Source organism: Monodon monoceros, unplaced genomic scaffold (assembly GCF_005190385.1).
Source record: "Monodon monoceros isolate NGI ecotype Baffin Bay Population unplaced genomic scaffold, NGI_Narwhal_1 Super_Scaffold_2, whole genome shotgun sequence".
NCBI lineage: Eukaryota > Metazoa > Chordata > Mammalia > Artiodactyla > Monodontidae > Monodon > Monodon monoceros.
Window position 1 is genome coordinate 37106826 of NW_021703776.1, and position 144179 is coordinate 37251004.

General features: G+C 35.6%; 1 protein-coding gene across 1 annotated transcript; it reads left to right on the forward strand.

The window, feature by feature from the left end:
• Positions 1-50848: 50848 nt before the first annotated feature.
• On the forward strand, positions 50849-115648 carry MEOX2 (mesenchyme homeobox 2). Its single transcript, XM_029232937.1, has 3 exons — positions 50849-51642; positions 100030-100202; positions 114247-115648. The coding sequence occupies exons 1-3, from the start codon at positions 51129-51131 to the stop codon at positions 114469-114471; spliced, it is 912 nt and encodes a 303-aa protein (XP_029088770.1). The 5' UTR covers positions 50849-51128; the 3' UTR covers positions 114472-115648.
• Positions 115649-144179: the final 28531 nt, after the last annotated feature.

Here is a 144179-nt window from a genome sequence, read left to right on the forward strand (position 1 = left end):
GTGAGTTTTCCATAGTTATATGTGCATTCAGGTAAATGAAGGCTTTTTCTCCATGTAGTCCTTGCTTAACGTAAAATCCAAAAAAAAATGAATTGTGGTTAGTTTAATGTATTTTTAATCATTCTAAGTACAATTGTTTAAAATATAAAGTTTAAAATACTATATTCAAACAGAAGAATATATTTAATCTTAATAAACTACACCAAAGTAAAGATGTAAATAGCATATTAATAAAGAGCAGCTCTTACATATAAAGTTTAGTAAAATCTGAGAAACAGAACTTAGTAACTAATTTCTAAAACAATTTAGGAAGATGTAGTAAATAAGAAAATGAATAAAAGTAATGAAGATGCAAATTAATACCTCCGCAAACATAAAAAGATCATCTTCGTTAATTTAACTAAAACAATGTCATACTTTTTACACAGCTACTTAACTAAATCAAAACACTGATAGAATACAATGCTGTCAAGGATGTGGTAAAAGGGCACTCAAATATTTGGTGTGAGCAGATATGAGTTTTGAAGCATAGTCTGGGAATATGTATGTAATTTTAAAATTTGTCTACTTTTTGCCTCAATGATTCAGCCTTTAAGAATCTACTTTTCGAGGGACTTCAAGACGGTGGAGGAGTTAAGACATGGAGATCACCTTCCTCCCCACAAATACATCAAAAATACATCTGCATGTGGAACAACCCCTACAGAACACCTACTGAACACTGGCAGAAGACCTCAGACTTCCCAAAAGGCAAGAAAATCCCCACGAACCTGGGTAGGACAAAAAAAAAAGAAAAAATGAGAAAAAAGAATTGGGACGGGACCTGCACCTCTGGGAGGGAGCTGTGCAGGAGGAAAAGTTTCCACACACTAGGAACAAACTGCACTGGCAGAGACAGTGAGTGGGCTGGGGGGAAGCTTCAGAGCCATGGAGGAGAGCGCAGCAACAGGGGTGCAGAAGGCAAAGCGGGGAGATTCCCGCACAGAGGATCGGTGCTGACCAGCACTCACCAGCCTGAGAGGCTTGTCTGCTCACCCGCCGGGGCAGGCGGGGGCTGGGAGCTGAGGTTCGGGCTTCAGAGGTCGGATCCCAGGGAGAGGACTGATGTTAGCTGCGTGAACACGGCCTGAAGGGGGCTAGTGCACGACAGCTAGCCGGGAGGGAGTCCAGGAAAAAGTCTGGACCTGCCTAAGAGGCAAGGGACCAATGTTTCAGGGTTCATGAGGATAGGGGAATCCTTCCCTGTCTGCCCAAAGAAGGCAGAACGCCACCTAAACGACCTCCAGAGACGGGTGTGAGCCGCGGCTATCAGCTTGGACCCCAGAGACGGGCATGAAACGCTAATGCTGCTGCTGCAGCCACCAGGAATCCTGTGTGCAAGCACAGGTCACTCTCCATACCCCCTGGGAACCTGTGCAGCACGCCACTGCCAGGGTCCCGTGATCCAGTGACAACTTCCCCAGGAGAACACACACTACACCTCAGGCTGTTGCAATGTCACGCCAGCCTCTGCTGCTGCAGAATCGCCCTGCATTCCAATTATAACTACTGCACCCCACCCTCCCCCCAGCCTGAATGAGCCGGAGCCCCCTAATCCGCTGCTGCTTTAACCCCCTCCTGTCTGGGTGAAGAACAGATGCTCTCAGGCGACCCACACAGAGAGGAGGGGCCAAAACAAAACTGAGCCCCAGGAGCTGTGCAAACAAAGAAGAGAAAGGGAAATCTCTCCCAGCAGCCTCAGGAGCAGCAGATTAAATACCCACAATCAACTTGATGTACCCTGCAACGGTGGAATACCTGAATAGACAACGAATCATCCCAAAATTGAGGCGGTGGACTTTGGGAGGAATTGTAGACTTGGGGTTTGCTGTCTGCAACTGACTTGTTTCTGATTTTCTATGTTTATATTAGTTTAGTTTTTAGTGCTTGTTATCATTTGTGGATTTGTTTATTGGTTTGGTTGCTCTCTTCTTTTTTTATTCTTCTTCTTATTTTTTACTTTAATAATTTTAAAAAATTTATTTATTTTTATTTTTTTCCTTCTTCTTTTCTCCCTTTTCTTCTAAGCCATGTGGCTGACAGGGCCTTGGTGCTCCGGCCTGGTGTCAGGTCTGAGCCTCTGAGGTGGGAGAGGTGAGTTCAGGACATTGAACCACCAGAAACCTCCCGGCCCCACATAATATCAATCAGCAACAGCTCTCCCACAGATCTCCGTCTCAATGCTAAGACCCAGCTCCACCCAAAGGCCAGCAAGCTCTCTGCTGTATGCCCCATGCCAAACAACTAGCAAGACAGGAATACAACCCCACTCATTAGCAGACAGGCTGCATAAAATCATACTAAGTTCACAAACACCCCGAAACGCACCTCTGGATGCGGCCCAGCCACCTAGGAAGACAAGATCCAGCCCCACCCACCAGGAAACAGGCACCAGTCCCCTACACCAGGAAGCTACACAAGCCACTGAACCAACCTCACCCACTGGGGGCAGACACCAAAGACAATGGGAACTATGAACCTGCAGCCTGTGAAAAATAGACCCCAAACACAGCAGGTTAAACAAAATGAGAAGACAGAGAAACATGCAGTAGATAAAGGAGCAAGGTAAAAACCCACCAAACCAAACAAATGAGGAGGAAATAGGCAGTATACCTGAAAAAGAATTCAGAGTAATGGTAGTAAAGGTGATCCAAACTCTTAGAAATAGAATGGAGAAAACACAAAAAACGTTTAACTAGACCTAGAAGAATTAAAGAGCAAACAAACAATGATGAACAGCACAATAAATGAAATGAAAAATTCTCTAGAAGGAATCACTAGCATAGTAACTGAGGCAGAAGAATGGATAAGGGACCTAGGAGATAAAATAGTGGCAATAACTACTGCAGAGCAGAATAAAGAAAAAAGAATGAAAAGAATTGAGGACAGTCTCAGAGACCTCAGGACAACATTAAATGCACAAACATTCGAATTATAGGGGTCCCAGAAGAAGAGAAAAAGAAAGGGACTGAGAAAATATTTGAAGAGGTTATAGTTGAAAACTTCCCTAACATGAGAAAGGAAAGAGTCAATCAAGTCCAGGAAGCACAGAGAGTCCCATACAGGATAAACCCGTGGAGAAACACGCCAAGACGCATATTAATCAAACTATCAAAAAGTAAATACAAAGAAAAAATATTAAAAACAGCAAGGAGGGGCTTCCCTGGTGGCACAGTGGTTGAGAGTCTGCCTGCCAATGCAGGGGACATGGGTTCGTGCCCCGACCTGGGAAGATCCCACATGCCACGGAGCGGCTGGGCCCGTGAGCCATGGCCGCTGAGCCTGCGTGTCCGGAGCCTCTGCTCCGCAACGGGAGAGGCCACAACAGTGAGAGGCTCGCGTACCACACACACACACACACAAAACAGCAAGGGAAAAACAACAAATGACATACAAGGGAATTCCAATAAGGTCAACAGCTGAACTTTCAGCAGAAACTCTGCAAGCCAGAAGGGAGTGGCAGGACATATTTAAAGTTATGAAAGGTAAAAATCTACAAGCAAGATTACTCTACCCAGCAAGGATATCATTCAGATTCGACAGAGAAATTAAAACCTTTACAGACAAGCAAAAGCTAAGAGAATTCATCATCACCAAACCAGCTTTACAACAACTGCTAAAGGAACTTCTCTAGGCAGGAAATACAAGAGAAGAAAAAGACCTACAAAAACAAACCCAAAACAATTAAGAAAATGGTAATAGGAACACACACGTTGACAGTTATCTTAAATGTAAATGGATTAAATTCTCCAACCAAAAGACACAGACTGGCTGAAGGGATACAAAAACAAGACCCGTATATATGCTGTCTACAAGAGACCCACTTCAGACCTAGGGACACATACAGACTGAAAGTGAAGGGATGGAAAAAGATATTCCATGCAAATGGAAATCAAAAGAAAGCTAGAGTAGCAATTCTCCTATCAGACAAAATAGACTTTAAAATAAAGACTATTATAAGAGACAAATAAGGATACTACATACTGATCAAGGGATCAATCCAAGAAGATATAACAATTGTACATATTTATGCACCAAACATAGGAGCACCTCAATACACAAGGCAAATGCTAACAGCCATAAAAGGGGAAATCGACAGTAACACAATAGTAGGGGACTTTAACACCCCACTTTCACCAATGGACAGATCATTCCAAAATGAAAATGAAAAAGGAAACACAAGCTTTAAATGACACATTAAACAAGATGGACTTAACTGATATTTATAGGACATTCCATCCAAAAACAACAGAATACACATTCTTCTCAAGTGCTCATGGAACATTCTCCAGGACAGATCATATCTTGGGTCACAAATCACAACTTGGTAAATTTAAGAAACCTGAAATCGTATCAAGTATCTTTTCTGACCACAACACTATGAGACTACACATCAATTACAGGAAAAAAATCTGTAAAAGATACAAACACATGGAGGCTAAACAACACACTATTAAATAACCAAGAGATCACTGAAGAAGTCAAAGAGAAATTCAAAAAATACCTAGAAACAAATGACAATGAAAACATGACCACCCAAAACCTATGGGATTTAGGAAAAGCAGTTCTAAGAGGGGAGTTTATAGCCATACAAACCTACCTCAAGAAACAAGAAACATCTCAACTAAACAACCTAAACTTACACCTAAAGCAATTAGAGAAAGAACAAAAAAACCCCAAAGTTATCAGAAGGAAAAAAATCATAAAGAACACATCAGAAATAAATGAAAAAGAAATGAAGGAAACAATAGCAAAGATAAATAAAACTAAAAGCTGGTTTTCCGAGAAGATAAACAAAATTGGTAAGCCATTAGCCAGACTCCTCAAGAAAAAAAGGGAGATGACTCAAATCAATAGAATTAGAAATGAAAAAGGAGAAGTGCCAACTGACACTGCAGAAATACAAAGGATGATGAGAGATTACTACAAGCAACTATATGCCAAAAATATGGACAACCTGGAAGAAATGGACAAATTCTTAAAAGCACAACCTTCTGAGGCTGAACCAGGAAGAAAAAGAAAATATAAACAGACAAATCAGAATCACTGAAATGGAAACTGTGATTAAAAATCTTCCAACAAACAAAAGTCCAGGACAAGATAGCTTCACAGGCGAATTCTATCAAACATTTGGGGAAAAGCTAACACCTATCCTTCTCAAACTCTTCCAAAATATAGCAGAGGGAGGAACACTCCCAAAGTCATTCTATGAGGCCACCATCACCCTGATACCAAAAAGCAGACAAAGGTGTCACACAGAAAGAATACTACAGGCCAATATCACTGATGAACATGATGCAAAAATCCTCAACAAAATACTAGCAAACAGAATCCAATAGCACATTGAAAGGATCATACACCATGATCAAGTGGGATTTATCCCAGGAATGCAAGGATTCTTCAATATACACAAATCAATCAATGTGATATACCATATTAACAAATTGAAGAATAAAAACCATATGATCATCTCAATAGAAGCAGAAAAAGCTTTTGACAAAATTCAACACCCATTTATGATAAAAACTCTCCAGAGAGTAGGCATAGAGGGAACCTACCTCAACATAATAAAGGCCATATATGAAAACCCCAGCCAACATCGTTGTCAATGGTGAAAAACTCAAACCATTTCCTCTAAGATCAGGAAAAAGACAAGGTTGCCTACTCTCACTGCAATTATTCAACATAGTTTTGGAAGTTTTACCTACAGCAATCAGAGAAGAAAAAGAAATAAAAGGAATCCAAATTGGAAAAGAAGAAGTAGAACTATCACTGCAGATGACATGATACTATACATAGAGAATCCTAAAGATGCTACCAGAAAACTACTAGAGCTAATCAGTGAATGTGGTAAACTTGCAGGATACAAAATTAGTGCACAGAAATCTCTTGCATTCCTATACACTAATGATGAAAACTCTGAAAGAGAAATTAAGCAAACACTCCCATTTACCATTGGAACAAAAAGAATTAAACACCTAGGAATAAACCTACCTAAGGAAACAGAAGACCTGTATGCAGAAAACTATAAGACACTGATGAAAGAAACTAAAGATGATACAAAAAGATGGAGAGACATACCATGTTCTTGAATTGGAAGAATCAACATTGTGAAAATGACTATACCACCCAAAGCAATCCACAGATTCAGAGCAATCCCTGTCAAACTACCAACAGCATTTTTCACAGAACTAGAACAAAAACTTCACAATTTGTACGGAAACACAAAAGAACCCAAATAGCCAAAGCAATCTTGAAAACGAAAAACAGAGCTGGAGGAATCAGGCTCCCTGACTTCAGATTATACTACAATGCTACAGTAATCAAGACAGCATGGTACTGGTACAAAAACAGAAATACAGATCAATGGAACAGGACAGAAAGCCCAGCAATAAACACACACACATATGGTCACCTTATCTTTGATAAAGGAGGCAAGAATATACAATGGAGAAAAGGCAGCCTCTTCAATAAATGGTGCTGGGAAAACTGGGCAGCTACATGTAAAAGAATGAAATTAGAACACTCCCTAGCACTGTATACAAAAATAAACTCAAAATGGATGAAAGACCTAAAAGTAAGGCCAGACACTATAAAACTCTTAGAGGAAAACAGGCAGAACACTCTATGACATAAATCATAGCAAGATCCTTTTTGACCTACCTCCTAGAGAAATGGAAATAAAAAGAAAAATAAACAAATGAGACCTAATGAAACTTAAAAGCTTTTGCACAGCAAGGGAAACCATAAACAAGACGAAAAGACAGCCCTCAGAATGGGAGAAAATATTTGCAAATGAAGCAACTGACAGAGGATTAATCTCCAAAATATACAAGCAGCTCATGCAGCTGAATACCAAAAATACAAACAACCCAATCCAAAAATGGGCAGAAGAGCTAAATAGACATTTCTCCAAATAAGATATACAGATTGCCAACAAACACATGAAAAGGATGCTCAATAACACTAATCATTAGAGAAATGCAAATCAAAACTACAATGAGGTATCACCTCACACCGGTCAGAATGGCCATTATCAAAAGGTCTACACGGGCTTGCCTGGTGGCGCAGTGGTGGAGATTCCGCCTGCCAATGTAGGGGATGCGGGTTCGTGCCCCAGTCCGGGAATATCCGCCTGCCAATGCCGCGGAGCGGCTGGGCCCGTGAGCCAAGGCCGCTGAGCCTGCGCGTCTGGAGACTGTGTTCCGCAACAGGAGAGGCCACAACAGTGAGAGACCCGCGTACCCACCCCCCACCCCCCCAAAAAAAGGTCTACAAACAATACATGCTAGAGAGGTTGTGGAGAAAAGGGAACCCTCTTGCACTTTTGGTGGGAATGTAAATTGATACAGCCACTATGGAGAACAGAATGGAGGTTCCTTAAAAAACTAAAAATAGAACTACCATATGACCCAGCAATCCCACCACTGGGCACAGACCCTGAGAAAACCATAATTCAGAAAGAGTCATGTACCACAATGTTCACTGCAGAACTATTTACAATAGCCAGGTCATGGAAGCAACCTAAGTGTCCATCGACAGATGAATGGATAAAGAAGATATGGCACATGTATATAGTGGAATATTACTCAGCCATAAAAAGAAACGAAATTGTTATTTGTAGTGTGGTGGATGGACCTAGAGTCTGTCATATAGAGTGAAGTTAGAAAGAGAAAAACAAATACCTATGCTAACACATACATATGGAATCTAAAAAACAAAAACGGTTCTGAAGAACCTAGGGACAGGACAGGAATAAAGACACAGACGTAGGGAATGGACTTGAGGACACAGGGAGGGGGAAGGGTAAGCTGGGATGAAGTCAGAGAGTAGCAATGACATATATACACTACCAAATGTAAAACAGATAGCTAGTAGGAAGCAGCTGCATCGCACAGGGAGATCAGCTCTGTGCTTTGTGACCACCTAGAGGGGTGGAATAGGGAGGGTGGGAGGGAGACACCAGAGGGAGGGGAAATGGGTATATATGTATACATATAGCCGATTCACTTTGTTATACAGCAGAAACTAACACAACATTTTAAAGCAATTATACTCCAATAAAGATGTTAAAAAAAAAATAGTGAGATCCTCAGTATAATTTGAGCTCCAGTATGGATTAAGGCCACGAAGACTTGCCAACTGGTGCATTTCAGCAGACATTAAAGTTAATTCAGAACCTATGCAGTAGATGTGCAAAGTCAATGCACACCCCTTTATATATATATATATATATATTTTTTGTGTGTGTGTGTGTGTGTGTGATACGCGGGCCTCTCACTGTTGTGGCCTCTTCCGTTGTGGAGCACAGGCTCCGGACGTGCAGGCTCACCAGCCATGGCTCACGGGCCCAGCCGCTCCGAGGCACGTGGGATCTTCTCAGACCGGGGCACAAACCCGTGTCCCCTGCATCGGCAGGCGGACTCTCAACCACTGCGCCACCAGGGAAGCCCCCCTTTATATCTTTTTGATGTATAAATTCTTAGGCCAGTTATACTGTCCTAACCATGGTAGCACACACACACATGCACACACATATTCACACTCTCACAGAGAGCAATACTAGTTTCAAATATTACATGCAGTTTCAATGTCAGTAAAGTAACATAAGAGAAAAAATACAGTACCTTTATTCAAAGATTACTATGAAACTATTAAATGGAATGAGATATTGACCTGTAAACCTACATATGATAACCTATTAAGTGGATAAAAATGCCAAAACCAATATATGTAGCATGATTCCAGTTTTGTACACAAGAAGCTAATTAATGAATGTAATAAATGTATCAGAGTACATATGCAGATATGTACAAATGTGTGGAAATCAGAAAAAATATATTTAGCAAATTCTGTAGTGGTTACATTTGGGAGATGGAAGTGACCAAGCAAACATAAGAATGACTTTCACTGTGTAAGGTAAAAAAGTAAAGAATTTGAGGTTATTGGTGGTTTCTCTTTTTTGTGACTACAAATTTAAAAAGAGGAAGGAAAGATGATGGCACACTGGCTACTAAACTATAGATTTATTGCAACACATTATATCTGATGTATTAAATGAAATCAAGGAATTCTGCATCAATAGGAGAACCAAAAAATTTGGACTGTGGCCCAGGTAGAATTAGCCCCACTGGAAATAGCTGGTCTCTGGAAACTAGATAGATAATCTACAATATTCAGGTTTATGCAGGAACAGTTACCAAGGTGATATAGTGAACAGTAAGCAAAATACAACACCATGAGAACTGGGCAGATCAGTCAATAAGCAAAGATCCAAGTAGTATATATAAAGTTAGCACCAAAGAGCTACTGCTAGTTAGAAACTCCAACCACTGGGTTAAGTTACAGGTCTCCATAACCTTTGATCCTTGTGGGAAACACAACAGGATATCAGGGCATACAGTTGTGTACTACCTAGCTACTGAAATATGGATAAGGGATGAAAAATCACTGTCCCAAAGTACAAGACAAAGTACAAGACAAAGTACAAGACAAATGTACAAGACAAAGACCACATTTAAGACCAGCTAAAATATTAATTTGAAGTTGAAATACTGAGCTACACACTCAGGAGACCTGTCTAGAACAGAAGAGGAAGACAATTCACCTGAACAAAAAATGATCTATCTCAAAAAAAGATCTATCTCACATCTCTGCTCGCAATTTGGCTGAACCACCAGTAAAACACATATTATTGTGTTTACAGTTTCAAATTTTCCTATTGCTCCCCATGGCACCATAATATTTTAGTCCACTAGACTCAAAATTTAGAATTGTCTGTAACTCTTTTTCTCCTTTACCAACATCCACAAATCTCGACAACCATAACCCAAGTCCACATATCTTTGTTTCGTTCTAATTACTTAAATAGTCTTTTGACTTACGTTTCTTTTTCTGATCAACCCTCCTGAGAAGTGTCAAGATAATCTTTTTCAAATTAAATCTTACAAAGTCTCTACTCATCCCAAGGATGTCAGCTATAATGAAATGCTGTCTCTCAGACAGCCATACTCACAGACTCTCCCTTCTCAGATGGTTTGCATTGCCACGACCCTGGGTAATTTTCCAACTCTAGAAATTGAGAAAAGTTTCCCTCTAAGTATAATAGAGCGGAGTGGTTAAGATAATGGCCTCTAAAACAAGACTCGATTCGTCCTGAATCTGCATAACCACATTCCAGCGATACAACTTTTAGACATATGATTAAATCACTTTAAACTTAAGTTTACTTATCCATAAAATAGGCATAATATTTCATAAAATTTTTACTTAATATAATTGTTGTTAGAATTCAATGTTTTCTTCCATATAAAGTTTGTTGTTATTTTTTTGGCACAGAGGCTGACGCATAATTAACAATTATTATCATCATCATAATCAGCATTCCTTCAAAAGACAGCATTTCTCTTTCTTTATGTATTTAACAGTGTTCCCATGTAGCCTTTTAAAAGTATACAAAATATTTTTGTTCCTGCAAAGAATATTATGCAGTTTTATATAAGAAGAAATAACTTACTGATATGATGCTTTCCTCATCTTTCAAGTTCTCCTGCTTTTTCCTCCATAGCACAAGCCTGTGGTTCTTTCCACTGTAACCTTTAGGTGAAAAGCCTTCCTTGGAAATTTGTCAATCCAAAACTAAATATCTTTTTGCTAAAGAAAATCCAGGTGCAGATTAATCCAGGTATCTATGTTCTTGAACTCGTTATTTTCCTAGTGCAGGGCAGTGTTATTTTAATGAACCAAAAGTAACTGAGGAAATAAATTAATGCCTCGGATGAGTACACGGGAAACTCCTGAACTAATTCAAAGGAAATGTAGAAATGATTCCCCGGAACCAAAAAGTCATCAGGAATCCCAGGGGCGGCTCCATCAGCTTCTGGCCATTGAGGCTGGCTCATCAAACTGAATTTATTTATTAAGTGCCAAGGGTCCAGGCGGATCCCTCTACTATGGCCTGTGCTTGGTGAGGTTCCCGGAGCAAGAATCCCCTGCAGCCAGGGCCCTGTGGGTTGTCCCATCTCTGCAATCCTACAAGCAAGCCGGTCCTGCTGCTGGAGAGAGAAGTGGGGCGTGTAAAGCGGGTACCACTCCATCCTATCGTGCCTAGCTCGCTTCACGTGCTCCGCACTTGCGAGGACCAGTAATAATTTTCATGAGCGATGACGGCGGACCGGCTGCTGAAACTGATGTTGCACAGACGGCAGTACCTGTGGTTGCCGGGGCTCTGGAACGTCCTAGTCCGTCTGAGTGGGAAAGGGACGTGGCGGGAAGCCAGCACAGCTTCCAGCGCCGGTGAAGTGCCGCGGGCTGGCGTGGTGGCGGGGAACCGGGCCAGACTGGGGCGGCTCCTTCAGCTCCGTGGAGGCTGTCCGGGGAGGGGAGGCGAGGGGCCGAGGCTACGAGGAGGTGGTGAGCGAAAGCGGAGAGCCTTAGGCCGGTGACCAGGCGCCCGCCCGGCAGCTGCACGAGGCTCGCCCCCCAGCAGGCCGCGCGCCAGGCGGAAGTGCTCCAGACCGTCTCCCGCGACCACGCAGCCCGGGTGCGTAGGGACGCACGTCGGCAGCCCGGGCGCTGGTGAAGGTGTGCAGACGGAGAGGCACCAGCGCTTCTTGTGTGCCAGGTGGGGCTCGAGGCTGTGCAAGCTTACGTGGCGGGGTGTGCCCTTGTGGTAGTTGGCCAGGGGGTGCGGGGAAAGCGCGTCGCGGGGGGCGGGGGGGCCTAGAGCCCCGGCTTGCTCAGGTCGATGGGAGTCTTTGGGGGACTGCACTGGGCCAGCAAGCCAGTCCCCTTCCCCTTTCGCTCTCGCTCGTGGCGTGGCGACGCAGAGTTACCCTGGTGATTTTCTGCCACTCGTTAAGCCAAATACCCAATACATTGAATTTGCAACTATAGTTTTCTGTTTAATGATCAACTTACACATTGCTGAACTTGGCCATTGGCCCACAGAATGTATAACCTTAAGGTTTCAGTGTCCAAAACGCTCCTAATATCTCTGACACCATTAGTAGGAGTGTTGGGAAGAGAATCAGATTGGTCACTGGCCAACCAAGAAACTGAATAGCTTTAAATCAAATGTCTATTCTTGTCCAGTCAGAAATGGCCAGAGGTGGAGCTTTCTCTAGACCCACTGCTCAGTCGACAGATACTATGAGCCAAAGCAACGTCTCTGAAAGGGAAGCATAGAAAACACAGGTGAATTGGCTGACACATTAGTGGCAGTGTCCTTTGCCTAAACCTCCAGCAACACCAAATTTAATATCTCAAGAGAATCATCACTGATTAGACAGTCATAAGGCACTAGCGTCTTCTATCTCTTCTGTTATCTATGCTAAGTATAGTTCATTGTTCATTTTTCGTTAATCTTCTACAGTGTTAATACTAGCAATATCTTTTTTGACATTGATGGAGGACCTATTCATATCACATATTCGATGCAAGGGGGAGTTGAGTTTAGTGGAATGGGAATTGAGTTAAAACTATGCAGGAATTGAAGAGAAATTAAGGGAAATGGTTCTTTGTTCTGTACTCAGACTCTTCTACCACATGCCTCAACTTCCAGGGGGAATGAGGGGCTTTCCAAAACCAAATCTGTATAGGTTTCCAGTATATTCTTTACAAGACAAGGTCAGACGTTGATGGTAGGGAATCCAGTGGTTCCTTCTCTTCCTATTGGCTGTCATAGGCATTATCGACCAGCAACATTCTCAATCTATAACACAAGGAAAGAACAGTGTTTTCAAATGCATCATTCTTTCCACATTTGAATAGTTATTATATATTGGTATGCAGGGTCTTCTGCCCCGGAATTTGTGTGCAGAAATGTTGTACAAATCGAATAAAAGGTCAGGCCATTCTAGTATTCCACCTGAAAAGGTCAAGAGTGGACTGGGCCAGGTCTAACCACACACTGGAATCAGATGGGAGTTTTGATAACCTACTATTGTCCAAGATCCACCCCTGAACAATTTAATCAGTATGTTTAGTTATAGGCTTACCCGTTGGTATTTCTTTAAAGTTACCCTGGTGATTCTCATGTGTAGTCAGGTTTGAGAAGCATAGGCAAGGTCTTAGGGGAATAAAAATTATTAAGAACGCATGGAAGCAGATTCTAGCCAGCTGGCTGTACTTCTCCAAACTTAAAAAACAACAATAGGGCTTCCCTGGTGGCACAGTGTTTGAGAGTCCGCCTGCCGATGCAGGGGATACGGGTTCGTGCCCCGGTCCGGGAAGATCCCACATGCCGCGGAGCGGCTGGGCCCGTGAGCCATGACCACTGGGCCTGCACGTCCGGAGCCTGTGCTCCGTGACGGGAGAGGCCGCTGCGGTGAGAGGCCCGCGTACCGCAAAAAAGAAAAAAAAAAACAACCAATAACAATAACAGCAACAATAACAAAAAACCACCACTGGAGGAAGTCAGGAAAACCCAAGCATTCAAGAAACTGTGGGCAGCCTAGATGCTTCATAGAAAGGGCTGTCACTCAATCACAGCTCCCAAAACTGTGTACTCCACCTCAGGCATGGGGCAGAGGCCACTAGATTCAAATTGCGGTGTTCCAGATTACGTACTTTAAATACAAAGAAAAAAGCATAGCATGTTATTCTTACTGGACCATTGTAGCAAGATTTATTCATAAACTAATGATATTGATCTTAAGATTTTTCTGGGACTACTATCAAGATATAAGAAGGGGAGGAACACTGAATGATGAATAATAATAATTGTCATCTGGTAAGTTATAGTGACAAGTCTCTTAATCAAGCTGCCTCTCAATTTCCTTGTTTCTAAAGTTACTAAGTTGATCTGTTTGTTTACTCAGTCATCCATTCATTTATGCAGGGAACTTACACTGGTTATCTCTAGTCAGGCCTTGTCCAGTTTTAGGATTACTAAATGGATCAAGCATGCTTTCTGCCTTTAAAATCATGACTTCCAAGTAAGTGGTTACAGTGCAATGTGAGTAGGAAGCCTGGGTAGATTAATAGAGGGATTGAAGAGGTCAGGAAAGATTACTCATAGGAGTGCCCTTTTTGTAGATAGAATTAGTAGGGAACTCCCTGGCCATCCAGTGGTTAGGACTCCATGCTTTCACTGCCAAGGGCCAGGGTTCTATCCCTGGGAACTAAGATCCAGCGAGCTGCATGGTGCGGCCAAAAAAGAAAAAAAAAGTAGTTAGAATTAGTAAACATTTAGTAGAATGCCATCATTAAATGAATGAATATGTCCTAAATATATGATATTGGGGTTAGGAGTGGGTGATTGAGAGAGAAAGCACACGGCCTTTAAAATAACTGTCACCAGTTCGGTGTGGGTGAATTTCAGGTTTCAGTTAGAGAAGTGAGGAGATAAAATCTTAACATGAGGGACTGTTGTTGAGTACCAGTGTGTATTTTTATGTAGTGATGGTGGGATAATCACATTAGGAAAATCAGTGTGAGAACTGTGGAAAGGATAAATTGAAGAATGGTGTCATTGAGGTTAGGAACACAGGGACTGAAGCAGTAGTTCAGAGGAGAAGTTATGATGGCCTGAAGTAAGAGCTTTTCTGGTAATACAATTTTCATTCGTGTTAGAATGAAAAAATGAATTCATAACCTCCAAAAAATAACACATACAAAGTATATTTAATGGCATTTTCACAGTACAAATAATGTATGTGTATATATTTAGAACTTGGAGGCCAAGTTTTCATTATCTTCTTCTAATTACCAGTTAACAAGATTATATTACTGTGAGAATGAATACATCTATAGGGATGTTGACTAGTAGTACTGGGTTTGAAGATAGCCCCAGATTTCTAAACAGCTCTATACATCTTTATTTATCTCATCTCTCATATAGCCCTGGGGATTTTCAGAAAAATAGCATGTAATGTCAACTCTGTAGTTAAACTATACGAAACAAACCCTTGGGAACTATCAAGTTATCAGTCTTTACTACTGAAAACATAACATGGTTTAAGTAGAGCTACTCTAAATGGTTCAGATTACATTTAGGTAATATTTTGAGTGAGATGAAGACAGAGAGATTTTCACCCAAACAACTAGTTTAAATTGCCTACATTTGTGTCCCAGATTGTTTTTGGTGAAGTGAACCAAGTGTATAAAAAAGCTTCCTTTACAAAAAGGAAAAAGCCTTTATATTGCTGAGGTCTGGACAAATGCAAACTGAATACTCTTCTTCCTAAAAGTGAAACAATCAGAACATTATTTGTGGCCCTTTAAAATTCTTCATAAAGTTTTTAATGAAGTCAACCAAATAGAGCTTTATGATCCAGCAAATGTTCTTTTCATTCATTTCATTTATAATGCATAATGGAGATTATGTATGAGAGAAGAAATGCCTTGAGGTAAATACTATGTACAACTTTTTATTGTTTATGCTTATAAGCAAATTATCTTTTTGAATCTTTAGTGTAGATTCAAGTGCCAAAGCCAATTCAGTTACCCATGGAAGCATTTATGTTTCATCGTGGAAACTTGCTTATCCTTTGGCCTCCCAGTTTGGACGAGTTCTCCTCTTCTGCTTTTCTAATTGTGTAGTGAAAAGAGAGACATGTTGGGCCCCAAAAGGACATTTATTTCAAAATACTCAAATAATTTCTCTGCTTCTGTCAGAAGAGGAGGAGAAAGAGGAAGAGGAAGAAAGGGAGGGTAGGAAATGATAATAAGCCAATTGACTGTTAGTTTTGGAAAGAAAAGCCTATACCACATGCCCATGAGAGACTTTAATGTCTTTTAACTAAAGCAGTGTTCCAAGGCAAAATTTAGAATAGTGTGCCTCCCATTCAGCAGGCTCTAAACCAAATGACTATACAAAAATGTCTCGTGATAACACTTTAATGATTTAGTAATACGTTTCATTTCAGTTATTTTCAAGTACCACAAGAGAAAAATAAAGACTAACGGGCCTTTAAGTGTAAAGCTCAAATCTGTATTAGGATAAAAGGTAGGATTTTTCTGTACCCTAAAATACCATGAGAAGGCCAGTGATACAGAAAGTTATGGAAGTATTCTCTGCATAACACACCATCACAGTTAGAAAGACATGGACAAGTATGGACACTATATTGTCCTGGAGAAAATATTGGTCCTGATTAAAATTAATTGAATTTTCCAATAGTAATTAGCTTAGGAAGCTGTGTTTTTGTGTGACCCGTGGATCTATATATAGTGATCCATGGACTATGTGACTACATACTTTTGGCTAGCTGGAAACCACCTACATCATTTATTATGAGGCCATATAAAAAGGGAAAAATGATGAGTTCAAAATAAAATGTTTTATGTTAGGCACAACTGTATATTACATGGCTTAAGAAAGTATTTGAGTTATTTACAGTCAGAGGCCTTGTTTTACAATCTTTTCTTCCATTGCATTTTGAACTGCAACTGGTAGATGGCGCTGACAGGGTGTGATTCACTGTCAGGGATGAAAACATTCTTCCAGTCTTTTCTCAGAATTTCAAAAGCAAGTTCCATATTTGCAGAATCTGTTGAGGGAATGTTCATCAGTGTTACATATACTGAGAATTGATTTTCCAAGTAATTCTCAGAAATGTCATTGTATTTTGTGAAGTGCTTTTGGTTGGCTGTTGTTCCAGATAATTAAGATGTCTAAATCTAGTGTTCCTGACAGACTTCTACTTCTCCAACACTTAAGCATATTTTCCAATTTTTCTTAAGTTGGTTTTTGTTTTTGTGATTTTTTTCCCCACATCTCGGTGCCAGTGATGGATCATATAGGTATAGGAAGTAGAGGCTTTTTAGGACATAAGACCTTTCTTTCTTGTCGGTTGCTATAACTATATCCTGTTCCAATTCAACTCTTTAATTCCATAACATCTAAACCTTTAAAATCATGCAGGGCTGGTGCAACATTTGTCTTTATCATCTTTCAGCCACATAACAGATTAAGACTATCTTGTTCACTTGCTTGCGAGTTTAGTGACTAATTTTAAAATATAAGAAAGGGGATTGTGAAGTTTGTAGGAAAAGCAAATAATTCAGAGGGGAAAAGAAAGAAGAGGAACAAAACAAGGAAATATATCTTTCAGGTTTAATTTCCTTAGAGGTAGAGTGGTGGAGTCAGCCATTTTCGTGGTTCAGTCAACACAAGTTCAAAACATCTGACCACTGGAAAAATAGGGATTTTCCACATCTGCATATTATAGGTCATTTCATAACAACAACAACAATAACACAACACTTTTAGAAGTTTTTTCCTTAGATTTATTCTGTTACTAGAAATTAAAATGTAATTATGTGGAGGAGTTATCTGCTATTGGTTTAGAGTCTACATTTAAAATATAAATTTTAGAATAAATACATATACAATAATTGGCAAATATCTTTGTACAAATGATTACAAAGTTATCAGGGCTCACCTGTCACCTAAGGATGTCCATTTTCTAATAGTTATAGCTAAAGAATTCCATAAAGACCATCTTAAATGTATAGTTTTTAGATTGGCATTCCATATTAAAAGCAAATAAGGGTTTTGTTTTTTTTTTAGTTTTGTCTTGAAAGATTTTATGTTTTGTTTTTTGGGGGTTTTTTGAAATTTATTTTATTTTATTAAAATTGAAGTACAGTTGATTTACAATGTTGTGTTAGTTTCAGGTGTACACCACAGTGATTCAGTTCATATATATATTCTTTTCCCTTATAGGTTATTACAAAATATTGAGTATAGTTCCCTGTGCTCTACGGTAGGTCCTTGTTGGTTAACTATTTTATATAGTTAAGGAATATTCTTAGAGATAATGTCTTCTCTTTTCTCTATGAAGATCATAGTATTTAGTATAGGCCATGTATAAATTGGGCACTCAAGAAGCCTTCTAAATTTGAGGGATTAAAATATATACATTTAATACAACATTTTAACATTCTTAAATTTTAAAAGTATAGAGTTTGACTTTTTAATTTTAAAATTCAATTCTGGGTGATCTCTAAGTATTTATTTCTTGCCAAAAATATGAAAATAGAAAAAGCAGTAATGTAAAAAAAGTACTTTTATCATCTAAATTAAATATGTTATTACAATATTTTCTTTTCCTTTATAGATTACTTTTATTTCCAACTATAACCCAAATGCTCAAAATTCATTATACCATGTATAGGTGTGACTCAGTTAATTATGCCTTCTTGAGCATCTGCTGTATTGAAAGAAATGTTATACAGTGTGAAATAATGGTTCATATTCACTGCTGAGAATCATAGGGAAATGAAAATTCTCCTAGGGTGTCAAGAATTTGGGAACCCAAATATATATCCTCCTGATATGAGGACACAAGTGAGGAAAGAATGAGACAGTAGTCATACAACCTGTGCTTCTTTGTTTGCATAGAACCATGATCTTTTTGACTGGATTTTAAACCAAGTTAATGGCTTTTAGTCACCCATTGGGTTTTTACTTTATTCTTTTTTTCTGTTATAATTGTGTTTATTTGGGAAAAATATTCACATGTGTGTATTAATTGAACATATATATATCTATATACTTATATATGTATTTAGAATACATATTTAGAGTTCTAGAATATTGGAGGTCTAAATTATCCCAAGACCATTTGAAGATTTGTCATCATGGCAATGGCAATCATAAATCATGAACATTGAGAATGTCCTAACTACATCAGTCCCCAAACCACAACCCTTAATGAGCTTTTCTCACCCAATTATAAGCACTTTGCAAACTCCCCAAGATTGTATCTGTTTAACATAATCTGTCTTTTTAAAAACAAACACTTTTTAAAACACTAGGTAACTTATAGAAAAGATAACTGGAAATATGTCACTGAATAAATGAAATTAGATGGGAAAATGCAATCATTTAGAAACTCCAATTAATTATCAATTTCAAGAAAAGAGCCTATTATTACTATATGAACATACTTACAGGTAGATTATAGCCAGATTGTTACTTTGCAGATCACACGCTGATATCGTATTGTTAAATACCTCCAACTTAGATGATAATCTTGTAGATAGAGGTTATTAAAATAAAAGGCTTTTATTTTCACTGAAATTGGTTGAAAATAAAAGAAAATCTTTTTTGTGGTTCAATGTATGAAGCACAGTGTTACAAATATAAAAATTTTAAGATGTTATGAGAAACCCCAAAATGTCTTTAAAACAAACTCTTTCATACTAAGGTATTGCATATTCAGATATTGAAATTTTAAAATCAAAACTATTGATTAGAATTGGACAAGAAGTCAGAAATTCTGCTTAGTGCTTCTAACTGCCTACCTGTATTTCTTCAACTATATCAGTATTATTTTGCCTCAATCCATTAATTTCTTCTTAAAATCAACTCAACCTTTATGAGTGTCTTAATTTAAAATATACATTGATAAAATTAACTATTAAATTAATATTAAATAACATTGAATAACTATTTTAATATTCTATTTCTGTGATAATATAGAGATTTTAAAATATCATGTAGTAGTTATTATAGATATGAAAATTTAATTTCTTTGATTAGCAATAAAATGTCTCTTAACATTTCTCTGTACCTGAGCCTGGATTCAGAAATAGATTTTTTGGTGTAGTGTCTTTTTCAAATACAGGCTTGTTTTCTTCAGATTGGGAAGATATGTTATTAATTTAAAATAAGTCTTATGAAAATTACATAGGAAGAAAATATCTTTTCAGATCATGTCACTTTATTATTTTTATGGCAGAAATACATAGTACTTTCCCAGTTTATATTCCCCTTTAATGTGGTAGGTATGTATGTATACATATATATATCCAAATTATTAACAAAATGAAAGGTTCTCTGTCTCTCTAGGTAGATAGATATGTCTACAAAGAAGATATGACATATATTAGGTATTAGATAAATATTAGGTATAAGATATAAGTATAGATATCTATATTTCTATATACATTTCTCTCTATATATAGAGAAATATATTTATCTAAGTATAGATATCTATAGAGAGATCTCTGTATATACATATCTATCTGTCTATATAGATAGGTAGAAAGAGGAATAGTCAGACAATCTTTCATTTTTTTAAAAAATTAGGACATATGTTTTCTGTGTTTTGAAAGTAAGAAAACCTTACGCTAGCACGTCTAACTGGAGAAATCATTAAATCTCTAGTGGTGATTAAATAATTAAAATTTATTCTTAAACATCTTCTGGAAGAGGACAAAAAGAATAATTTCAACATATACATTTTAATCCCAGATAATCGCCAGTTTAAAAAATGTGTGGTCTTTATATTCTCATTTGCTTGCAAATTTGAATAAATCCTTATAGTGCTTAATGGATATTTGTTGACCAAAGGAATAAAAATCAGTGTTGTTAATGGTGGTTGCATTTCCAACCTGACCCACAATGTTTAGCCTACATATTGTACATAAAGGATAATTCTGTACTAGTATTGCAAAAAATATTAAACATAAGAAAAATTCAGTCAGAATCCTATCCTGAGATGCCACAATCACACCCCAGCTCTGACACTGGAATAGGAAGACCCTAGCAGGTTTTAGTATTTGGCATTTCATAAACTGTAAGCTACCATTTGTGGTGCCATGTCTGGCACAAGTGGTCTGGTAGGACCAGGGAAGAAGTGGAAATGCAGGTTGGAAGGAAAGCTCTGTTAGGGGGCTCTGTAAAAAGGGCTCCATTTTTATCTCCTTGGGATTCTTTTCCCTTTTTTTTTTTTTTTTTGTTTGTTTGTCTTCCGCATTAAGAATGTACAGACATAAAAGCACAGAGGAATAATAATTATAAAAGGTGCAGAAGACTTCAGATGAGGTTCCCATAGAGGGTCCTGTGTACTCAGAGCCACTCTAACAGGCTGTGAATCTGATCACTTTCTTATATCTCTTGGAAGGTCACCTCTGAAAGAAGAATGACGGTATGAGATCTGTATTCTCAGGAGAGGTGGGGTGGGCACAATGGGAAGCAAGGGTGTGCTCTCCTCACCTTTGTCATGCTCTTTTCACTATCAGACCTGACATGATAAATCCGGCCCTTGTTCAATTGAGGTGAAGAAATGTGACCATCCCAGAAATTAGATGAAGTGAGAAATGTGACTAGCCCAGAATTTAGATGAAGTAGGAAACATGACTGGGTCTAAAGGGAAAACAATATAGTTATTGTAGTTAATGTGCATGTGTATGTTTGTGTGTAAGTGTGTAGATACTCTAGGAAACATCAGATTTTGAGGTGATGAGATAGCAAGCAATCAAGTGTAATAGGGAAGAAAGATCTGGAAATCCCTTGGAATATCATTTTGGGATGGGGAAAAGATTTACCAAATCCCTAGGCTGGAAGGAAGACTGTTAATTCTAAGTGACATTTAGATTTAAGGGACATTTAAATTGGACTGGGGCAAATTGAGAATGTATCTCTACTTTTAATTGTGCACTGATTTCCTTTAAAAAAAGTACATTTCTTTGTTTTCAGGCACATTAGATCCTCTCCCAGTATGTTCACAGAAAGTTTCAAAAGTGAGCTTCCAAAAATAACACAAAAATTATAGCACAACATGTCATCATAAAACGATGAATCTGCACATTGGCAGAACCATGATATAACAATAGTCAAACATTCTTACTTGAAAAGTTAATGATTTTCCCCATGTGACACATTTCAGTTTTACTTCTAAAAATTTTTATTTCCATCTTCACTTTTCCACACTTTCAGCCCTAGATTTGATACCAAATTCCAAAGTGACTTTAGTGAAAGAAATTTGTCAAATTAATTCTTACAGTTAATCTCAGAAATACAGAATGTATGCACTGAAAGTATGAAATTTTTTTTGCCCCTTAAATAAGTTCTGGAATTTACTTTAAGGAACACATATCCCATATTACCAACTTTTCCATCTATGTTGATTTATATCTAAGAAGTAATATCAGCCCATTCTTGTTTTGGAATTACTGCAATCCAGATCATTGTCAGTGTTACAACAATAATAAATGAAATTATTTTTAATAAGCTATCACCATGGTACAATGTAAATGAAAGGAGTATTAACATAACGTTACGTGACTTAAAGTGGAAATTTTTGCAGATCAATAGTCATATTCTTACCATAGTTAATACCATACACAGGATGGTGTGTGTGTGTCTGTGTGTATGTAAAATAAAGGCTGGTTCACTGCCCTAAATTTCTCTCATAGTACAATGGCTCCCCTAAGAGGGGTATAATATTCCATTGACTGGTCTGTGGATTCATTTGCTGTGAGTTATTTCTGGTCAGTGGAAAGCACGCAGTTAACTTTTGGGTATTATTTAAGCAGACACTCTATGATTTTACCAGAGATTGTTTCTGTAGAAATAAATCTGTGTACTATTTGTGTTGTCAAACACAGACCATGCTGACATAGAATCAGTGGGGGATTGGAAAATGGATCAGAGGTTGAGAGGAAAGAGAAAGGGGAAATCTGCTTATGTTAATAATATATATAGGATAGAAAAAACAAAATATGTTCTTTTATACCCCCCAAAAGGACAAGTTATTGAAATAGTGTGTGCGTAGAGCTATATCCAGGAAAACCTTAATTGATATAACTTCTCTACACACATATTTAGCTCTCTTCTCTATATTACATAAGTTTTTTGTCAGTATTTCTGCTCCCCTCATTTCTGGGTATATTTCATCATTTTTACACCATCTTGTTATACTTGTTTTAGGGAGAGATGTAAATATGTAATTCTCAAAGTCCTGAAAAAAGAAAGTTCTCTTACCTTCTCATCCTATACATGAAAAAAAGACCATGTATATGCACACAGGCACATATATACACACACATACCATTGCTTTTGACTTTTCATCCTAACAATGCACAGTGAAAAGGATATTACTTGTCTGTTGAGGAAAAGGCATTTAATATATCACAATAACAGACAATGACTTTTACAAATCCTTTAAACTACACATCTTTTTATAGTTACTGTGCATTTTTCACATTTAAAGGATGGATAGTTACCTTCTAAAGCAAGCTCCTAGACTTAGAATGTTTTTTAGCTGTAATACTTGAAGTGGGTATATGGTGATTGCCATATAAATTGTTAAAATTAGAGGCTGAATGAACATGCTAGATATTTATCTTCTTTGCTTTTCCTTTCTCCCATCATTTCTGTAAAGCAATGGCTTGGGTTTTTAAAATAGGAGCTATGCCCGTCCTATTTACAGACAGCATTTCTTTTGGTTTAGGTTTAGGTATGAATTTGTCTAATAAATGATTACTAATACTACCCAAGTAAATAGTGAAATCACTGTTCGCTATTTCTTCAGGAAGATATAATTCAGTAAGATTCAATTTAAGATATAATAGGGAAATATTTTCAATGTTTCTGCTGATTTCTATAGAAGTGTTGTGTTACATATTTGTCCGATGCTTTTATAAAGGGCATTCTTTTCATAAACGTTGTGGTTATAATTCTTGACTGTTTGGCCTTGATAGTTATTCCTAAGGCTAATTTTTACAATGTATTTTTAAAACAAATGTAATGAAATTTAAAAAGATATTTTCACAAAAACACAGGTCACAAAACAAATATTAAAACCTTAATACAACTGAACATCCACATGCAAAAAAATGAATCTAGACACAGACCTTACCTGCTGCACAAAAATTAACTCAAAATGGATTACAGACGTAAATATATAAAATGTGAGTTCATAAAACTCCTAGAAGATAACAGGAGAATATCTAGATGGCCTTAAGTATGGTGATGACTTTTTAGATTCAATTCCAAAGGCATGATTCATGAAAGAAAGACTTGAGAAGTTGGACTTCATTAAGATTAAAAAAAAAAAACCCTTCTGCTCTGTGAATGACAATGTTAAGAGAATGAGCAGACAAGCCACAGACTGAGAGAAAGTATTTGCAAAAGACATATCTGATAAAGTACTATTATCCAAAATATACAAAAAACACTTAAAAGTCAACAATAAGAAAGTAAACAAACCAACTAAAAAATAGGCCAAAAAGCTGAGCAGACACCTCACTATAGAAGATATACAGATGGCAAATAAGCATGTGAAAAGACCCTCCACATCATATATTATTTGGGAACTGAAAATTAGAACAACAATAAATTACCACTACACACCAATTAGAATGGCAAAATCCAAACACTGCCAACACCAAATGCTGACAAGAATGTGAAGCAACAGCAGCTGTCATTCACTGCAAAATGGTACAGCCATTTTGGAAGACGGTTTTGCAGTTTCTTACAAAGCTAAACATAGTACCATATGATCCAGCAATCACAGTCCTTGGTATTTACAGAAATGAGTTGAAATCTTAGGTCCACACAAAAACCTGCACACAGATGTTTATAGCATTTTATTTTTAATTGCCAAAACTTGGAGGCAACCAACATATCATTCATTGGTGAATGGATACATAAACTGTGATATGTCCAGACAATGGAATATTGTTCAGTACTAAAAAGAAATGAGCTATCAAAACATGAAAAAACATGGAGGAAACTTACATGCATATTAAGTGGAAGAAGCCAATCCGAAAAGATTCCATGCCGTGTAATTCCAACTATATGACATTCTAGAAAGGACAAAGCTATGAAGACAGTAAAAAGATCGGTGGTTAATTGCTAGGGGTTATGTGAAGGGAGGGATGAGGAGGCAGAGCACAGAGGATTTTTGGGGCAGTGAAACTATTCTATGTGATACTGTAATCGTGTACAGGTGTCCTTACACATTTGTCAAAACCCATAGAATGTACAGCGCCAAGAGCGAACGCTAAGGTAAATTATGGACTTTGGGTGATAATGATGTGTCAATGTAGGTTCACCAGTTGTAACAAATGTACCACTCTGGTGGGGCGTGTTGATAGTGGGGGAAGCTCTGTGTGTGTGGAGGCGGGGGTTAGATGGGAACTCTAATTTTCTGCTTAATTTTGCTATGAACCTAAAAAGTAAAGTCCATTTAATAACCAAAATAAAAGTTTAGTAGTATGTTTTCTTTAAGTTAATTGAAATTATGTCAAAAAATAAATGTAACTATAAATTAGCTTCCTTTCCAGGTCTCAAAGTACTTTAAAGACATCAACTCATAACTATTTTGTCCTTGAAAATCTCTCAGTACTTCACAGGAATTTTTATTAGTTATCAGCATACAGTTATTGAAGTAGATTTTAATGTTTAATTTCATATTATAGATGAGAATGGGGGTAAATTTCAAAACAAATAATTACCTGGTAGAACTAATTCCTGATTTGGGCCAATGATAAAGAAAATGGATAAAAGAGATCTTGGAAATCCACATATTATCTGAAATTTTTATTTTATCCACTAATTTTAACCTTCTACTAAAACTATCTTCAGAGTTAATAACCAAGATAGGGCAAATTCTCTTTGATTTGTAATGCTTTCTTTCTTTGTCCCTTTTCATTTTGGAAACTACTAATCAAGAAAAACCCAAAAGTAGATAGAAAAATAGGCATAAAAGAAAATCAGTTAGTTTGGATTTCTCAAAGCTAGGCAATTTACATTTAGCTGAAACTAGCACCTATAGGCCTCAAAAATGTCTAGTACTGAGATATATGAGATGAATCTGATTTCTAAATGTGGTTAAGTCTATTTAACTTTTCATAACAGTTTTCCATAACAGATGTTGAATTTTTAAATTTACTATTTGATTTATTTCCTTATTTTACTTGTTTGTTTTTGCAGAAGGGGTAGAGGGTTATTCAACATATAAATCTTTTGAAGCAACCAATTCTGTTTCAGCAACCTATAATCACTAATTAGTCTGTATCTACTCATAGATTTCCCAAATAGAATTCAGAATCTACGACTAATATTCATGGAAGTTGGACAGATGACTAGGCAAACCGTATCTACTGTGAGAAACAGTAACAAGTGTTCAGTATAATTCAATTAAATTAATGTGTGAATATCCTCGTGGAATTATGAATGGAGATTTCCAGAGGGTAACCCATAAATTAACCTGAGAATATTCATTTAATGTGAGCAATCATTTCAATCCGTGGCATGGAAAAATAATATTTTTTCCTTCTTACCAATGATGAATTTTATGATGGTAAAATTTTTATTCATAATACCCAATGTGTAATATTCTAGGAACCATTCCATTTGTAATTCTTTAAGAATCCTGTTGCTGAATGAAATGGGAACTGTTATAACCACAGTTTTCCTGCAGCACAGCAGTATGAATGGTGTTTTTCTAAGTGGCATTTCCATCACATGGATTGAATTTTAAACTATTTTTTTCAGTGACCAATCAGACATTATAAAATAGTTATGCTACTGACTTGGTATGTGTTCAATGTCAAGCCACTTTTTTCCATTTACAGCTTGAGAAGATTGTAAAACCATTAAAAATTTTAAACTTGTGGCTCAAAGGGACTTTCTGCAGTTAGACTGCTTTTAATTTTCACATTCTATTTAGTGAACACCTGCCTTTGCTTGAATAATGAACCAAACAAAGTAAGACTTATTAGGTTTTCTTTTTTCTGGTATTTTTATTTTGGAGCTCAGATAAAAATAGATGCTCTTTTATATATTAAATATCTAAATAAAGAAAAAAGCAAAAGGGAACTGTTATAGTCTTTACATATTCATAAATATATACTTGCAAGACCCTATTTTTTTAAACTTTGCCTTCAGTTACTTGCAGTAATGGGAGTATGATTGAAGGAAAGAATGACTCGTTCTGTTCAATTGAGAATGTTGGTGGTTCTTGACCAGTAATTTAAGATGTAGTGGACTGATGCTACTATCAGTATTCTCCTTTCTGAGCACCCCACTGAATAATGATTTCGCTAAAGGCTGACATTGTATTGTTTACCTTTGGACACCAAATCTCCAATAGAGTCTAGCACACAGTAGGCAATTAATAGCTGCTAAGTTGAATTGAAATGACCATCTTTCAAAACAGCCTTTTTTTCATCAACTGATTTTGAGTACTAACTTTGTACCAGGCACTCTTTCAGGTGCTTGGGTTACAAAGGTGAAAAACTAGTCCCGTCCTAAAAAACTCACAGCCAACTAAAGAAAAACAAATTTGTGGTAATAATCGGATGTGGCAAGTGATGTGCTGGAGCAGGATTCTCAACTCTAACTTCACATTAGAATCACTTCAGAAGTTTAAAAAAAAAATCCCCATGTCCAAGCTCCCTCCCAAACCAATTGAATCAGAATATTTGAGCGTGGTTTCAAGCCACCAGTATTTTGAAATGATCCACAAAGTAAACTCAATGTGGAGGAGGTTGAGAAATACTGTGCTGAGGCAAGCAAGGTCGTAAGAAAGGTGTTCTTAATTCAACTTGGTAGAATCAGGGAAATGTATCCAGAGAAGTTGGAACTTAAGCTAACCTTTAAAGAATGCAAAAGGGAAAAGGTGGCTTGTGGGAAGGAAGAGCATGATTTTTAGGAACCAGAGGTAGTTTGCTGTGATTAGCATTTAGAGTATATATAGGCAAAATTAAGGCTATAACATGTAAAAATTAGATATGTTACATAAAGGGAATACATGATTGACTCTTCAATATTAATTGTACTCCAGATAATTATTCTCCAGATAGTGATATACCTATCATAGTAATTTGGTTCTTTCTCTAATAATTGGCTCAGTAAACAGGAACTCAAAGAGAAAAACTTCCTTGCTCCATGGAAAAGAGAAACAACTTTTTCCCCAAGCAGGGTGAGAATTATGTTCCATAGGTACTGCTGGAATCCCTCTTGCAAACATGAAAGAAGCCAGATTGAGAATAATTAACTGACACAAGGCAGAGCCAAAAAACCTGAGAAGCAGGGCTTGAACTCTGAGGGACCTAGCCCAGAGCCCAATCTCTCTCTAAACTCCATGTTATGTGAAATTCAAAATAGCCTTCTTGTTAAGCCACTTTGAGTCTGGCTTTCTTGCAGCAAACTCATTGAATCAGTCCATCAAGGCAAAAGATTTTTACTTTGACAGCAAGCAGGATGTATTGTGGCAATTTAGGAAGGGGATTTTAAAGAGGAAAATAACACTGTTCTACCTTCAAATGGGACCTTTCTATATATGAGGCATTCTGTGTGTGCTTTATATTTGTATAAAAAATCTTTTAAACAAATCTGGGTTTTATTCTCCAGGCAATAGTATGTAGGTTGGTTTGATGAGGCCTAAAGTAGAAGCAAAAGAACATGGAAGTTATTTTTACAAACTGTGCAATAAAGATGATTATGGAGGAAAAGAGAAAGAGGCAAAACATATGTAGGAGATAGAATTTAGGATTGATAAGGTTTGACAACTGGTAGAGTTTTATGGCGAATAGAAATGGAAGGTTCTAGAATAAACTATTCCTTAGAAATATTTGACTATGTCTAAATGAGAAGGGCTTGAGATGAATATGAAACACTGGCTAGTTGGTCCTGGTTTTTGTCATGAACTTAACTTGGACAGAGAAAGTGGTACAGGAATAAAGTTACTCAAGTTTTCTTGTTACTCTGTGCATAAAATAAGGATCAACAATTATAAATTGTAAGTCAGAAGATTTCGTGCAACAAAGAAAATGCATTGTATAAATCTCATTGGAATTTCAAGAAGACTAGACGCTGAAGTTTTCCTGTTGAGCAGGTATGGTAAGTAAAACTGAAATAACTTTTATGTATTTTTACTTGCTGTAAGTGTGTGAACTCTGACAGAGAATCTAATTATATAGTGTATTTTAGATAAATTTTTATTTCAAAGGGTGTAAAAATATTGTTTATATTTTTCAGTAACCTCAGTCTCCAGCGTTTATTTCTCATGCAATTTTTCCCTAAATAGGAATTCTCCGTCCACAGGAATTTTCATTACCTTTAGTTAATGAAGTACAGATAGTATTACTTCATTGGTATAATATTTCTTCTCATATATTAGTTATAGTTTTATATTCTATACCTTTATATTGCACGGATCACACATGATTAAATATTGACTTTTATTTAGCATTACCAACACAGTGGAATTAGAATGGTGTTTTTGTAATCCAGGCCATGACCTTGTATCTATCATATTACTATACTTTTGAATTTAATACAGTTTGGGTAGCAGACTAAAATAGGTACATCTGAAAGAATGTGCCTAAAAGCCAAATTATTTTTTTTCAAGTTAGAGCAATCTTATAATTTATTGTCTAAATTAAGACACTTCTTTTTTTTAATATATTTTTTTAACATCTTTATTGGAGTATAATTGCTTTACAATGGTGTGTTAGTTTCTGCTTTATAACAAAGTGAATCAGCTATACACATACATATAACCCCATATCTCCTCCCTCTTGTGTCTCCCTCCCTCCCACCCTCCCTATCCCACCCCTCTAGGTGGTCACAAAGCACCGAGCTGATCTCCCTGTGCTACGTGGCTGCTTCCCACTAGCTATTTGGTAGCGTATATACGTCCATGCCACTCTCTCACTTCGTCCCAGCTTACCCTTCCCCTTCCCCGTGTCCTCAAAAATATTTTAAATTATGTGTATTTTCATCTCTTCAAAAGCTGTTAATCAGAGACTTCAAATTTACTAAAATAACACTTGGAATATAATGTTTCAATTAATTTTCAAGTTAAATTATATATGACTCAACACTAAGGCAGCCTTTAAATCAAATCAGATATTTCAAAGAACTGTTAAAAATGAGAAAAGTATGCAAATGGTGCTATTGCATGCTTAATGCTTGAGGGGCAACAGGAGGTACAGAACAATGGCTAACAATTATTGAGCACTTACTGTCTGCCCAGTACTGCTCCATTTACCTGACATAGAATACTTCATTAAATCCTCACTCCAGTAATACTTCTGATATTTTTTCACTTTCAGATGAAGACACTGAAGTGCAAAGAGATTAAATATCATGCCCAAGGTCATGGAACAGAATTTAGTAAAGCCAGGATACAGACCTAGACTCTTAAACCCTGGGGTCCCAAATGTATTAACCTGCTGCTTCCCATAGGAATCTATGGATTTAAGTAAGCTTAACTGAAACAACTAGGGTGAAACACTTTTCAGCCCCGTAATATCAATTATAAAAGCTGTAAGTGCTTAGAGAAAGTAGAAAATCAATAGAGACTTTATGTCATAAATACATAGATTGCAATTTGAAAGTATTGGACATTAGTCCTTGCCTCCAAGAGCTCTGCAAACTTGGGCAAAGTATTAACCTCTGTGGTAAATTGATTGAGAATAAATACAGGCATACTTGGTTTATTGTCCTTTACTTTATTGTACTTTGCAGATATTGTGCTTTTTTACAAATTGAAAATTTGTGGCAACCCTACATCAAGTAAATCTATTGGTGCCATTTTTCCAACAGCATTTGGTCACTTTGTGTCTTTGTGTCACATTTTGGTAATTCTCATAATATTTCAAGCTTTTTCATTATTATTATATTTGTTATGGTGATCTGTCACCAGTGATCTTTGATGTTACTGTTATAATTTTGGGGGGGTGCCATGAACCATGACCATATAAGACTACAAACTTAATCAGTAAATATAGATGTTCTGACTGCTCCACCAACTGGCAGTTCCCCATATCTGTCCCTCTCCTTGTGCCTCCCTATTCCCAGAGACACAACAATATTGAAATTAGGCCAATTAATAACCCTACAATGGCCTCTAAGTGTTCAAGTGAAAGGAAGAATCACATCTCTCACTTTAAGTCAAAAGCTAGAAATGATTAAGCTTAGTGAGGGAGGCATGTCGAAAGTCAAGATAAGTTGAAAGCTAGGCCTCTTGCAATAAACAATTAGCCAGGTTGCAAATGCAAAGGGAAAGTCATTGAAAGAAATTACTCCAGTGAACACATGGATGATAGGAAAGAGAAACAGCCTTACTGCTGATATAGAGAAAGTTTTAGTCGTCTGGATAGAAAATCAAACCAGCCACAGCATTCCCTTAAGCCAAAGCCTGATCCAGAGAAAGACCCTAACTCTCTTCAATTATGTGAAAGCTGAGAGAGGTGAGGAAGCTTCTGAAGAAAAGTGTGAAGCTAGCAGAGGTTTGTTCATGAGGTTTAAGGAAAGAAGCCACCTCCATAACATCAAAGTGCAAGATGAAGCAGCAAGTGCTGATATAGAAGCTGCAGCAAGTTATCCAGAAGATCTATCTAAGATAATTAATGAAGGTGGCTACACTAAACAACAGATTTTCAAAGTAGACTAAACAGCCCTTCATTGGAAGAAGATGCCCTCTGGCATTTTCATAGCTAGAGAGGAGAAGTCAATGCCTGACTTCAAAGTTTCAAAGAGCAAGCTGACTCTCTTGTTAGGGCCTAATGCAGCTGGTGACTTTAAGTTGAAACCAGTGCACATTTACCATTCTGAAAATTCTAGGACTCTTAAGAATTATGCTAACTCTATTCTACCTGTGCTCTATAAATGGACCAACAAAGCTTGGATGACAGCACATCTGTTTACAACATGGTTTACTGAATATTTTTAAGCCCACTGCTGAGACCTACTGCTCAGAAAAATATATTTCTTTCAAAATATTGTCAATATTGTCAATGCACCTGGTCACCCAAGAGCTCTGATGGAGATATAAAATGAGATTAATGTTTTCATGCCTGCTAACACAACATCCGTTCTGCAACCCATGGATCAAGGAGTAATTTTGACTTTGAAGTCTTATTATTTAAGAAATACATTTTGTAAGGAATTTCATACATAATTCCTTTCCTCTGATGGATCTGGGCAGAGTAAAATAAATTGAAAATCTTCTGGAAAGCATTCACCATTCTAGATGTCATTAAGACCATTCATAATTCATGTGAAGAGGTCAAAATATGAACATTAACAGGAGTTTAAAAGAAGTTGATTCCAGCCCTCATGGATGACTTTGAATTCAAGACTTCAGTGGAGGAAGTAACTGCAGATGTTGTGGAAATAACAAGAGAACTTGAATTAGAAGTGGAGCCTGAAGATGTGACTGAATTGCTGCAATCTCATGATAAAACTTAAATAGATAAGGAGTTGCTTCTTATGGATGAGCAAAGAAAGTGGTTTCTTAAGATGGAATCTAATTCTGATGAAGATTCTGTGAAGACTGTTGAAATGACAATAGACAATTTAGAATATTACATAAATGATAAAACTGCAGGGTTTGAGATGATTGATTCTGATTTTGGAAGAAGTTTTACTGTGAATAAAATGCTATCAAACAGTACTGCATGCTACAGAGAAATCATTTGTGAAAGAAAGAGACAGTCAGTGTGGCAGACTTCTGTTGTCTTCTTTTAGGTTTGTGTTGCTGCCCCATCCTTCATCAACCACCGCTCTGATCGGTCAGCAGCCATCAACATCCAGGCAAGACATTCCACCGGCAAATAGGTTACAACTTGCTGAAGGCTCAGATGATGATTAACAGTTTTTAGAGATAAAGCCTTTTTAAATTAAGGTATGTACGTTATTTCTTAAAGACAATGCTATCACACACTTATAGACCATAGTATAAACATAATTCTTATGTACACTTTAAAACAAAAAAAATCATGGGACTTGCTTTATTGTGATATTCACTTTATTGTGGTGTTCTGGAACAAACCTGCAATGTCTCTGAGGTATGCCTGCATACTCCAAGTAAGAGTATTGTTTGTTCTGTTTGCTTTTTGAGAAGCAATAGATGATATATGTAGAAGACTAAGTAAATGAAGTATATAGTTTATTACTGGCAAAAGTGAGGCTTGGACTGGGCCTTTAAGCATTTAGAGAGCAGAAAAAAAAGAGTGAAAAAATAAAGGAAGGCATGTATTGCTATATCTTTGAGTCATATCCATCTAGTGATGGATATACTCCTGTCTTTAAACAGGGAAGACACAAAAACTTTAATGAAACGCCACTAAAAAGATTTAAGTGGGGCTTCCCTGGTGGCGCAGTGGTTGAGAGTCCACCTGCCGGTGCAGGAGATGCGGGTTCGTGCCCCGGTCCGGGAAGATCCCACATGCCGCGGAGCGGCTGGGCCCGTGAGCCATGGCCGCTGAGCCTGTGCGTCTGGAGCCTATGCTCCGCAACGGGAGAGGCCGCAACAGTGAGAGGGCCGCATACCGCAAAAAAAAAAAAAAAAAAAAAAGATTTAAGTCGATCAGATTAGATTTGCATTTTCCATTTCAGGAAGGAATATTTATTTTGTCTTTCCATTGCAAAGCATGCCAGGTATAATTACTTGCTTAACGTTTAAGCTCAACTTTATTTCCATGGTGTTAAAAAGGGTATTTATCAGACTACAGTTTGTGCCTGACTGTAAGGTGATTTTTTTTTTCCCTAGGAAGATGCAAAAGAGAAATCTTGGCCATTGTGGATTTATAAACTTTGAGGAATGTAGGTAAATAGCCATATGTCTATTTATATTATTTAACCTATCAATTTTCAATAACATACTTAAACCCTATGTAAAATAATATATTATTTAGAAATGTTGCTATTTTCCACTCTCCACTTTTATGGAATGCTTTCATTCCCTATATTAGATTGATTAGTGTTCTTCCAAAATTCATGTCTACCTGGTACCTCAGAATATGATCTTATTCGGAAATAGAGTATTTACAGATGGTACTGGTTAAGATGCGGTCATACTATTTAGATTAGACTGAGCTCTAAATCCAATGTGACTGGTGTACTTATAAGAAAAAAAAGAGACACAGTGAACAAGGCCACATAACGATGGAGGCATGAGTGATGTATCTACAGCCAAAGAACATCAGAGATTACTGACTCCCACCAGAAGGTAGGAAGAAGCAACAAAGGATCCTTCTCTAAGTGTTTTCAGAGGGACCATGGCCCTGCTAACACCTTGATTTCAGACTACTAGTCTCCAGAACTATGAATTTCTCCTGTTTTATACTACTCAATTTCTGGTAATTTGTCATAGCAGCCCTAGGAATACATTTACACTAATATATGTACATTTTTAATATACATTTCAACACCAGTGCATTCATACACACAGGAGTCACTTTTTGAATCTTCCAAGGCAGTTTTCAAGAGTATGTAATCCTCACCTTCTTCTATACTTTTGAGACACAGAACTTTTAAAAACTTCATAATTCTTTCACATGAAATTTTATCTCACTTTTTACGTACTGGTTGCACAATATTAAGACATTATTTTTCCTAGAAGTGTATCTGCTTGATCTCACAACTTAATCATTCCCTATTTTTAAGTAATTTTTAAAAGACTTCTTTACAGGACTCCAAACTAATTAGATATCTAACACTTGTAATTCTGAGAACATTTCCTAGGAAAAAAAATTAAATCTGTGTTAAATTTCTTTTCCTTTTTTTTTTTTTTTTTTTTTGCGGTACGCGGGCCTCTCACCGTTGTGGCCTCTCCCATTGCGGAGTACAGGCTCCGGACGGGCAGACTCAGCGGCCATGGCTCACGGGCCCAGCCGCCCCGCGGCATGTGGGATCTTCCCGGACCAGGGCACGAACCCGTGTCCTCTACATCGGCAGGCGGACTCTCAACCACTGCACCACCAGGGAAGCCCTCTTTTCTTTATTTTTTTTAACACTCTATTATGGGTGATTTCTATAAGCAGTAAAATTATTATTATCATCATTTACTTTATTATTGATTGAAGTTACTTCAGATTAAATGTCTTTCCAAAGGGTGGTTTGTAGTTCAAAATAAAGTGAGAGAGTGACCCATATGTCACTATGCAAGGATTCAAAGATCCAAAATGTGGCTTCCTGTTTCCTCTAAGATAATATTGGGAAAACATGCTACCTTAAGTTTAAGCAAACAGGAGAGTTGCTTGATTGAACTTAATGGTCAATTCTTGATCATTTCATAGAATGATGAAGTGTGATTTAAGGTTGACAAAGCAAGTTATAAATTTGCATGAAAGAGTGAGTCTTTAAAATTCTGATCTGAAGTCCAAAGTACTTTCTTCTGATACGTGTCTAAAAATTGCATGTTTAACAACTTTCTGAGGTCTTAATGAGAGAGCTGTTTAGTTGATTTTCTTTACCAAGTTCTTATTGGTCAGAATGTTCATACACATATTTTGATTACATTATTACATATTATAAAATTTAGTAATTGTATTATTTATTACTTATGTATTATAGAATTGATTACAGATACATAAGGAGAATATTGTATATCAAACTCCAGCATCCTTAAACAGTAAGGTTGAAAGAAAAATGTACATGGAAAAGATAAACCAAGACCTCCAAGCAATATTCCTTATTATTATTTACAAATTCTTATTATTCTTTAATAATTATTCTTTAATATCAAAGTGTCAGTTTATTAAAACTCCACAATCCCATCCCAATGTACAGAAAAAATATGACTTTTAAAATATGTTTTACAAGTAGCATACTTCTCTCTCTCTCTTCCTTTAAACAAACTCCTTACTTATAGTAACCCTCTCTGACTTCCAAGAAGTATTATTTTTTCCTTATTTTTTGCCTTTTCCAACTAGTTCTCAATTATCCACTCAATAAATATTGACATGTATTAAGTAATGAGAACATAATCAGTTTCTTTCCTTCAACATTACCTTCTCAAAAGTTGCTTCTTCCTTAGGAAAAAACAAACAAAAGTATTTCCACTATCTTTGCCTCTCCTGTAGATAACTGCACTATTTTCTTTTTTCTGGCTATTGTACAAATTTTTGAAAAATGCTGCATTCCCTTCTTTCCTTTGCATTCCGGATCCAAGAATACTCTACTGAAACATTCTATATGCTGTTAACTATATACTTTTCTGAGTCTTTTCTCAAATATTATCTTCCACAATAGCTCTACTCGAAACTATTCATCACCCATTTATAAAATTTTTCTCTTCTCTTGGCTTTCAGAATAGTGTGCTATGTCTGCCACTTGCTTCTCTAATATTTCCTTTTGGTTTTCAATTCTTTTCTTGCTCTCTGTGAGGCTACCAACGCTGAACTCTTATTTTTATATTGTTACCTTTTATACTCTCGGAAAGCTCATTCATCATCATAACTTCAATGATCACTTGGCAACCAAGTCTTTTATCCTTACTTCTAATGTATGCTCCAGTTCATCTAATAAAGGGATCTATTCAGTAAGCAAACATCAGCTCAAATCTCATGTATTTAATATAAAACTCACCACCTTCCTCTCTAGATGAAATCCCTTTTTGATGTTTCCCATTCTGTCAACTACAACAACGTTCTCCTAGTCCCAAAAGGATGGACACCATGACCATTAATAACTACTTTTCTGATCCTAAAATATAATCAGTTGACAATTCCCGTTTATCTAACTTGCTGCCCAAACAATGCCTAAGCACTCCCTCTAAATGAAATTTCAAACTTCCTTCAAATTTATGCTGTTTTATCTTCCTACAGAAGCTTTGCAATTCTCTCTAATACGTAAAACCTTTCTTTTACATAAACTACAGAAGAATGTCTGTTTTAATATATCTAGCTTCCTCATGTATATAAATCTTCTCTTACTAAAAATACAGCAAGTTTCCTTAGGACAGGAATCTGACTATTCTTTTAAAATACTACCTTTATGATGTGCACTTCTTTGGAGCTCTTTGGGCTTTTATCATTTCTGACTTAGTTGAATTATTGGATTATTAACAATTTTCTAGCAAAGCTGGGTCAGTGTTTAATAATTAAAACCCGAAGTTTAGTACAGAATGAGCAATTATTTACATATGACATATTTAAAATAAAAAATGAGGTCCAATGGGAAAAGATACAGCAGAAGAAAAATCTGTAACATTTTTGTTTTTCTGCGGTACGCGGGCCTCTCACCGTTGTGGCGTCTCCCGTTGCGGAGCACAGGCTCCGGACGCGCAGGCTCAGAGGCCATGGATCACGGGCCCAGCCGCTCCGCGGCATGTGAGATCTTCGCGGACCGGGGCACAAACCCGCGTCGCCTGTATCGGCAGGCGGACTCCCAACCACTGCGCCACCAGGAAGCCCTGTAACATTTTTTTTTTAAAACCTAACTGGTTGTCACTTATTTCCAAAATCAATATAACCAAATGCTGGCAAACGTAGGGATCTGTATATCTTTTAGTGCCTATTGAAGTAAACGCTGATTCATGTTTTTAAATGATAGAAATTTATTTTTATTTTAAGGTATATTTTTGACATTTTTAACCTGTATTTTTCCACTATAGAACAAAATTATTAAAATTAACTTGAAGGTTTTCATTTTCACTAAATATAATGGTAGAATATTCATGCTTTATATGTACATTCTCTCTCTCTTAAATCAGTAATGCTTGTCTTCATAAATATAGAAAATGGTTTTCATTTTATTTTGATTAACAGTTCTTGCTCAATATTGACATGTTTTGATTAAAAGTGTAATTTGAAAAAAAAGTGTAATTTGCTTTTATGGCACATGGTTAATTTTATTTACTGGTTATATAATTGTCAAAATCTATGATGTTAAGGAAATAATTGTGGACATTTGTAATAAACACAGACTTCTAAAATCGCTAACATCAGTCTAATCTGAATTTTGTAGCTCATTCTGTGAATGTTCATATTAACATGACTAAAATAGAGAAAAAATGTTTTTATTAGGAAACATTTTGGGACTTCCCTCGTGGCTCAGTGGTTAAGAATCCACTTGCCAATGCAGGGGACATGGGTTCAAGCCTTGGTCCGGCAAGATCCCACATGCCGCGCAGCAACTAAGTCCTTGCACCACACTACTGAACCTGTGCTCTAGAGCCCATGAGCCACAACTACTGAGCCTGCGTGCCGCAACTACTGAAGCCCGCGAACCTAGAGCCCATGCTCCGCAACAAGAGAAGCCACCGCAGTGAGAAGCTCACTCACTGCAATGAAGAGTAGCCCCCGCTCACTGTGACTAGAGAAAGCCTGTGCACAGCAACAAAGACCCAAATCAGCCAAAAATAAATAAATAAATTTATTTTAAAAAAAAGATTCGTTGTTAATTTTACATTTCAGTGAATTTCCAGCCTGATTTAAACTCTGATGATGCCAAGGGTATTTTAATATTAAAGATATCAATAACATTATCTAAGTCATATACTAGAGATGGAGGAGGTTAGGGAGAGAGAGGAGAGGGAAAGGGAGAGAGAAAGAGGATGTTTCTTTACTGCACATGGATATTAAACTGTGTTTTCTTGTGCAATACATTCACTATCAAGTAAGGAAAGGAAACTTCTTTGGTTATGTGTTAGAAATTTGAATGTGCTATTTTTGCATTGTTAGTTAAATAATGTATTTCCCAAAATGATATCAACTGGGAGAAAAGGGTAATAGTTTGAGCTCTGCAGTAGGTGTGAAAATCTCAAGATGCTGGAACTCTGTGAACTTCTGCTTTAACACTGTAGCAACTCGTGCTTCTTAAACAATGGAAGCCATCATGTGATACTCTGAACTTTTCCTTGTCATACATTAATATGAGAACACCTTCTACTGTTCTGACCCCCACTAAATATTAAACCTTGCCATTGCCAAAAATAAAAAATCCCTTGCTCAATCTCCACTTTCACACATGGGAGAATTGGTTTCAAATTTACAGTAACTCAAACCATTAAGGACTATATTTGTCCAAGACAACACCTTAGTTTATACTCCAGACACTGTCATGCAGCCAATGTAAACTCTCAGTCTTAGGTGTAGTGCACTCCATATGCTTCACCATACTGTACGGGCAGACAACTGAATCTTTTCACATTTGAGTCAATTCAGATTAGTAGTTCTGAATTGGAGATAGCATAATAATACAGTTTTAGACTGATGGATGTTATTTAGAAAAAGGAACAATAGTTTCTAAGGGAAAGGTATAACAAAGATAATCACTGTATTTGACACAAGCTGCTAGTCAGTCAGTAATTATATGATGATTATTTCTATACATGATGGAACTATTTAACATGTAAAAAGTTTATTCAAACCGTAAAGACTTTTTCTACTTCACAGGACATCTTTTAATTGTATAGAAATAATAATATTGTTTTCTTGATTATAAAAGTGACATAGCTTCATTATAAAATTAAAAAACAACTTTGAAACATCTGAAGAAATAATACAAATATCTACTAATCTCACCAACCAGAGATAACAATCATTAAACTGCTGTCATTTTGAGTATATCTATTGATATCATATATTTGTGTATATATAATATACATGACAAATATATAATATATACAAACCAAAGATGTATGATGTGGTTGTTTTTGGAGCATCTTTTACATATGTTTGTAGCCTGCTTTTTTTCTTAGAATTACATCATACTTCTATATTCTTATTAGCTTAGAACATGATTTTTAATAGTTGCACTGTATAATAATGATTTATCATAAAGCATTTAATCAATTTTATTTTTAGATGTACATTTTCAATACAATGAATATCGCTTCAGACAATTGATTATATACAAACTTTTTGATATATCTGATTATTTCCTTTGAATATATTCATCTGAAATTATTGAATCAAAAGTTAACATTTACTGCTGATTTTGTCTTGGTAATCTGTTTTAACTACACTCTTACCAGTAGTGTATGAGATTTATTATTTTCCTAAAGCCTTGTCATGGTAACTTGTTTCTTAAACTCTGTCAGTTTGGTAGAAGGAAAATGCTATCATCTTTACCTTGCATTTTCATTACAAGTAGCTTGCAATATTTTTATATTTCTTGATCATATGTATTTTTTCTTTGATAATTTAGAAGTTTTTGTCATTTGCCCCCTTTTCTGTCTGGCAATCTGTTTTTTTGGCACTGAATTCTGTACGGATTAGGTCCTTTTTTGGATTCTGTTAAGTAACACTGCGCTCTTCAGATCTTATGGAGATGTTCCTCATATAGATTTCTTTTCTCTAATTTTGACTCGATAAATATAGGGTTATTACATTAAAATTTTCTCCACTAAAAGTATTTCTACAGTCATAAAGTTTGACAATCTAACTTTATATATATTTTTTTAAATAGAAAATCTGAAGGAACTGATGACTAACACTTGAAGACAGAAATAAAAGAAAATAATGTGGTTCAAATATTTACCCCAGGAGTGTGCCTATCAAATAAATCAATGAACCAGGAAAACACAGGTATGGCATTTCAGGGGCCATTTTACTGGGTGGATTGTATATATTAGTGAGATTAGTGGTTTTCAGGTTGTGTCCCTAGCTCCTTTGTTTCTTTGTAGGTACTACCCACAAACCTGTGGTAGGTGAGGAGAAGGCAAAACACTAGGCATGTGCTACCAGATTCCCTTTACCTGAGTCCATCATAACTATTCTGCTTCTCTCTGTTAACTTCACATAGTTGGTTCTATAATGAATTTCTTTTGTAACAGAAAAAAGAGGGTCCTTCTGATGATTAGGGTTCTGAAATGACTGCTCTAGGAGGTTTTCCTTTCTTTGTGTTAAATTATTTAGTTATATCAAGTTCTACTGTAAATCACCAGAAAAACTTTCTGGAACTAGGAAGAGTTTCAATTCTAAAATAATAGAAATTTTAATCGGCATAATAAAATGTAGGTTCATGTTTATCTAATATAGCTATCTCAGATTATTCAAGCATAGATGATGTAGTGAGTTCTGAACATTACCTATGTAACAATTAGCTTACTTTTAGCTTAATTCATATACACAATATATAAATGAAGCATAAGTTATATACATAGATGTTAAATCTTAAGTTCTACAATGTTACTTGTTTGGGGGTATTTTGTTTCACCGTTGAAATGTCTTAACTGTCTGGAATTCAAGGGGTTGCATATTTCAACAGAATGGAAGGTAGGATTAGTCCATTTGTTATCCCACTAGACATCTGCCATTAAAAAATGTTCATTACCTTTGAACCAAAGCCTAGATCCAGTAAAACGTAAAATAAAATGTGCTAAATGCTACTATAAATTTATTCCAAAGTACTATAGTTAAGCAATGTTAGTTAGCTTCTTCCTTAGAACTTAATGGTCCTTTTGGCCATACTGAAGAGTTTTTGTCACTCACCCCAATTTCTAGGTTTTATATGCTGAGAGGGTTTTTACAATCATATTTTGAAGCAAGTAAAAAAGTCAAGTGAAATGTGTGTAACCTAAATGTATGATCATTATGTACAAAATGCTGAGAATAGAGTTACATTTATCGTTAGTATATCATTTACTCATTCAACAAACATTTATGGAATCTTGTCTTAGGACAAGACGTTTTAAGATATTAGAGTGTCAATTGGGGAAATAGTGGAATGAATAAATATATATAAGTAAATACTTCAAAATTTTTTACAGGGACTTCTTTTTAGATAGAATAAGATCTTTAGGATAGATGATAATGAAAATTATCATTATGATAACAATATCTATCACTGATATACACACACACTTACTAGACTTAGATTGACTTGCTAGTTTGTCAACATGAAATTATAGAAATAAACATTTTTATTTAGAAATGAGAAAACCTAGACACAAAAAGTTAATTAACCTGGCCACAAAGTGCTAGTAACTGACAAATACAAGACACAGCCCAAAATGTCATCTTCAAGCCTATGCAGTGAACCATTACCAAATGGACAGTATTGATTGAAAATAAAATACAACATCTGAAAGGGAATGAACCTAATTTACACATAGAGACTGGTGTCCCAACCTGGCTTCAGATACTTGAAGACAAATTCCCCAAAGAATTTGAACCACTCTCATTGTGTGTGGACACAACTATTGTTCTAAGTCCAGTGACAATCAGGTATGAACTTCTGCTCTGGAACAAAGAAACAAAGCAAAAACTACAAAAATCAAAAACAAAACAAAACAAAATTGAAGCTGGGCTGAGCATTTTATCTGTTAATTTTCATTGCAGTTAGAGTTGCAGTTACACTTTCCTGATATGATATAGCAGCTACATGGGTTCTTAAGTCCAAAGATACAGTGAAATTTACGGATCTAAGTGTTCTGCTGAGTATGTTTATTGAATACTTTGTGCCAGACACTGTGCTAGAAAAACATTAACAAAATATTACAGGAAGACTCAAGGGATATACAGTTATATGTATATATGGATATACATATGATATACAGATATATGGTGTAAATTAGGCCTATTAGGAACAAATTTGAAGTCTGCCAAAGCCTAGTGTGGCAGAAACATTTACTTCTCACCAAACAGCCATGTGCTTCAGAATATTTTCCAGACCCCTTGCAGGTATATTAGGCTTTGTTCTGGCCTATAAGCTGTAGGTAAAAATGACATGTATCACCTTTGCATCAAAGTGTATAAGACCAGGTGTGTGACCCTCCACTTCCATCTTCCCCTGCTGTGGAGTTTTGTTATGGAGGAACATGTTGAGATGACTATTTCACAAGGTCAGTATCTGCCTGGAGAGCCAACCATCTTGCATCAAAATTTGCAGGATTAAGAACTAAACTTTTGCCAAGGGAATAAGATGTAGAAGTTGACTCATTGTGGCAGCATTGTCTAGCTCATCATGAATAATACACGGCTCTTTTTTTTCTGCAAGGGCTATTGCTAAACAAACTCTTTCAAGCATATCAATAGTTAATTAACAGTGATGCTCCTGATGCACAGAGAAATAATTGAATGTCTTCAAGTCGGATGTTTTGCCACTCCAGGGATTTCCTGTGTTTCCTTGAGGTCTTGTTCTGGAGATTTCCAGGTGTGGTACCACATTGTGAAGCTCCTAATCATGGGGTCAAGAGGATCAACTTACAGAGAGATTTCAGGTCTTACATCATTCTGACAGATCTATATGTAATTTGGTACCTATTTGTGAGGGAGAGAATAAAACAGGGAAAAAGTTAAATTACCTCCTCTAGATCAGCACTGTCTAAGAGAAGTATTATATAAGCCACATTTGTAATTTTAAATATTCTAGTAGCTATATTAAAAGACAGGAAAAGAAAGAAAATTGATTTTTAATAATATACTTTATCTAGGCCAGTATATCCATCAAATATCATTTTAACATGTAATCAGTATAAAAGGTTATTAATTTCACTTGAAGTCTTTGAAATCTGATGCGCATTTTAATCTTAAAGCATATCTTAATTTAGACTGGTCACATTTCAAATGCTCAATAACCACATGAGGCTGTATTTAACAGCACAGCTCTAGATTTAACTTAAATCTATTCCACGATTATTAAGTTTATGTTAGGCATTGTATTAGGCACACTCAAAACATTGTTGAATTTATTCATTGTAATATTCTTTTGAGTTAACAAATGAATGCACTCACAGAGTCAGAAAATGATAGAGCTAAGATTCAAAACCATTCTCCCTCCTGCTTCTGGAGATGGGGTGATGCTCTAGGCAAGTAGATTGCAGTGGAGAGTCCCGTGTCATCCAACTAAGAACAGTGAGGCCCCCCAGTAAGGTAATGGCATTGGTGATGAAGAGAAGGATGAAGTTAATGAACATTAAAGCGGTATAGTCGGAACTACTCTACCTAATGACTGATTGCATACCAGATGGTGAGAATGGAGGGGCTTGTCGAGGGTGAGTTCCTACTTCTGACTGGAGAAACTGGATTGGCAATGATGCAGTTCAGAGAGAGAATGACATGCGACTTGTTAAGGTGAAGTTGAGATTTAGCAACTTTGGGTCACTGGAATTGCTACTACAGTGCAAGGAACCTAACCCATTTTTTTTGTTTGTTTTAGCCATGACTAGGTTATATTTGGTCACAAATGCCACATAGTAATGATTTAACACCTGCTAACTATTTAAGAAAAATAATATCTGCATAACAGAACTACAGATGGATTGGCAAGTCTTTAGTATTATTACAGAAGGAGGAACACCAACATCTAATTCAACAACCTCAGATTTACAGCACGTAGAAGCTTCTATGTGCTTCTTTATATCTTTTTAAAAGATACCCATTTAGCTTTGTCACCACACATGCAACAGTGACGATTTTTGTGGGGTTTCATAGTTATGTGCTTATCTTTGGACCTGGAAGAACAATTCCAAGTGATGCCACCTGGGCCTGAGCCATCTGCCTTGGCAGGGTCTATCAGATGGTGGTAGGCCATGTACTTTGGAAAATCTGATCTTAATAATCCAAAGCTACTCAGCTTTTTACTCTGATCAAATCACATCCTTAACTGCATAATACAGGATACAAGAGGTGACTAAGAACAAAACTTGGAGGAATCCAAGCATCTCATAAGCAATTGACAGGGACTACTGGCCCACAGATGGTAACTTGTTATGAAAAAAAGAAAGTAACAGTTATCCTAGAAAGTCATAATTGAGCTATTTTTATTTCTCTATATAAATATTCTTAAAGCTGTTTGCAGTAAGTGGAGATGTTATTGTATTCGATAATGGGTAAAATTTATTTAAATTGACTTTGAGTATGTCTTCACAGACACCTACTGAAACCAGTACATGTAGTCATCTTAAATAAGGTATGTGCAGAAATACTGCTGCAGATTGCTACAGGTGCTCTAGATTAAAGAAAAGAACTGTTAGGTTTCCCACTACTCATGCAGCCTGCTTTCAAGATCAGTAGTAAGATTTACTGTATTTTATCGTAAAGTATTCCAAGATTGTTTAGACTTTTTCAATCATGACTGTTTTCCTGTCCATTAGATACTTATGCCCTCAAGAATTAGTCTTTAGAAATATGAAATTTGACAAAAGTGATAACTGCAATTCTGAGGTAATAAGGCAAGTTTCATGCAGAATGAATTTGCCAAGCAGGGGGTATCTTTTATAGCCACTCTGTGTTGAAGAGGTTTCAACTGGTACTCATACACTCATGTAGTACGGAGAAAGCTTTACTTTGATCACAGGTCTCCTTGTTAGTAAAAACAAAAACTGTTAGCTGATGGTAGGAGGAATTGCCTTATCCTGAGCCCTTGGGCTCACAGCTGATATTCCTTCTGAGTTCTGGTTAGTGATTTATTCTACCAGGATTCCCTTGTACTTTGAAGTGCTCTAGGATGCAGTTAGCCCAATACTTTTCTTTATCCCCCTCAGTCACTGAAAGCTGTTGAAAACCAGCTATTCCCTTCCCAAATACTAGTACCCCAACTTAGCAAAAATCATCCTTTAAAAATAAATAAAATTTAGAAAAACAATTGACTACACTGAGTATCAGGTTACAGATTTGTAAGCCGAGAAGGCAACAATTATTCAGAACCTCAAACATTCAGTAGCTTGCACATTTCTAGGCATTGACCACATCTGTACCTACATTTCACATTATGCACATGTGATTACTTGAAACTGTTTCTCAAACAGTATTTTGTTTTTATTACTTTTGTCAAAAATATAAATGCCACATATATGTTTAAACATAAACCTTTCTGATTACTTATTTTTAAAATTCCACTTAAACTAAAACATGTTCCTGGGATCCTTTTACCATTATTATAAGTGAACATGGCTTATGAATTACAAATATAGAATTATTTTCTGCATATTTAAGCTTATCTTATTTCTCTGCCTTTCCCCCTGTTAAATACTTTCTTCTGGTTTTCCCTTGACCTAATCTGTCCTTTGATCATCCTTCTAATTTCTTAGGTCAACTGAGGCATAAGCAGTTGTCATTTAGTCATAATTTGTCATTTAGTCATTTTCATTCCTGTTTTGATCCATTTTTATATGTCTATTACCTTGTATAAAATTACTCCAGATCTTTTCTCAAAATCTTTTACAAATCTGAGCTGAATCAAAGTACTAATATTAAACTCTTAAAAATATTTTGTTGTAAGACATCTTGTATTTGGCCTTCACTTTCCATTTTATTTGGTAAGCAAAAAATTTTCCCTTTATTCCTATAAACAAAAATGTTGATATCAAAGGCAGCTGGTCTTTCTTTGCCGAGTCTGAATTATATAAATTGTAGTGTGCAGTTAAATATTTTGGGGAAGCTATACCAGCACAACTAAAACACAGAGGTTTTAGTGATACAAATCATAAACCCAGGCTCACAATGAAAGAGATACTGTAAGAATAAAACATGCTACAAATTGATGAAGCATGAAAAATAAAAACACATAAGAAAAACCTACCGTAGTGTCAAAATTACATTAGTCATGTTAAACTCTTCAAGTTGGAAAACTTAAAACAGAAGACTAAGGTTTTACCTAAAATTCCCCTGTTTAGTTTTGATTGAATTTTTCTTCCTCAAGATTTATGAACTTGTTCTAAATTCAATCTGCTTAAAAGTATAACATTGCTTTTTATGACATGGGAGAAATGGTTTATTTCCCATAAAATATGGATAGAAATTTAATGCTTATGTGTTTGATGGTATAGAATATATAATGTAATAAATAGCATTTCATTATGGAACTGTCTTGCTTTAGTGTGCCTCTACATCTTAGATATGTAAAGGAGGCAATTTTCAACTATAAAAATTTAAGATGCATACTTTATCAATAAAAATAACATACAAGTTGAGTGCAAGTGAAGATGTAGGAATTGAATGTAATTTTTCCTCATATGCATCATTTTAAAGTAATTTTGTTGAATAATTCTGGATTTAAGACGTGGACAAAAGGAAGTTCAGTTAGAAGTTTTTGAAATTTGAGAGGTAGTCATTGTCTTCCTAATTTGAACACCCCCGCCAAAAAAAATATAATTAGAACTTCATGAAATGTATGTGGAAAGCAACTGGAATTAGGAAAGATTGCATATATTTTGAATTTTTAATTAAATCATAAATTTAATATTATCAGTCGTAATCTATATTTCATGCTAGTTTTCAGCACATTATTTACTATATGACACTTGAAGAAAACCACCAATTTCTAAAAGAAATCATAAATCTAATTGTAGGAAGAGATAGAAATTAGAAAAACAAAATATGCTGAATATTTTTTTATACTTTTCAGAGTAATGAATAGGTATTCATATCTTCTAGTATATGTAGAAGGATAGCAGATTTTATTGTGAAAGCACCAATTATTATGCAAAAATAGTAATTTATTTAAAAAATCAATAAAATATATAGAATCACTAAATAACATGCAATAGCCAAATTTTTCCTTAAATTTTATAGTTCATAATTCCTGGAGAAAGGCAATTCTAAAGTTTTGTAAAATGGAGCACATCATAAATCACATAAATTACCATTGAGTATTTAGCATCTTTTAATATATTTTCAAAATTCTTTATTTCAAAATAACTGACTTTATTTCTTGGAGAAGTGTAGCAGAAATAATATTTATACTCTCAACAAAACTTTCAGAGACAAATTCTGGTTTCAGCATAATCTTCCGTACTTAAATTCATATATCATGACTATATGTTACCAAGGCAATTTTATCTAGCAGGTAAAATTCAAAATAAAGTTGTATAATATCTGTAGCTAAAGATCATTTTTAATTTATAATATTTTTATTCCCATCATATCTCATGTCACAAACTTACAGAAGAATGGCAACTCTTAAAAGAATTGTCATGAGTCTTAGAATTTAAACATAAATTTTTCAGCTTGCTTAATTTAAGTTCTTTTCCCCTTAAAATATTAATTAAAAAATACCTCTGCCTTTACTATTGAATATCATTTCATTAAGCAGAAGGAATCATAGATATACACATTTATCAAGTTTAAAGAGCTTAGCACATGTTTAAAATAATTTTGATCATGTTTTCTACAAAAGATGAGCAGCTTACATTTTTCATATATTCAGCCTCTTGTTATAATGTGCTGCTTGATATCAAAATCTTGCATAAAATATTATTAATGAAACATTTTTCACAGAAATTCAAGTATATGGTAAATATATGGTAAATACTATGCTATATATAGTTTAAAATGAATGCTATAGAAATTCTCTAATGAATTTGGTAATTTTTACCATTCTCCATGAAATTAGCTGTTTGAGGTAAAAAGGCATCTTTCAACATTGGGTTTTATAGATGTAGACATTGATGTAGCTATTATAGAAAATGTTAGAATTTTTCCTGTTATTGCATTTAAAAAAAAATTCTCTATGGCCTAGAAAATAAAAGTCAATATTTTATGTTTTTCCAAATATTCTAAGAAATGAAACTTCTGAAAAAAAACTTTATGGAATAATTAGTATATATTTAGAAATTCAGAGAAAACAAACCAGTCATATTTAATTCTGGAATGCATCAAGACCTCCTTTTTTTACATTTTTTTCCTTTGAATCACACATTTTCTTTTCCAAGTAACATTTTCCTTATATTATACTTTCTATTAGACATCAAGTTTCCTGATATATGTTTTGGGTCTACATTTAAAAAGACCTTTTCTGCTAGCTTTCTTTTAACTGTGTGCCTTTCAGAGAGACTCCTTTCTTTTCTAATCTTTTCTAATTTTTCTTCACCAGACTTTTAGCCCCACACTCAGTTGACTGACTGAGACAGGTTGTAGAGAAATTTCTGGACATGTTGTTAACATCTGACACAGTGAGAAAAAAAGCCAGCACAGTCACAAGGCAGGTTCAAGGAGAAGTGGCAGCTCCTGGAGGGGAAAACTTCTATGTGTTTGCTAGTTGCTGGTTACCTGCAACACACTGGTTAAATTCAAATCCATTCATTTCTCGTGTCTCTCCCTCTAAACCACTGTAATGCAAACCAAAAGGACCTTTATGGATGTTTTTTATTGATATGTGCAAATCAAGTGTATCTTTAATTAGTCTTGTCTGACATTTTCCACAATACTTTTAGTAGACAGTATTATATAAATATTTCTGGTGACTTTATGGAGGTGGTTGCCTAAATTTTTCTTTGGATAAAGCCTTTAATGCTTTCACCCAGGATCCGTAGAGGAGCTACCCGAGTTTGGGAAGTTTAGTGCTGCTCTTTGTACTTTAACTTTTAATATCAGAGCACATATTGAAACCATAAACACAATGAAAATTCAAAAAATATTCCGACTATATTAGAAGAATATATCCCCTCCTTTTTTATCCTTAAAGAGCCAAGGGCGTGGGGAGTGGCAGGAAGAAACATTCTTAAGATCTAAGCCCTGGACGCCATCCTGCGAGCGCTTAAAACCCTTAGAAGCGTGCAACGTGAAGAACACCCCCTTTCGAAATCTAAAACAATATTAGATTCCCAAAACATATCGGCAAAGAAAGCCTTACCGTCAAACGCTTGCAGCAGGTTCCAGCTCAGACCCAGACTGAAAAGTTGAGCAGCTGGTGAACAAAAGTTTTAGCTTTTTTTTTTTTTTTTTAACGAAGTCTGCAAAACTAATTTCCCTCAAAATAGGGCTCAATTTCCGTTAAAGAAAGCAGCGCTTACAAATCTCAGAATTCCTGATCACCCCCACCCTATCCCACCTCTGAGCACTGGAAAACAATTCGAACTTTCACACGGATGTAAAGGTTTATTGCAAAGCCACTATTCTACAGGACAACTTAAAAGAAAAGGGAGATGGTCAGGCTGAAGCCTGAGGGACGGGGCTAGGGAAAAGGTTCTGCCTTGGTGACATTTCTCAAAGATTAATCAATACTTTTTCCTAATTCAAACCAGATGTCTGGCCCAGTTTGCTGTACCCATTAATCCCATTAACAACTTCAAAGACCTGGTCCCCGTCCTCTGGACACCTGAGACAATGAAAATAAGAGGGCGACGCTGCTGGTGGCACATTTGGGGTCCCGGGCGGGATAGGTGAGCGCCGATATTCTCCTGATGCGACACGTCCCAGGAATGATGCGACTGTTCCTGCAGCTCATTATGAGCGGGCGGCGTGCTTACCTTGTGTAAACGACTTGGCCCCCAGCAGACGGTGTCGTCCCTCAAGCATGTGACGGTATCAAAGCCCAGCCGCCGCTCGCATTAATTTACTGGTGGAAAGTTTTCTAATTCATTTTCTATGATGCAAGATTGTAACCAGGGAGACCCGAACTTTAAGGGATACCGAAGTGCAATATTTTTTCAGTAAATGGAACCATGGCGGGGGGGGGGGGGGGGTGCGATTAGTTGATTTATCTTTGAGCGGAAGAGAGATGGGTTTCTGGAGGAAAACAAGGGGACGTGGGCTGGCTCCTGAGGGAAAAGACTGGAAATGTGCGTGCAATATACACTTCACTTGTGACCGGGACGTAATCGCTTCGGAATACTCCTGATCCAGGAAAAGTTCTTGGTGGACAAGTGGCTAGGAAATGGAGCGGGACTAGGAAATCGGGAGGGAGGACATTTGCGGAAAGCAGAGGAAAAGATCCCACCTGGCACCGCAGGTGAGGATGCCAGAGTCAGGACATCTGCAACTGTCACCGCCCCATGCTTTCTACCACCCCACCAGGTCTCGTTCCTTGCAGCACCGAAAATGGCCCTTTCTCTGCTCGTGGGTCACTTCCCTGCGTCCTCGGATCTGACGTCCCAGCCCATTAACAACCCACCCACAGACACCGGCTGTAAAAAGCTAGGAGTGCCCCTGCGCCCAGGGCACGAGTTGATGTGAAGTTTGAGAAACTTATCTGAGCGCGCGCCAGACTAGCTCTGGTCTTTTCCCTAAATCCTAGTGCTCCTTTCGTGCTCCTCCACAGTTAGGCGCAGCCCAAGCTTTCCTGCAGGTGACAGTGCCCAAGGGGCACTGACAAGACACGTTTCATGAGAGCAGTGAGCAGGTCGGACACTGGGTGCGAGGTTGGGGCTGGGGGGCGCTGCGGCGCGGCCCGGCCGACGGAGTGGGAAAGGGAGCCGCTGCCCGCCGGGGCTCGGGCTTAGGCGCCAGGCGCGCCGCTTGCAGTCCCGGCTGCTGGCAGGGGCGGGCGGGCGTGGGCGCGCTGCGTGCGTCCAGCCGGCGATAGGAAGTGGAACTGCGAGCGCATGGCGCGGACTGAGCCGGAGTTTTGGAGGGAGTTCGCATGTGGTCAGCACTGGGCTCCTAAGCCAGCCCCCAGCTCACGTTACACTCTATTTATAACCTCTCAGAGCCGTTTCCCCTTGAAAGCAGTTCTCTGGGACCACCTTCTTTTGGCTTCAACCTCTCCTACTCTTAACATCTGAGTAGCTCGGAGGGAAGCTCCTCCAGGTCCGAGTGTTTATATGTAAAGGAGACTGGCCGCTAGGGCTCAGGACCGGGATTATCCGAGCTCTGCTGAAACGCGGGCGGCTATTGCTTTGGGAGGGGGAAAAGTCACACGGTTTCCAGGGAAAAGTAACAGAGGGTGGCGGCGTTTGGAACCGTCGTGAAGTCTTCTGCCTGGAACCCGAGACTTGCATGCTATGGAACACCCGCTCTTTGGCTGCCTGCGCAGCCCTCACGCCACCGCGCAAGGCTTGCACCCGTTCTCCCAGTCCTCTCTCGCCCTCCATGGAAGATCTGACCATATGTCCTATCCCGAGCTCTCCACTTCTTCCTCGTCTTGCATAATCGCGGGATACCCCAACGAGGAGGGCATGTTTGCCAGCCAGCATCACAGGGGGCACCACCACCACCACCACCATCACCACCACCACCACCAGCAGCAGCAGCACCAGGCTCTGCAAACCAACTGGCACCTCCCGCAGATGTCCTCCCCGCCAAGCGCGGCTCGGCACAGCCTCTGCCTCCAGCCGGACTCGGGAGGGCCCCCGGAGCTGGGAAGCAGCCCGCCGGTCCTGTGTTCCAACTCTTCCAGCTTGGGCTCCAGCACCCCGACCGGGGCCGCGTGCCCGCCAGGGGACTACGGCCGCCAGGCGCTGTCACCCGCGGAGGCGGAGAAGAGAAGTGGCGGCAAGAGGAAAAGCGATAGCTCAGGTAAGGGCGCACCGGGCACCCTGGGCGAAAGGGGGCGGAGAGATGACTGGGAAGATTCTCGCACTAGAGTGAGGCGGCGGGCGTTATGGTACAGGTCTTTCCTCCCTGGCTCCTCGCCGCCAAATTCGGCGAGGCTGCTTTGGTCCTTTTATTTTGGGGGCACGTGTTTCTCCGAGCGCAACACTCAGCCAACTGCGTTAAGCTCTCCAAGATTCAAACTAGTTTACCAGAGCGTTGAGAAAAAAGAACAAGTGACAAGTATGTGAAATCGATTGCGAAGCGTGACCTTCCATCTGAGCGATGGGGAGAGGATTGCACCCTGGGCTGCAGCATCCGCTGGCCGTGCGTGCGGGTGCCGTTCCTTGACTTTTCCATTGCAAGTTCCCGACTGAGTGGCTAGATTTTTCCCATCGTTAACTGGATTTCCAAATTATTGCACAATAGTTGGAACTTGCAATGGAACTTGGCAGAGCATATGAGAAAAAAGTTTTCGTTGTTTTTTTTTTTAAATTCTGATTTCAGAGTTCTTTAAATAGCACCCTATTCCAAATGGTAAAAATTTCCCTTTCTTGGGGAAGAAGACAGTCTAGGAATTCAGAGGATTTTAAGGAATGTCAGAGAATTTTAACTAAATACATGCTCAGACCCTTGAAGAAAGACGATTCTTAATAGTAGTTGTATTTATGTGATGCTAACCAAAAAGAAAATCTAAGTTTTTAAAGTGGAAAGTAAAATTCTCCTCCAGGTGAGTATTATCGGAAACAAGTACTGGGAAACAAACAGCAACCCGGGTAGCGCTGGTACTGGAGGGTGTGCGCAGGAGGCACAGACCTACGTGGGGATAACTTGAGCCGCCACGCATAAAGGGGAACCTTACTGAATGCGGATGCCTGAAGGCAGAGGCTGCCAACTAAATTTTAGCAGTCCAGAGAAACTGAAGTTTTGCAGGCAACTCATCAAAGCCCTGACCTATCTGTATCCTTATGAAATTGTTAAAAGATGCTTTATAATTAAGGAGGTTGTGAGTTTTCTTCTGCAGCTATAGTGCAGCCTGCGTTCCGTCTTTTCGTAAGCTGTCATTTGTTTAATATAATATTTACATATTTTCTTTCTTTGCGGAATTGGTTTAACAGTCCTGGAAGATAATTCCAGATATTGGTTTGAAAGACTGAAAAATGTCTATCCTTTGTAATGCTTTAGGTAAGATCCCACATGAATGACAATGAATGAGCCGCATATTTCATGTTCTTTTGCAGTAACGGTATCAGTTATTCTTAAGCGTTAGTATGGGATGGATTCTTCTATCACAGACTTAAAATCTGACTTTTACATTCCAAAGTCGGGTGAACTTCTAATGCCCCATCACAAATTAGTTAATATCCAAGAAAGTTGCCAGCAGTATCACTCATTTTAATGGTTTTTACTAACCATAAGTGAAACACCCTTCAGACAGAGAGTTAAAAGGTTAATCATAGCAAGGTTTCCATCTTCATTAGAAAAAAAAAAAGTCAATTTTAGAATGAGATCATTTTATAGAGTTAGCATTTGATATCAATATAACTTTTCTGGGATAAGAGGATCCGAGGTCAGTTGGGTCAGCGGCACTTTAGCATTTACCAGAAGCTCTTACTGTTCATTTTACTTTCTGCAGTGACAAACCTATGTGATGGATTGTTTCATATGCTGCCTCAACTGAACCAATGCACCTAAGTTTCATAGGGCAAATTGAATTTTCATATAGGCATATGTTATTTTGGTTGAGGAGAAATAAGGAAAGTGGGATCTAAGAACTGGTTCCCTTCAATTATTTTAATAACAACTTTCTTAAGAATATTGGCTATATTAACAGTGCTACCCTCCTTTGGTGGGAAATAACCATATAGCAAAATACGTTTATTTTTTCATGTTGAAGCGGGCAATTAAAGGCCTGGAAAAACAAACAAAAGTTTTCATCAGCTACATAAAGTATTAATAGATTACATCTTGAGCGGGAAATACAATTAGCCATCACCAAGGGTAGAATCACTGGGGAGTTAGAATGAACATTTTCTTTGACGGGATATTTTGAAAGAACTCTTGGCTATCTAAAAAGAAATATAACAATAGTTTCTGGTTAAATATCTGTATACTCTTTGAAAATAAAATTTAATTAGCCAAATTCAATATTTTAGTTAATTAATATTTGTTAGGTCTTTAGCTAGATTTAAATTCAAGGTAGCTTTTTCCTGGAATGATATTGTATTTGGTCTTCTATAATTTATGTTCACAGGTATTTCATTTCATATTATTATAAGGGCATCTTGAGCTAGCAGAAACTAAAGCAAAGTACAAAGTCAGTGTAATTTTGGTATATTGTTAACACATATATCTCTCATTACTTATAGCATAGTTTTAATGTTTCAGTATTTCCAAAAAATTATATTAAAGTAACTTCGGCACTCTTGAAATTTTAAAATTGTATTAGACAAAACTCACATCATGCACTATAGAGACCATTTATATTTTGTTAGGCAATTTATAATTTCTGTGTATTTCTAGTTGAGAGTAAATGTAATACATAAACCCAGGGCAAAGTCGGAACCAAAATTCTGTATCGTTGCATCTCATACCCAGATTGTATGAATATGTGTATGTGTGTATGACTGTGTGAAATTCTAATGGAATTTTAAGCCCTGGAAAACAACCCCAATATTTATCCATGGTACTGATGCTAAAACTATAATATGTAACATTTTCCAGTGTGCATTTACATGTGTTCCCCTTCCCAAACACACATGAACACACGCATATACAAATCAAGAAGTTTAAGGGTCTAGAAGCAAATATTTATGGACTTTAGGCTTCCACTATAGTTTACTGACAATTGAAAACAACGAAGTTTAATAGAAAATCACACTATTTTTTTATATGTGTTAAGCATATTTGCAACTTTGAACCTGCTGTGCTTTCCAGCACTATTAGAAAAACCAACATCTGCCATGCCTTCAAAGCAACTCTTAAAAGTCAAAACTTTACAACTGTACTTAAAACAATCTATAGAAAACAGGTGATTCTGAAAAAATGTCTATAAATAGTGTGAATTACTTAGCTTCAGTTACTTTTGATTGTTCACCAAGCAGTGTAGTAATAAGTATAATACTGCCTACTTTCAGTTAATATCACCAAAATAGATTAATCAATCTAACTTTAGTTTTTATGCAGGTAATATACAGTATAAATATGTAAGTATTTTATATTCAAATTAATTAATTTTATAAAAAATCAAAATTATATCAAAAAGGAAGGGAGTGATTCGGGGGTAGTGATTTTACAAGGTTTTGAATCAGATTCTTGTAAAATTGTAAACATTTTATTATAGCTACAAGATCATAAAATACCTGTTGTCAAATTACGTCTGTCTGTATGCCTGGCTCTGCAGAATGATACACAAGTATTATGTTAATATGCTAGAAATTAAAATACCGAGTAGTGTAATACCTACCCTAACTCTAGAATTATATTACACTTTTTTCTTGATATTTCTATCGTCATGTTTTCTGAAAGAAAAAAAGTTACTTTATTATTCATCTCTGTATTGCTGGATGATGACTTTTTAGCATTTGCTTTAGAATTTAAAATACAGTCTTTTGGATATAGATGATTATAGGACAGTACTGAAGAAATTAAGGGCCTCGAATCTATGGAATTTAAAAAGTACCATTTTCAGTCTTTTTCTTGGAGTGGTAGATTAATTTTAGGTGTGAACATTTTTAAACGATGACCTGAGATAAAAAAACTGCTAAGTACCATTGACCTACATGAGTGTTCTCAAATGATTACGCTCAGAAAAGTCAAGAGCAGCAACTCGTTTAGAATCAAGGCGCTTTATTGTGGAAAGTCAGCAATGGATGGAAGGAAGAATGCAAATAAATACTGAAATAGTTTCCATTTCTCCGTAAATATCTTTATTTATAGTTGATTTGCAAAGGAAAAGCATCAAATGTAATACATGACACTGCTAAAACTTTCATTTGGGTTAAAAAGCCTTTACCAAGTATTTAAAATTTTAATCTTTTTTACAGTAATTATCAATGGAAACCATTATGTTGGCACACAGTAAGCTGATCGCCACTAATAAACTGAAAAACATATTTTAAACATTACTTTGTTTGTCTGTGTTTGAAAACATAGACCCTTCATCACAGCGTTGGAATTTATAATAACATAATTTTTATTATAAGACCTAAACAGTCTTAAGAAATTAATTTTAAACAAAAATAAAATAACAGTAGGGACAACCCATCCCCTTAGAATCAGAGAAACTTGAGAGACTAATTCTATATTTAGTAGAAGAATTAACTTTTTTTTTTTAAGAAATAACCTATGTGTGAATTAATAGCTGATTTATGTTAAAAAAAATCCCCACATATAAACCTATTACATGTATTTAGCCTAGTACTGGTGCCAGTTTTATTCATTTACTATATTAAAATATATATGTGCTGGGAAATTTCATTATTTACTGTATTAAAAATGGCAGCCAGAAACACACAAAAAATGTGATGGCTTTTTAGATTTTCATTTCAAATGAAAATAAACAATATAATACAATAATATATTTTAGTTTTAGGCTGTGTTATAATATATTTTAGTTTTAGACTGTGTTCACTTCAGTAATTTATTTTTAAAATTTAAGAGTGAGGTTTTTTTTCCCAAGAATTGCTATAATTATTACAAACATTTACGAGTGATAAATGATAAGGGTGAAAAGATATTAGCAGATAAAATACACACAGGAATTCCTTAACTAGTATTTGTTGACTTAAGAGTTGTGGATGATTTAGCTCTCATTTCTTTTGTATTTTTGCCATGTTGTTTTTTATAATAATAAAAAATTTTGTGAGGAAAATATATTAGCACAGGAAGTAAGACTATCAGGAGTAGAATTCTTTCCCACTTGATTGTAATCATAAAATAAGAAGGATTCATTATTGAGTGGCCAGGTAAATTACATTTCCTGGATTATTGTATTGGTGACTGATTTCAATGGTTTCATTAAAAAAAAAGATAAAACACTCACAACTTATTTCTCTCATGTGTTTTAGTCATTAATATGGTTTAGTTATCACTAATAAGCTTTTTGTAAAGTTTATAAAGAAAATCAAACACTAACATTTTGCCTATTTTTGTTATGATACCTTTATGATTATTTATTGGAATAGCTGTATCAAACTGAAACCCCCAAGTAGAGATGGAGTAACACAATAAAGAAAAATGAGTTACAACACTCTCCCATTCTCCACACTACTTCTAAATCATAGTCATCAGTGAGGTTCAAAATTCAATTGGAGGAAACCTTGTAGAATATTTTATTACTCTCGTGAAGTAAAACTTAAAATAGTAAAGGTCATTTTACATCCCAGGCTTCAATTTGCATTACCTATGTAGAGGCAGAAGTAACTTAACTTGGATCCCCTTTTCTCTAATGATTTTCTACTTACATTACAGAAAGGTAAGGAATTTATTTTCCCTTTAAGGAATTGTGTTAGATAGTATTTTATGATACAAAGTAATAAATAATATATCTATTAATCCATTTGTATAAATTTCCGATGTTTTTTCATACTTCAGAGTAATATTTCTTTTTAAAACCTTTTGAAATACTTCTTACTAAATTAACTGAGAATTACTTGGTAAAAATATACCTTCATTTGGAATTGATTGGGTCAATTATTAATATTCCTTTATATTTGGAATTTGAAATATACAATTAAAGTCCCCTTATCCATGAAACCTTTATTTATAATGTCACATTTTCCACAGCAATATAATATTTCTGAATTTAACATGTTACTGCCTGCAGATTTGGTACTTTTTTGGTACCAAATTTGGTACTTTGGGTACTTTTTGGTACAAATTTGGAGTATTGATTTTCATAGGGCTCTGAAATTATTTTATGATATGCTTTTTGATCTCTTCCATGTGCATACGAATAAGAAAAATCAGGTGAAATCTGTATTAATAAGTACACATTTTTGGAAGGGGTTTGTATGGGGAAAACTCTTTCAAAAATAATTACTTTGCTCTCTATACTATATAGATTTAAAAATTAATAAATTTAATCTTCAGTTTATCTGATATTATACCTATGTTACTTTTCAAAATTATCATTTCCTTAAAAGTTTAATAGTTCTAAAATATTTGTGTATTTTGGTGACTTAATTCTTACATCCTTGGAGTTTTTAGTTTTATTGCAAATATAAGTTTAGTAGGCAATAACTCGTAGTAGCGAAAATGTTAGGGTTTTGTTTAAAGATTTAAATTCAGAAATCGTTGCTCTTCAAAATTTCATAGAATCAATTCGATTAGAATGTTTCAAATGTATTGGGCTGGCAAAAAGTTCGTTCGGGTTTTTCCGTAAGATGTTACAGAAAAACCCGAACGTATTTTTTGGCCAAGCCAACATTTAAATATCCTAGTGTTTGTTTTCATAAGCCTTCTTTCTAAGATGTTATAGGTATGTTTCTTGAAGCTAGATAGACTGTATTGGTTGAAATTGTGAACATAAGGTGTTTATTTTTTATAGTTTTTAGTCCCTACTGTATTTTAATAGAAAGGTTAATGGTATAAAAAAAACAGTGAAGGTGCTGAATTAACTAGGACATGGCAGCTACACTTAAAGCACACTGTATACATATAGCTGATTCACTGTTATGCAGCAGAAACTAACACAACATTGTAAAGCAATTATACTACAATAAAGATGTTAAAAAAATAAAATACAATAAACATTAAAAAATAATTATTTATATAAATGTATATATACACTAATAGAATTTCAAATTTAATTTCTTCGTAACAGATCATCTGAACTAAAGTATCCAATTAGAGATGATAATATGATGTTAAGTGTTCTAGTTACAAAATAAAATATTAAGTTTGAAGCATATACGGCTGTGTGGAGAGTCCAACAGGCTGAAGCTGATAATCAGTGCTAGTCATAAAATCAAATCTGCCAACTCCCTGCAGTTTCTGTTTTCTTTTGTTTTTCTCTCCACACATTTCAAGAGATTTTATAATGCTGCAAGAAAAAAAAAATCCCAGTTATCTTACATGACTGTGGGCAAGAAAATGATTAAGATGAAGTCATCTCTCTCTCAGGCTCTGTGGAAACCTAGAGGAGAGTCCAGCTTGGGTTGGTGGATGCCAGTAGAATTTTAAAGGCCTTGAGTTTTGCTCTTTGAAAATATAGCCTTAAAGCTTTGCCAGAAATAACACCCAAATAAAAACTTATTTTTGCAAATGATAGTTATTTGCAAGTGTAGTGGTGAAATATATTCGGTGTCTGTATAGGCGGCTTCTTACAACTTTCTAGACTGCACAGGAAACTTTTGGATGAGTATTCTTAGCCTCCTGAAAAACTAGCAAACTAAACTGAGGTGTATTTTTATTAGTTTAAAAAAATGTATGAAATGGCCAATGGCTCTTATCAAATAAACAATGAATACCAAGTAAATTTCACAAAAGATTGATTTTATTTTGTTAGTTAAAATACACAGCTCAGGAAAATAGAACTGTGCCGTCAAAAACTTACTGGGAACTAAATTGATAAATAGTAGCTTTGATTTTGTAGGATGCCAGTAATTTAGCCAATGGCTTTCACATTTTAAGAACCATCCAAAGAGAGCTTTACTCCCAACTGGATACATTGACTTTTAAGTGATATCTCTCTTATTTAATATTTTCAAAAGTAAAATGAGTTTTCAGTATTTTTAACGTCTTTAACAATGAAAACCTCCCCAACTACAGGCTACATTTACTTTGGGTTTTTTTTTTTCCTTATTTGTAGTATAAATGGGTCTGGATGCATTAAACTAGAGAATATCTACATGTAAACTACTAAGAAAGACTGAAATGACAGGAAAACCAGAGGTTAGGCACCCAAATTTAGGGGCCTGCTGCCACACACATTTCCAGGATTACTATCTTTTGAACATTTACCTTCAAAATTCAGGGACTTGTGGAGGCCTTTTCTTCCAGAACTATTCTTTGTTCCTAGAAGTAGAGCACCCCATTTTTTCTTGGATACCCAGATGTTTGGGAAAATAAGAAGAAACAGCAATGCTATTTTTTAATTTTTTTGCATTTTTAGTCAATAGTTCATAGATCACAAAGGATTTATCTTATTTCTTTATCCTATTAGGCAAGAAAATAGGTGGCACACCCATAGCAATAACTGAAGAGAGGTTGATGGTGACTATTTAATGGTGGGCAGTGTGTCGGGAAGCAACAGGATGGGGCATCACTCAGGGCCTGCCCACAATTGGAAAACATTAGCGCCTGTAAACCTGACAAAATAGAGGGAGCTTTTACACGAATCTGGAATCCAGTAAGAGCAGCAGGACAGAAGCCTTCCAGCAAAGTTGGGACTTCAGATGGAAGATTGCAGCTAATCTCAAATATCACACAGTAGCCTCTCTTCATGCCTTCCCATCTCCTTCTGTTGCCTGCCACTGGCCAGATATAATCAGAATATAGAGAAGCAGATCGCAGAGGTCTCGGTAGATAAGATCCATAGAAGTCAACCTAAAGGAATGCAGGCCATAGCAGAGAAATGTCAAGAGTTGATCTGGGAGAACACAACAGATCCTTCTGTCTCTTCTAACTATAATTTAACTTCTCTGTAGTGTAGTTTCCTAAAAATTAAAGTGAGTCGGTAAACATAAAGTACTTAAAACAATGTCTGGCTCAGTAAGTGTTGTTATTTTTATCTTCTATCAATGTAGGTGCAATTATGTTGTGGGTATACACCATCTGGAAACAATCTCTGTCTTATGTTGCCTGTTTATTTGTATTTTACTGCTAATATTACTGTAGGAAATGTTGCTTGCCTGAGATTGCTATTTAAAATAATCTGCAACTGTCCCTAGAATTATGTCTCATGCCATTTTCCTGAAATGTAGGATGAGTTTTAGACCAAGCTGTGTAAGAGACTCAAGTTTCCTTCACTTAATAACCCTTAAGATTCCCATTCTTTACCCTTTTTGTTTGGACATCTCCTAACCTTTCTCAAATGTCTCCTACCACTTCTCCATCAAACACCTGTTTTCAAGAGGAATGTACAAAGGGGTATTTAGTCAAGAGGGAACAGAACTTAAACCAAAGGGTTTTAAATATGAAAATAAAATATCAGGTCTCTCTTGCCTTTGCTAACTAGGAAGTTGGACTTGACGTTGTTCTGCTCTGTTATAAAGTTCATTGCTGAGAGAATTTACATATTATAGCCCTTTGTTATTTTTGATGGTTCCATTTGGACACCCTCATGAATGGTAAATATGCAAATGCTACAAAAAACTAAAAATGTATTATATCTCACATAAAATGCATAAAGACATGTTTATAATGGTGATAAGTTATTTTTTCAAAGAAAATGATTATTTATTTGTTTTTGTATTTATTTATATTTAATAAATTCCTGAGAATTATTGCTTAGGTTGAGGCAATAGAGAACAAAACCCGCCCAAGTTGTAAGTCCTGAGTGATTAGCTAGTTTCATTCTATTCAGCTTACTCACCTCTCCTATGCTCACAGTTTAATGTGGCGAATTCAGAAATGTATTTCAGAGAAATTTTATATTATTATATGTGATGGTCTGTGGCAGTTGTTTTTGAATAAATAGTAGAATCAAATACTATATTAAAATTCTAAATGTCAAGAGCTAACTTTCAAAGCTCTTAGATTGACAGCAATTTAATCCCTAAAATGAGAGAGTTTTAAAGGACTATCGATTACTTCTCTGCTAGATAATGGGAGGGCTGAGAGGTGGTAGGGACAGGGGTACAGGAAGAAAACAAAACATTGCATGTTCAGTAATACACAGAAGCGGCAAGGAAGAGCCAACTTCATCAACTATTTCGCTCCTCTTGAGTTTCAAGGGTAGGCTTGATTTGTCAGTTTTCTAAATGATTTATAATCGATAATGTTTCAACAGATGATTAGGATCAGAATTATCAAGACACTAGAAGAGACCCAAGGCATCACACAGTTCGATTAATGTATTTTCTAGATGAGAGACTGCACCCAGAGAAGTTGAGTAATGTCTGTGCACTCAGCCAAGTAGTACCAACTGAACTTCCATATCTTAACTTCAGCCTAGTGCCCTTAAAAGGAAAATCTCATATCATATTTTGAAACTTTAAGTATTTAGTCTTCCCAATGAAAGTAAATTTCAGCTCATTTAAAATGTTGGCTACTGCTTTTGAGTGAATAAAAATTTGGCAAAATGCTTTACCTGGGTGTCAACTCCCTCTCTCTGAGTTTATGATGACCTCGGTCATTTTTCATTCTTGTTTTATAAATATGAACACTGTTATTCTTTCTTAGCTTCAGTTTTCTGATGACGTAGTTCTTGCTATGGGTTACCATTGTGCCTGCATATTTTTGACACCTTGTACAATAAACCATAGCATTTTAAAGTTTAATATATGGTAATGTGCAGATGGACTTTGCTATATGATATCTATAAGTAACAGGTATTTATATAAAGGGAATCATATTTTGGGTAGCCATTTGTGAACTGAAGAATCTGTCTCCTGTTTTAAAATGTTTAATGCAATACTAGTAGATTTTATTTAATTGGGCTTTACCTAAAACATATTTGCATTTTGTGTGCAATGTAATAAATAGCTATAAGTAGACACCAAGCAACTTTCCCTTGTCTCAAGTCTTAACTTTAACTCCATTTTAAAATAATTATTGATCTTATTTTTTAATTGAATACAATCTTTTTTTTGCCCAGAAGATACTAAAAAATGTTAATGATTGACCATTTTTTGCCTTTGCTAATCAGATGTGCCTTCCTTGTTTCTCTTCCTGTTCTGCTGACACCCGTCTTCGCCATCATCTGTAAACACCAGGCCCATGTGCTTCTCCCCAATACAGTGAACCATATAACCTCTGGAACACTCTAACACCGACCTCTCATGGAAATTCCAGATCCTTAGTTTTTACTAGACCCTCGAAAACAGAATTAAACATAAAATATACAGTTGGTTCTTCCAAGAATTTTATTCCTCTCTTGTCTAAACACAACTCTGTTTCCAAGGTGGTAAAAAATAATTCCTCTTCTACCTAGTTCATTTTAATTTACAGCCAAAATCCCTTCATGTTAATGGTCTCAATTGATGATTTTCCACTCCTTTTCCACTAGACTTAAATTCAAAGTCAGTCATGCCGCCTTTTCCTACACAGCTCAGGCCAAATCCATTCTACTGCATATCATTTTATATTATTTTTCATATTCCTACTTTCATGTTTCTTGCACTTAATTTTGTTCTCTCTACAGGATTTCTGATGTAGCTCTCTCTTCCAGATATCTTTACTTCTGCTCATTCTTCCCTAATTAAATCCTACATTCAACATATAGTAATATTTCGACTTTGTCATTCCTCTTCTTGGAATTCTGCATTAAACTGAAAGTATTCTACACTGACAATATGAATGTTTAATTATAGGCTTTGATGCATATGCATGGAGTGGCTAATGGTCGTCAATGATACACAAGATAAACCTATATATAGGTTTTACTTGTACTACTTCTTGTGTGCAATTACTTTTTGTTTAATATCATTTATATCTAATTATATGTTATATATTACATATAATTAAATATATAATATAATCTCATACATATTACATATATAACCTGATAGATGTATTTAGAGCAGTTTTTTTCTGGCAAAGTCATCTTTCATTTAGTCTTTGGAGTACAATGTGAAATGTTACTTTAAGACTGTGTTCTGATAATTCCTAATGTGGGTACCTAAATATTTATAGTCATAATTGCACTGAAGATTTTTTCACACAAGATTTCCTGCATCTTCCATTTGACAAGACACGCTACATATTACTTACTATCCAATTTCTTTTGCTAAAAATTTAGGGATATATATTAATGGGATTCCATCTACAATATCCCAACTCAGTCATTAAAGGCTTTGTTGACCAGCTGGGCCAGTTTTGTTGATATTGATTTTGCTTTTTTTTTTAACCAATATTTCCTCAATAAACTTGTTTGTGTCTACCCCTTTTTAAAAAGTTTATTATTTTGAGAAAATTTTATAATCACATATAGTTGTAAGAAATAATACAGAGGGATCTCGATACCCTTTACTTAGTTTTCCCCAGTGTTAATATTGTAATACAGTTGTATAACCAGGAACTGACATTGATAAAATCCACTAATCTTATTCAGATTTCACTAGCTCTATTGCACTCTTGTGTGTATGTGTGTGTGTATTTAGCTCTATGCTGCCTGCCAGATTTATTTTGTATTTTGATTCTGAAGCCTGTAATATCTTTTTCCAATATGTATTTATTATTTTCATTAATATACAGCTTGTGACACCTTCTCAGATCAATACCACCCTAAGCTAATGACTGCATTTCTCTTACCACATTAATGTCTGTATTCTGCATAACAACACAGTTAAATTTGCTGTTTTATTTCACATGTCTCTAGTCTTTGATTTGAATTACATGTATTCCCAAAGAAAAAGTCTATCTTCTTTTTCTTTTAATGTGGTATCCAGCATTAGGATAGGTGCATAGAAGTGCTTGGTAAATCCCATTCGTGGCATAGAAAATGCTTCACTAATGTTGAATGAATTGTTTGTATCGGGGGTTTTCTGAGACTCTTGGTTCCAGGATTCTAGTAGTTGGGCAAATTCAGAAGATTGTTGGTCAATCCATAAGGGAGTTTAATGAATATTGTCTTTAAGTAATTATCTGTATTTGTTTCTGAATGATTTTTATGGATGCTTTCTAAAGTGAAATACCTTTGATTACATGGCATATATTTACCATTTGTGAATTAATCGAGACAAAAATACTCATTTATTAGAAACTTTATTATAAATCAGCAAAAATCATCTACATTTTAAAAGGTAAGGTGCATATACTTTCAACAATTTAGTGATTGTTAAGCCCAGTTTCCCATTAACTAATGTATAGAAATGTCTCATTCCATTATTTTGGGGTGAGGCGAGATTCTATGAAAATTCTGTGCAGTTATGCTGTGAATTGTTGAGCTTTTGCACACTACATACAACCAAGTAATCATAGTCCTTAAAATGTCTGTCTAACAAAGCCAAAAAATTAAATTAAACTTGAAATTATCAGGCATTTGGGGAAAATATGGAGTATTGATCAATCAGTATTGTAGTGTTGGATAGTGGCACAAATGGTGATTTGAAAAAGAAGATAATTTTCAAAATTTTCAAGTATGCTGAATTTTAAAAAAGAAATGAAAAATCCCTTTTCTGAGTGCCTTGATATAGTGATGCTGATTCAATCCATGATGCCTCAGCCTGTATCATTCTGCTTTAAGTATGACTGGTTAACCAGATTCAAACAATGGTATGTGATTAGAGAATGTGGATCCAAGACACTGACAAGTGACCACACATGAGGTGGTCTGGCTAGTAAGGAGAGAGCAATGACCGTGAGAAGTGGACAGGCTAAAAAAAAATCATCTCACTTGTGGCTTTGAGCTTAGTCACACATCACACACGAACTGTCTCATGAAAAGAAAGTTTGCAGTAAGTCTACTTACGCAAGTAAGTTAGCATTTATTTTTGTAAAAGAGGTAAAATTAACCCATATTGCAAAACATTTTGACAATTTTTTAAAAACTCTGTTATCCATGACTCTGATACTGATTCTATTTTAACAATTCCTTCAGCTCATAAAGAAAAATAACTTTCAGATTTTCCATGCTTCTGGACCTTTTCATTAACATGGTATCATGAGATTACTTTATTCAGACCAGTAACTCTCAACACTGATGTTACATTGGAATGATCTGGGCACTCTTAAAAAATTCTCGTGCCTCATAGAGTATGATTAAGTTAATCTAGAGCAGAGCTTGAATTTTTAAAATTTTATAATGGAAAATTATATCATTAAAAGAATAGAGATAATAGTATAATGAACCCTCAGGTGCCCATCATGTTCAATATAGATCAACACGTGGCAAATCTTAACTCATTTATCATTCCATTCCTCCCTTACCTTGTCCCAATTACTTTGAAACAAATCTCAGATTTCTTGTTATTTCATCTGAACACTGATACTTTTAAAAAGCTCTCAAGTGATTCTAATGTATAGCCAAGACAGAGAACTACTCTTGTTTCTAGGTTAAAAAGCTCTGAGCGGCAGGGATGCTGTATTCTAAATCTTACCCTTTTCTGCCCATGGAGAGCAATGTTAGACACAGTCGCTCAATAAAACATTACACATTTCCTAGAAATGGCCATTTGTATATCTCTGTTTATCACCAATAATCATAATACTCTCCTATGCTGTGTAGTATGGTAGCCGCTAGCCATATATGACTATTTAAATTTTAATTAATTAAAGTTAATTAAATTTAAAAACCAGTTCCTTTGTATCAGTAAACACATTCCAAATACTCACTAGCCACGTGTGGCTAATTGGCTAATGTATTGAACAGTGCAGATATAGAACATTTCAATCTGTTAGAAAGTCCACTTGAACAGTGCTTCTAGACAAAAAGACAAACTTTCTGACTCTTCGGCTATTGAAAGAGTCATCAAGGATGGGAACCTTCTCAAGTAGAGAAAGAGATAATGAGAATTCAAATACCACACAAAGCTAAATTCAGTTAAAAGTATAGCTGTAAAAGTCGAAAAATATCTGAAATTAAAATGTAAGGAGCATTACCTTGCTAAAAGGTTTCTTGGATAAATGCTTGCTTTACTCAACCACATGTTTACTAAAATAAAATACATTCATGGTTTTGAAAAGGCCAAAGTGTACCTTAAAATAATGGTTAATTAAACATAATGTGTAATGTGGGATTTGGGCACTTACCAAAATAAAAGCAAAATGAAAGATGCTAAATTGTTGAATTATAAATGCAGAATTAAAACGAAGTAAATCACAACATAATGATGAGTGTGAACGTAAAAAATAATAGAATTTTGGAAGTGGGAAGGCAAACAATGAAAGCATATTCAAAAATGTAAGGTCAACCAGGGAGATTCTTCCAGGCCTCTTGAGGAATAGGGAGGAGAACATTTTTCTGGGAACGGGTGGGGAACATGCCAGGAATTAGGCTAGATTTTCCAGGGGGAAAGTATGAAAACTTAATAGAATCAGACAGTGGCAATTAATGACAAAGAATTATTAACTTTTAAAGCCTCTCAAAAGATTTGGTCCTTTATAGTCCCTGGTATGAATTCCAGAATTGCAAGTCAGGTAGCTGACAAACAGAAGAGTGTATTAGAGAAGATTTTTAACTTTGGGGGAAGAAAATGAGGATAAAATATTCATCTTGGCATTAGCGAAGAGCAAATGCAAGGAAAAGTGAAGTATAGGGAGTCTCACATCTGTCCTGTGAACCATCTGGGCCTGTTTGGCTGCAGCCATACATTACACAATTAAGCTGCCAACCGCAGAGTTTTGAATATGTGGGAAGCAGGACTATTCATCAGTGGATTCATCTTTAATAGAGATTAATTGGTAACTAATTGATGATTGAACTGCTGGCGATTTATGGGAGAAAAGGCAATATTAATACTACATATTAAGCAACAATCTCACTGGATACTTTCATGTTAGAATTTATGAGTTGAGAGTGTATATTCATGTAGGAAAAATGTCAATGATTGCGTTCAGACTATCTTAGGAACACAAAAAAAACCAAACATATATATTATAGCACTGGGCCAAGCATACGTAAGTGTCCAGGCAACTCTCACTGTTTTTTTGAGAGGTTTTGGAATAGAATCAGGCCAGACCAAATGTAATTTGTAATAAAGTGTTATTGGCAGTGTAGAAGAAGAGTAAAGAAAACATTTTAGTAGTTTTCAGTGAGAGAAATTTTGTATTGAAAATTTGCTCATAAGATGTTGGTGGCCATTGGTGTGTAAATGTGTGGATGTGGTCATCTCTGTTACTAATGGCAATTGGATTTTTACTTTAGATGAATAAATCTTAGTTTTTCCCAGTTAAAAAAAAAAGATGTTTTTTCCATGGACCCAGTAATAGAGATAAGGGGTTATATTTTTATGAAAACCAGATAGAAGAGTCTGCATTGGCAAAGCATCTCTATTTAAAAAAGAGCAACGCTAATTAAAGAATGTTAGCTAACTGCAATAGAGTTGAATGGATGTTAGTACACAGTAGACATAGGTGACTTCCAGATTGAATGGTTTTACCTTGACAACTCAGGTTGTGAAAAAGCCAAGCTAAACCAATAGGAAATTTAAATATGTTATTCAAAGTGGGTGGAATAAAGAGGTTCCACAATTTAACTGTGTCCTGAAGAGGTGCTGAATGAGCGAGGGGCTGCTTCACACAAGAGTCAGAAGCAGAACTATTATTAAGGGATGTTCTTCGTGAGGTAGTTGTGCTATTCTCAGTTCAGCTATAAATACCCTCACATTTTCTCTACCCTTCTCCTAATATTAGAAACAAAAACTGAAACACAGAAAGTTCTCATTTTACATTTTCTGATAGAATTATACTTCTTTTTGAACCACGTATTAACCTTAGGAAGCAGCATTAGTATTTTAGATAAAGCTGAAATCTTACAAACAAGTAACTCAGAGAAAGACTATCTAGATAAATGGTAATTAGTATCAAATTGTAGCCTCTCCTCCCCCTGCCCCCAGAAACACACAGGACACACACACCAATGCCACAGGTATTTCAGTAGCCTCATAATTCACAAACTCAGACATAGCTCATTAAATGAGTACTCTGTGCGAGGGACTTGGTTCCGTGATGTGGGTACACTGATACGAATAGAACACCTTGAGGTTTCTGGAGGAGTCCATAGCATAGTAGGGAAGGCAAAGATGGAAACAACTAAATGCAGCAATATAATAGAAGAAATAATAATGTAGCAAAGGTGATGAAAACATCCTGAGAAATCCAGGAAGGTTTCAGAAAGTGCATGACACCTCCCTCAATTCCTCTCATTTCTTACTTCTCCCTTCTGAAGCCATGAGTACCTAAAAATCTATTAAACTGTGGCCTGGATCAGATCACCCTTGGAGAAAAATATGAGTATCCTAGTTGAATATTGTAGATATGAAATGCAGAGTAGGTTTTGGGCTCCTGGGATCCTGCACAAAATCATGCACAAGAGTCCCTAGGACACTCATATCCATACCTTTAATCATTATGATTTAAGCATTCATTTGTCTTATGCACCAAGGTTTGTGGGGCAGTAATTGATTGTACATAGCTAAACTTTGTAATTCAAAAATTTTATCCCCAGGTTATTATTTGCTAAAATCACAGTGAAAGGTAAAAGATGCTAGCTGGTTAAATATATATGCTGTATTATACTTGGCATGATATCGATGTTATCTTGATAAGACAGGAAAGGATTAGGCCCATGGAGGACGTTGTGGAGTACATTTATAGGCATGACTGTGATGTTATTAACTCTCCCATATTTCAAGGGCTGACTTTACTAGAATATTGTGAAACAAGTGAAATGACTTTTAGTCCTTCCTAGGTTTCCCTTCTTTAGTCTTCTTGGCATTTCTCTCCGTCTTTATCTTGAGAGCTGTTAAGACTTTCCTGCAGACTATATTTAAGCACCTTCACAGAATGTTAGAACTGGAAGGGATTCTAGAATTTATCAAAACCACCCTGTCAATCTTAAAGATGAGAAAATTGAGGCTCAGAGAGTGACATCCCTAAAATAATGTAGGCAGAGATGGGGCTAATAACTTCCAATTCAGTAACTTTCTCTTATTTCTATAATCTGCTGTTTGAAAATTTCACCCCATTTATTTAATATTAAGATGTCAAATAGCTACACTCTTTCTTGCTCAACTGTTCACTTTCTACAGTAAGGGTATTGAAAGCATAGAAATCTACTTTCCTAGACTAGCAATATTATCATTTCATTACCACTGTCCACTTGGTTTGAATGAATACTGAGTGTTAGTTAGCTGATTTCTTTTACTTGAATCTGGAAGGGATAGAATTTCCTTTGATGGGATCTCAGTGTCTGCCTTGCTTAACATTTACTTCCTGGTAAAACTGGTCATTCGTTGAGGAGGATAATTTGGGCCATTCTGGAGTTGATGTCTATTCTTCATATTTACTCTGAAAATTTAAACATTAACATATATTTTATCAGTGATTAATATAAAAATTAAATCTATAGTGTTGTTATACTTGAAATTACTTCATGATCTGGCATTTGAGGGTTCCCCGGTATTGCAAGTGCTTTTTCTCAATTCCAGACATCTTACTTGGATTTTTTTGTTTCATCACTTTTTGCTTTTAATATTCCTTCGGTTATCTTCCAAAACATATTCAGTGTTACCAGTTCATCAGGGTGCTTTTTTTTTTTCTCTTAGTTTAGGGTAATAGTAGCTTTCTTTGTTCATTTTCTTTTCTTTAAGTTATTCTGTAAATGTATGTGGAAGAAGTTGTATCAGTTCACACATTTGACTATATTGAATCACATGGGTTTGATTTGCCAAAATGTATAACATCGTCTTGAACATTTAGTGTGTGCTTAGAAGAAAGCCTGAACTGTAAGAAAAGGTTTTTTTGCGGGTGATGTCCACTTAACTAATAAATCTGTCATCACTGACTGGTCTCCATTTCCTCAGAAATAAACAAATCACTATTAAGTTCTTTGAAGCTGGAGACTGCCAGGAAACACGAAAGTCACTTTTGCTTCATCCTCCAAGATAAAGTATTTAATAAGTGGAAATGAGATGCAACAGAAGGAGCCATGGGGTCTTCACACCTGCTAGAAAGTCCAGCAGATCTCCACAGAGCAGGAATTCAAACAAACCTCAGACCTTGACGTTCAGCAAAAGTGCAGAGACGAAGCCAAGAAAAAACTTTGGAAGGCCCTTGGAAACTTCTTAAGTTGAAAGCCTGAATTATGGAAACCTAGGAAATTTGAAGAGGAAAGGCCAGGAATCTGGAGGCCTGTGGCCCCCAGCTGAATTAGGCATAGAGTTGTTTTATCTTCAGGGTATTTCATTTTCTACTTTAAATCAAATGGCAGTTGATCCTGACATAAGAACATGTATTAGAAAGGCAGGGTCTTGGTTAAGGAGTAAACATCAAGCATCCATCACTGAGGGCTTTTTGTTTGCTTGTTTGCTTGCTTATTTAATTTCAGAGAACTCCAGACCTATGTTTTATTTTTGTTTATCTCAGTCAAAATAAATGGGTTTCTTTAAAGTAAATGCACATGTATTCTAGCCAGGAATTCACTAGGGAAATACAAAGTCAAGTAAGAGGCAGAACAAAAAAAGAAGCCAAATGTTAAAGCTCCTAGAAAGACCAAAAAGCAAATAAGATACAAAGGAAATAAAAAAAAGAAAACTCAAGTATATCTCCAAATTAAATTTAAAAGGGTGATACATTGCTATTTTCTTTAAATTTTGTGTTCATCCTTTATTTTTAATTAAGGAATTTATTTGTCTCAGTAACAGAGCAAATTTCTCTTAACCCATTTCCTTTACATGTAGTTCTTAGGTCTGTGAGCACAAGTTACTGTGATTGATATTTGTTTTAACATCATAATGCTAAAAAAAAAAAAAAAAAGCAAAACACACGATCCAAATTACAATTTTTCTTTGAACTAAAAACTTTTTTCATCTCAAGGTTGATAAACCCCTTAACTCAGGTGATAGACCGATACGTACATATATACATACATAGATTTCAAATAGATGATGTAGAAAAGACCAAGAGCATAACTGGGGAGATCAAGACAGTAAGTTGTTTTGTGTCTGCCAATAGCCCAGTGACTGGAATAATGCCATTACTGTACTCAGGCTTCTCACTGCCTGCTTTATACTAAACTGTCACTACTTTAAGGATGCCTGCACTGTGCAATTATTTATAATGGTTCTGCCTTCAAGAAACTTGCACATTCACTTTTTCTTTTAAAAATAAATTTTTAAAATAAATCTGATGCTATGCCATCAGATATTTAAAAAATTATCATAGAAATTTCTCTTGCTTGACATGAACAGATTTGGTGCCAAGATGAGAGTTCTTATTTCATTCCATCGTTTTAAAATGGAATTTCTTTATCACCTTATCATCAATAAATTTATAATTATATTGGTTTTCAGAGATTCCTGGTACTTTTAAACAAAATACAGTTTGTAGCTATGAAAAAGTGTCATACCGGTATGCTCTGGGCAGCCTCAGCCATTGGGAACTGCAATAGGAAAGTTGATTTTCTATCCACAGGTTCGGCTTTGGTTATTTACAGATGTGGAAATGGCCACTGTGTTAGTATATTTGAGTCTTGAGTAATTTACATCTTTCAATTATTTGATATAAAGGTATAGAGGCCTTTTAATTCTAGGGCAGTATTGATAATACCTTAGACTTTGACCTCCAGAACATGAAGAATTTATTGTCTGTTAGGCTATTACTTTCTAATTATGGGAAAGATTGATTGGTTTAATGGAACTGTGTTTTTACATTTTCACATGTAGGACATTAAATCATAAATCTCTTAGAATAGTTTCATTCTTTATAAATCTCAGGATGAAATACAAATAAATTACCAAAAATACTCAGTCACTGCACTGTGTGGATATTAAAGAGGATGTGGAAAAATGTTGAAGGAATGGGGGCCTGCTCCATTGTTCTAAGCCAAAAATATCGAAATTTGGCTTATAAGACTGTGGAAACTAAAAGTCTGCTTATTCCTATAGGGGATTAATGCATTACTCAACCTTGAAAATTTATATTGCCTGGCAACTACAAAATATGTTTAATTTCCAATCCTATCTTTATTCCTTTATTTTGAATCCAGTATCATTCTCAAGTTCGATCTGCTGACAGTTAAAATCTCTTTGGAATATTGTACAGCTGATATTCTCCTCACGCTACAGGAGCCATTTGATGTATCCACTTTATTGATTATAGAGTTGATTCAAGATTTCTTTCTCTATCTGCTTATTTGGAGAACTGAAAAACACTAAAAGTCAAACCTTTCCCTAAAGAACAAGTATTATGTATTTCATTAATATGGCACCGTTCCTTGAAGACCTCAAAGTTGATAAATATAGAATTCTCTAAATAATAGTCTTTGGTTGATTTTATTTTTCATTTTCAAAGATAATCCAGAAAGCAAATAGCAGTAGTGGTGTTGATTTTCCACTCCAGATTTCCTTAGTCAACACCAGGAAAGAGAATAAAGTTTAGTGTGTGTGGGGGGGGAACAGGGAGTGCTCTTGTCCTTTTTAATTCCAGGGTGTAAGGATGGTCTTGCCTAAAATAAATATGAAATGGTTAACTGTGCAAAGTTCTAACTACAAAATTATGTTCTTTTATCCTGTTGAACTTGACTCTTCCCCCTGCGTAATGCTATCTCGTATTATGTGATTAAATATAATTATGGTGGTAGTAGCACCTATATCTGCTACCCCAGCCAGTCATTATCTGTTACTGGAAAATTTGTCAATTAGCTCAAGTGGATAGAGTGCTAATAATGCCAAAACCACAAACTCAGGTTTTGTGACATTAGCTTCCTTTAGAGAATGACTTTCTTTCGTGGCTATAGAGCCCTGCCCTAATCATCACCAGTCATATAATAAATGCATTCTCTGTTACACAGAGAACTGTGTGTGTTTGCTCAGCCATAAATGGAAAACCCATTCAAGAAGGCCACTTTGAAAAGGTTGATCATATTTTTAGGATGATTGATTTATCACCCCAACTTGTTCAGTCATTCAGTCATTTATAATGTACATATTGAGTGCCTCCTATTGGCAAAGTGCTGTACTTCTAAAAAAAAAATGTGTGGTTGATTTAAAAAGCAAAAAGTGTCTAAAACTCAGGCCCCATATATTATGTAGGGGCCTATTTGACCGTCAATTTAATGAACGTGTTAATGTAGTCATCAATTAAGAGCAGAATTGAAATAATTTGGATATTCTCTCAAATCATTGCTAATTTACTTAGTTCTAAGATCTCAGCTGTAAGTTTGATAAGGAAAGAAAATAAACCACTTACCAATAGGAAAGTTATTTATGTATTTAGTTATCAAAGGCTATCAATTTTACATTCTGAACAACTGTTTAATATTTCCCTTAATCTAATTTCTTAGTTTAGAAATGCTGTTTTTCACCTGTATCATTACAAGAATACCTCTCCAGTTTATCCCAATGCTTCCTTCCTCATTTTTTAAATGCAAGTATGAACATTGATTTAAACACCCTTCAATGACCACTGACTATGTGTCAGCACAGTGCTAGAACTTTAAAATGGGATTGGTTGTTTTCGAACCAGGGTGATTTCATCTCCAAGGTGACAGCTGGCAATATATAGAGACAGATACTTGTCACAACTTGAATGTAGGTGAAATGCTATTGGAGTCTACTGGTTGGCGGCCAAGGATCCTACTAAACATCTTCCAATGCACAGGACAGTGCCCACAACAAAGAATTATCTGGTCCAAAGAATTATCTGGTCCAAATTAACTGTCCACAACAAAGAATTATCTGGTCCAAAAAAAAAGATATGCTGAAGAACTACTAAGCCATCATAATTTTTTATTAAATTAACTTTTACATTTTGAGATGATTGTTGATTCACATGCAGCCATAAATAACACGAGGAAATTCCAAGTACTCTTTGATGAGTTTTACCCAATGGTAATCTTGCAAAAGTAGAGCACAATATCACAGTCAGGATGTTGGCATTGAAACAGTCAAGATTCAGAACATTTCCATCACCATAAAGATCCCTCATACTACTGTTTTATAGGCCAGTGCTCCCTGGGTTCCATCCCTTTATTTCTAGCAACTGCTATTCTGTTCTATTTCTGTAAATTTTCCTTTCAAGTATGTTATATAAATGGAAAAATACAACATATTTACAACTTTTGGGTTTGACTTTTTTCTCACCATCATTCTCTGGAGATTATCCAACTTGCTGAGATTCATCAATAGTTAACTCCTCTTTAACTCCTGACCCTCTGAATAGGGGCTTTCACAGAGCAAAAGTTGTTTTGCTTGAGTAGAGCAGTTGTTGTCTTGAATGAAGTATTTTGCTCTGTGAGGCTACCCCTTTTCTGGACCTTTGCCCAAAGACAGCAGACTTTTGTCAGAGCTTTTTTGTTAGTGTTTGTTGGCGTTTTGAAGTTGCTGTCTTCTTCAGCTCCAAGTCTGGGACACAGAAGGCAAAAGCCAACTCAGGGACCTGACCACCATGTCATTTCTCGTGTCAAATTCCCTAGCCATTCTGCCTTCCTTTCTCTACCTTTCAGAATCATCTTAGGTTTGTTTTACTACAGTGTCCAGTATTTTCAGTGGTACTTAATGGAAGGAATCCACAAAAGTACATTTATTCTATCTTTCTGGAAAAGGAAGCCCCCAAATTTACATTTAATGTATAAACTTATAAACTATGCAATGCTATTTTAAAATATGAGTGGTGTAGAAACCGTAAAGTTACGTCTTTTTTCTTTTTTCTTTTTTTTTTTGCGGTACGCGGGCTTCTCACTGTTGTGGCCTCTCCCGTTGCGGAGCACAGGCTCCGGACACGCAGGCTCAGCGGCCATGGCTCACAGGCCCAGCCGCTCCGCGGCATGTGGCAGCCGCTCCGCGGCATGTGGGATCCTCCCGGACCGAGGAACAAACCCATGTCCCCTGCATCGGCAGGCGGACTCTCAACCACTGCGCCACCAGGGAAGCCGTAGCATATCTTTATATAAAATAATATATATTTATTTAACTTTTTATATGGGCCATTATATAGTTTATACTCATAGTGTATATTTTCTCTTCCAAAGAGAAGATGTTAGTGCTGCCTTTCAAATAGGAACTACTTCTGGCTGAGAATAGAAGATCTGCTTACATGACTGGTGTTTACAAAAGATGTCACAACATATGTTCCATGCTTTTATGCCACATACATTTTGTTGAAAATACTGTAAATTACTTAAGAGTATTCAGGGAACATGAGTAATTACAAAGGAGTTTTACACTTAGTGAAAAGCTTCAATAGGGGTATCCTAAGAATACCCTGTTACAGCTAGTTCACCTACCATAGTTTCTTTTGAGCAGTAAAAAAAAAAAAAAAAGCATAACTGCATTTGAAAATGAATTTTCAGAAAAAGTCAAAAGAAAATGAATTAAATGCTAGATGCCTCTATGTTCAAAGTAGTCGAAGAATAACACCCTATCATTATACCCAATAGTAAGTATCATACTATTAAACATGGTATTTTGCAAGCTGTTTAGATCCCTTTTTGGAAGAATATAAGGCTGAGAAGCCAATGAGTTTATCATTGGATGGGTTCTAGATCATTCCTTCTTCCCAGGATGTGCTTGTTAAGGTCCAGTGGCCTTACGTTGGTGCAGCAAAATTAACTAGTAATCATGTCAGCTTATTAATAATGTGGTCCCCTACATAATTAAAGACCTTGAGAATTTTGAAACAATATGGCTTTCAAGTTTTTATATTGGGACGGTTCAAGCAATTAAATGTTGCTCATGTGTTTTTTTCTCCTTATTTTGCATTTCTTTCATTCTTTGCATTTCTTTTGATATGGGTTCAAAATGAAGTACTTGGACAAGATTGTTGTGTTCAATGGCTAAATGCACAGACTCTGGAGGAAGAATCCTCAGGATTAAACCCTAGCTTTGGCCTTGCTGGCCACATGACCTTGCATGTGTTATTGGACCTCTCTGTGCCTCAGTTTCCTTATTCCTGAAATGAGGGATTGAGTCAATAAATGTAGGTGTTTAGAATACAGCCTGGTACATAATAAGCACAACTTAGGGGGTAGCCATTACTATTATATCAACATCAAGAATGCTGTAAAATTCCACTATATTCTTAAAGAATTTCTCTTTTTTAGTGATTAGAAATGGTATTGCATTGGAATTTTACCAGAGGCAATAGCTTACCATCTTTGACCATCAAGCTTATGCTAGAATTAATTGATTGGTTTTCGTTCAGTGCCTACCATGCACTATTAGTGATGATACATTAAATCATCCCTGCTTTTATTTACTCTGGACAGGAGAATGAAGATTTCCATAGCAGTATAGAGGAAGTATATATCATATTTCATTTATAAATACCAAAATTAGACATTCAAAATGAATCTTTTATTTCCCCTGTTTTAAAACCATCAATGGCTTTTTTATTTTAAATAAATAAATTTATTTATTTATTTATTTATCTTTTATTTTGGGCTGCGTTGGGTCTTTGTTGCTGTGTGCAGGCTTCCCCTAGTTGCGGCGAGCGGGGGCTACTGTTGGTTGCTGTGCACGGGCTTCTCATTGTCGTGGCTTCTCTTGTTGCAGAGCACGGACTCTAGGTGCGCGGGCTTCAGTAGTTGTGGCACTCGGGCTCAGTAGTCGTGGCTCACGGGCTTTAGAGCGCAGGCTCAGTAGTTGTGGCGCACGGGCTTAGTTGCTCTGTGGCATGTGGGATCTTCCCGGACCAGAGATCGAACCTGTGTCCCCTGCATTGGCAGGCAGATTCTTAACCACTGTGCCACCAGGGAAGTCCCCATCAATGGCTTTTATTAAGAGAAAACACTCAGCATGGAAATTAAAGGCTCTCACAGGCTGGCCCTGGCCTTAAACCGCCTCTTTCCCCACATCCTCATTTCTAGCACTTTGAGGTAGTTAGTGTTCCTGGCATATTCAAGGTGCTCCATCTCAGTCCTCTGTTCACTCTGATTCTAATGCAATTCTGGGTTTCTCTTTTAGGCAAACTCTTCTCCATTTCCAAATTCTGGCTCACAGTTGCCTTCTATGGGTTCCATCCTAACTAAAATCAAGCAAACTGAGTGCTTCTCTCTCTTTTCAAACCACTATGGAAATACCTCTACCCTACCCCCTTCATTGTATTGACTTATTTATTTTCAGTGTAATTGATTTTATATTTCAAAATTTATAACTACAGGAAAGTACAGTGAAGAGTATAATTGGCATCCATGGTTTTTTTTTCTTCTTCTCTCTCTTTCCTTCTCTCCCTGCCTCTCTCTCACTCTCTTCTTTTTCTCCCTCTCTCTTTCTGCCCCCCACTCTCTCCTCTCTGATACTGTGAGCTCCTCAGGGGCAGGAGGAATTTTTTGCTCACCTTCGTGTCCTCTGCTGTGCCCAGCACAGTTATTGGCACATAGGAAGCATTCAGTAAACATTTTATGAATAATTGCATCCACAGGAGATGGAATTAGTTTAAAATGTTCTTGGGATAGAGTACTGAGACCAGCATCATTTGAACCTATGATACCTACCTTGATAAAATACGAACATAGTTTCTTAGGCAGAGTAAAAGCAAATTCAAATATCTAGTGTGAATCGGGCTGATTGGTTATTGTGGTAATCTTAGCACGAAATGCTGAACCTGACTCAGGTGTTGTTTACCTTCTCAAAGGAAAATTACACAAGACATTGCGACTGATAGGTTGTGGGGGGATGGGAAAAAGTGGAAGGAATCAAAATGCTTTAAGGATTTTGAGCCTGGAATTGAGAAAGCTGTTATGCCACTGATAGGGAGTTTGGAAAAGGTAGCTAGTTTAGTTTTGAGGAAGAAAACACGACATCTGTTGACTTGTAGGGAGTGGCGAGACAACCAAGAGGGAATGCCAGGAGGCAGTCAGAAGTGGACTGAGAGAGCTCTCCTGACATCCACCCTACTTAGCTGTTGATCCCCAAAACCTTTGATCTGTAGTCCTGTCTGGTCACCAACTTTGAGAGTTTAGAATAAATTGTTTTGCAACACACACAAGTCCATCTTAGCCTTAATCTCTATAGTGTTGTCTAAATTTGAAAGTCTTCTGTTTTACTTTTCCGTGAGGTATCAGGCTCTCTGCTGAACTAGAGCCCTGCCCTGAATTTCAGATGGTTTGTCAGCAGCATAGTGTCCTGATCTACCCTTCCTTGTTCCGCGAGCCTGTATGCTGGGCACCTGTACTTTTGCCATATCCCCTTCCTTACTACTGTAATGGAACATTTTTTTTTTTTTTTTTGGTCAGAAACATATTACTTCCTTAGCCTGTCATTCAAGGCACCAGATGGCCTCAGCCTATTTTCTGGGGTGATTCTGTCATCTATTCCATGTGTACTGTATAATCTAGGTACTTGCTATTTTCTGCACTCACTAGTTGGTTTCTAACCTTACTTTTTTTTTTTTTTTTTTTTTGCGGTACGCGGGCCTCTCACTGTTGTGGCCTCTCCCGTCGCGGAGCACAGGCTCCGGATGTGCAGGATCAGCGGCCATGGCTCACGGGCCTAGCCGCTCCGCGGCATGTGGGATCTTCCCGGACTGGGGCACGAACCCGTGTCCCCTGCATAAGCAGGCAGACTCTCAACCACTGCACCACCAGGGAAGCCCCTCTAACCTTACTTTTTACTCTTATTTTCCCTGTTACCTGGAAAGGTATCTCTGCCATCTCCCATTGTAGAAGTACTGCCTTTTTTAAAGTACCATCATAAATGTAATTTGTTCATGAAACTTTTCATGATTCCTCAATTTCATGTGATTTTTTTTTCTTCTTTGATTATCCATGGGCGTTTTTATCTCTATTCCGTCACCAAGCCTGTTCTTTGAAGTTCTGAATTATTTTTGAACTTAAAAAATATCCCTTTTCCTGATATCTCCACACAACACACACACACACACACACACACACACACACACACACCACCCCTCCCCACACACACACTTTTTTTTAACTTAATGAAGTTACATGATATATGACTTACCAGTTTGTACGTATTCAATAAATATTAGTTGAGTGGAATTTATATGGTAATTGACACCTTGAAAATGGAGAACTGTTAAGATATGAAAATTCATAATTGGAAGATAGCAGATTAAGCATAGCCCTTTGCAGAATTCCCCATTTTGAGAGAAAAGAATAAGGGGAACAGAGATGAGGAAGCCCAGACAGGGTGACTTGCTTTGGTTATTCAGGGAGTTGTGGGAGGCCCTCCCTAGAACCCAGGTCAACTGCGGCTTAGCTAGAGATCAACTCAACTTCATGGAAATCAGATATTATTAATCCTTTACAGAGTGAGACATTTCTGCTCCTATTTTATAGTTGTACTGGCAAGTGGGTGTCAGAGGAAAAGGGTATTCCCTGGCTAACTGGACTGCAACCTCATACCTCTTTACGTCCTCTGAATGATCAATTATGTTGCAAGGTTCTTAACAAAGGACCCTTGATTCAGATCCTGAAGCGCTAGGGTATTAATACTGCCGCACTTTCTTTGCACACTAGTGCAGTTAAATTTTTCTCAAAGCTGGTTCCTATTTCTGGCAGTAACTCTTCAGTTCTGGAACTTTAGTTCCAGCCAAAATAAACTATTGTCTCAGGTCTGTATTTTTCCTGAAGCACCATGGCATTTTTATGGAATGCGGAGACAGTTTTATGTATGACTTTAATGGTAACAATAAAGGACCCAGATCCGCTTCTCTGGCCCGCTATCCTTACCTCTCTAGTCCAGCAGTGATTATACAGACTCCAAAAAGAGGGCCATCTTAAACCTTCCAAACGAAATCTGTCATTTATTTACTGTGTGATGAGATATTCACTTTCCTGGTTTTATTTTTTTCCTCATCCACAGCAGCATCAAATTTTTTTTTATGTGTAGTTGGTTACATTTTTAAAGAGAAAAAAGAAGTCCCCTACTACATGATTGTATGGTTCAAAATTGTCTTGTTATTCAATTAACTAATGCTATTTAAGTCAACTTTTAAAGTAGCTGTGCTTTATCTGTAAACATTTATTATTCATGCTGCTAATGACAATTCGGAGAAGAAAATATTACATTAAATCTTGAACACTTTTTAAATATGAAAGAGACAAAGCTTGCCTATTCTTGATATTTCTTCCAATATGTATTAATTTAATTAAAAAGCACATGTCATAAGGATGAATTTGAATACTTTGGGAATATCTCTAGCATGATAGGATATTCAGCATTTTGAAGACCAGATTTTCCCACTTTAATGAGTGGATAAAGGAAATCCTTCTGAGATTATTATGTTTCCATTATTTGAGTTTGTCTTGTGAACCCTCCATAACATGGTTTGTAAATTGAGGCATTTAAAAATAAAAAGAGTTCTGAAGTCAAGTCTTTGTAAGAAGATGAGCTAATGCATACATGCTAATCCTAGAAAAAGTGATCATTCTTTTCAAAGTTAATTAAATTTTAAAAGTCCTATTGCTTTGTTAATGGTCATCTTTTAAAATGAGAAATTATGTTCTACCAATTTCAGGAAAATTGCAATAATAAACATTCCAGGATTCGTAGTTGTTATTGGCTATTAAAAGCAATTATAAAGTTTAAATCTTGTAGCGTTGCCACTAGAATGTAATAACTGTTCACAGCAGCTTTAGTTTCATGTTCCATAAAATTGAGCTTCCTGTCTTTACATTTTAGAACCTAGATCATGATCCTTGAGATTTTGCTATGTTAATGCATACAATTGCTAAGGAAAGGAAATAGTGTAATATGAGAAGACAAAGAAATTGAACCATCAAAGTAGACTTTTGCATAATAAGCAGAATCTTGGTGCTTGTTGAACTTAGCTATAGAATTTACTAAAACATATCTTTGAGCCATATGTCTGAAAATGTCTTACCATTTTAATGTGGAAAGCACAGATACCTCGCCGAGATACTGTTATGATGAGTTCATGAGGCAAACCTGTATTATTGGTAAAAATGAGCAATGAAAATATTCTTCCAACTTCATTTTATGTATATTCAAGTATCACAGGTTTGTGGGAATTGCATGATGGTTTATTTTTCTCAACAGAAACAGAAGCTCATATTTTTAGAGCATGATCATTATCAGAAAAGACCTTACTTAAGCTAATAAAAACTTTCTTCCTATAGAACTATTGAAATACCTAAAATAAGAACTTTTTCTACTACTAGTCTTATTTATGAACATGAGATAAATTTTAGCTTTAGCTATGGGTTGTTTAACATAATAAATATTTTTGTTATATTTTTTTCTTGGTGTGTATACCATTCTCTATAGCACGGAGAATGTGTGGATAATACTGTATATAAATTGCATTTAGTGTGGCAAATGTATTTTGAAATATACACATCACATTCAATACAGTCCCTTGAGGATAATGAGCTATCATTAAAGAGAAAATACTTGTTAAAATCAATTATTATCTTAGAGAGGAAGAGTTAATACAGGTTCACTAAAGCATTACCAAACCACTAATCTGGATATTAATTTTATGTCAGTGTGATTTATTTAAGTGAAAAATGCTGGAGCTCTTCTCAAATTCATGATTAAATATAATTATGAATTATGGAGCTTTTTCTTTTCATTATAAAAAACTTCTTAGGTTCCATGGAGTACTTTCTTTTAATAAGTCATTGCTTTATAGCTAACTAAATGCATGAAGAGCTCTGTTTGTAATATAATGAGCAATTAAATTATAATCCCTTGAGTACGGTATTTCCAATAGCCTAGATCTTTAATACCATGGATTTTACTGAGTTTGACATACTTCAAACTCAAGTTCAAAACTTTTCTATGTTGCAGAGATATTCTCTTCTTCAGTTGAGAAATAGTATATTCCAGAGTTGAAGGAAGGAAATGTGTAGGTATTTGAAGGAGACAATAATAGAAAACCAGTATCACTTTATTTGATGTCTGGGAAGAAAAAAAGTACAATTACATTGTAAAAATATATTTTCAAAGTGCTATATAAACTTTGTCCCAGGTAAAATGTTCTATTTATTTATGGGGATGTTTATAAAGTACTTTCATGTATATTATCTCATTTGTTCATTTAAGAAACCTGAGGCTGGCAGTAAACTGAGAACAAAAGGATTACAACTATTAAATAAATGAACAGGGTTTCACACCACTGAGGTTTTTACAAGTGTGTTGCCATTTTCATTTTTGTAGCTATTGCCAGAGAACTTGGTGTTTTAGTGTAGATTAATTGACATTTCTTGTGTGGCTACTAACATGGAGCTTAATTATAAACGCCTTCTTTTAAATTTCCAGTATTTCATAGTAAGTGCTCATTAGGGAAGATTCCCTTTGATGTTGTAATCAAATATAAGCTTAAAAATAGGAAAATTTTCCCTTAGTACTGCCACAAGTACATACCCGTAAGCACACACTTAAATGTGTGTGAAACAAAATGCACATGACACAAAAATACTCATACACATTTCTCAGAATGCTACAAGGCTTATATACGTAGTAGTTTTCCTTTTGTTTACTATTTGAAAACCAACTCTTTCTAGAGACTAGGTACTTTGTATAGTTTACTTACATTGTCTGGTACTTAAAATAGCGTGATAACCAAGAGAGCATCTAAGAAATACTTTTATATTTGTTGACAGTCCTGATAATTCAGGTACTCTGTTGTCTTCCAAACAATTATTCATCTTTTCTTTGTTTCAGTTTGCTAGTTCCTTAAGTAATTTCAACGTGGAAACATCTTCAAGAGAAAACAACACCAGTATCCATCTTAAGAGAAAAATATTATTGCAATGATGGGAAATTTGGAGCTTTTTTTCACTCTTATGCAACCGTGTCTGTGCTTTTAGTTTCCAATACTTGGATATTGAAGGGTGGTCTTTTTCTTCTTGACATATTTTATTCTATGCTTTAGGTTTGCACAGCTATTATTTCATTTAAAAAACAAAACACTCAGATGCAGTGATCATTGCTGGATACCCCAATAATCTATGATTAGCAACAGCTCCCTGTGTGTTGAACAGAATTAAAAAGAAATATTTTTCACTTACTTATAGCAACTTCTAACCTTTTCTTTGTTCACAGTGACATGAGCATAGCCTCTGTGATTTACCCATTTTGATGAATTGTCAGATAAGCACAGCAGGAAGGGTTTTTAATGAATCATAGATAAATGTCATCAGTTCTATAGATAAACTTTAGAATACTGCTCTGAATACTATTGTCTAATCATTGAGATCATTCCCAGGTTAGCTAATCATACCCTCTTAGCCTAATCTATCTTTCTTTTCTAGAAAGTTCTAACTATAGATTGTTATCCATGATGTTATGATAGTTTCTGAATCCCAGTATTCAGTTTTGTGAAATAGTAAGGTGTTACAGCAGTGTGCTAGGGCCAGTTAGTAGTGGCTCTAGAGAGACAATTGTTAACTTTTCAGGAAGTTTGAGAGCTAGTTGCCATCACATTAACTTACTGGCTTGAAATTCACTATGGTGAGAGTATTTACAACATGAAAATACAAACCAGAGCATTTCCCCCACCTTCCAGTACAGAACTGGATAAAATTCATTTGTAGTCATTCAAAAAGAGGATTCAAATACTGCATGTGATTGAAAATGTAAAAATCTAGAAGTGCTTTATATATGTACCAAAATTTGCCTGAATTCGACTAAATGCCTATGTGACAAATGATGACTAAATAAAACAAAATATTTTAAATATTCAGAGTATAAATATATATGTACTCACACACATACAAACATATATACACTTTATTTTGGCTTACTTTGAAAATGAAAGACAATGACGTTTAATTACACTCAGGAAAAATGTGTGCTTTAATTTTGGCTACACTTTTTAGTAGCAAAGCTGTAAAAAGAAAGTATGAAAGAAATAAAGTCATACAGACTTGCAGCACCCAGTTATTTTTTAAAAGGAAACATAATTAAACCTTGCTGATTGGCCAAAGAAATTATGAGCACAGCTGGGTCTTTTAACATGTGTGTTGGTAGAAAGAGCTAGAAAATATAATCACCTCCTTTTGAAATCAATATCATTTTTTAAAAAACAAATCAACATGTATTTAACTAAATACTAGGTGAGAAATGACAACTAAGCAATTCAAATAAAATTAAAAGACTAATAAATGTGATTTAGTAAAAATTTCAGTTAGTTAAATCTTACTTATGATACATTTTAAGTTTAATAATATTATTAATAATAGGTGTATATTATTAGATTCATAATACATCTCAGATATACACACTGTAAATTTGCTCATTTTCCTCTGTATAGCCATCATGTGTGGATTCTGTATATGTGGAATCTGAATTTCAAAAGACCTAAGACCACACAGGTTGTAAGTAGCTACAGTGGACTTCTAACTGAGGTTGGCTGCCTTCAAATCTCCTGATACTTTCTCTAAGTCATTCTTCCCTTCTAAATACATAAAAGTTGTAAATAATATGTAAAGCTGTAAAATGTATATAGCTTTAATTATAACCACAATTCTGTGTACTCAAGGCAAAACTTTAAAAAATGTGTACTGTTCATATTTTTTTCCACCTATTGAAAATTTTGTACTCCTTTTGTACAACACAGGTGTTGACCCACAGGTGTTAAGTAAAACATAATGTTGATACTTCAAGCCCCTTTCCCTCCACAGTGTAGTGGAATACTGAATGCTATTCAATACCTAACCTTCATTTCAAAAGCTACAGGCTGTGATCTGTGACATGTGAAAAAATTATTAAACTGAGTTTTGACGGAATGCCTTAATTTGATGTAAAATTACTAGCCATGAATTGTCCGGAGGACCTAGATGAAAGCTTTACTTTGTGATAGACTTAACTTTGTACCATTTATATGTTATCCTGGTAGAGATTCAAAATAAGTGTAGAAGATTTTTCAAATCTAATATAAAAGTAATTATGATCATTTTTATTTTTCACACTTCAGTGAATATCCTAGTGAAATTCTTACAGTGCTACATTCAAGTTAGTCTCAAAAATATTGTGAAGGCATAGATAATAATTGCATTTAAGTTCTTAAGTTTCTATGTAAGGGTAATAGCATTTAAGACTTCCAAAAAGTATTTTAGAAGCTCCCTATATAGTTAGCAGTTCTTACGGCTTTGCAGAATATTTTATGCCGTATGTGGAATTAAAGGAAGGCTTCATGGTTAGCGTATGTTATATATGGAAATATACACATGTATCTTTCTAAAATTGCTCCCCCCACATGAAATGGACTAATAATGATATTATCCAAGTATTTCCCATAAAGTGCTCTTAACAAAAACACAGGTTATGCATCCCAAAACATCAAATTTTGACAATCAAACATCAGACTGTCAAGATAGTATACCCAAAATGATTATTTATAATTATTTGTGGATTTATCTTAAGCGGCTTCTATCCCCAACTTGATTGTAAGCTACCTTAAGATAGGTACTATGTCATATTGATCCATTTCCTAGCACTTTACACAATAAACTATTCATGTGTTTGTCTAACACACAACACTCTCAACATAGAGTATTAGGCTATGGATGCCTGATTCAAAGATGGATTATAGCATAAACTGGTATGCAAATGCCACTTTATTATTGAGCCTCAGAGTTCAACAAGATTGTCAGACCCCAACACTCCTTTCTCCACAGACAGGCAGATCCCAGACTCGACCATCGTTCCTACCTTCTTTTGTCCAAGAAGTGTAACTCTAGAATCAGTCCTTCTGACCTCAGCCTCTTCCTTCATCTCAGGATAATATATATATATACTAAATGGAGGCTTATCTTTTCCTTTTATTCATTGCAACCATTCTGGCTTCATTGGTCTCTGTCATCAACCACCTTTGCTTCCATATTCTTTATCGCGTAGCCCGGTAGTTCTTAACATTTTACCGTCAAAAATTCTTTTAAATTATCATTTCATCTCTTCAGTCAGATCTTATGTTTCAGATTTTTTTCAAAGTAAATTTCACTGCAGTTTTTCCCAACTCAAAATATATATGAGTAGTAAGTAGTAGTAATAATTATGAGGAGAAAGAGGATGGTATGACTTGTACACTTTGAGAACCATCATCAACACTTTTGTCATCTTAATATTATTATGCGCAAACATTTACATTAGACTTTGTTATTTTGTAAAATTATTAAATCACAAGTTGATTTAATCATAGAGCACTGATTTTATTTTTATTGGTTTTTATTTTTTATAAAGCATGTACTGCTTAGTGAATGTAAACAGAATTCTATTTGTGGAGAGTACCTAAGTAATGTTCCATGAATGTAAGTCATAAATTCTTAGACTTCTCCCAATTGCAAAAAAATGTCATGAAGAACCTAGGGGTAAGACGGGAATAAAGACACAGACCTACTAGAGAATAGACTTGAGGATATGGGGAGGGGGAAGGGTAAGCTGTGACAAAGTGAGAGAGTGGCATGGACATATATACACTACCAAACGTAAAATAGATAGCTAGTGGGAAGAAGCCGCATAGCATAGGGAGATCAGCTCTGTGCTTTGTGACCACCTAGAGGGGTGGGATAGGGAGGGTGGGAGGGAGGGAGATGCAAGAGGTAAGAGATATGGGAACATATGTATATGTATAACTGATTCACTTTGTTATAAAGCAGAAACTAACACACCATTGTAAAGCAATTATACTCCAATAAAGGTGTTAAAAAAAAAAGAAAGCAGCTAAGAATTAAAAAAAAAAAATCCCTTTATGAAAACAATCACAAATTGACTTAATGCAGATTGGTCACCCTGAGGCTGTTTTCCTTCTTGCCAGTACAGCTGCAGCAGAGAAATGGATCACAAAGCATTGAATTTTACCAGCGGCTGTCAAAAGGAAACCCAACTGCTGCTTGGTTGCATGGGCCAGAATCCCGAGTTGGCTGGGATTTTCCAATTATTTTTATTGTATTACTTTTATCTATTAATTGTGTTTACAACTTATCTTTTATTACTGTGAAATTAAAGAAAAATCAATCTATAAGTCATTTGCTATTAATCTTCCCATATAGTTACTTCTGAGGTTAAAAAATACCTATGTGATTAACTTCTCAAACCCTCTATGTGAAGAAAGTTGTAAGTAGACTATATATGGGTTCATAATACTGTTTAGTAAATACTTCTGATTTTACTTTTTTAATCAATTTAAGAATGTTAGTTAAACATTTTGTATACTCTAATATCAAGGCAGAATATGACTCTTCTCTACCTAAAACCATATACCTGGCTGCTAGGATTCTTTGCAGGAGAATAAACACATGCAGGTAGGCGCGCGCGCGCGCACACACACACACACACACACACACACACACACACACAAGCACACTATCTGACTCCAGGTTTGGTTAAATTTCATCAAATATCCCAATAAAATTTTCAGAGGAAACAAGAATTCATACATTGATCCCACTGGGCCTTGTAAAATGTCACCTCAACAGTTTCATTGGAAAAATCATAATTAAACCTTAAGCTTCATTTGTAGACTAGCCAAAAATAACACACAGATTCTTTTAGAGATTTGTGCATTTTTCAATGTAAAATAAAGCTCTGCTAGTTACTGTGTAAATTCTAAACTTCCTAGGTTTTAGGTTGACTTCTGTTTTCAGAACAAAATTTTCATATGCTTAAAAAAAAACCTTTCTAACTCCTGATTCTATCAAATCTATCATTTTCAATTACTGAGGTCCTTAGAGCCTAGTCCCCCGCTAATAATGGCTAGAGTTTGCAGTTGGTTACTGAGTGCCCACAGTATGCAAGTCCTATGCTAAATGATTTACTTAATTTTATCTCCTTCACTTTAATTCTATGTTAAATATGCAGAAAAGGAAGTTTAATGGTTGAATATGCAGATAAGTGGCAGAGACTGTGGTCTTCACATCCGCTTATTTGGCATTTTGGATAATAAAGATTCTGTTTGTGTAGCTTTCATAGCCATATTTAGTATCACAATTAAATAGTGAAGTTTCTGAAATCCTTGTTCTTGAGAAGACACCATGCAATACGTAAGGATATTTAAGGAGCTGGAAAAATGCTTTTATGTCTCTTTCTATAACTGAGTGACACTTGAGGCCTATAAACATGACCTGATAGTATGTGAGCTCTGATGAGCACTTTAGTCACTCCGAGTGTCTTTATTTCTTATCTGTAAATATAGCAGGTGGAACTAGATGATTTGTAAGAATCTGTTCAAGTTCTAAAATTCACGCATATTAAATCAAGATTTATTAATTAAACCAAGATTTACTAATTAAATGATATATATTTAATAAAATAATGGATTTATTATAGCTCTTACGTGATTTGACGTATTGTAGAAACATAGCATTGACAAAAATACTTCATGAGCAATTTTAATCTGCAGACAATCTAGTCATTGACTTGGAGGAGGTAAGACTTGGCTGTGGAATAAAAGGGTGGTATTTGCACATAAGACATTTACTTCTGAATCAAGTTGGTCATTCCTAGAGAGAGTTGTATAACTTGGAGTTATTGATTTATTTTTTTTTAAACGCAGTGCGCGGGCCTCCCCACTATCGCGGCCTCTCTTGTTGCGGAGCACAGGCTCCAGACGCGCAGGCTCAGTAGTTGTGGCTCACGGGCCTTGTTGCTCCGCAGCATGTGGGATCCTCCCAGACCAGGGCTCGAACCCGTGTCCGCTGCATTACCAGGCAGATTCTGAACCACTGTGCCACCAGGGAAGCCCTGATGTTTTGTCTCAAATATTATCTGTACTCAGTGGTTCTCAAGTGGGAGTAATTTTGCCCCTTGGGGGCACTGAAAACAACTGGAGACATTTTGAGTGTCACGACTGGGGTAAGGTTGCCAGATTTCACCAATATAAATACACAGTTCCAAGTTAAATTTGAATTTTTGTTCAAAGATCAATTTCTTTCTTTCTTTCTTTTTTTTTTTTTTTTTGCGGTACGCGGGCTCCGGATGCACAGGCTCAGCGGCCATGGCTTTCGGGCCCAGCCGCTCCGCGGCATGTGGGATCTTCTCAGACTGGGGCACGAACCCGTGTCCCCTGCATCGGCAGGTGGACCCTCAACCACTGCACCACCAGGGAAGCCCCAAAGATCAATATTTTTAATATAAGTATGTCCCAAGCAATATTTGGGGTATACGTAACTAAAATGCTGTTCATTGTTTATCTGGATTTTAAATTGAACTGGAAGTTCTGTGTAGTATCTGACAACACTGAAGTGTAGATGGGAGTTGCTGCAGGCATCTAGTGAGTAGAAGCCAGGGATGCTGCTAAATATCTTACAATGCCCAGGACAGCCATCATCCATTTATCCTGAATATGCTCATATTTCACTGCATATAAATGTAATAAGAATTATCCAGTCCAAAATGTCAATAGTGTTGAGGGTGGGAATTATGAACTATGTGAAATCAGTTCCTTCACTTGGTATAACATTTAATTTCTTGAGTTTTAAATTTTATAATCGTGACACTGCTTTGGCACTTTTCTATCTGAATATGTCTCCATATTCAGTTAGAATATGGACCTGTCTCCAGCTGCCATCAATTATATGAAAGATGTGTGCTTTGAAAAGTTAATACAAAGCAATATTGAGTGATGCTTTCTTTTTTTTTAAGTTGAAGGTCATTCAAATTTTTATAACAGAAGAAAGCCCCTTAGGATTGTCACTGAAATCATAACTCATGACCACAGCATGGAAATCAAAGATCCAGAACAGATTCAGAATTAGGTGCTTAGCATTGGGAATATGAACATGAATAAGGCAAATTTCTTAATATTAAATTACCTAAAGTCTAGAATCCAGAGAAGGAAAGCAGACATGAAGATAAATGAAAAGCTCAGTAATTTATGAGTTACTGCTATAAAAATATATTAAAGTCACTTGCCAAAAAATATATATGGTGAATTGCCAAAAAAAGGCTGAGAACAATGGCATAAATGCAAGCCCTCACACTCTTAGAAGACGTAGACTTGTCTTCCAGTATATAAAAGAAAACTATGGAAGCTCTGCTCTTCCATGTCCAAGGGATTTATCAAGCTGTTAGCAGAATTGGTTCTGAATTTTCTAAGGCCTCACTGCAAAAGCTATATGGTGCTGTCTGACATTGAAAGGGATCTCAGTCCCTTTTGACCTGTTGACAGATGTAAATTAGAAATGTCACAATTCTTCTGGCCACGGCCAACTGACGTAGATCCCTGACCTCTGAAAGAGTTTCTTTCCCTCCTTATTCTCTCAGGGACACTGTAACACCATGTAACCCCATGCCCTTTGCTGACATAGAGCTGAATAGAAGGTGAATGAGAAATGGATTGGAGGTTTGCATCCTCTTCATATCCTTGACTATTGCTTATGTGTGTATTAAAATGTAAATATGAATGCCCGTATTCATCCCCAATTACTGAATAAATGAGAACAATAGGTGACATCAAACATTTATGTTCTAGTAGGGGAAGTAAAGGTTCCATACAGTGGCAGAATGTGGTAAGCATTGTAAAAAGGAAACACAACCATTTCATGGGATCCCGGAGGAGAGGTGCACTTTTAAACTAATATGATCAGGGAAAATATAATGGAATGCTGTATGTCAAAAGCTCTTCACTAGGAGTTCCTGGTCCCATTGGAGGTGGAAATGGTGATCCTTGTGAAAGCCTTGCTATCAGGCACAATCCAAGCAAGTACGTGTGCCTTGTTCTGTTGCATCCCCTTGTCCTGGGATATAACTAGAGGCAGAAAGTCAATTCTAGGCTTCTGTAATGAGTTTCTAAGCCTAGAAGTGTGTACCAAGATCGGAGACGTTGGGCCTCCCTGGTGGTGCAGTGGTTGAGAGTCCGCCTGCCGATGGAGGGGACACGGGTTCGTGCCCCGGTCCGCAAAGATCTCACATGCCGCGGAGCGGCTGGGCCCGTGAGCCATGGCCGCTGAGCCTGCGCGTCCGGAGCCTGTGCTCTGCAACAGGAGAGGCCACAACAGTGAGGGCCCGCGTACCACAAAAAAAAAAAAAAATTGGAGACGTTTACGTTTACCCTGAAGACGTGTTGATTTTGTTTTTGTGTTAAATACTTTGAATTTGGTAGTGAGAACTAAATCTATGCTAAATTTGACTCAAGTTAAGTTGCACTGTATTTCCATTTTGTGTGTCTTTGGCTTCTTTTTCAATTTTTAGCAAAAATACTGTTTTTATTAAATATATTTGAATTGTACATCAATCATAATATTAATTTCATCAAAATTTCTTAGTTCTTTGACATTTCACTTTGTATTTATGTCACAAAGGAAGAACAATTAAGTTGGCCTCTTACTATCAAAAAGAACTACATAGTAAATGAATAATAAAAAAGTCAAGGTAATGAATTTAAAAAAAAAATCAACTGTTCACGTCTCATTATTTAAAAACAAAGGGACTCCATCAAGAAGAAGCTGTAAGGTAAAACTATATTCATATATTGATGGACACAAAAAGTACAGAATTGAAATGAGTTATTGCTTAGGTACATCATTTTTATTACATATATTTTTATTGAGGAAAACTGACATACAATATTATAGCAGTTTCAGGTGTAAAACATAGTGCTTCAGCATTTGTATATATTGTGGAATGATCACCGCAATAAGTCTAGTTACCATCTGTAACCATACAACATTAATACGATATTATTGAGTCTATTCCCCATGCTATACTTTACATTCCCATGATTTATTTATTTTATAACCAGAAATTTATACTTCTTGATCTCCTTCACCCATTTCATGGCCCCCCAGGCCCTCAACTTCCCTCTGCAAACACCAATCTGTATCTGTGAGCCTGGGTGTTATTTTGTTTTGTTTGTTTGTTTTGTTTTGCTTTTTAGGTTCCACATATAAGTGAAATCATGTAGTACTTGTCTTTCTCTGACTTATTTCACTTAGCATAATACCCTCAAGATCCATCCATTTTGTCACAAATGGTAAGACATCATTCTTTTTTACAGCTGAGTAGTATTCCATTGTATATGTATACCACAATTTCTTTATCCATTCATCCATCCGTGAACATTTAGGTTATTTCCATATCTTGACTATTGCAAATAATGCTGCAGTGAAGATGTGTATATCTTTTTGAATTAGTTTTTTAATTTTCTTTGGAGAGATACTCAGTGGTGGAATTGTTGGATCATATGGTAGATCTATTTTTAAGTTTTGGAAGAACCTCCATACTGTTTTTCCATAGTGGCTGTACCAACTTACATTCCCATCAAACAGTGCATGAAGGTTCCCATTTCTTCACATCCTCACCAACACTGTTATTTGTTACACTGTTATTTGTTGTCTTTTTGTTAATAGCCATTCTGACAGATGTGAGATTATATCTCATTGTGGTTTTGATTTGCATTTCCCTAATGATTGGTGATGTTGAGCATCTTTTCAAGTGCTTTTTTTTTGTTATTGAGTTGTATAAGTTCTTTATATATTTTAGACATTAACCCCTAATTGGAAATATGATTTTCAAATATCTTCTCCCATTTACTAGGTTGCCTTTTCATTTTTTTGATGGCTTACATCACTGTATGGAAGCTTTTTAGTTGGCTGTAGTCCCACTTGTTTAGTTTTGCTTTTTTTCCTTTGACTTTGGAGTCATATAAAAAAGAAATTACTAAGACCAATCTCAGGGGGCTTAATGCTTATGTTTTCTCCTAGGAATTTTATGGTTTCAGGTTTTACATTCAAGTGTTTAATCCGTTTTGCATTAATTTTTGTATATGGTGTAAGATAGTGGTTCAGTTTCTTACTTTTGCATATAGCTGTCCAGATTTCCCAACACCATTTATTGAAGAAGCTGTCCTTTCTCCATTGTATATTCTTACCTCCTTTGTTGTAAATTAGTTAACCATATATGGTGGATTTATTTCTGGGCTCTCTCTTCTGTTCCAATGATCTCTATGTCTGTTTTTTATGCTAATACCATATTATTTTGGTTACTATAACTTTGTAATATAGTTTAAAATCAAGGAGCGTGATATTTTCAGCTTTGTTCTTCTTTCTCAAGATTGTTTTTGGCTATTTGGGGTCTTTTGTTGTTCCATACAAATTTTAGAATTATTTGTTCTAGTTCTATTAAAAATGCATTGGAATTTTTATAGGGATTACATTGAATCTGTGAATTGCTTAGGATAGTATGGACATTTTAACAGTATTAAATATGAACATACTGATTACTAGTAAGAAGGTTGAATCATTAATCAAAAACCTCCCAACAAACAAAATCCAGGACCAGATGTTTCACTGGCGAATTCTACCAAACATTCAAAGAAGAGTTAATACCTATCCTTCTCAAAGTCTTTCAAAAAATTGAGGAAGAGGGAACACTTCCAAACTTATTTTATGAGGTCAGCATTACCCTGATACCAAAACCAAACAAGAACAACATACACACCTAAAATTACAGGCCAATATTGCTGATGAACATAGATACAAAAATTCCCAACAAAATATTAGCAAACCAAATCTAACAATACATTTATTAGCAAACCAAATCTAACGATACATTAATGTATTAACAATACATTAGTATGATCAAGTGGAATTTTTCAGGGATGGTTTAACATTTGCACATCAATCAACGTGATAGGCCACATTGTCAAAATGAAAGATAAAAATCATATGATCATCTCAATAGATGCAAAAAAAGCACTTGACAAAATTCACCTTCTGTTCATGGTTAAAAAATAACCTCTCAGCAAAGTGGTATAAAGGAAATGCATCTCAACATAATAAAGGCCATGTATGACAAAGCTACAGCTAATATTATACTTAATGGTAAAAGGCTGAAAGCTTTTCCTCTAAGATCAGGAATAAGACAGGGATGTCCATTATTGCCACTTTTATTCAATATAGTATTGGAAGTCTAAGCCACAGCAATTAGGAAAGAAAAAGCAGTAAAAGACATAAATTGGAAAGAAAGAAGTAAAAACCATCACTATTTGCAGATGACATAATACTATATATAGAAAACCCTAAATACGCCACCAAAAAAACTGTTAGAACTAATAAATGAATTCAGTAAAGTTGCAGGACACAAAATTAATATACAAAAATCTGTTGCATTTCTATACACTAGAAATGAACAATCAGAAAGATAACTCAAGAAAACAATCTCATTTACAATCACATCAAAAAGAAGAAAATATCAATACCCAGGAGTAAATTTAACCAAAGAGGTGAAAGACCTATACATTAAAAACTATAAGACATTGATGAAAGAAAGTGAAGAAGACATAATAAATGGAAAGATATCCTATACTCCTGGATTGGAAGAATTAATATTGTTAAAATGCCCGTATCTACTTTAAATTGGCTAAAATTCCTATAACTGCTATCATCTTAAAATTATAGAGGAGGGAGGAAGCAAAGAGAAGGACTTTGTTATAATATTTGCCAGTTTATCCTCGGAATACAATGCAATGCCAAGGTAAGATTATTACCTACTGTGGGGAAACATCTATGTATAAGGTGTGGATGACTTTAAGAGACCCAAATATTTTATTTTTATGTATATTCTGAGGTATTTGTTTTCAAATTATTTATATCCAGATTCATACTAAGTTATTAAATTGGTACTAATTTAAGAACAATCTTGTGCTATTATGTCTCTCTTTCACTCTCATTCTAAAATGTGACCTAAAAATACATAGATTTTATAAAGTATCTCAAGTCTTCATACTCTTTTCCTCTATGTAATTACATCGTGTGGTATGATTCTGTAATGTTACCAATTATAATATTTGCTTATGTAGGTAGCTAATGCTAAATACTGACACAGTCATGTACACTGAATTTTGATTTTTCTCACTTTAAGAATTAGTTGTATAAAATTATGCCCAAGTGTGTTGGGAAAAAGTCAAATCTGTAAACTAAAATTTACTGACATAATAGTAACTATTCTATTACATAAGTTTTAGCTATATACAGTTAATCTTTCAATATCTCCCACCAAGTAAGAACCTAAATGCCTTTAACAGAAGTGAATAGGGTATCCTTTATAAATTATTTGTTCAAAACATACAATTGGCAACACAAATGTAATAAAAATAAATATATCTTCAGTTTCACTAATGTGAGATTTATCTGACTTATTTCATTCCTGAAAGCATACTAGACAATCCCATGAGTAATCAAGGAGGCAGTGAAGAGGGAGGCTGGATGGTAAAAGAGTACATTCACCAATTGATAATCACTGGTCCAGCCCATAGAATGACTTTTGCATGTTGAATACAACTGTTACTATTACTAAACTGTTACTAAAAATGGAAATTTCTTTTTTTTTTGGTCTTTGAAATTTGGGTTTGCTTTATAAGAGAAACTGTTATAGTAGCTCTACATTTTTCACATCAATGGTATAAGAAACAGTGGATATTTTCAATGCTAATTTCTATTCTAGATTTAGCATAGTAGTTTTCAATCCTTTTTTTCCCTTACATACCTCAGTGTATAATAGCCACATTCATTAGTAATAGTAGCTCACTATGATTGTGGTTCTCATATCTGGAGAGTGGATCACCTAGAGGATTTAAGAACCCCTGGGGAAGATTATTTACTCTGAAAAAAAAAAAAATCTGGAAAGGCTGAAATGCCCACTCATTAAGAAGCTGGAGCAGCAAGTTGGATAAGTTTCCCATAAGGAAGGCAATTTCCCGTTTAAATGTGAAAATTACTAGCATCAATAGGATTATTGTATAAATTACCCTACATCTATCCACAATCTTTATGCCTATATAAATATAATTATTAGCTTCCTATATCTACTGTTTGCGGAGCTTTGTTAATAATAACAGTATATCTCTCATTTTGAATAGCTTACAAAACGTTAACACAAGAAGTTGCAAAGCACTAGAATAGACAGTGGCTTAGTATTCATTTTTTCTTCAGAATATGAAATAAGTATTCATTTCAGTCTAAGCTATGGAGACCTTCCTTTATATTTTGATATTTTACAGACATTGGTAAATTATGTTCTTCATTTAAACAAGGTAATAAGTTTACTCAGGGTAGCCAAAAATATACTCAATCATACTTTATTATTTCTCTTTTGCTAAAAGGCATTCTGTGCCACTAGTGAACAGACCAAGCCCTCACATTACTTGTCGTCAGTAAAACATTATTATCTTTTGGCATCCTCTTGCACTAGGGGAAATAAAAAGTCACATGTGGAGAAGTTCTAAATGCTAGACAGAAACGATCCTTGGAGGGCAATTTTTATCCTCCACGGAAGTATTGCAGACTTCTTCCATTAGCATAGTCCCAGGGAGCAAAAGGTTAGGGAACTGGGACTGCCAACTATACCTGAACACATAAGTCAACATTTCCTCCAAGCGGTGAGGGAGTGTGAGAGTGCACCCACATGTGCATTAAAGTATCTGAGACGAGAAACAACAATTGTACTATTTTACATTGCAATGTACTGTACAGATGGTGACATTTTGTTTGCGGTTGTAGGCAAGAAAGGAGGGCAGTTTCCAGACTCCCCCCTCAACACCTACCATTTGGCATAGGATATGGGAGGTTGAAGAAAACGGAGGGAGTTTTGCCTCAGTTGAAACAGCTGGGAAACAGATGGAAGCTAATGTGCAGTTTGCCAAAAGCCTCGTCCAAGGCTGTCACCCGTTTTCCACCAAAGAAAAGCTAGTCAGGTGATAGTAGTAGAAGCTTCAGGGTCAGCAAACGATGGACTTTGCAAAATACAGGGGAAAAATTCAAAAAATGTATTAAATCCAAGATTTAAAATATAAGTTTAAAAGTTATATTTTTAAGTTATATTTTCTTATAAGAAAATATAAGTCCAGAAATGCAATCCCAAGGAGCATGTTTTTCACAGGAAAGGAAAAGTGGGATCATCGTGGGTGGAAACCACAACAGAATCACAGATCCAAGGATAAAAGTGCCCACATAATTAATTGACATTGGTGCTACCTCAGCTACATTGACATTCTCTTTTAGGTAATGAAATCAAGAAGCACATACCCGCTCTTTGTCATGTTAATTACAATATAACTATTCCATTTGTGCTTATTGTAAGTGTGCACAATTCACATCATTTTAGTCACTGGATTTCACTTTGTGAGCTACTTTGGTTTGGAATTCAGGCACTTGGTAAGTTGCTTTTGGATATACGTGTTGAATTATAGCCAGACTTTTGTTCAAATTCAGTCACTGGATGTATAAACCTTCTCTTGTATATTTCTAGTTTCAGTGGGCATGCGTGTAGATCCACTGCATTGTAACCCTTCTTCCAAGAACTGGCCCAAGTTTTGTATGTTTGTGTGTGTCTGTGGCATTTTTGAAGTACTGCTGAATACTGCAAAAGTTAAAAGAAATCGGTTTCAAAAATAAATACAACTTAATAGGCTTTCCTCAATGTGAATTTGTTCATTCATGCTTATATAAGGGAATGTGTTAACCATGAATCATTCCAACTGAATTGCTTATGAGAAAAAATGCCCTGGCTTTGCTTTCGGTTTCCAGAGTTGCATTACTGAAGGGAAAAGAGCATTGTCCCCACATAAAGAATAATCAGCCACAGATTTCAGACTAAACATGGCTCCAAACTGGCAAAAATATACTTTTGATTCACGTGAGAACATGAGTCCTTGTGAGAGGGACTTATCTGAATATTCTGGGCTGTGACTGAGTTTGCCTCTGCCAGTACAGCTGATGGAAAAGTTAAAAAAAAAAAAATAAATCAATCATCGGAAAGTTTTGTTCACATAATATCAGAATAGCAAAATGAACCAAAGATGTGGAGGTTGGCAAATCTGTGGCTTAAAAAAGTGGATAATGTAGGTTCCACTTAGAGCCTGGTAAGTTCATATGGTGTAAACACAGCCTAGCTGAGAACTCACACATCTTCTAATCCATAACTCATCTGGTCCCAGTGGCTTACAATCAGATACAGTCAGCCTGTGTCTAACATATCACAAACCACTTTTTGCACTGGATAAAGCCCTGACTGCCCTGTCAAGGTGGGGAGGCAGTCAACACAGGGCTATGTGTCAAGCCCAGAAATGTGTCTGTGAATTCTAAAGAATTTGTGACAGTGCCAGTGCGCCAGTCAGTGAAACATGCCCTGTGATCCCTCACAGGAAATTAATGGCCAAGTATGCCAAAATTTTGATGCAAACCTATTGCCACTGCTGCTACTAGACCTAGAAAACTTTACATTTGGCCAGCGTAGATTCTGGTAAGAGTCAAATCAAAACTGTTTACATTAGAGCACCTTGTCTAGAGGATTTCCATTATGCAGACCCCTCTTGACTTTAGTTAGACTTCCCGCAGCCAGACAGAAAGGAAAAGAACACTAAAAAAACCAATATTTTGTACATAGCATATTTAAGCATCATTGGATGAAGAAACAAATACCGCTTTAAAAGGTCCTTCATAAAGCTGTACCATACTATATTTGTCAGTTAAAAAAATGTCACACTTCATAATGTGATTGACCGTCATTTTTCCTGTATCATCTCTCTCATTTGGCTTCATAGAAGAGTTCATTGTATCACTACCTGGTAAAGGCATCACTATTTGTGTGTACAGGCTCAAAAATAATTAGAAAACTGAAATAAGTTTTGAGAGAGTACAGACATGCCACTTTATCTTGATTATGTTGATATTTCACTGAGGTAAATTTGACATGAATTGTTAGAGCTGGTATGATTATCTATTACTTTGTATATGTAGAATTTTTTTCCATTATAGACACACGTTCTGTTCTTCAGTATGTTAAGAATATCTTCTAACCTACACCTCAGGGATATTATGAAGATAAGTAAAATAACTCTATGTTAATTATGTCTTGAACTCTTAGAAGAAAAGATGGCATGATATGCTTGCTGTAAAGTATGATTTTTTCTACAGGGCATTATAAGATTTGGTGTTTGGGTACCTAATTTTAGGTGTTGTGCATCTTATGTTTATCTCATATGTAGGGAAAAAACATTTAAAACTCTGTTCATATTTTGAGTTAAATGAAAAAAATTGTATTTATAGATTCCACATTGCGCTAAGTATTACTCAAAATAAAAGGAGAGCATTGCTATTGCCTTCAAGGAGACTGCACTTAAATTGAAATTAAAAAAACAATAAATACACACACACACACACACACACACACGTATGCTTACTCTGAGCTTGAACTGACTTTTATGGTCCAGTTGCTAGATATTTGAATTGCTCAGATAGTCACATACTGAGTCACCACTGTTTCTTAGGATCACTCTGTTTAGTCATCCTTAGACCTCAAGAATTTATGTTGAAAAACTTATTAGAAGAAATTTTATATCTGAATAGTTTCAGATATAAAATTGTTTTCTAGAGGGGCTTTGTTTTATCTTGTTATTATAACAGCATGTTAAGAGCAGTTAAGTTTTTTGTTCCTATTTCAAAAGAAGAAAACTAGACACTTCCCCAATTAGGTTGTGAGTCACTTGGGGGCACACTGGGAAAAAAAAGAAATTTATCTCACCGTGTTGAGATAAGTCTTACTGTCTTTGGTCTCTCTCTATTTTTATCATGTCTAACGCTACCTGGAAAAGTAGTTACTCAGTAAATGTTTCTGGTATGAATGATATGATTGAACATGCTTAAATGAATGAACTAAATCTAATTCTCTCTTTTATTTTCAGACTCCCAGGAAGGAAATTACAAGTCAGAAGTCAATAGCAAACCCAGGAAGGAAAGGACAGCTTTTACCAAAGAGCAAATCAGAGAACTTGAGGCAGAATTTGCCCATCATAATTATCTGACCAGACTGAGGCGATATGAGATAGCAGTGAATCTGGATCTCACTGAAAGACAGGTAATGTCGGATATTGAGATTATATGATATTTTTAATTGCTTTGGGTCAACAGTCTTCTCCCGCCATTTTTGAAATATCTAGCTCTGTGGTTCTTAAATAGCACTGGGAAGACAGATTTTCTCTTTCATGATGAAGTTTTTGCCCAGCAAAATGACAAAATTAAGAAAGAATAAGATAGCCATGTTTTGTAGAAAACTGCATTTATTCAGTTTAAGGAATCATCCTTTGTTCTGTGATTGTACCTTTCTTATATTTTTTTTAAATATTATTTCTTTTATATAATGACGGCATATGGAGAGGAATTTTATTTGCTTATATTTTAAAATCTCCTTATTTTGCACAATAGAAAGTTGGCAGTCCCATGTTGGTTTCCTCTATTGCTCAGAATAGGGTTTATGTTGCACATTAACCCCCAAACCTCAGTGATATAAGAATAAAGTTCATTGTTTGTTCACTCTCCATACTAACTTTACAAGTCCAGCCCTCCAAATAATCACTCAGGGACCCAATCTGACCCTCTGGCATCCTGACATGTGGTGTCCTTGGTAACCACAGGAGGTAAGAACGAGTTGGAGGTTCATGCATTGACCTTTAAATGTTTTCACCTGGAAATGACCCATGTCACTTCCATTTACACTCTAATGTCCGGAAATAGTCAATGGTACCACTTAAATTCAAGGGAGCTGGGAAATTATGGGAGCAAGGCTACATAGATCATTGGTAAACATTTCTACCCCATTATTTCAAATATTTTTGAAATTGTATTGGTCTCAGAAATTCAAATTTCTGGTACCCACTCATTTAGAGAACACTTTGAAATTATTAGTGACCTGTGGACACCAGTGAATAAGACCTAAATAATATTTTTAATTAATTACTTTTTAGGTCCTTTCTTGTATTTTAATTGAATGGCATATGATTTACTCCAGTAGTGTTCCCAGAGCACTCCTTATATGGATTCTGATTTTCCCTAGGAGAATCTACCCTACTGATGGTTAATAGTTGCTAATCTTTAGGAAAACATTCCTGAAAGGCAAAGGCAAACATCTTTACGGACAGTGCAGTTTTGATTGGCACTCTTAGGAGTAGAGTCTCATTTCCTCTTCCACTGTACGCACCTCCTCCAGGGATCCCACTGGAAGCAAAGAAATATCAACATGGTGTGGACAGGTGAATACTATCTTAGGAGAGCGAGTTATTTTATCCAACTTCTTCAATCATCTGCTTTCCTTCCGTTAATTTCTGTGTTTCAGGTTTTAGTAGGATAATTCTGGGTAGTGAAAATATACAGAGGAACCCTTTTATGTGGTTTTATTTATTGGCAGTTTATATTTTATTAAATATTACGACCACTACCGAAGTTATGGAGCACAACATTTTCATTCCCTTGAAATTCACATACAAGGTTCTCTCCATAAGTATACACTTGGCATGCTGGAAAGCAGGATCCAAAATCTACATTGTCAGACCTCTGTTTTTTTGCTTTTTTTTTTTTTTTAACTGGAAACAGAAAAAAAGAAGGAGGGTGGAATTATACATTAATGTTTTTGTATAGAGACAGTGAATTCTAGGAAATGAAACTATATTTTAAATGATACATAAAGGAAATAAGAAACTAGAGTTTGCTTGTAATCTACAGAAATATGGGATGCATTACTGTGTTTAGTCTAGAGAAAAGTCAAGATCTGTGCTTTCTTTTCTGGGAATGTCCTATGGTTACCTGTCATTATCTGATCATAGAGCAGAGGTCTCACTTTTGGCTAAGAATAATGTCTTTTTAGGAGAAATTCTGTAAATTTGGTTTGGGAATTTTGAAGGTATTTTGGGTATTTCTTCTTTTTTCTAACTGACTTGCCATTCTTGGAAAAGAATCAGAAGCCATTATGTGAAAAACTTATGTACATATATATACATACCCACCCACACACACTATATACACGCACATGCACAATTTTAATCTTTGTTTTTTCAGAAGGGTCCCTTTAAAATTTGTATCACTTAGCCTTTGCTGTGTAACAAGCCACTCAGAAGTCTTAATGGCTTTAAATAATAACCAACATTTAATTTGCTCAAAATTTTGAGGATCAAAGATTTTGACTGGGCTCAATTGGCCTACTTCTGGCCTTACCTAGATCCCTCATGGAACTGTAGTCAGCTGGTGGGTAACTAAGAATTGGTCGGCGTAGGCAGCCTCACCTGGGACATCTTGTCCCTGTTGCATATGTGGTTTCATCTTCTAATAGGCTCCCTGGGATTCACAAATGGTGGTAGAAGCATTCCCAGGAGTAGTTAGAGGAAAAACGCCAACGTGCAAGGGCTTTCAAAGCCTCTGCTTGCATCATATTTACTAATGTCCCATTGTCTAAAGTGAATCATATGACCAAGTTCCGTGTCATTGTAAGAGAGGACCGCCCATGGGAGTAGACACATGGAAGGAAGGCAAAAATTTTTGGAGGTCATTAGGGAAACAATCTAACTATAGCCTCCTAAAGGGAAAAAATAACAACAACAAACACTAAGAGTTAATTAGGTTTTCAAAGAATTCAAAATTTGGTATGGTGTAGAAGAGTTTTTTTATCCTATAAATCTCTATTAACGGTTTTGCAAGTTAATAAGAAAATATGATGGATGCATGTGGAATCTAAATTCCCAATCAAAATTATGTCTTTAGTTTTTGTTAGTCAGAAAAAAATTTAATTGTTATGAGAAAAATCTGAACAAAAATCCTAGATTTGCCAATTGGAATTGGGTATTCTTAGGCAAGTAACAGTCTCCCCAAGGCATAAAATGGAAATTAAAACTACCTTCTCTTTCTTCTACTCAGGTTTATATGTCACAATAAATGTGAAAGAAATCTTAGCATAAACTATAAAACAAATCTATCACCCAGAGGGGGGAAAACTTCTTTGCTATGCAAGGCATAGTGAGTTAATCCTTTTGTAACACAAATATTTGTTGAGCTAAATGATAGAAATAAAATCTTGTTAAAATAAGCTGGACAAGTCTGGTAGAGCTCATGGAAGAAGCAAAAATTGAACAAGTGTTCACTATTGTGATGAGTGTTGAATGTCAAAAGAGAGGAATGACAGGGTCATCTGAGAGAATGTTTCTGGTTATGCCAAATGTTCATGTCTTTTTCCTCTACTTCTGTGCACATTCAATATCTTAAATTAAGAATCTGAAGGCTTTTATTCTGGGCTGAATTTTACTATGCTAAATTCTCAGAAAAATATTGTATGCTGTCAATCAATTTTGCTATTCTTAAAGGTCTGAAAGCATATTCCTCCAAGATGCCAGAGTGCTCATCCCAGTGAGATATTTTCAGTTTATTTTCTCATGGTTGGGCTTTTAAAATTATAAACATAGAGTTATAAACTGAATCCTTTGCATTCATCTTCCTTTAATTGAGATACAGCTATTCCATTACTTTGATTTTGCATTAATGTCATACATACTTACCTATGTAATCTATATCTTGACATATTAAATCTTAAATAACTCCCCTTTTATAGGATTTCCACATGTAAAATATTCTAATTATAGATGTACAATTTTTCAGTTCCATTCTGCTGCAAGATTTTTTCCATACTTTAAAATAACATGAGATTTACTAAAGTAACTTAAATGTATACACCAAAGAATATTATATCTAACTCCATTTTGCTCAGTGTTTTCCTTAACTTTAATAGAATGTTTAATCTCCTAAAAATTTTTTTTATTGATTTTTTAAAAGCCTGTCAAAATTCAAATATAGAAAAAGAACTTGTATGTTCTAATAATGTAAAGGGAAAAAACAACAAATATTGAATCATTTCCATTAATAGCAGAATTGTTTCACAAGAAATAACTTTCTCCTAAATGAAAACTTACTTTATAACCAGAAACAGTTTTTAGATGTAATTTTATTTAGAAAATTTACATAATTGCCTATAAAATATGTATATGTATAATTGACATGTTATTTGTAGATACTGCTCCCTTGTTTATATCACCCAATCAATATACTTGCCACAATGCTCTGATGGGCCACATACATGTGATTATAAATATTTGCAATAATGATTAGGTTTCCTTTTAGAGAAAAGTAAGGTACACTAAATCCTTAAATATCACTCGGGACTCAAATTTTCAAACCTGAAGAATAGTTCTGAAATCTCCAAAGAAATAGGACTTTTATGTTTGTGTCTCCCATAATGCAATGCCTATACAGGTAGGGGAAGTCTGTAATCCCCTTTGAACTCCATTGGGCCAAAGAGGAAGAAGAAAGAAGGAGAAAAAGAGGCTTATCCTGCAAAGGGAATTCCATGTTAGCACTTAGGTGTTAAAGAAAATTGTTTTATGTTAAATAAAAATGGATACACTGGAACAAAGTTGAGCTTTAAATATTTTAATTATATAGTGGTTTTTTGTGGAACAGTTACCGCTCTAGTAACCTTCCAGTTTCTAATTTACAGCCTCAAGTGTACAACATATTCTCATATACCCTTCTCAGTCAACATCTAATAATCCTCAGTTGGCAGACCCACTTGGAATACTTTGAAGAGCCAGTCAATCTGAAGACCCTCCTGTCCCAAGATTTTTTTTAAGTTTGACAAGCTTATTCTGCTTTTTCATCCATCCAGCTACACTTGGAAAAAGCTCATGCCAAATTTTTAATGTCTCACAATGGGAAGAAGAGGGAAGGCAGCTGCATAAAACTATAGGAGTGACAAAATGGACATATTTATAGAGTAAAGGCTGCCAAATATAGAAAGAATGGGAGATCCTTCCTTTTCACAAAATCATTTCACAGAGCTAATCAAAGGTGCAATGTGGCAGATTTGTAAGCTAAGATTACCAGGATAAACAGCCTGAATTCATGATACCTCTGCCAAGATAAATGGAAAATCCCACCTAGCTGGATCATATTACATTAGTGGGAATGAGAGGGATTATGTTTTGTTTGTTACTCATAAATCATTAAATGGCTCAATGCCAAGTATTTTCCAAACAGACGTCCATTTTTTGGATGACTGTGAAGGAGAATTTTTCCTGTGCCAAATAAACAGTGGTTTTGTGTTTTACTCAGAATTTTGCGCAATCCCTCCCCTTTGCAGGTTTATTTCTATACATTTCTGTGAATACTTTCAGTTACTTAGGTAATAAATTATGTCTCCAAGATCAGACATATTGTCTATTCAAGGTAATCCAAGAATACCTGTGTAGCCAGCGATTTTAGATATTTCCTCATTTCTTTAGAGTAGTATTTAACAGTCACATAGAGTAATGGTTAGATATTTCTTTTGCGTAAATCATGGTGTGCCTGCTAATTTGAGAGATTAAATATGATTTGACTCGGATGGGAAAAATGGGGTAGAATAGGGTGGACAATTTGATGGTGGAATATACAATGGAATCTTAGTTCAAAATAAAAAGAGATATTTCCTGAATGATGCTGTTTGTTTGTTTTTTTAAAGAAATGCATATCGACAATGTGTGGTGAGCTCTAAAAGCCACATTCAGAACTGCCTTAGGTTCCACAAAACAAAGGCTATGATGTAAAATTTAAGAATATCAACAATAAAGCAAAATCTATAAAGAGAAGATTAACAATTCCACCCTCTCCTAACTTAATTTTCAGAGATATTAGCTGTATAAAGTAGAAGGCTGAGAAATAAACAATTGAACCCTAACCATTTACCAATGTAAATATCCAAGTTTGAAATAATATAGAAAAAAATCAGAAAAATAAGACTCCACCCTTATTGAACCAGCCTTGAGAGTATGTAAAGAATCTATTTTTTAAAACGTTCTTAGGTAGATGAATAGAGAGATAGACATAGAGATGTACAGATACATCGCTATCTACCTATATGTATATACACACACATATAAAATGAGTCTTAATTTTAGGTATTTCCTCAATAAGGAAACAAATAATTAACTTATATTTAATCAATAAATCGACAGTAACATTCTGAAACATATGCGTTGCAACACAGATCATCATTTAAAATGTAATGTTAAAGAAAAAAATCTTCTGTAATGAAAGATTACTCCTTTTCCACAGTATCCTTGCGATCATATACATTTTTTTCATGTAATTTAAAATGAATTCTAAAACTCAGAAGCTTCTGGAAGTTTTGAGAAGCTGGTTCAAGTTTTATGTTAACATCTTCAACTTTAAAGAGATGTTCTGTTATCTAAAAATGTATATAGAGCATTGCATATGTTCTATGACGTCTATAAAATAGTAAATACAGATCTAATAATGGACAATTTCTAGAGAATTTGGCTATAAAAGACATTCTACCAATTAACTCCCTATTTCCATGACTCCTCATGAAAACCGGAGATGTATTTAACTTAGGATGGATTTTAACTTCATTTCTCTTTATCACTTCTAATTCTTATGCTGAACAGTTCTTTTTCAATTTTTTGAAATTTTCCCAGTTATTGAAATTACTGAATACTTTTGTGGTCAGTGTATATTCATATGATAGTAATAATTGCCTTTATAAGTTCTTAGAATAATTTTGGAGACAGCCCCAAAATCTAATAAAAGTGTAGTGAAGGTTCACATGAATTCTGATCTTGAAATTAGTTGTCAAGAAATAATCAGAATATTTAATTAGATTGAATCATAAGAATTGCCAATATTCTACTGCTCTTATAAGAATGGTGAGTTTCTGTGTTTCAGTCAAATATTTACATTTGATAGATTTCACTTAATTAGACAGTGGCTAGGATAAAGTTCATTTCTTAAAATTGTATATACTGATTGTGATATATTGCTAACTATTGTTAAACATTATCCCAGAGATTAGGCAAGGCGTTGCGAGCAAAGGTCATCATTCTGGTTGATCTTAGTAGTTTAAACAAGGTTAAGTAGCAGCTGTGGGTCAGAATACACAATTTCCATGTATTCAAGAATTGCTATTCAGGAATTTGTTAACACAGTAATGGAGAAAAATGCCTAATTTAGTTTTGATATTTCCGCTTAGATTTGCTGAAGTCATTTACTCATGATATACTGAGCTAAACAGTATTTCACTTAGAATAACTAAAAGATGTATCTGTTTTTTTTAATCTTGTATGGAAATAGTGTAGTGAATTTTCACTGTAAATTCATATTAATAAAGTAGGTCATTTGAATTGAATTTCATCAGGTATGACAAAAGAGGTATAATTGTTAACATTTACTACTACTATGACATTTCTAAAGGGTCAAATTTAAAAGTGGTCAGTCCTCTAAGAATTTTGCTCGTCATGTGAATGATTACTCTGGCTGCATTTTTGTTAAGGAGAATATAATACATATGATTGGCTTGTAATAGTACCCATTGCTCTACCATTTATTATGGAGAATTTCATTTGTTGCCTAGAAAATAGTTTATTTCTTGTTCAACATGTTATTTGCCCACGGCTGCCGATGGCTGATGCGTATTCAGTTTGTTCTAAGTCGTGTGAAATAGTAAATGTTTTATGACTACATTTTGTTTTAGTGAGCCTGGTTCTCAAGCATTCTAAGTACAAAAAGAAAAAAAGAGACTTTGAAACCGAAAATTTTAGAGGCCGGAAAATGATTTCCTGGTCTTAAACATTGTGTTAAAATAGAGGAGAAAGGTGAGTGGCAGTCCTCTACGCAGGGATTCAGGCTTTAGTCATGGAATATGTCCTAACCCCCTTCACCCCCCAACACACACACAGACACACACACACACACACACACACCCCACGTCCCAACCCCTTGTTGCACTGCTATAGAAACAGCAGTCAACCGGTAGCTCCCACGTGCTTCTTGGAAATAGCCGAGGAATTCCTTCTCTTAATCAGATATAAATCTATTCAGACAGGAAGAGTAAAGAAGCTTTCTTTTCCCCCATTTTTCATCCTTACCTTATAGAGCATTCTTGGTTCTAATTCTTCAGTTTAACCACTGACTTTGCCACTGAATTACTTGGATAAGTCTTACTGGGCTCCATTTGCTGATACAGTAGGTTTACTAGATCAGCCGCCATGATCAAATTTAATCACACCTGTGATAAAATTATATTCATACAATTACTCCTTGGCATGTTTTCACATGTTAAAGATGTGAGTAAATATTTGTTAGTGTTTACAGTATTTCAAGTGTTCATATACAAATAGAAACAGTTGAAATATTAAATCTACAAACTCCAGATGTTTAGAGACATCTAGATATGTCACTGAAATATTTCGTTTTTATCCAGATGTTACGTGTTATGATTGTTTCTTCAAAAGACAGACATTTATGTTAGCCTATAAATATGGGTTATAGCATTATATAGATTCTACTTTCTATCAGCCAGTTTGCCTCTGGCCATTTTAGAAATTTGTATGACAATACAGCTACATATTTCATTTGTGTTCTCCTGATATATTGTGAACCCTCAAGGACAGGTGTTATGAACTTATACATAGAAGGCCATATGTGAATGACTAAATAAATTAAAGAGATAAAACGAATGTTTAGCAAATAGTACAATGATTCTCACAGTATTTTTATTAAAGAGAAAAATTAGATTTCTAGATTCTGAAATATCATTTAAACAAATTAGCTACAGTAAGATTCTCTTAGCTGCTTTCTTCAGTAACGAGAGTCAAGATGTGAAAAAATGTTTTCCTATTTATTTAAATAGTAGTTTGATTATCCAGGCAATGTGAATACTAAATACTTGTAAACTAGGGGATTAAAAAGTGAGGCTTCATAATAATCAGATGTTCTGAAAAGTAAGGTTTATAACTGAGCACTTTAAATATTTACTACTAATCCTGCAGGCTATTATTTCCTTTGTTATTTTTTTATTTTGAAGATTTTGTTGAAAAATATTAACCTTCATGCAGAAATATTAAGAGGCTGTAAGTTCGGTTCATATTGCTTTGGTTTCATGAACAATGGTATTTTTTCCTTACTCAGATTCTTGTGGGAGAAAGAACTTATTTTTATCTGAGTTATTAATCGTACTGTGTAACAAAACATACTTCATATGGAATCTTGCCCTAGATCCAATCTTAAAAAAAGGAAATACTAAAAACAAACGAACAAACAAACTCGTTAACCAGCATTTCCAGAGAAATTGCCGATAGGAGATAAATTGAGTTTAAGCCCAAATAAAATAATAAAAGTTCACAAAATTTACATATCATACTCCAAGATGGACAGATTTGTTTTAGTTGTATGCAAAATATTTGATGATCCAATTTCCTAGCACCTAAGGTACTACCCTAGGTTAGTAGAACAAAAAATTCAGAGACACACAGGATGCCAGTAACAACAAGAGCATGAGATTCCCAGAGGAAAGAAATCATTTGCTATAATAATTGTGTGGCAGCAAAACAGTGTGGGACATTGAATGTAGGGGTAGAGTTCATGCCATCTCATGGACCATTGGGGGATCCTCTTATTAGGGATTAGCAATGACACCAGCTACAACAACAAGCAGTTTAAGGATATTCTGTAAAAGATGAAGCTAATCTTTACTCACCTCAGTATATGCCAAAGGCCTCATATACAGTCAGTAAACTGCCCTTGAGGGCAGGAACTATTTCTTATTTATTTGTACACATTCCTCAATCTAACCCCTCTTACCTGTTACTAAACATTCAGTAATATTGAGTGTATGAATGAATGACTAGAGATTCCAAGTCACCAAGGAAACACAAGATTAGTTTTACTCTACTTAGTTTATAAGTGCAGATTATTATATGAAACACACTTGCAAATTTTAATCAAAATAATTTGCATATTTTAAAAATTGTCAAGCATTTGAATGATTATTCTTTTGCTATCTTACAAAAGTATTTTTTCAATCCAGCCAATGAAGCTGGATTATTAAGTGATAATAAATTAAACTATAAAGTTTCTTTATTTATAAAACCATGGAGTTATTATTCTAATGGCAATATTGACATAATCCAGAATACTTTTATAGATTTGTTTTTAATACTGTGATGGTTGTAGAAAAGCATATGCTTTTCCCCAAAATCTTCCTCTCCTTATTTCAATTCATCCCAATATTTTATAGTATATTTGAAAATACAACTGGACACACTGACTTTTGAAGTTCTGTACTCTTCCTTCCCATTTTTATATGGCGTACTCATCATGCATCTGTTTCTGTGTTTTGTTCCATTACTAAATTCATGGAGTTCCTGTATCAAATATGTAGCTTGAACTAAGAAAATACCTCAAGGCATTTCAAGAAATACCTCAATAAAATACCTAAAGGTATTAGAATTATTAGATGTATTAGATAATCATCAAATGCTTTCACATATACATGCATATATCTATATATCCATATATATATAGATAGATACATAGCTACTATTGAAAACTCTGAAGTCTTTCATTTGTCTGTTTAAGAAAATGAAATGGCAAAATTTCACATGGTGGACATAGGAAACAACACAAAATAACCTATACTGTTTCTAAAATCAATACCATATTCTTACATTTTTCTCATTTAGAATTGCACATAACAGGTTTTATATGAGTATTATAGAATTAATGCACCCCTCCTCCCAGAAAAGGAAATAAGTATAGATTTAAAGAAATCTATTCCTCCCATTTTCTGCCAAGATTATTTTGGCTGGATATTTCACTCTTTGGTGACAATGATGATGATGTGTTTCTTCCATCTGGAATTGTCCATGGAGAAAATGTCCCTATGGAGAATCTTGAAAGGCTCATTATTCCAATATTACAAATATGAAAATTGAGGCAGAAAGAAGTATAATTTTCTCAAATTCACACAGAAACTCAGAAGTGAAGCCAGGAGTAGAGCCCAACTCATGTGGAAAAGATCTAATGAAACATGCAATGTCAAACTTGCAAAGGTAATTAAATTGAGTAGTATAATTACCTAAATTACAGTACAGGAAAATACTGTCATATTTACAAACCTAATTATATTGAGTAGGAGAATTACCTGAATGATAGTAATCATATGGATGGAGTTCACATACTTTTTATTCTTTACTTTTCTAACCTGAAGGCTTAAAAAGCAGGAGTTTGAAATATAACAGGAACAAAACCAAAAAAAAAAAATCAATTTGGAGCCAAACAAACCACCAGGTTTAAATTCTGGCACCACATTTTCCCATCTGTGTACTCTTAGGCAAGTCACTTAACCTTTGAGTCTCAACTGCCTCATCTATAAAATAGGAATCATATAGAAAAAATTTTGAGTATTTGAAAAATGCATATATAGCACCTATCAGTATAGGGGCTTAGCCCTAAGTAGATATGTGATTAAAAATCACAGCTTGTCATTTGGCTATTAAGTAATAATAATACAAGAACACCAATCAGCTTGTTTTTAATCAGTCTATTTTACTACATATTCTGCGTTTCTAAGCAATCTTTTCCTACATTTTCTTATTTTTGATTGTTAAATGGATTAATATATGTATGGATAATGTAAGATACAAGATTTTAATTATGGCCTGATAGAACAGTGAAAATCCAGAGTTGAGAAATGACTTGGTTTAAATGTTTTTTGGTGCCAGCAGCTGAGAAAACTGTACAAATTTTGATGGAGTATTGTGATTTGAAGACCACTAAAATAAGTACATCTTTAGAAATGTAATATGTTTCTCTTTACTTTCTCTTTAGCACTCTGCATTTACAGAAATTGAGATTGTTTCTAAAATGAAAATGGAGAATATTCAAAATATTCCTGGAGTAGAATAAAACAGAACTATTTCTGCCAGATATAAAGACTTACTATGAAATTATAATAATTAAGACTGCGGTTTTGTCAAAAGGATATAACAAATGAGTGCTTCAATAAAGCTATGTGTAAATGGAAACTTGATGTATGACAAAGTTGAAAACAATAATTTCTGGAAAAAGGGTGGACTATTCGTTAAATGGTCTTGGAATAACTTATTATACAAGTGGAATAAAGTAAATTTAGAAATTTTCTTTGCAGTATATACTAAAATCAGTACGTCATGGATTGAGCATTCCAATTTGAAATGCAAACCTTAAAACTTTTAGAAGACAAAGAAGAATATCTTAATGGTCTCAGAAGAAAGAAGATTTTTAGAGACGACATGAAAAAGATAGCCATAAGAGAAACAATTGATAAATTTGAATATAATAAATTTTAGAGTTTCTGATCATCAAAAGATACTCTAAGGAAAGGAAATGGACACACTATAAATTGAGAGACTATAGTAACAGCCATATAACCACAAAGCACTAAATTAGCATTCAGAACATATTTTAAGAGTCCATAAGGAATGAAATTAAATCCAAAAACAACTCAGTGTAACCCAAAGATGTGGAGGCATTTCACAAAAGAAGAGATACAAATAGGCCATAAACACTTAAAGATGCTGTACTTCATAGTAATCAGGAAATGCAAACTAAGATGGCGCGATAACATTTATAGTCATTATGTTGGAAAAAAACTGACTGATAACTCCAAATATTGACAAAGATGTGGACTGGTAAGAACTCTTACACCCCGGACTGTGGGGGGGTTAAATTGATGAAGCTTTAGAAAATAATTTTTCTGTATTATCCTGTTAAATTCAACATTCATACACCCTGTGTATGATGGCAACTCCTGAGTGTATACTCAGAGAAGTTCTATCACATGTTTATCACAACACAAATGCAAGAATATTTATAACAGCATCATTTATAATGGAAAAAAACAAGTTGTTCAAGTGTCCATGAACAGGAGAATGGGTACACTGTGATATAGTCACACAATGAAATCGTATACAGTCATGAAAAATGAATGAATGCAGTCCCTTGAATCAACATGGATAAGGCAAGAAGGCTATAGTTAAAAACATTCCATTTCGATAAATCTAAAAGACAGGCGAAATTAAACAGTACTCTTTAGGGTCACATGTAGTGAAAAAAGCTGTTGTCTCTGTTTATTTCTTTGTTTCAAATAAGGGCTTGGGGATGATAAACACAAAATTCAGGCTTGTGGTAACTTTGAGTGGGGTAGACAGAGAAATGCAATGTAAAAGGAATAGTTAGCCTAATAAGAATATACAGTGATGAGAAGTGCAGCAGGAAAGGAAGTCAGTTCCTCCTAAACAAGAAAGTGAAATGATGCCATTAATTATTATGGTTGTGGTCATGGATGGTCATTTAATGCATGTCTCTACAAAGCTGATGAGACTAACATAATATACAATCTCAGTATTAGCAATTAACAAGTATCAGTGAAAATTTTGGATCTCGATCGTGTTTTGAGGAAATCATTGGAATCACATATATGTAAAGTAAAATAAAAGTACTAAGGGCAGAAAAAAAAGCATAGTTCAAAAGAAGATGGATTCACTCTGAGGTGGAATGGTCAAGTAAAGCTTTGGGAATGCAGCCGTGGACTGCAGTGGCACAGAATGACCTTCCAGATGTAGCTTCATCAGTAGCTCCCTGAGCATTTTTTTTTTTTTTTTGCGGTACGCGGGCCTCTCACTGTTGTGGCCTCTCCCGTTGCGGAACACAGGTTCCGTACGCGCAGGCTCAGCGGCCATGGCTTACGGGCCCAGCCACTCCGCGGCATGTGGGATCTTCCCGGACCGGGGCACGAACCCGTGTCCCCTGCATCGGCAGGCGGACTCTCAACTACTGAGCCACCAGGGAAGCCCTCCCTGAGCATTTTTAAAATGGGTTCAGGAATTGACAGCCCGGGGCGGGAGGAGGGCTGTTGTTTGACCCAGACAATTATTAAATGTTAGTTCTAATTCACAGAAACTCTTTATAAAGCTAAATACCTTTGAACCACCTAAAATGATAGAGCACTTTCCCATCTATTTTTTATACTGTATGTCATAAAACGTGAAATATAGTCCTTGGTACCTTCTGAAAGTTTTAAAATTTTTCTCATGAACATGGGACATGATTAAATTCAATGTTGATTTATTTTCATATTCACTCTTTCATAGTGTGTTTGTATAAGCCTTTGAAAAGCTACTTTTTTCACTGATGACCAAAAAGGAAGAATAAAATGGTCCATTTAACTTTCTTTCGTGCTTTCTTTTGTTTGCTCCCTTTCTTCGTTAAAGGTGAAAGTCTGGTTCCAGAACAGGCGAATGAAGTGGAAGAGAGTAAAAGGAGGACAGCAAGGAGCTGCTGCTCGAGAAAAGGAACTGGTGAATGTGAAAAAAGGAACACTTCTCCCTTCAGAGCTTTCGGGAATCGGTGCAGCCACTCTCCAACAAACAGGGGACTCTCTAGCGAATGAAGACAGCCACGACAGTGACCACAGCTCAGAGCATGCACACTTATGATATACACGGAGGGGATCAGCTCCATTCTCAGGAAAGAAATGTTGTGATGGCAAGCCTTCTTCGAACATCGTTTACACAGAGAGATGACTAGGACCTTGATTTTTAATATTATTAAATTCAGGCATCTCGAGTCTGTTTCTCATGATATATAGAGGGTTTACACTAAGTGCCACTTATTAAAGATTCTACTACAGTGAAGATGGAGGTGAACTTGCTTGAATATTGCAGATGTGTTGGTCGTGTGTATGACAGTGAGCAGCTTTGTGTTTGCTTTTGCTTGCACTGAAAATTAAATTGCTATCAAGAGCAAACTATGAGACATGTGCATTGAAGGTGCCTCCAGAGTGAAGATGCAGAAGGTGAATTTGCTCTGAACATTCCAGATGTCTGAGGTCATGTGTGTGACAGTGGGCAGGTATTTGCTCTTGCTTGCACTGACAATTACACTACTATCAAGAATAAACCATGAGACATTTTATCCTGAACAGCCACAGTGCCTGAAATCACTCTTAAGTGGATTAAAAAATGTATTTTAACTCTGTATATATTACCCTTAAGTCATTTTACTGTCTTCACTAAGTTTAGCAATGCATTCGTATTAGCTGATGAAAATAGGCACTCACAATGACAGCCAGAGCCAGCTTCTTGTCTTTTTATACATTTTGTCATCCCAGAAACAATCAGCACATGCTTACTTGTGTTTGAGTAGAGAAAAATACATTAGAGTCTGATAGGACATATTCTTGTACCACAGACAAAACAAATCTTATGTTGCATTTTCTATCAACTGCTGCTAATACATTATTATAAAACTTACCTAGCTCCTCAATTCTTCCTATCTTTTAGCTTGGAAAAAAAATTTAGGATCATAGGCAAATCAGTTACTTGCAGAAAGAGCTTTGTATGACAGACATTGTCTGATTTTATTTCTATAAAATGTTAGCTGTTGTGAATATGATTTAATTAACAAGAAAAAGGGTTCCCCCCGATTGGCCATGGTAGACAAGTTACAAAACAAAATTGATTCCTCAAGTTGGTAGAAGGTAAAATTCTGAATGTTTTCAAATTAAATTCAGTAAAAACACATTATTTTTTCATATATGATGTATTCATGCAGAACAACAATCTTTGTATTTTGTAAAAAAAAAGTGTTTAATAAATGATCCTTTGTAAATAATTTTGGTCTCCCTACAGTGATTTCCTAAATGTTTACAGGTTTTCATGATAATGCTGAAGTGCCAATTCGTCTGCACTTGTGTAAATCCAGATGATCATAATTAGTGAATCATCTACATTTTTTAAATTTCTGAACTTTTTTATTACTGAAAAAAATCCTTGTGTAATAAAAAAGCATCTGAGAATAGGCATGTGGTAAGCCATTTCCCTGATTTGAAGAATATGCCAAATAGATTTCTTTGTATGTTTTATGAAATCAAAGACAAAAGTAGGAGAAAAAGTAGTATTATTCACCACAATGTGAGAAACAACACAGTCATACATTTTTAAGCTTATGTATAAATAGAGATGAATTATCCAATGATTGTTTCTAAGTAAAAATATCCAGAGTTGTTGATGTGAAAATAAGCTAATCAGAATTCTTAGTCCTAGTGGACATTACCAATATAAGAAGTCAAGCATTATGTTAACTTAATGTACTTTGTATCATGCATGATCGCACATACATTGGATATCTACATCCTACTTAATAACTTTATAACACTGTTTTTCTTGTGTCCCATATTTTAACCAAAAATATTTTGAAATATCCAGCAGTTCCCCCATCCCCTAATTAATTAGAAATAAAAATAAAGAACACTAATCCGTAAAAATTTCCAAAAACCTCATTATTGGATTTCATTTGCTTTAGAATGGTGAGACTGACAAAAAAATAGATTTGGTTAATTTTAATTTGCTTAGTCTAGCATGATATATACAGAGTATTCAAGAAATAGAATAATTAGATTGTTCATATCACATTTTTCCCTTTGTGTAATAAATTTTATCACGGCAGTTAGCAATATTTCTAAATTAATTTTTGGAGGGAGGCAATTCAGATTAACATCTTCCAGGCATAAAACAGATACTCTTCTATCAATTACTTGAATGAATACAAAGTATATTTGTACTGATGACATCTACTTGGGTGGACTGACTTTTCTTACTTTGGATTTAAATTCAAAACATCTTGACAGAGAAGTGGGAAGATAAAAAAATCCAATTGAGTTCTATAGGGACAAAGTGGAGAATATTTCATTTCAGCAGGAAAATAATCTCCAGTATTAAGAGGAAAGGACAGCTGAAAAGCAGCTAAAATGAGAGCTAAGGGCTGTGGCCAAATAGAAAGATATGAGAATTACCACTTAGCGTGATAAATGAAGTAGGAAAAAGTGATTCTGAATAGATATGACATTTAGGAAATGTGAAGCATTTGTATTGTGGACCATTCCTTTATTAGAGAATCATAAGCTATTCTAAAATGATGAAGTGAAATTTGACTCTGGAGAACGTTAAGAATCACTAGGCAGAAGAGGCCACTGGCTGACCAAAAGGGGGCAGCATTTTATTCACAGTGGATTAAAGTGATCCACCATATAAGATGCTGGAACACATTAGCAAAATGATGACACACTGACAGGTAAACAAGCAGGCTAGGTTAATTTTAATTGGAAGAACTTACTGTCTTTTTGGAGTATTTTTGTATTCTCTTATCTTAAAAGTGGTGCTTAAGTTTGCTAGACAGTGACTCAACATCCTTCTAGAATTAAAATCCCATAAGGAAACTTCAGATATTCTCACGTACTATTGGGTTTAATTTACTCCAGAAATGACAAAATCTAAAAGAACTTTATTTGTTTTGATTCTACACTGGGATCCTGGCTTGCCATGGTATCTTTTCACATAATGCCCTTTTCATATAATTCTGTGTCAGAGCTTGAAGCTCCATGGAACTTTATAATAGCATGAAAGCACCTTTCTCTGAAAATAGTATGGAATCATGGTTAGAGTGATTTTTCCCACAGGATTTAGAGGGATGAACACTACAAAGTTTTTCCAAAAGCTGATCCACATACTTTTACCTCATTAGTAATATGATCCCAATTATCTCTTACTTCCCATATTTACCTAGGGTTGTCAACCTATATTTTCCCCTTCATAGACCTGAGAACTGAGTTTGCCATTTTGTTGTTTTTTTAAGCAAACTAAATGCACTTAAAATTATCCCACCCACAGTTTTAGTACACTCCTGAATGACATTACATAAAATAAACGTGAGAATGACTTGTGACATTCAATAAGGGCTTTCCTTAGGATAATAGAATGAGATTAGAGGGTGGATAGAAAAGTGAAGTAAATTATAAAAATATATATTTTATGTTTCTAATGCTACTGGTTTTCAAGAACATTTTTTAAATTACTGGCATATTTATAATGGCAAACAGTAATTTTCTTCTGAGAGAAGTTTAGAGAAAACTATAGAGCTAAAATAAAATCAGCAACAAGATAGTCACTATCCTAAGTTAGTGACTAGAAAGCTTTACTGTAAAACGTGTTCACCTTAATTTCTAAATATATTTAGGCGGGTGAATTTTAAGAATAAGTCACTTATACCACGGCCTATTTTCTAGTAAAACGGTATTAACATAATTCAGTTAATATTCGAGGTGAGTGGTATTTAGATTACAATGCAATGTTTAAACTATCAAATACAAATACATAATTGGTATAGTTATTTGAACCATTGGGGAATAATTGTATTTTCTTGTTAGCTCCTTTTGTTGCATTCCTTCAGTAAAAAGCAATCTGTAAGTAAAAACAAATTCAGAGCTATTATGAATTCAGCATTTAGTTTGATATTCTAAACATTTCAAATCTTATGTGCATTAGAAATCTGCAGGATCGATCTGCAAATACTGTTATAAAAGTGGGCTTTTTTATTATGTTTTCATTTTCCCTAAATATGCCTGAAGCTAACCGGAATATTGAAGAACAGTCCGTTTCATGGGTACCTCAACATTTCTGCTTTTAGCTCTTATAAAATAGCACTAGAGGTAGTGGACAAAGGAACAAAAACGGCCCCAGAAAAAGATGGCTACACCAAACTCTGAAAAACCTATAAAATATGTACTTCAGGACATAAATATGGCTTTTCTTTATCTAAATCCCTATTTTATCTAAATTCCCTATTTTATCTAAATTCCCTATTTTAAATACTCTCATCTTGACATTTAAAATGGTTAAATATATTGAGAGTACATTTAACAGAGTAAACATTTTTTTTTTTACTTTTATATCTTTTTTTCTCCATAATAGCTACTAACTTTTATTCAAACCCAGCTTCAAACCGTGGTCAAGAAAAAACTCAAGAAAAATATTTACTGGGTTACAATATATTCAGCCAGCTCAGTGAACCCCCTTTAAGATATTGGTCACTTTTGTGTCAAGATGATTCTCAGAAACACTTTCCAATGGAGAATGAATTTGTAAATATAAATTGTTGTCACATCCACTTCATGTAAGGGATGATATAGTGATTTAGTATATAGTAATATCAAGTTTAGGCTATAATTTATATTTCTGCCTTTTATGAACTAAATGCACTGACACAAACATGTATTTGCTTTAAATGAAAGAGAAATCACAATGTTAAGGAACAATTACACTATCCTAAAAGTATTAAACATACATTGCATTCTTGCATACATGTTAATAATATTGGTAGTTGAAAACATTAAATATTATTTTTATATTTAGTACACATGTTAACTTTAAAAATATATCATTACTTGCTCAGTTTGATGAAACGTTAGACCCACACTATACGTTTAAAGCCAAACTACCAATCCTAGGTAAATTATTTGCTTGGCTTTCACTTTCTTTAGGGCAGAGTTCAATTTTCTTTGGATTTGCCAACACTGGGTTATAGTAATTTTTCATGACATCAGGCCTGTAAAGTGTAAGAGAATGTTTAAGTGTTTAAAAACATTGAAAAAGTGGACAGAGAACATTTTATCTAAAGTGATAAAATTGAAAAAGACTTCTTCAATTGTTCAATAGAAAAAGATAAAGTAACTCATGACATTAGAAATTTTATAAAAGTAGCATCAACTCAACTTCTTTTAGAATTCATTAGATATTCTTTTCAAATTTGCCTCTCGGACCACCACAAGTTTTGGCAAATTTTGGCTCTGTGGAAAGATGCAATTTTAGCTGATGTCAAAGAATGATGATGGACAAGATCTATCAATTGTATCTAAATGAAATACTTACTGAATGTCATACCACTCATGAGGTTAGAGTCAGAACATTTATAAGGAGACTTTGTCTTATTAGAATGTTCAGTCTGACAACAGACCACAAGTCAGATTGATTAAATGAAAAGATGCTTAATTGTGACCATACTCTTATCTGGTAGCCTCGTGAAGATTCTATCAGCATCTTTACTGTTACCCTGATTACTAAAATGTACTATTGACATAGAAATTGTGCAAGCCTCTTTAACTAGATTTAGGCTTACTTGTTGGCAATATTCAAATTATGTGTAGATGTTTTCTTAGGAGAGATGCTGTCTGCATGTTCTTGGAATATATATGGGTAACAGGAACTTTTTATTTACATTACACAAAATTTTAGAAAATATTTTTCAGTAAAAATGTATATTTTGAGTAATAGTTGAAAGAGCATACATGCTGCTCTGTAAGCTGTTTGTTTTGTTTTGTTTTGGTTTTAATAATATAAGCATATTTAATACCTAAATAGTATTCCCTTATGTGGATGTAGTATGCAATATTGAATAAATCCTTTATTAGTGATTATTTACTCCCCCTCCCCCAAATTTTCCCTAAACAATATTGAAATGAACTTCTTTTTACATTCCTCTTTGCAAAATCTAATTTTTCCCATGAAGGGATTTTTATAGGAAGTAGATTTTTTGGGACAAGGAGGTGTGCTCATTGCTAGGAATTTTTGTACACATTGCCGATTTCCCGCCTAAAAACACCAGTTTACACACCTACCTATGCTTATGAAAGTTACTCTTTTCCAAACAGCATTTGAATTCTAGGTGGTTCTCTGGGCAGAAGGACAGAAGAATGCAGTGGTCCTATGCTAAAGCCACTTACAAACTATTTAGGGAAATTTAACACATGAAAATAGTTGTCCTCATTTCCATTCCTCTTCTGCTATAATCAGTTCTCCACACTGCGGCCAGAGTGGTCCCTTTAAAATGCAAATCAGATTAATAAATGGTTCATGGTGACTCTTGCAAATGTAAAATTTCAAGCGAAAGCTGTAGTCCATAATGTAACATTTGTAGATGTTTTTAAAAGGCAAATCAGATCATGTCCCTCCTTTGCGTACAATACTCCAGTGGCTCAGAATAAAAACCAAAACCTTCACCTGGGCCTCAAGACAGGCAAATCTGGCCACAAACTGCTGACTTGTCTGCCAATACTTTCTCTGCACGGCCTGAGCTCCAACCACTCTTGGCTTCCTGCCTACCCTTGACCACGCTGAGTTCATGCCTCTCTCATTCAGGCCTCGCATTCCCCAACCCCTCTGCCTAGAATGCTCTTCCACCACATAGGTCTCGGACTTACTCCCTCATTTCCTTTAGGCTTCCACTTCCTTATATAGGCAATCCCTGATCTTAAATGAAAGGGCACCACCGGTCACATTCTACCCCTTTAAGTAGTACTGTTTTTTCCTTTTTAGCTGTTAGGTAGGTATCTACTGATTTTTTCCCCCTTATTGATTGCAGACTTTCTGAGAGCAAGGACGTTGTGTATTGGGCTCATTACTCTGTCTCTAGTACGTTGAACTGTCCTTGGAAGCCCGACCACCAGCCCATATCCTGAATCTGTGGGAATTAGAAAAGGGCACTCCAGCCTCAAAATATCAGAATGCCATGCTCAGTGAGCAGAGTGTGCGTTGTAAAACTGCAATGGTAATTGTGAAGTAAATGACATGCCCTGGCGGTGAGCAACGCATGATTTGCGCAATTATAAACATCGATCCTGTGCTTGAAAGGTTATATTACTGAACCAAGTTCCTTTGCCCTGTAAGCGGCAAGCCAAATGCTGAGAAGCCAAGGTTTGCAACCAAGAAAGAGTTTATTCACAAGGCAGCCATGCAAGGAAACAGAGAACAAGTCTTAGATCCGCCTCCGTGGAGGAAAGGGGGTTGGGATATTTATGGACTGCGCCTGGTGGTCCTAAGCTGGCGAAAGGTGATTGGAAGCGGGAAGAGGTGAGGTAATCTGCGGAGGCGTATTCCGTAACTGCGGTATTGCAGCTGCGTATTCAAAATGGAGGCGCTTAGAACAGGAGTCCCCAAACCCCAGGCCGCGGACCGCTACCGGCACCGTTCCACGGCCTTTGAGGAACCGGCTGCACAGCAGGAGGTGGGCAGCAGGTGAGCCAGGGAAGCTTCATCTGCAGCTCCCCAGCGCTCCCCAGCGCTCCCCAGCGCTCCCATTACCGCCTGACCACCCCTCCCCCACCCCTGTCTGTGTAAAAATTTTCTTCCACGAAAACGGCCCCTGGTGTCAAAAAGGTTGGGGACCGCTGGCTTAGAAGGATCTGAGGGTGGAGTTTTCCAGTCCTCAGACTTCAAAAGGCCATTCATCTACACAGGTCCAGTTTTAGGGTCGGTGGGCCCAACCGGCCTTAGCGGGCTCGCACTGGACGAGAGCTGACTCCAAGTTCCTGTAAAACAACTGGGCTACTTGAAGCTGGGAAGGTAGGCAATGAAAGAGAGGGAAAGAAAAAGGAAAAATATCGCCAGCTTCATCAGTGAAGGCCCTTTACAAGCAGAGGGGTTTTGACAAGCTGTTCCCATATCTGTTGCTCTTCAGGACAAGCTCTAGAGTTCCCCTTAGCCGTCAGCTTCTGTTAAGTCCGTGGGGCATGGTTTCAGTTGTAGCAAGCAATAAATATTTGTTGAATTAATTCATGAGTGAAATGACGTGACATCCATTCAAAGATATACCTGTAGATCCAAATTCGTTGTAAAATGGAGTTCTGGAACATTTTCTTAATGGGCAGTACATGGGTGTCACAAGCCAAAGCAAAAATTTGGTTATAGTCTTTGAAATTGTACTAATAATATACCAAGTCGGATGAGAATAAATAGAAAGAAAAGTTAAGGAGAATAGGCTTTAACAGATGTTCATTTATAGTTGGAGAGAAAAGGGAAAAATTTCCTTCTGCTCAGGTGCCTGTCTTGAAATTCTCACAATTTTTTTTGCAGACAGTTTGGCTGGTTTCCAAACATACATCATTGCTTGTCTGGTATGAGGAATGCCATCTGTGCAGTATGGAAATCCTTCTTTAAAAATGGACTGCTAATTGTACTCCGGGCAGGTGCTGTTAAAGTGAAATCAGGGGTCAAGCTTACAGTGGTCTAAAATGACTATGCTATGTTGAAAAAGAATGGCATTACCATATTGTAAGATGGAATTTAAGCATGGCATGTAAGCATTCCATTTTTGGGGTGTTGTAAAGGTCAGATTGCATAGCAAAGCTGTAAAACTTTCAAACTACTTCCACCATCAACAATGGAATAAAGCTTTACTTTAAATCAAGGATATAGGCTACATCAAAATTATATATTTCCTCACTAAAATATCTTTCCAATTATAGTTTTTTCTGAAAATTACATGAAGGAGGAACTGAAAAGTATGACTACCGATTCCAAAATAAATTAATTAATTTTGTAAAATTAGTCAAAATTAGTTTTTCGTAGTTATTAAATGGAACCCATTTTATTATTGGAATAAATAGACTCAATGGAGTCTTTTTTAGCCCTCTGCAGGGCAAAATAACCAATTTATTTTCCTTAAAAGTATTAATTAAATAGAATTATTGTAGGCTATCACAGTTATTTTACTACAGATTCATGATGACACACTCACCTGATACTATGCTAATTCGTATAATGCAAGATAGAAAAACCTCTCAGCCAAATTTTAAAGTATGAATATAGATTTGTCTTCTCCAATAAAAAGTCATCATCATTATAAACTCTAACTTCGTTAATGCTTATGGTGTGTGACCTTTCCTATCCGCGATATGGTTAACGCGTTATACCGTTTAATCCCTACAGGAGCTCTATAAGAGTCCAGTATTGTTTTAGGCTACAGATGAGATAATTGAAGCTTAGCAAGTTAAAGCATCTTGCCTAAACCCATACACCACTAAATGGGGCTTATAGTCAAATCTGTTGAACCCCAAAGCCTGTGTTTTGACCACTCCAAAAATAGTCTCTTCATAAAACAAGCATATTAGGTAGAAGGATTTCCCTTATTAGCCCATGTAATCGCAAAGGAAATGTCCCCAGCATAGCAAAATATTGTAACTTACATACCACTTGATATCAGCTAAAATTTCAGCCACTGTAGCCAAGGCAAACAGAGCTACAAACAGGGAGTTTAAAAGGCCCCTCCTTTACCATGAATCTAGTGGGTCTGTTAAAGCCAAGAGACTTAAAGCAGGAAGCTTATTCTTCTATCCAATTCCAATTAGCTCTGTTATCTTGTTTTGTTACCGAGTCCAAGCTCGTACTGCTCGCCACAGGACAGGCCACTAAATAGACTAGTTGGTGGGGCAAGGAACAGCAACTTTATTCAGAAAGCCAGCAGACCAAGAAGATGGTGGATTAATGTCCCAAAGAACCATCTACCCGAGTAAGAATTCAGGCTTCTTTTATACAAAAAGGCAGTGCAGGAGCACCGTGGCTGGTTGTTAACAAATTTCTTGGTGCAGGAATCCTTTGTTCTGGCAGCTGTCCATGTAGGTCTGCTCACAATGTTCCTGTAAACCTCCAACAAGACAATTGTTATTTTCTGCTCTGCAACTTTTTATAAAGGTCAGAGCCTTGAGAATGGGCTATCTTGCATATTTCTGGCTATAGGCAATACTCTCTTAGATGCAGAGCCAGCGTGACCAAGCACAGGCAGCAGAGCACAAGGGTTAGAGCTAAAGGAATAGATCCAATACGGAGTCAGATTTATTCTTCTCTGTCACAGTTTCTCATCTTGCAATGGATTCGAATTATCAAATAAGACTTGGAAAGTTGTTACTGCCAGACACTGGGTCTTGAACAGAACTGGAAGCTTAAGTATCAGAGGAGAATCCAGAAAAATGATAAAAAGTCATTTGGAGCTGTTAAAACATAAACTGAGGTATATTAAAACTTTTAAGAGTTTGAGCAAAAAGTGATTCAGATTGGGCAGCAGCAAACCAGAAGTGGTTAGGATCCCACTGCTGACAGGAGCTTGAGGAGAGACTTATGTAGAGAAAGTTTGGAAGCAAAGTAAGAAGATTATTGATTGGCTGTAGCTTAAATCCTAGTTGGCTGTTTGTAATCGGTTGTCCTTAGCATTTTAATTTCATGTCCTTGAGGCGCTTATAGGCTTAGATTTTGGTTTGCTTACATTGGCTGCCATGGCATTAGAGCCCCCTCAGTCTAATTAATGAAACTAATTACCTTTACATGATAAATCTCTGCATTACAGCAGGATTTAGTTCATTAAGGTGTGTTAAAAACAAGACAACAGGCCCAAAATTGAGTTGCTTATGCTAAATCCCATGTCATCAAACCAAGACTTAATTAATGTTTTGGCTCTCCCAGAAAATGAATCTTCAGTCCTTCAAGGATCACCTGATCAGCACTCGTTAGGTAATCTGTCGATTAGGTAACAGATCTTTGCCATCCCCTAAAGGAAAGTAACTTTGTAATAACCAACCCACTTCTTTGTCAGTATAACTTTCTTGTTCCTGCTCCCTTCTGCCTATGAAGGTTTTTCATTTCCTACATGTCCTCAGAGCTCAGGTTGGAATTGATTTTTGCTCAAATAAATGCTTAAATTTAATATGCCTCAGTTTATCTTTTAACAATCCTGGAGTTGGAAGAGGGAACTGAAGAGACCCCCAACGGCCCCAGGAGCAGTGAGCCAGCAGGTGAAGGTACCTGTCGAGCCCCTTCGGTTCACTGTTTTCTTGCTGCCTTTGGAGGTGGGGAGTAAGTCCCTCTCCCATCGTAACACTGCAGCTTTTGCATCACGAGCTTTCAGACTTGGAGCATTTCTGGGTCTGGGGTAGGGCTGGGTCTGCCTGGGTCCAGTGTGAGGTTTCAGGTGGGTAAAATTTTGCTTTAAAACTGCACGAGCGGGTTAACTTTACCAAAGATCATCTTGAATTACAGTGGCCACAGTGGAGAACTTTTAACCTAGATTAGCTTATCCACTTACGAGGTGCTCTAAAGAAAAAGGGGTCTCAGCCAAACGTTCACCATAAAGGATAGAGGGAAATTACTTTTCCTTCTCGACAGTTTCTGGTGACCAGGGAGAGATTTGCTGGGACAACCCACTTGCTCTAGAGCCTGTAGAAAGGATGCTGGGAAAACTGACAGAAGCCAGCAAAGGGTAAGAATTTTTATCAAAGCTCTCCCAGATGTCTGTTTTTGTTCCCTGGGTAAAAGAGGAAGGTGAAATTTCATATTGCCCCTTTCTTTCACATTGGCAAGAAAAAACATGTGTAAGAGTTAGATCTCTGAATTGTGACTTGTAAATTTGCTTTCAGGTACTCTTTGGTTGTTGATCCATCCTCTCCAGGGACAGCTACTGCCTTCTTGTTTGGCTTCTTGTTCTGTGTCCTAAGAACTTGGCTTTCTGCCTGACTGGGGCACACAGGTTCTTGTGTGTCCAGGCAGCTTAACCGTCAGGTTGGGGACCCCGAAAATATGGCTTAACAGAAATGTGGGTTTCACTCCATTTATGGCTAGGGTCCCACCAATTGTTGCCGGCTCTCAGGGAAATTGTCTTTCTTTCTTTTGGTTTTCCTTGGGCGTAGCTCTGGATCTTAGGAGGGTGGTATCTTCTTTACTTTCTTTGGGAATGCTTCTTACATCCATGGGATTGTTCAGTACTTCCAGGAATATTGACTGTTTGTCCCAGCTGAAACCTGATAAGATTTTCTAAGAAATCTCTATGGTGAGATGTTGGTGAAATTGAAAGCTGATATTCAAAGCCTGATAGGAGCATTTTTTTTTTTTTTAAGGCTTTCTTCCCTAAGCTAAGATTCTGAGGCCTTTGTGGAAGGATTTGCCTCAACATTCCAAAGATATGTTCCAAGTGTAGAACATAGGAATTTTTTATTTCCACCTTAGTTGAAAATCTTCTCCTTGATATAAAGAAGCAAATTAAAGATAATGTAGTTGGATGGCTGGGTCAGCCTCTTGATATCATTCTGGTTGCAACCCAATTCTTTGAGGAGTGAAAAAACAACTGTACTCGTTTTACAAATCCAGTCTTTACAAGAACAGAAATGCAGCTCTAAAAATAATTCAAAGGCCACCTATCCTTTTGACCAGTCCCCAAACCTCCTGTATTCATCTTAAAAGGCTTGCCGATATTGCAAAAGATCTGGACTTAGGAAAAAAAAAAAACTCTTCGTAGAGAAACTGATATCTTTTCTTTGTGCTTTTGAGAAGTAAATGTTCTACCCAGTCTCCTCTATGAACCCAGAGCTGTAAGATCTCTGTTTACATCTCTCTATATGTTTATGTATATCTATGTATGTACGTTATATAGATGAGTGATTTTCTTTCTACCTCCAATGGAATTTCCAAAATTAATTTGTAAAGACCTCAATTTAACTGGCTTAAAGAAAACTAAGCATTTATATAAATCAAGCATACTCTCAGAAATATAGAAACTAAATGAAACATTTTTCAAATTCAAGTGATCTAGGATAGTCTTCAGCAAATAAAAGCTAGTTTAAGCTTGTTGGTTTAATTAAAACAGGCATATCTTTAGAGCTATTAATAGTAAATATAACGCAGGCATGTAACTTTTATTCTGCCTAAGTTTACTAAAAGTCAAATAAGCTCATGTTATCTCTGTTACAGAATTTGTCAGTAAGAGAACTTAAGGTGATGATTAGCTGTTCAATGTCTCATGAAATTTTCACAAGTAATCTAAATATATTGTTAAGAACAAATAAGTTAAATAGAAATAAGTAAGATAAGTTTATAAATGAGCTTTTCAACAATAACTATGCTTTATGGTATGTCTACTTAAAAATAGTTTCCAAAATCTTTTTGGTAACTTGAATCCTTACAGTTATGCTGAGAAAATTAAATGATGAATATTCATTGAATATCTAGACTGTTTTGGAATAAGATAAAATACTGAAAAATTAATTACTGAACACAGGTTTATTCATTTTTGGCTTTCTTTTACCAAGGAGCTAGAGATATTTGGGTCTACTAGTAAACATGTCTGTGCCACACTGGAAAATTTACTATGAGGAGGAATACATCAATACTTCTAGGAATTCAGAAATGTATTTATAAATTTGCCAATATACAGAATGCTAGCATAACAGACAGTCCACAATTGCTTACTTCTTAGTTTTCACTAGGAATTAAGGATTCTAAGGGTTAAGAATTCTAATAAATATATGTAATTAAAACTACTTAGAGGGTGAAAAGAAAGAACTGTGTACAAAAAGTAGGTAAGGAAAGTAAAGTGACTAGTTGTTCCAGAATGAGTAAAAGGAAAAAAAATAGGACAAAAACTGAATGGATGTAAGAAAGTTTAGAAGGTTTGTGGAAAAGGAATCCTGGGAAGGAAATTTTATGTGTGCTCAAGCTTGCTAAGATTCAATGGGATTTATTTAAATTTTTAAAACATGAGGTTTAATATTAAAAGTATGCTGGTGCAAAACTAGAATTTGATTTTCTTTCTGTTGAAAGGACAAAGTTTGTTTAGATGTTGGTCTTCTCTTATAAGAAATTGTAAACAAAGATTTTGCTTTACATTTAAGTAATCTGCCTGAACGGCAAAGATTTTCCATCTTAAAATAATTTACTGTGCTTCACATTGTCTTTATCAGGTCTTTGATTACTTAAGAAAACCCAGTCTTTTCAATGTTAACAACTATACAACCTTCTGTTTTTGCCTTTAACATCTTTTACTGTCACTTTGGTTAAATAGAAAATTAAATGGTATTTCATAATGATTCTGAATTCCTCTCATGTAATCTAAATTTTAATTGAGAAATTAATCTACCACGTATATTTGTAGTGAGTGACTCACTAGCCAAAACGTATAATCCATTTTTAGCTAATGTAACCATAAAATATGCAATGTAACCAAACTATGTAGGATAAGCAATGTTAGATTTTACCAACATTGAATAATGAGTGATTACTTTTATGATGGCATAGGACTATTCTATTACTTAGACCTTATTATGTGATTGTCTCTGAAGGGTTCAGTGGCTTGTTGTGTGTGTTGCTTGGCTTATAATTGAATTTTGCTATTAATTTATATTATCTGTCTTTGCTCAATGATAAATAAAAGTTTTTTTTTTTAATTTTTTTTTAGAGGTCTATGTCAGACACAATACCTCAGGGTCCTGCTTTTATAGGTTCAGTCCTTTACAAATGCCAGTGGATTTATCCAGTCTTCCATCTGAGGGGATGATTCAGGAGTATCTCTGCCTATGACATTATAGCAAGTAGTTGGCAGGGACTACTTTCAATAATCAGGGACTTTTAATGTCTTGGATTAGCTTTAAATGAGCTCTGCAATAGGGAACTCTCTGTGAGGAGGACATGAGTATGAGCTGAAATCTAAGTAGATGAACTGAGATTCTGGATCAGTTGTTATAGATTGGCTCTTAGACACTTTCACCACTTTTCTGAAAATGGATATAGTTGTTTTTTAAAATTGCCCAAATCAACCATTTGATCTTTCTACCAAAACAAAGGTGTATACTTTTCCTTTCATGAAATGCTTTGTAAACCCCCTTCTTAGTCATTCTTCATGTGTATCCAATATAGACATTCTTTTTAGATCTCTGCCACTCTCTCTTTACTATAATAAAGAAAAAAATATATTTATAAGGTATATGTTTATATCGAATACAATAAGTGCATATTTTACTTTATATAATCTGTTTCTAAATGAGTTCATCAATTTTCATCAATTGTTTGTTTCCTTATAAAGCTCAGAGCTGATTTAATAACCACTATTCTCAATGGAAAGAAGTAAAATTCCTTGGAAAGGGATTTTTAGGTAAATATGCTGAGAGAGAAAGAAATTAACATAGAATGTCATGTGTTAAGATATGTAATATAAATTAAAGGCTTGCAAACAATTGAAAATGTAAATCATTTTTTAGTTATATACAGTTTTCAAATATTATTAAAGGTTTCTGTATAACCTGGGATTGAGACAGGAATGTCTTCTGTAAAGTTGCCAACTGAGGAGAATGTGTTTCCAGCATATACTGATATTTCAGTAGTATCAAATTCACAGTTGAATGGAAAAACTATGCTGAGATAAAATTTTTTTTAATTGACTGTGAGCTTAGGAATTCTACTTCATATATGTAAAGTAATACTTCCATTTCACTTTTATAAATTTATTTTCTTTTATGCACTTAAGAGAGTTCATTACCAACGTGACAATCTGTACTTTTTCGACTTTAACCACATAGCTATTTCAGATGAGCTTTAACAGGTGGCATTCACATCATGTATATTCAGGCTGCCCAGTGATGGCAAATGCAAAGAGTCAGGTCCAAATGTATAAAAAATATTGTTTTTCTAGACAGTTTTCCTGTAACAGGACACATCTCCACCTGGAACAAATCCACAGATACTTCAAAGTGTAGTAAATCCCCATCCAAGCTTATTTACTCTTTCATTTCTTAAACCCAGTCCTCCTGTATGTCCTACTCAAGTGATACCACTACCATCCCCCTAGATGCTCAAATTTTAATTCTGAGTCTCTTCCTTCTGACTCCTTCCCTGCCCTCAAACTCAAATTGATGGTCGATAGTTAAGTTAACTTCATTTTACGTCCACCCCTTGCACTCCATCTTTGCTCTCATTAACTTGACCAAGACACTCATTATTATTAGAGACCTGGATGATTTTACATTCCTGCAGAAGGATTCAAGTTTGCTTCTGGCATTCTTTTGGGTAGGAACACATAATTCAATTAGGAATGAGGTGTTTTTTAGCTGAGTTTGTCTACTTGAGGCTGGTCTATTTCTAATTCATCCTTATTCTAGTTTGTTTGAGCCTCTCTTCATTATTGGAAACAGAACTGTAATTTTTGTCCCACACTTTACACCCAGTCTTAGTCCCATCAAATTATTGAAAGTTTTGCTGAGCTTCTGATTTTATCATTTACTTCTTTCAGCTCAGTTATTTAGCCCCTGAGCTGATGCTTAGAGTCAGCAAATGGTTTAATGCAGAAAAAGTACTAAATGTCAGAATCGCTAAAATTCGCTTCCTTTCTCCTCAGGACCAGTCCTGCCTGGATCACTCTCTAATGCCTTCAAATAGAGATGCTTAAAAAAAAATTTTTTTTTGAGGTGAAGTTCACATAACATAAAATTAACCCTTTCACAGGAGATCAATCCAGTGGCATTATGTACATTCAGAATGTTGTGCAACCACTGTTTCTGTCTACTTCCAAAGCATTTTATCAACGTAAAAGAAAAACTCGCTAACCATTAAGCAATTACTTCCCATTAACCCCCTCACCCTCCATCAGTTTTCTGCCTCTAAGGATTTACCTACTCTGGATATTTAATATGAATGAAATCATTCAATATGTGACCTTTTGTGTCTGGCTTCTTTCATTTAATATAATGTTTTCAAGAATCATCTATGTTGTACTATGTATTAGCACATCATTCATTTAAAAATTTTTTTTAATTGAAGTATAGTTGATTTACAGGTTTACAAGTTTCAGGTGTACAGTACATATTCTTTTTCAGATTGTTTTCCCTTATAGGTTATTACATAATGTTGAGTATAGTTCCCTGTTCTATACAATAGGTCCTTGTTGGTTATCTATTTTGTACATAGTACTGTACTGTCTATATGTTATACCAGCTTCCTAATTTATACCTCACACACCCCCTTTCCCCTTTGGTAACCATAAAGTTGTTTTCTATGTCTGTGAGTCCCCCTCTCTTTTGGAAATAAGTTCATTTGTGTCTTTTTTAAATTTTAGATTCCACATATTAGTGATATCATATGATATTTGTCTTTCTGTGTCTGGCTGGCTTCTCTTAGTGTGATAATCTCTAGGTCCATCCATGTTGCTGCCAATGGCATTATTTCATTCTTTTTATGGCTGAGTAATATTCCATTGTATATATAGACCACATCTTCTTTATCCGTTCATCTGTCAATGGGCGTTTTAGTTGCTTCCACATCTTAGCTATTGTAAATAGTGCTGCAATGAACATTGGGGTGCATATGTCTTTTCCAATTACAGTTTTCTCCAGACATATGCCCATGAGTGGGATTGCTGGATCATATGGTAGCTCTATTGTTAGTTTTTTAAGAAACCTCCATACTGTTCTCCATAGTGGCTGCACGAATTTACATTCCCACCAACAGTGTAGGAGAGTTTCCTTCTTTCCATACCCTCTATAGCATTTATTATGAGTAGACTTTATGATAATGGTCATTCTGACCGGTGTGAGGTGATACCTCATTGCAGTTTTGATTTGCATTTCTCTAATAGCAATTTTGAACATCTTTTCAGGTGCTTCTTGGCCATCCCTGTGTCTTCTTTGGAGAAATGTCTATTTAGGTCAGCATATCATTGATTTTTATGGCTGAATAATATTCTATTGTATGTTTACATCACATTTTGCTTATCTGTTTATCTGTTAATGGACACTTGAACTGTTCCCACCTTTTGGCTATTTCAAATAGTGCTGCTGTAAGCACACATATCCAAGTATTTGTTAAGTACCTGTTTTCAGTTATTTGGTATATATACCTAGAAGTGAAATTGTTGGATCATATGGTAATTCTTTGTGTGTGCTTTTTTTAATAATAGTAGCCATTCTAATGGGAGTGAAGTGGTATCTCACTGTGGTTTTAATTTGCGTTTCACTACTGACTATTCTTGAGCATCTTTCCATGTGCTTGTTGGACATATGTATATCAGGTTTGGAGAAATGGTTATTCAGTAATGCTAAGATGTCAGTTCTTGCCAATGCAATCTATTTAACACAATCTCAATCAAAATCCCAGCAAGTTATATTGATTCTGAAGTTTAAATGAAAAATCAAAAGACCTAGAATAACCAACATAGTACAGGAGAAGAAAAACAACGTCAGAGAATTGACACTAACCAACTTCAAGACAATATAAAGCTACCGTAATCAAGATGTGTGGTATTGATTAAAGAATAGAAAACTAGATCAATTGATCACAACAGACAGCCCAGAAATAGACCCACACAAATACAGTCAATTGATCTTTGACACAGGGCAAAGGCAATTCAATGGGGAAAGAATAGTCTTTTCAACAAATGATGCTGGAACAACTGGACATCCATATACAATTTTAAAAAATGAATCTAGACATAGACCTATGCCTTTCACAAATATTAACTCAAAATAAATCATTGGCCTAAATATGAAATGCAAAACTGTAAAATTTTTAGAAGATAAGCTAAGAGAATGTCTGATGTTGGGTTTGGCAATGACTTATTAAATGGAACACCAAAAATGTACTCCATGAAAGAAAAATGTGATAGGTTGGTCTTTTTGAAATTAAAAACTTTTGCTCTGTGAAAGACACTAAGACAAAGGAAATACAAGCCAAAGCCTGGGAGAAAATATTTGCAAAACACATACTGATAAAGACTTTTATCCAAAACATACAAAGAAATCGTAAAATTTAACAGTAAGAAAGCAAACAACTGAATAAAATATGGATAAAATATATGAAAAGACCCTTAACCAACAAGATATACAGATGACAAATAAGCATACGAAAAGATGTGCAACATCATAAATCATTAGGAAATTCAAATTTAAACAATGAGATACTACTGCATACCTATTTAGACCAAGATTAGAAAAATAGCAACACCAAATTTTGGCAAGGGTGCAGAGCAACAGGAACTGTCATTTTTTGCTGGTCAGAATGCAAAAGTATAACCATTTTGAAAGACATTTTGGTAATTTCTTATGAATCTAAATATAATGTTACCATATGATCCAAACACTCAAACTCCTCAATATGTACCCAACTGAGTTGAAAACTTATATCTACATAAAAACCTTCACATAAATGTTTACAGCAACTTTATTCATAGTGGCCAAAACTTAGAGGTAAAAAAGGTATACTTCAATAGGTAAATGGATAAACCGACTGTGGTACATCCATATGATGAAATATTATTCAGTGATAAGAATAAATGAGCTGTCAAGCCACAAAAAGAAATGAAAGGACTTTAAATTCATATTGGCAAGTTAAAGAAGTTGATCTGAAGAGGTTATATAATGTATGATTCCAACTGATTGACATTCTGAAAAAGACAAAACAATAGAGACAGTAAAATGAACAGTGGTTGTCAAAAGGAGGGCAGAAGGGGAGAGGTGAATAGGTGAAGAACAAGAAATGGATTTAAAAAAAATTTTTTTAAAAATGGATTTTTAGGTGTACAAAATACTAATCTGTATGATTCTGTAATAGTAATAGATCTATGACATTACACATTTTAAAAACGCATAGAACTCTACACAAAATGAATTTTAATATAAATTATAGATATCAGTGGATTAAAAAATAGAAAATTAATAAAATAAAGCCATGTATAATATTTGCATTAGCAATAATCCATATTCAAAGAATTTTATTTTCAGTTGTTTTGAATTACTTATGCATTTAATTAGGCCCTAGTTTGCAAACTAACATTTTGTAACTTTCTCTGGTATTTATTTATTGATGTCCTACTAATCACTAATTTAATGGCTTACATCAAGTTTGATTTTCCTTTGGCATTCTGTAACTGTAAATACAATGGAAAAATTTGGGTATCATTATTTGCTTTACATTATACTGAAGTGTCTAATTTTTCAATCATCTAACTGACTTATTCCTCATGGTCTCTTCTACACCCCCCCACCCACTTAAATGTGGTTCTGCACTTATCTCACATCTCTTTTTCCTCTCTATCTATCCTACTTTTGTGAATTTATTTCCCAGGTCTATGCAGTTGAATGTTTATCATTGCCATATTTAAATTTCTAACTTGGATATTCAAAATTTTGCTATAAATGTCGTATTTGACCTTTCACCTCAAAACTCAACATATCTAACACTGAATTTATCATCATTTTCCAAAATGCACATCTTCTCATTCCCATGAAATGTGCCCTCATGCTTATAAGAACTCAGCCTTGAATAGTTGGAAAAATTATTTCAAATGCCCTCTTTCCCCAGAGCCAGGCTTTCATTTTAATGGCTCTTTTATCCATATCTTTTATCTGATTCCCATCATCACTACCAGGTTCTGACCACATCATATCTGAAGCCATTTCTGAAGCCTGCTAATGGTCCCTCTACTCTACCTTCTAGGTCTTCCAATTCTTTTTATCAAATTCTGCGGGTTTGATTTTCTGTTAACACCATTTTCACACACTAACTTTGCTTAAGAAATGCACAGTTCAATTGTCATAGATTGGCATTCATCGTCTTCCATAATTTGACTCTTGGATACCTCTTCATATTTCACGCTCACTACAGGAATATACCAGCCCTAGCAAAAAAAAAAAAACAACACAAAAAAACAAAAAGCAAAACAAAACCAAAACAAACAAACAAAAAACTATTGATTTGTTCACAGAATTTGCTTCCAGGCATACATTCCCAATTAGTATATTTTATTCCCTTCTCACTCTCACCCAAATATCAACATCCTACTCATCTCCCACCTTCTCTGTTCTCACTCTTTTCAGTTTCTGTAGCTCTATTGATTTTACTATTACATTTTATTGTAACTCATCTTTTTATGTCCTGTTTCCACAACGTCATTGCAAGTTCTTGTTGGGGCGAGGGGAGTTTCCTATCCCCAGCCCAGATAATGGCCATAATTTATACCCTGAAGGGCAGTGTTTCCTACAATGAATAGTAACCTTGCAGTCAGAAAAAGTCCATAAGAGAAAATACCACAGAAGACTTCTCTTCTGAATGAGAGGTGGCATGTTTTGACATTTATTGATTCAAAAATGCTTACAGAGATCTTACTTTTTGTAAGAACCTGGACTGGGCTGTAGGATACCAGCAATGAAGAAAACACTAGCATTTTTATTAATTATTTTACTAAGCATATTGCATTTTGCCTTCTTAACTTTCTAGGGCCTGTACCTTTTTAAAAAAAAGAGTTATCAGACATGTGTTGTATAAATATTTGCAAAGTTAAGGAGAAAAATTCTAGTACTCAAAGCAGCAAGGAAATTCTTTGAGGAAAAAACTATTTAAACTAGAGCCATATGCATCCTTTTCTATGTGGCCATACTATGCCAAGGAGACAGGCCCTAACTCTGCTTTATACATTAGCACAATGGAGTTTTTCCAGGCGGGCCAGGGTCTATGCCAAATTTGCCTTGGTGAAATCTACAGAACAGGCTTTCCTATTTTAAGAACTCATAAGCTATGAAGACAGAAGTCATCCAAGTATCTCCATTTTCAGAGCTCATAATGGCAGTATTTCTTTCAGCTTCCTCAAACTTGCTTTGAAATAGGTTTGCATTTTGTGGTGATTCTTAAAAATTAGTAAGTTCTGTAAAAGTCATGCTCTGTTGGATCTTGGTTCATCCAACATTTCTCGGGATATTTATATTTTTATATCAACAAGAAACCTGTTACGTAATACTTGTTTGCAGCAGGAGTTAATAAAATCGTGCCCTTTAGATTTTTGTTGGAAATCAGAAATGAATTCATTTCAAATTTTTTCATATCAATATCTGTACTCTGCTAATTTAATAAGGATTGCAAAAAATTTAGAATGAATTAACTGGCACCCTTCATAATGACATGGGGTGATTAAATGTCTTCACAAGGATGGTAATAGCAACCTCTGCTAATAATCTCTAGAACCATAATTATGTCAAAAAATTTTATTTCCTTTTGAGACTGTGTTTACAGTAAGAATTCTCCAGCAATACAGAACTGGGAGAAAAAGAAGAAAAATAACTGAAAGAATAAATAGAACATAAATAAACATATGGCAAGATGACAGACTAATAACCATATTAATAATTACATTAAACGTAAACATTCTATGTACCGCATTTGTCAGAATGAATATAAAAGCAAGACCAAACTATATAATGTCTACAGAAAATACTCTTAAATATAAAGATCCAAATAGATTACAAGTAAAAAAAAAAGGAGATATCCAATGCTAGCACTAACCAAAAGAAAGCTGAAAGGGCCATATTATTATTAGACAAACTAGATTTCAGAGAAAAAATATAAATACTGCTAAAGAAGTGTATTTCAAAAAAAAGTATATTTCATAATGATAAGAAGCCTACTGATTAAGATGATATAGTAATCCTAAATATTTACCACCTAATAACAGAGCTCTAAAATACATGAGGAAAAAGCTTATAAATCTAGACGGAAAATAAAGAAATCTAAAATTATAGTCAATTTTAATACCACCCTCTCAAAAATAAATTGAACCAGTAGAAATCTGTAAGGACATAAAAACTTAAACACTAACAACTTGGTGTATTTGATATTTATATAACACTTCAGACAACAGCAAACTATATATTTTTTTCCCCAGTGTATAAGAAACATTAAGATAAACCATCTTCTGGGCTATAAAACAAGGCTCAATAAATGTGAAAAGTTTCAAGTCTTAAAAAATACATCCTTTAAATACAAAATGAAACTAAATTAGAAATCAAAGTATGAGATTAGATCACTCCCTAACACCATACACAAAAATAAGCTCAAAATGGATTAAAGACCTAAATGTAAGGCCAGAAACTATCAAACTCTTAGAGGAAAACACAGGCAGAACACTCTATGACATAAATCACAGCAAGATCCTTTTTGATCCACCCCCTAGAGTAATGGAAATAAAAACAAAAATAAACAAATGGGACCTAATGAAACTGCAAAGCTTTTGCACAGCAAAGGAAACCATAAACAAGACCAAAAGACAACCCTCAGAATGGGAGAAAATATTTGCAAATGAAGCAACTGACAGTGGATTAATCTCCAAAATTTACAAGCAGCTCATGCAGCTCAATAACAAAAAAACAAACAACCCAATCCAAAAATGGGCAGAAGACCTAAATAGACATTTCTCCAAAGAAGATATACAGACTACCAACAAACACATGAAAGAATGCTCAACATCATTAATCATTAGAGAAATGCAAATCAAAACTACAATGAGAGATCATCTCACACCAGTCAGAATGGCCATCATCAAAAAATCTAGAAACAATAAATGCTGGAGAGGGTGTGGAGAAAAGGGAACACTCTTGCACTGCTGGTGGGAATGTGAATTGGTTCAGCCACTATGGAGAACAGTATGGAGGTTCCTTAAAAAACTACAAATAGAATTACCATATTACCCAGCAATCCCACTACTGGGCATATACCCTGAGAAAACCAAAATTCAAAAAGAGTCATGTACCAAAATGTTCATTGCAGCTCTATTTACAATAGCCCGGAGATGGAAACAACCTAAGTGCCCATCATCGGATGAATGGATAAAGAAGATGTGGCACATATATACAATGGAATATTACTCAGCCTTAAAAAGAAACAAAATTGAGCTAATTGTAATGAGACGGATAGACCTAGAGTCTGTCATACGGAGTGAAGTAAGTCAGAAAGAAAAAGACAAATACCGTATGCTAACACATATATATGGAATTTAAGAAAAAAAAAATGTCATGAAGAACCTAGGGGTAAGACAGGAATAAAGACGCAGACCTACTGGAGAACGGACTTGAGGTTATGGGGAGGGGGAAGGATGAGCTTTGACAGGGCGAGAGAGAGTCATGGACATATACACGTTAACAAACGTAGTAAGGTAGATAGCTAGTGGGAAGCAGCCACATGGCACAGGGATATTAGCTCGGTGCTTTATGACAGCCTGGAGGGGTGGGATAGGGAGAGTGGGAGGGAGGGAGACGCAAGAGGGAAGACATATGGGAACATATGTATATGTATAACTGATTCACTTTGTTATAAAGCAGAAACTAACACACCATTGTAAAGCAATTATACCCCAATAAAGATGTTAAAAAAAAAATAAACATCCTTTAAATACAAAATGAAACTAAATTAGAAATCAATATCAGAAAGGTCTCTAGAAACATTGAAATATTTGCAACATATATAACACACAGCAATAACTATATATAAAAGAGTAAATCATAAAGGAAAAATATGGAAAACTAAATAAAAACAAAAAATAACATATCAAAGCTTATCTTATTCTCAGATGACATTTTAATTTGTATATAGAATATCTGTATCTACAAGATACCTACTAGAACTAATTAGTGAGTTTAGCAATTTGTAGTGTGTAAAATATAAGTTTAATTGTATTTCCATATACTAGTAAGGAACAATTAGAAATTGAAAGGATGAATACCATTTATAATAGCATCAAAAATTATGAGATAGGGATAAATATGACAAAATTTGGTCAACAACTATGTACAGAAAGCTATAATACACAGTGAGATAAAAAGAAGTCCTAAGTAAGTGGAAAGATGTATCAAATTCATTGATCGGAAGACTCAAGATGGTTAAGATGTTAATTCTATCCAAATTGATCTATAGAATCCATGTAAGGCCGATTAAAATCCTATCAGTTTTTTGGTAGAAATTGACTACAAATTCTAAAATTCATATTGAAATTCAAATGACCTAGAATAGTCAAAATAGGTTTGAATAAGAAGAACAAAGTTTGAGAACTAATACTACTAATAAGTGATTTCAATACTTATTACAAAGCTCCAATAATCAAGAAAATGTATTGATGGAAAGACAGACAAGTACATTAATGGAACAGAATACAGGGTCCAGAAATAGGTCTGCACATATATGGACAACTGGTTTTCAACAAAGAAACAGAACAGTTCAGTGGAGAGAATATAATCTTTTCAATACATGTTGCTGGGACAATTGGCTATCCAAATGCAAAAAAAAAAAAAAAGTTATGAATTTTGGTCCATACCTTGCACCATATACAAAAATTAACTGAAAACATTTCATATACCTAATATAAAGCCTAAAACTATAAATCTTGTAGAATACAGGAGAAAACATTTGTTTTCATGGGTTAGACAAAGATTTTTTAGGTGTAAAGCAAAAGCACAATACATAAAACAAAAACTTAAGTTGGACTTCATCAAAATAAAAAAAACCTCTGTGTTTCCAGAGACAGTGTTAAGAGAATGGAGACAAGCCTAAGGCTGATAGAAAATAAATTCAAATCATAATTAATAAAGGACTTATATCAAAATATATAAAGAATGCTCAAAACTCAATAAAAAGCAAAACAAAAGCGACAATGAAAAACACAACTCAATGAAAAGATGGGCAAAAGATTTGGACAGACAGTTCACCAAAGGAGTTATAGAGCTGGCAAATAAGCACATGAAAAGGTACTCAACATTAATATTCATCACCTATTTGAAAAGCTACAGTTAAAAGGATTGACTATGCTGAGTATTGCAAAGGATAGGAACTGGAACTCTCATACTCTCACTCTTGGTAGAATTGTAAAATTTTATGACAACTTTGGACAGCAGTTTGGCAGTTCTTAAAACGTTAAACATACACTTACCCTATGATCCAGCCATTCCACTTCCAGGTATTTCCCCAAGAGAAATTAAAGCATTTGGTCATACAAAGATGTGTATGTGAATGTTCACAGCAGTCTTATTAGTTACAGTAGAAAACTGGAAAGAACTTAATGTTCATTAACAGATGAATGAATGAACAAATTATGGACGTACAATATTATTCCATTCAAGGAACATTTTAAAAATGTAAACTAATTTGTAGTGACAGAAAGTACTTCTGTGGTTGGCTGGGGCTGGGGATAGAATTAGGGGGTGGTTTATGGGGACAGAAGTAGAAGGATATACTCATCTTCCTTCATTTACGAAGGGGTTACATCCTGATAAACCCATCATAAGTTGAAAATGTTATAAGTTGAAATGCATTTAATACACCTAACCTACAGAACATCATAGCTTAGCCTAGGCTGCTTTCATCATGCTCAGAACATTTACATTAACCTACAGTGAGACGAAATCATTTAACACAAAGCCTATTTTATAATAAAGTATAGAATATCTCATGTAATTTATTGAATACTGTATCAAAAGAGAAAAACACATTGTTGCCTGGATACAGAATGGTTGGAAGTGTATAGGTTGTTTACCCTTGTGATCAAGTGGTTCACTGGGAGTATCATACCACATATTGCTACTGAACCAAACTTGGGTCTGCTCGTCCACACACAGTAAATGCAATCTACTGACACCAGGTTGTGGTAAAGGAAAGTACAGCGTTTATTGCAGGGTGCCAAGCAAGGAGAACAGGCAGCTCATGCTCAAAAGATCCAAACTCCCTGATGGGTTTCAGGGAAGGGGTTTTAAAGGCAGTGTGAGGGAGGGGGCCACATGGGGCATGATCAGCTCATGCTCAGTTCTCAGATTGGTTGGCATCAAGGTGAAGTTTCAAGCATCATCAGCCTTCTGGTTTCAACCAGTCTAGGGTCTGTGTTCTTGCAGTCAGCAGTTTTCAGTCTGCTTCCTGTAAAAACGACTTAGGAATGTGTGTCAGGCCTTTATCTGTAGCTTTCAGGGAACTGTGAATTCAGTGATTCTGCTGTGTGGTGGATTTATAGTTGAAATTGTTAATAGTTTCACAGTGCAACAGCTATTCTTTGTTTCTACATCTTCACATTTCTTAAACATTAACTCTTGAGTCAGCCTTTTGAGACTCAAGAGAGGCCCGGGAGACTAAAGTAAAAGCCTTTTACTCCCAAGGATAGGGACACAGGGGCTTGTATATGGTTTCAATGCCCCCTTTTCTTTTTTTTTTTTTTTTTTGTGGTACGCAGGCCTCTCACTGTTGTGGCCTCTCCCATTGCGGAGCACAGGCTCTGGACACGCAGGCTCAGCGGCCATGGCTCACGGGCCCAGCCGCTCCGCGGCACATGGGATCTTCCCAGACCGGGGCACGAACCCGTGTCCCCTGCATTGGCAGGCGGACTCTCAACCACTGTGCCACCAGGGAAGCCTGCCCCCTTTTCTTTGATACTACTCAATCTTGAGGGGAACGGGTTCAGGAAAAAAAAAAGGGAGTAAAGTTTTGGGTTGAGAGTTAATCATAAACTCAGCAGAGGAACTCAGTTTTAGGGGGACTCAGTTTCAATATCGCAAGCATGGGAAAAGACCAAAATCCAAAATTTGAAGTATAGTTTCTACTGAATGCATATCTTTTTCACATCATCGTAAAGCTGAAAAATCGTGAGTTAAATCCTCATTAACTTGGGGACCATCTGTATATACTATAAAGGCTGTGAGGAAATTTTGGATGTGACAAATATTTTCATTATCTTAATTGTGATAGTTTCATGGATGTGTACATACATATATGAATAATGGACTTTAAATGTGTATAGCTTGTTGTATGTCAATTATACCTCAATAAAGCTGTTTAAAAATACTTTTATCCAGGTTGCTCTTTGAATGAATCTTTTATCTTGCATGATTTTGGAAGAACATGCCTTGGTAATTTGGAAAATATCTGTCACCAAATTATGCTGTTAAGCTAATGATGGCCTCTACAAATTTTCCAGGATGATAGTTTTTCATTCAGAAGCTAGAATTCTTGTCAAACTGGCAGACTGACTGACTTCAGTTTCTTGAAAATGTCTCTAAGTACTAAAGTCAGAATAACCATGGTTTGTCATTATGTCAAAATGGTTTCTATGAAAAAAGTGGAGAGTTAAGCTCACAACTCAATCATAAAAGTGCTTTTTCTTGAGATTTACATTATACTTCAATGTGCAGTAGCAGGGCTTGATGAGCACTCCCATCATGTCACACAGAATATTACAAAGGTGTGCACTCAAGGGTTGAGGCTTTAATGTAATTAACAATTTTAACTGCTTCAGCAAGGACACGTTTAAATGTAACTGTTTGTTCCTTTTTGTTTTGCACTGCCACTGTGCAGCGATGAAGAGTACACTGATTCCTAGTACAGTTTGTTGTCAGCAGTTTTACCCACCATTGCTTTTGTACACAGTGAAAAAGGCATATAATGTCTTAGTGAACAATGTATAATATTAAATAACATGTATTCTTTATATATTATTAACTGTAAAAATTATTTATATTTTTGTTTTTTTAAATTTGTTTGCTTCTTTATTTAAAAGAAATATTCCAATCACCAAAAAGTTGGATTACAATAAATACAAAGAACTTTTTTCCTGAATCAATTTTGAGTAGATTGCTGATCTGCTTCTGTTATATTATAATTTAAATATATTTATATATTATATACTGCAAAATATATTAAATAATTATAAAATTATATAATTAATAACATATAAGTAAACAACTATTTTATATGTTTTATATAAATAAACAACTATTTTATATGAGTTGTGGTTTAACTCATATGCATTGCTCTCATGATAATGATACTTTGAGTCTGTAAAGCTTGATCCCCTTGAGTTTATAGGCTTTGTTTATTCTTTTTTTTTTTTTTTTTTCTTTTTGCGGTACGCGGGCCTCTCACTGCTGTGGCCTCTCCCGTTGCAGAGCACAGGTTCCAGATGCACAGGCTCAGCGGCCATGGCTCACGGGCCCAGCTGCTCCGCGGCATGTGGGATCTTTTCGGACCGGTGCACGAACCCGTATCTCCTGCATCGGCAGGCGGACTCTCAACCACTGCGCCACCAGGGAAGTCCGGCTTTGTTTATTCTTTATATTCTAATGTTTAGTCCAAGGTCTAGCATATGGTAGGTGCTCAATAACTATTAAGTAAATGTATAGCTGCCATGATATTCTTGTGGGTCCAGGGAATACTGTGATATCCTTTAAATAATTTCATCTGATACAACTTCATTTTTCTCCACCTATTCTATTGTAAAACAGAATTACAGTCTGGTAGTAAGTGCCCTTTTCAAGAAAGGGAAGGAAGGAAATTAATGTTTTTCTAGTGCCTACTTTTTGCCTCACACATCATTTGATTTAATCTTTATAATAATCCTAGGTATGAATTATGATAACAAGACCATTGCAGTCATCCTGCATGCCCTGCTTGTAGAGGGCCAGGCAAATGGAAGAGCCTCAATAAAGAGTCGTTGAAGAAATAAATATCATTTAAATAAAATTATTTTAGTTGAGAAACAGAGGAAGCAAAGCATCAGAAACTTTAAGCAACTTTTTCAGAGTTGTGTTAGAATCACTAAATGGTTTGAAATGTACATCTGGCCGAGCCCAAAGCCTGGGAATTCACATCATGCCCTAGTGTGACACTAGGAAACAGGCTGTCAACTCTCTGTGACAGCTCAGCGTTACGAGTTTTGTTTTCTAAATTAGTCTGGTTTTATTTGACTTCAAGGAAAGGACTTTATGTCTGACCCTTGAACAATCTTCCAGCATAATAATGGCAATGTCCATTTCATCCCCGATTAACGGGCTGATTCTTTACAGCTCCTTTCCTAGAGGACGCTACAGCTCTGTGAGTAACATGCGATTGATTTTCAGGGCCCAATTTTCCTCTAAAAAAACTTGCAGGAAATTGATACCAGTGGTGGTAGCTATTATGTTTCACATTCTTACAGCCTCCAGGAATCTGGCTGCCTG

Bases quoted from the DNA above. Each gene is read 5' to 3' on its own strand.
- MEOX2 (XM_029232937.1), top strand. From the start codon at position 51,129: ATGGAACACCCGCTCTTTGGCTGCCTGCGCAGCCCTCACGCCACCGCG. The intron at 51,643-100,029 runs GTAAGGGCGCAC...TTTTATTTTCAG, and splicing joins GAGGAAAAGCGATAGCTCAG to ACTCCCAGGAAGGAAATTAC. The intron at 100,203-114,246 runs GTAATGTCGGAT...TCTTCGTTAAAG, and splicing joins TGGATCTCACTGAAAGACAG to GTGAAAGTCTGGTTCCAGAA.